Source organism: Tursiops truncatus, chromosome 5, assembly GCF_011762595.2.
Source record: "Tursiops truncatus isolate mTurTru1 chromosome 5, mTurTru1.mat.Y, whole genome shotgun sequence".
NCBI classification, from domain to species: domain Eukaryota; kingdom Metazoa; phylum Chordata; class Mammalia; order Artiodactyla; family Delphinidae; genus Tursiops; species Tursiops truncatus.
Window position 1 is genome coordinate 89,624,651 of NC_047038.1, and position 144,179 is coordinate 89,768,829.

The 144,179-nt window shown below is 38.5% G+C and overlaps 5 protein-coding genes and 1 long non-coding RNA gene across 6 annotated transcripts; 5 read left to right on the forward strand and 1 right to left on the reverse strand.

Moving 5' to 3' along the window:
• Window positions 1–24,856: 24,856 nt before the first annotated feature.
• Window positions 24,857–26,916, forward strand: CXCL8 (C-X-C motif chemokine ligand 8). Its single transcript, NM_001280642.1, has 4 exons — window positions 24,857–24,944; window positions 25,911–26,046; window positions 26,334–26,417; window positions 26,861–26,916. The coding sequence occupies exons 1-4, from the start codon at window positions 24,881–24,883 to the stop codon at window positions 26,880–26,882; spliced, it is 306 nt and encodes a 101-aa protein (NP_001267571.1). The 5' UTR covers window positions 24,857–24,880; the 3' UTR covers window positions 26,883–26,916.
• A 39,250-nt stretch (window positions 26,917–66,166) lies between these two features.
• LOC141278796 (uncharacterized) lies at window positions 66,167–69,627 on the reverse strand. Its single transcript, XR_012332030.1, has 2 exons — window positions 69,398–69,627; window positions 66,167–67,053 (listed from the first exon to the last, which is right to left on the reverse strand). It is a non-coding gene; the product is annotated as an uncharacterized lncRNA (long non-coding RNA).
• Window positions 69,628–69,676: 49 nt separating this feature from the next.
• On the forward strand, window positions 69,677–72,040 carry LOC101331371 (C-X-C motif chemokine 6-like). Its single transcript, XM_019932660.3, has 4 exons — window positions 69,677–69,961; window positions 70,122–70,254; window positions 70,367–70,450; window positions 70,824–72,040. Exons 1-4 carry the CDS (start codon window positions 69,763–69,765, stop codon window positions 70,840–70,842), a joined length of 435 nt encoding a protein of 144 aa, XP_019788219.1. The 5' UTR covers window positions 69,677–69,762; the 3' UTR covers window positions 70,843–72,040.
• Window positions 72,041–82,423: 10,383 nt separating this feature from the next.
• On the forward strand, window positions 82,424–83,347 carry PPBP (pro-platelet basic protein). Its single transcript, XM_004319598.3, has 3 exons — window positions 82,424–82,631; window positions 82,930–83,065; window positions 83,192–83,347. Exons 1-3 carry the CDS (start codon window positions 82,511–82,513, stop codon window positions 83,292–83,294), a joined length of 360 nt encoding a protein of 119 aa, XP_004319646.1. The 5' UTR covers window positions 82,424–82,510; the 3' UTR covers window positions 83,295–83,347.
• A 4,742-nt stretch (window positions 83,348–88,089) lies between these two features.
• LOC101331937 (platelet factor 4) lies at window positions 88,090–89,346 on the forward strand. Its single transcript, XM_004319599.4, has 3 exons — window positions 88,090–88,252; window positions 88,533–88,698; window positions 88,841–89,346. The coding sequence occupies exons 1-3, from the start codon at window positions 88,168–88,170 to the stop codon at window positions 88,926–88,928; spliced, it is 339 nt and encodes a 112-aa protein (XP_004319647.1). The 5' UTR covers window positions 88,090–88,167; the 3' UTR covers window positions 88,929–89,346.
• An 18,704-nt stretch (window positions 89,347–108,050) lies between these two features.
• LOC101332225 (growth-regulated alpha protein-like) lies at window positions 108,051–109,851 on the forward strand. The gene is made up of 4 exons (XM_033857475.2): window positions 108,051–108,296; window positions 108,391–108,514; window positions 108,617–108,700; window positions 109,116–109,851. The coding sequence occupies exons 1-4, from the start codon at window positions 108,206–108,208 to the stop codon at window positions 109,129–109,131; spliced, it is 315 nt and encodes a 104-aa protein (XP_033713366.1). The 5' UTR covers window positions 108,051–108,205; the 3' UTR covers window positions 109,132–109,851.
• The last annotated feature ends 34,328 nt before the right edge of the window (window positions 109,852–144,179 follow it).

Here is a 144,179-nt window from a genome sequence, read left to right on the forward strand (position 1 = left end):
TCCTCTTTGATTTCTTCAGTGATCTCTTGGTTATTTAGTAGTGTATTCTTTAGCCTCCATGTGTTTGTATTTTTTAGTTTTTTTTACTGTAATTGATATTTAGTCTCATAGCATTGTTGCTGGAAAAGATACTTGATACAATTTCAATTTTCTGAAATTTACCAAGGCTTGATTTGTGGCCCAAGATATCATCTATTCTGGAAAATGTTCGATGACCACTTGAAAAGAAAGTGTATTCTGTTGTTTCTGGGTGGAATATCCTATAAATATCAATTAAGTCCACCTTGCTTAATGTATCATTTGAAGTTTGTGTTTCCTTATTTATTTTCATTTTGGATGACCTGTCCATTGGTGATATTGGGGTGTTAAAGTCCCCTAATATTATTGTGTTACTGTAAATTTCCCCTTCTATGGCTGTTAGCATTTGCCTTATGTATTGAGGTGCTCCTATGTTGGGTGCATAAATATTCACAGTTGTTATATTTTCTTCTTGGATTGATCCCTTGATCATTATGTAGTGTCTTTCTTTGTGTCTTGTAATAGTCTTTGTTTTAAAGTCTATTTTGTCTTATATGAAGATTGCTACCCCACCTTTCTTTTCATTTCCATTTGCATAGAATATCTTTATCTATCCCCTCACTTTCAGTCTACATGTGTCCCTAGGTCTGAAGTGGGTGGTCTGAAGTGGGTCTCTTTTAGACAGAATCTATATGGGTCTTTTTTTTGTATCTATTCAGCCAGTCTATGTCCTTTTTTTGGAGCATTTAATCCACTTACATTTAAGATAATTATTGATATGTATATTCCTATTACCATTTTCTTAATTGTTTTTTGTTTGTTATTGTAGGTGTTTTCCTTCTCTTGTGTTTCCTGCCTAGAGAAGTTTCTTTAGCATTTGTTGTAAAGCTGGTTTGGTGGTGCTGAATTCTCTTAGTTTTGCTTGTTTGTGAAGTTTTTAGTTTCTCTGTTGAATCTGCATGAGATCCTTGCTGGGTAGAGTAATCTTGGTTGTAGGTTTTTCCCCTTCATCACTTTAAATATGTCCTGGCACTCCCTTCCGGCTTGCCGAGTTTCTGCTGAGAAATCAGCTGTGTGGGTTCATAAGGTGAGGGGTTATGCTTAATATTCACATATTTCACAGCTTGGGAAAGAAAATCATTCCAACCTAGGGTGCATTGTTGCTCAATTTTTAAATGTCATTGTGAGTACATGATTCAAAGTTTTAAGGAAGATCTGGGTAGCGAGAAATTTCCAGACTCAGTCACTGCAAAAGATAAACACAAGCTACTGATAGTGGGATCGAGTTAACCTGAGTTCAGGAAGCTAGGTAAAAAGGTATTGCTAAACAGAAATATTTCAAGTTTCCCGTGAAATATTTTTGGCATGACCTCCTTTTCCAATAAATGCTCTCTACAACTGGTTACTGTTTGAGAAATGTTGATCATTTTCTCCTTCAAGGATGGCAGTCAAACAGTATGGTGTGTACTAATGTGAATCTATTCTGAAAACATTTCAGAAGCATCAATGTATGATGTGTGAAAATTCTCTCCAGGTTCATTAATCGTATTCTTAACAATTGCTCAAAATTCAAGGTGCTAATGATGATTCCTTATTAAAATACATCTAATCTGGAAATTAATACGGGTAATATTTACTAGATAGTTTCTAATCTTTCTCTCTTTAACAATTCCTTTGAAATGATTTATTTATTTCCCTAAAGATGCTCAAATTATCCCAAGCCAAGGGACGAGATGTCAAAATAACACACCAGCAAACTAAAGACTAGCTGACCTACTAGGGTAGTTCAAATAAATAACAATTTAGACTAGACATAGGTACAGATTACTGTAAACTTTCCTTGTAATGCTTGGTTATCCTTTAGAATAGCATATTCAAGCTTGGTTATATAACAGCTCATATATGTTAAAGACACTATGATTTAAAATGAGCACACACATCAGATATGTGAATTCTTTTCTGAAATATACAAAATGTTACAGTTTTTTAAAGGAGAAAGATGACAAAAGCACACTATATCATGGTGTGGTTATAGCTATACTTTGGGAAACTTCAACTTTTTGTGACTGATTGGATTGAGTAACTTTAAAATATATGACATTTACTTTTCCTGACAGCTCCATCAAATGATAGCAACCCTGTTGAGGTTCTATGTGTAAACTCACCACAAGGACAACTGCAGAAAGGAATGATGAAGATGAGGCTAGCCCCTTAGTTTAGTAGATGAAGAACCATGGCCAAAAGAGATGGAGTGGCTTTCCCAGGGTCACAGAGCAGACAAGCAGCTGAGCAAGAGCTCAGAAACCAACCCCCTGATCTCCTAGCCAGTGTAAACTGCCTGGAAAGTGCAGGGAAGGAGAAATTGTACAAAAGCGTTTAATGTGTTTAATTATCAGCCTTTGCTATGTCAGGATAGACTTCATTATCTGAAGTTCGTCTGGTCTGGTGAGCATGCAACAAGATTTTAATAGCTGAGTCCTATAAATGTATTGTTGTGAAAAAAAATCACCCAAATCTCTGAGTGAAAGGGAAATAAAGGGAAATGTTTTGTTTAGGTCAGTCCATTAGATGAAACCCCAAATCCAAGTCAGATAGAAGTCGTGACATAGAGATTAGTTCTGGTGCCATAAATAATGTAGTCTCTTTCAATGTTTAGAGGTTTTGTCCTACTTTGTAGGTAGAAATCCCTTGCCCGTGAAAAAACATGGCCAAATATTTCTGACTCCCTGAATTGTAGCTGCATTTTAGGCTCTGGGTACACAATAAGTGAAAAATAGAAAATATTATCTGCAATGTAGAATTTGGACTAGATGAACACTTATAGCTCTCAAATCCTAGGTTTGACCCTGGCCCCTTGCTATCTCTTGTGTACAATGGGATTACATGAGATAAACTTATCCATTCTGCTAGGATCAGCAAATGGGAGAAAAAGCATTCCACGTTAATGATTATTTATTAGTGTTCTCAGTATTCCAGAATCCAAATACCATAGAACTTTAAAATAGCCTGAAAACAGAGAGGTTTAGATAAGGCTTTCTCAAATAATTACTGTAATAGTGAGAAACTTGGACACACAAGGCACACATCATCACCTTCATGATTTCTTCATTATGCAGGTGTTGCAGATTGTGCAGTTTCTTTATTATGATGCTTCACTGTTCTGTCAGATGTGCATCAGGGGTGAATGCAAGAGACTTGTAGATTCTTAGTGTTGGAAGAGCGTCGTAGCTCATGGTATGGGGTTAAGAAGGCAGGCTCTGGAATTTGATATCAGTTTGACTCTTGCTCTGCTACTTAGTCCCAGTGGGACCTTGGAGAAGCTGCATAACCTCTTCTGCCTCAGAGTCCCCATCTGCAAATTGAGAACAGTAGTAGTACCGACCTCTTAGGGGTGTTGTAAGATTAAAGGACTTACTGCTTGGAAAGCCCAGAAGAAAGTTCCTGTCACATAGAAAATGCACAGTTTAGTAATCTTTGCTCTAACTGCCTACGATTTTCATTTAGTAGATGAGGAAAGTGAAATCTATCAGGATCAAGTGATTTTCTTTATATTTCAGAGAATAGAGCTTTACCTGTTATAGATTTAAATCCATGCAATTAATCCCAATGGTTTCTACCCTGTGTAATGTCATCTGGTAATGACTGCTCATTTTGGACTTTGAAAATCACTTTTTTCAGAAAAAAAATGAGTTCAATCTGATTCATGTGATCCACCATATGATTACTTCAAGTCTGGCCTTATAAGTCATTGGAATTTGTAATCATCTGTGTGTTAGGAGAAGTAGGAACGTCCCACAACAAAAATAATTCCCCTTCACCCACTGACTGATGCTTGCAATTCTCTTTAGTTTAAGGATCTGCTCTTTGTTCAAACACACATTTTTCTAATACGGAGAACACTTCAAGTTTTATTAATCACTTTTGTTATATTGTAAAAAGCAAATTAAAAGGGAGGCTTTGAAAAGGGGGAAAGAAGAGAAAACAAAGATCCTGGGCCCTTGAAGTAGAGCATAGAATTGGGGTGGCTTGGGAACCTTGAGAGCAGACTTCTCCACGATTTTACTTATAATCAACTCTCCACTTGAATATTCCCGAAATAACATTTGTACTGGAATTAATGAGTCTTACTCTGTTTGCAGTGCACTAAGCCACATGCTGGGCACAGTGGAAGAGGTAGACACAGTCTCTGTTCTCACAGAGTGCCAATCTAGTAGGAGACAGAAAACAAACACACGTAAGTAACTACAACAAATTGTTAAGCACAGTAGAACGTAGGGGTGTAGTAGGAGTCAGAGGGAAACTGCAGTACACCAGCACTTCTCACTACTGTGAGCAGAGTAGCTCTAATGACACAGGAGACTGCAGAGGGAGCCTAGGGATTTGGGACCAGATGTGGGAGCCTGATGACCCATACGAGTGAGAAATTCCTTTGAAAGCATTTGTTTTAACTTAAAGATGCAAACAACACTTCCTACTTAGCAATTTTTCCCTTGATTATTTTAATACATTATAAAAGTAATGTTTTAATTTGCACCCATTGAAACTGATGCTCCAGGGAGATGCCCACTTTGATCTGTGGCTTCTTGTACAATCTTGTACAATGCTGTGTAACCCTGAGGACCAGGATGCTCCAATCTGGTGCTTGGTGGTATGAAAGCATGAGGCCTAACACTGACAACATTTCCTGTGTTCATGTTACCATTTGTCATCTCCAGTTGCCTGTATAGTCCATCAAAAACTCTTGAGTCATGGCCAGGAGGGAAGCAAGTGTTAGAATGGCCTGTGCTTTCTCTTCCATACACGAATTACAACCTGCTGGACATCCCAACACCCATCCCCAGGGGAGGATCAGGGAAAAATTAAATTCATGAAGAAGATTCATGGTGGTCGTAACCCTTCAAAGTTCTTAGCACTGTCAAGTGTGCCTATTGTGTGTCTAGCTCTCCTATTTGTAACCCAATATTTATAGGTTTGTATTTTTCTGTGCTAAGCACCATAAAAAAGAAGATGCTAGTATATGGTCATTTGGGAAATAAATAAAGCTAAATTGAAGCATAGTATGAGCATACTCTACTCCCCCCGCTCCCCTCCCGCCTTTGGACATTAGTCAGAGTTTTTTTATAATGATGATACTACATTTTCTTTTGTTTACACAATAAGGGAAATATATTATAATCTGTTATAATTTCCAGGCTGAACTAATATTGTGTAGTACAAAATATTTAGTTTTGAGGTTGAATTTTCTGAATGTAAATTTTGTGTTTAAAATAATATTGATGGGCTTCCCTGGTGGCGCAGTGGTTGAGAGTCTGCCTGCCAATGCGGGGGACGCGGGTTCGTGCCCCGGTTCAGGAGGATCCCACGTGCCGCGGAGCGGCTGGGCCCGTGAGCCATGGCCGCTGAGCCTGCGCATCTGGAGCCTGTGCTCCGCAACGGGAGAGGCCACAACAGTGAGAGACCCGCGCATCGCAAAAAAAAAAAAAAAGAAAAAAACAATTGATATCACCAATTTTTAGATTCAGTGTTTAGACTTTTTAATTAAAAATTTAGTGGAAAGCATTAATAATTTTTAATAAAAATTCATTTGTACCTAACACCATGCTTAGCATTTAAGGGCTTTCAATAAATATTAATGCAATTGATGAATGAAAGAAACACATTAATGAACAAAATTAATCACAGAATCCCTTTTAAGAACATAGTGAAAGGTGGAGGAAAGCACTGCCATAATTATATGCTAGATAAATTCTCTACATTTTCTATTACTTGTATATTTTGGCAAATTAATATATAAGGTCGAATTATCAAAAACTTCAATTAAATGGCTTTGTCAGTTTATACTGAAAATCATTTTAAAATTTTAAATGAGTCAGATGAATCATCATTCTACCATTCTGTAAGTTTGGTCCGCTGTCATTACAAATATTTTATGTATGCGTGTGTCTCCATGTATAGCTTTTAGAGTCTCTGAATTCCAGCTCAGGGTTGAATAATGTTGGTGATAGTTTTTCTTTGGGCTGAGACCTAGGACTGTCCACTTTCTGCTGGAGTGAGAGACTAGAACTCCTGAGTTTTTATTTACCGGTTATTGAATTACTATATATGCCTAGTAAGAGGATAGAACTCAAGAAAGAGCCACCTGAATTGTTCAAAGCAAATCTTGTTCTCCTATTTTAGGAGGGAGGGGAAAAGGTCCTTTCATGCTCATCCTTTTTTTATTTTTTTGCAGTACGCGGGCCTCACTGTTGTGGCCTATCCCATTGCGGAGCACAGGCTCCGGACACACAGGCTCAGCGGCCATGGCTCACGGGCCCAGCCGCTCCGCGGCATGTGGGATCTTCCCGGACCGGGGCACGAACCCGTGTGCCCTGCATCGGCAGGCGGACTCTCAACCACTGCGCCACCAGGGAAGCCCAATGCCCATCCTTTATATTGTTTATAGGTAGAAATTAGTTGAAATGTGTCTGCATTGTTGGCTACCTTTATTTTTGCTGTTGATTAAGTATCATCTATAAGTCATCTAGTTAATTGTTGCTCATCCGTGAGTTATGTAACTGAATTGTCATTTTCCAGTTCAGCTTCCTATATGTGTTCACATACTAAGTAATTTGTGCCCTGCTTAGTATGGTGTTAATGAAGAAAGAAAGAAAGAAAAAAACAGAATTGGGTGGCCTGATAAAGACTGAACAATAATTGCAAAAAAATTGGGGGAAAATAGGCACCGAGGGAGCTGGATACTCCTAGTGCCTTGCTTCCTCTTTTCAGTACTGGGAAAGAAAGCTAGCTTCTAAGCCTGTCTAAATCAAGCTTGCCTAAAGAAATTGAAATTTCTTTCAGAGGGTCGTCGAAAAGATGGAGCCAGCATGAATCATTTTATCTGTTGCTACTATAGAAACTATTTGCACTGTTTTATAGAAATTACTAATATACAAATTATTAGCTCATTTTAAAAGACTGTCTTAACACCTACAAGTTTAACATGTAAAAATGACACCAGAAAAATTTAGGGAAGCAGCACTTTGGTTCCTAGCTTTATGTGTTTATGAGAAGTTGAATGAAGAGTTGTTTACCTGAATTTGGTAAATTTAGATTTATATTTGACATGTCGTCTGTTTGGTTAGTAGGGGAATGCATAAAACAGAATCTGTCCCAGGAAAGCTTTATTAAGTCACATCCGAAGGGAATTTACTTTCCATGACGTTATATTTTCCTTGACATAGAGTTTTGCCTTTCTTGCTCCCTACCCTCTACCAGAAATACAAATAACCTGCACATGGAAAAGATTTTTACCAAAATTTTAAGATAAACTTCATGTAGCTTCCTCTATATCTTTTCGTGACCCTTAACCACAAAGTTAGAGACATTTACGCAACTGATGATCTATCCACAGGAAAACAATGCCTTATTATTCTTACTTTTGAGGCATCTTGTGAGAGAAAATTCATTGAGGAAAGGGGATTTAAAGGGAGATTTCCAAAATCCTCAGGAAGTTCCACATGCAGTCAAAGGGCTTATACTCATGACTCCTGCAACATGTCTGCAAAAGGCATTGCACAGGAATTTCTTCTGAGTCATGCCTCAGGAATTCATCACAGTGGCGTCTGCTGAGGAACTGTGGATGGTCACGGTTACCACTCTGCGGCTGAGTCAGGACTCCTGGAAGGGTTCCTCTATTCAGGAGGTGTTTTTAATGTGTTCACCACAGGCTAGGATCTTGGGGTTTATTTCAGACCCTGTTACACAGAAGTCACTGATCAGAAGGGAGAAACAAAAGAAATCACTTACGATATGGTATATGAGGCTATAGCTGTGGGGATTAAAGTCTGTTCCCTGGATAGGCAACATCTGGGAACTTGTAGAAATGCGAAATCTCAGCCCCGCAGACCTCCTGAGACAGAAACTCTAGGAGTAGAGTTACAAGATTTGTGTTTTCACGAGACTTCCAGGTGATTCTGCTGTTCCCACTAGGCTAGGGGTAGGCTCACATAATCAAGGGAGAGCAAATCAGGAGCCCCAAACCCAGACGGGGCAGGTTGAGGGCAAGTTGGAGAGGATCTTTGTAAAGGATCAGTACATTTGCTGAGACCTTGCCTAGATCTTGTAAAGGATCAGTGGGTTTGCTGAGCAAAAGGGTGGGCGGGGGGAGTGGAGAAATATGTTCCAGACAACATGCACTGGGCTCCAAGAGCCAAGAATGGAAGGACCGAAGCCAGAGGAGAGGAGACAGACAGATCCAGAAGCGCTCAGTGGAGAAGGACTTTTCTCAAGCAGAGGAGTGTGGATTTTATCTTGAAGATCATTGAAGATTAAAACCAGGAAAGACATGGTTAGATTTGCATTGTAGAAAGTTCACTTGGCAGGAATGAATGGATGGTGAAGGGATGAAGATTGAGGTTAGACCAGTGAGGAGATTTCTGTGCTGATCCAGACCAAAGACAGGAGGGCTCAGCCCAGTGCAGTGGCTGGAGCTGGGGAAGGGGAGAAACCCCAAATAGAAGAGATGTTTGAAAAAACCACATGTTATAATAGATTATAAGTGCTAAAAAGCGTGAGGTGTACTGACTGATAGTAAATGCCAACAAGAGAGTGGAAGGTGAAATAAATGGAACAGACAATTGTCTGCACAGTACAATATAAATTTTGAAATATATGCTCATAAAAACAGACAACATTGGAATGTATATATAAAAGTCTTTATCTCTGGGTGGTGAGATTGCGGATAATTTTGGGCTTCTTCTTTATATTTTCTTTATTTCCCAAATTTTCTAATACTGACTGTGAATCATATTTATAATCAGGAATTATAAATGTTGAGGAAGAAGGAAGGGAGGGAGGGAGAGAGGAAGGGAGGAAGGGTCATATCTGAGGAATGAATGGGATAATGTATGGGAAGTCAGAATGGTTCCATAAACAGGGATAAATTATAATTCCTACAAGAGTCTTTTAAATTTAATCTGTCATAAAATTGCCTATAAAGCAGCCCTGACAGGCTATGGCACTGAACTCAGATATTCTATGGGGCACTGGGGGTTAGGAGGGACAAGGGCAAGACACGAGGTAGGCACCAAGCTAGGGAAGTAAGTAGGCTGTGCCCTCCCTGGCTGTCCACTGGGTTAGCCGGAGCTACAAAAGTCACAAGAAGGGGATATGGGCCCAGAGAAGTCATTGTCTTTGAGTCTGACTTCTTGGATGGAGGCTGCCCTACCAAAGCTGTGCCGAGGACTGGCTGCCCAGACCCTACCCAAGCCCTCCCCCAACCCAGGCCCTGCCTCACGGATTCGGAGCATTTGTTGCTCTAGTTGTTGAGATAAGTAGATAATTTGAACGTGTTGGAACAGAGTTATTCAAAAGGCTATTTTTGATTTCCTTGGCAGGTACTCTTCCCGCCCCCCCCCCCCCCCGCCCAGCCAATTTCCTTGCTGTGGGAAATGATACACAGCTCTAAAAATCATCATCATCATAACAAAAAATCTACGTAGCAACAAGGTGTGTTTGCCAGGGATCTAGCATCACGAGATGATGGTAGAAATTCTTCACGCCATTCATGGAGAAGTAACAAGTGGCTAGAATTCCGTGAGATCATACTAACAGTAATGGATCATTTATCACTATGTTAAGCACTTTACAAGCATTATTATTTAAGCCTCACAAGAGCCCTATAAGTTTGCATTGAAGAAAAAAAAATGTATAGGTGAGATAAACTGAGGCCTCAGGCATATGATTCTAGTAAATGTCAGAACCTTAGTTTGAACTAAGATAATTTTATTCAGAAGTCAGTACTAAGAGTTCAGAAGATGGACGGTGTGGATGGCTGCACAATGAGAATGTACTTACTCTCACTGAACTGTGCACTTACTTAACCATGGTTAGGATGGTACATTTTACGTTATGCCTATTTTACCACAATTTTTTGAAAAAGGCGGTACTACTGTACACTGCATTAGTACATATCCCATCGCGTGATTTTTTTTTTTTTTTTTTTTGCGGTATGCGGGCCTCTCACTGTTGTGGCCTCTCCCATTGCGGAGCACAGGCTCCAGACGCGCAGGCTCAGCGGCCATGGCTCACAGGCCCAGCCGCTCCACGGCATGTGGGATCTTCCTGGACCGGGGCACGAACCCGCGTCCCCCGCATCGGCAGGCAGACTCTCAACCACTGCGCCACCAGGGAAGCCCCCCAGAGCTGTTTTGATGTGACCATTTCAATAGTCTTCGAAGTTAAGGTAATGCGTGCTTTTTGGAGAGAAAAACTGAGGTGTCCTAAAACCTTTGCTCATCTTCTTCTTATTCATCCTTTCCTCTCTTTCCTCTTTTCATCCCTCCCCACCCTGAACAAACAGACAGACAGATGGACTGTCCCCTTTCCCCAGCACACATGCACACAACCTACAGCCACAAACTCTCTGCCCAGCCACTGTTGCTGAGGCTACATGTCAATTCTCAAGGTGATTCCAAACTGAAGCAATTCAGAGCAAACTCACTTGACCCTAACACTGTAAATCGAAGAATAAGCAACTGGGAAGCCAAATTTCCCAGAGGTTTTGGAAATTCTGATGAAGATAAAACTGAGAGGAGGTACATGTAGCAAATGACAAGCTCAGGTTTTTAAATGCAACAGCAAACACACTCCCATACACACACGCTGGAAATGAACAAGTGAACTGGTAACAGTTCCAGAAAATGAGAAAAGCCAAGGAAAAGAGGATGACATGCTTGCCTAAAATGCTGGCTGCATTTCCTGAAACTCTCCGAACCCCACCTTTTGGCAATTCTTTTGTAGACAAGAGGATGGGGTTGCTGCTTTCTGACCACAAGGTGGGGCTTGTATTGGGACAGACTGAACAGCTCTAGGATTCTTTGTGTTTGCTTTTTCCATCTACAAACCTTTCTACAGTGCCACCTAGATATGATTAAGAGCAACCAGTAGTAGCTTACTACACACTAACTGACCAGGCTGCAGGATTCTGAAAGCACCCAGGGTGAAATTCATGCACAGCTCAAGACCTGCATCGGGAACACTTATTTAACACAGGAAAGATAAAATATCTTATTTTTTCAGAATCCTTTTTCCTCAACATGGTATATTTGTGAAGGTAGGTAATGCTTTGCTGTGCTGTAGTGTTCTTTCATGAATCCCCTGAAAGGTCAAGGTGAACCTGAGCCACTCCCTCTTTTTCTCTCTTTTATTAGAATATGAATATACTGGAGAAGAGAAGGGGAGGAGAAGAGGAAGAAGAAAAAGGAAAAGGCATATCAAAACGGATTAAAAGACTTTTAAAAATAAACCAACAGTTTATATTTAATAAATTATACTCTTAAGATTGCACAAATATATTGCAATAGTCATGTTACTAAAAATATAAGCATTTCATAGTGCATTCAGGCTCTGTGTCCAGGATGGGATAAACAGTTCAAAGCTGAACACTAAATATCTAATGTTTTCAATTCTGCCAATATATCTCTGTGACTGAGGGTGTGACCTTATTCAGTGATAACATTAAATACCAGCTTTAAGAGTTTTTGTGAATGCAAGACTCTGGACAAATATACTTCCATCCCTCACCCACACCCTGTTGATAAACTCTATTTATAAACCACAGATGTTATTGAATAGATTTATGGATGTGGTAGTGATGGGGCAGTTTTCAGTCTTCTAAGCAGCTTCAGACCTATCAGTAGCTTTTCCTGATGTTCTCATAACCCTTACTTTCTAGGCTTAAAATGGTCTTTTTCATTATAGTTTTCAGAACTTAGGCCATCAAGATATAAACTCTAGGCTGCTTGATCCACACCCAGCCTGACCTTCTTTCTGTAGAGGGGAAAGGGCCCAGGCTTTGGGATCAGAGAGACTGAGGTTCAGATATGAATTCAGATTTGAGTCCAGCTGCTTGTTTGCTGTGTGTACACAATTTTTACTCTCTTAGCCTCAGTTTTCTCACTTGTCAAATGAAAATAGCACCAAAAACATAAATTTGTGGTAAGAATTAAATACATTAACTTATAAAAAAACCCCTAATATACTCAAAGCTAAATACCGATTCAATTCAATCCCTATCAAAATTCCAATGACATTTTTCACAGAAATGGGAACAAATTCTAAAATTCATATAGAACTGCAAAAGACCCTGAATAGCCAAAGCAATCTTGAAAACAAAGAATTGAGTTGGAGATACCACAATTTCTGATCTCAAATTATATTACAAAGCCCTAGTAATCAAAACAATATGGTACTGGCATAAAAATAGACACATAGATCAATGGAACAGAATAGAGAGCCCAGAAATAAACCCAAGTATATACAGTCACCTAATTTTCAACAAAAGCACCAAGAACACACAATGGGGAAAGAATTGTCTTTTCAGGTAATGGTATAAGGAAAACTGGATATCCACATGCAAAAGAATGAAACTTATCTTACGCCATACACAAAAATCAATTCAAAATGAATTAAAGACACAAATGTAGTACCTAAAACCATAAAACTCCTAGAAGAAAGCATAGGAAAAATAATCCAGGACATTGTCTATGGCAATGATTTTTTGGATATGACACCAAAAGTGCAGACAACAAAAGGGAAAATAAACAAGTGGGACTACATCAAACTAAATTGCCCTTGCACAGCAAAGGAAACCATCAACAAACTGAAACGTCAACCCAGAGTTTGGGAGAAAATATTTTCAAACCATATAAGTGATATGGGGCTAATATCCAAAATATAAAAAACTCATACAACTCAATAGCAAAACAACAGCAACAAAATCCAAAAACCCAACTTGATTAAAAAAATGGGCAAAGGACTTGAATAGACATTTTTTCCAAAGAAGACATACAAGTGGCCAACAGATATATAAAAAGGTGCTCAACATCACTGATCATCTGGGAAAGGCAAACCACAATGAAACACTGCCTACACCTGTTGGTACGGCTATTACAAAAAAAAAAAGAAAAGAAAAGAAAAACCATAAAAGATAATAAGTGTTGGCCAGGATGTGGAGAAAGGGGAACACTTGTATACTGCTGGTGAGAATATAAATTGGTGTAACCACTATGAAAAATAGTATGGAAGTTGCTTGTAAAACTAAAAATAGAATTACCGTATGATCCAAGAATCCTACTTCTGGACATATATCCTAAGAAACTGAAATCAGTACCTTGACGAGATATCTGCACTCCCATATTCATTGTAGCATTACTCACAACAGCCAAAATATGGAAACGATCCAAGCATTCATCAATGGATGAGTGGATCAAATCAATACATTGTACACCTTAAACTCATACAATGTTATATATCTATTATATCTCAATAAACCTGGAAGAAATTTCTATATATATATATATACACACACATATAATTCAGACTTAGGAAAGAAGGAGATCTTGCCATTTGCAACAACATGGATGGATGTGGAGGACATTATGCTATGTGAAATAAGTCAGACACAGAAAGAAAAAAAAAAAACAAAAAATACCCAACCTGCATAATCTCACTTATGTGTGGAATCAAAAAAGTTAAATACATGGAAGCAGAGAATAGAACAGTAGTTACCAGGGTTGGGAGGGTGGGGGAAATGAGGAGATGTTGGTTAAAGGGTACAAAGTTGCAGTTATGTAGTATGGATGAGTCTAGAGATCTAATGTACAGCATGGTGACTATAGTTCATAACACTGTATGGAATACTGGAAATTTGCTAAGAGAGTAGATTTCAAGTGTGCTCATCACACAAAAAAATGGTAGCCATGATATGTTCATTAGCTTGGCTTAGTCATCACTTTACTATGTGTGTGTATATCAAATCATCATGCTGTACACTTTAAACATATATAATTTTTATTTTTTTAAAAAGGAACCTAGTACAGTGACTGGAACACAATACATTTTAATCTATCCCTCACTTCCACTTCCTTCCTGCCTCAGTCTTCTTTGCACTACCAGCTATAGCCACCACTTCAGGCAGATATGGTTGTAATTAAGGAACTCTATTCAGGATGCAGTTGGAAGACTCCTATTAAGCAAGAATTGCACCATACCTAAATAATTTGGCAACAGTAGTTTAGATGCTGCCTCAAGTGTCTAAGCTTGTGGAGACTCCATCCTTCCAACAGCTTACATTTGAAACCTTCATCATCAACGACTTTTCTTTTTCTCACATCTCATACCCAATCTCTCAGGATTTTGTGTTGCCTTTAAAATATCCAGGATCTGACCACTAGTTACCACCCCTGCTATTACCACTCTGGCCTGGTATAAACAATTATCACTGTGGCTTTCCACAGTAACCTCTAACTGGTCATCTGCCTTCCCTACAAACTGTTCCCCTGCAGTGCCCGCACCCTGCCCCATCTCCACCCAGCAGCTAGAGAGTCAGATCATGTCACTGATTTACTGCAGACCCTCCAATGGATCTCCATGCAGAATGAAAGCTGAAATCCTCATAATGACCTACAAAGCCCATCTGATATAGCCCCTTACTCTTTGTCCTCCTTTCCTATTCATTATTTCCTTTCCCTGCACCAGCCACGCTGGCCTCCTTTACTATTCCTCAAGTATACAACCAAGCTCCCAACTCAAACTGTTACCTCTAGCTGGCCCTTTGCCTGGAATATCCTCCCTCATAGCCATTTAGCCAATTACTGTGCCTTTCAGTTCTTAGTTCAAACTCAACCTCTCAGGGAGGCTTCCCTGGACTCCCAGGTGCTGTAATCTGCTCATCCCCTCACCCACCTGACAGCCTGATCACCCTGCCCTACTCTTTTCCTCATAACATTTATACAACTAAAACTAAGGGTAGCCATTTCTATTCACGTTATCCACTAACATTTCCCCAGCAACTAGAAAAGTGTTTGAAATATAGAAGGTATTCTGTAAATATTTGTTAAATGGATGAATAATGGGAAAATGAATTCTCTTTCCATATATTTTCAAGTAATAGTCATTAAATTTGATGTTTTTGCTTTCCAACAAATCAGATGGGCTTTAGTTCTTTCAAAAAAATTTTCCAACTCCAACCGTATTCCTTGTTTCACAGTAAAGGGTAAGCAGCTGCAAATGATCTAAGAGTCATGAAGAAACCAAGTAAGAGGAAATGGTGTCAGAAGAAAGGAGTGCACAGGAAGCACTTCCTCTCATTCTTGGAAGGTGGGGGGAATAAGAGTCTGATGGTAAACATACCATTCCCGTGACCTCCAATTCTAGACTCTTTCTTCATTAAACCCATCAAAATTAAGGCTCTTCTCCTTGATGAGAACCATGCAAGTGACACTTTTTAGTTAACTACATTTAAGGGCAAGTGCACATTCTCTTGAAGTTTTGTAAAATCTCAGGTTTGGGCGAGTGTCCTCTCCTGGCACAAGTGGTCGGGTTTCCCAGGGACAGTTCTCCACCTATTACACATACACTGTGCTTCTCAGAATAAAGCATCAGACAGTAGGGACCATATAGGCAAATTCCCTGATTTTACAAATGAAAGCCCTAGGCTTTGACAGGAGGAGGAAGTAGTTCTTCTATTGGATTAAGGTGTCCCCCTCTCCCTCACTGAATCAAATTCCTCTTCTCCAGGCTTCTAAATCCTCTCAGGCAGGAGAGGGTGCGGGAAAGAAGGGAAATGTGTTCAAAACCAAGTGTGTGAGACTCACAGACACAGGAGAGAAACTTCCTTGAGGTGGCATAGAATCTCTGGACTTCTTGTTTAGATTCAAATCCTAATTCTCTCTCCTACTTGCTGGCTGACCATCTGCAAATTGCTTAATCTCTTTGAGTCTGTTTCCTCATCTGTTAAATGGGAATAAATAATACAAAAATATAGGGTCACTGTGACTATTACAAAAAATAAAACATACGATGTACTAAGTTATAAGGTCCTGTTAGTACAATTATTCTTGAGGGAGGTATCTCTTCACTCATTGCTGATGCCTAAGTAAGTCAAGCTCAGAAGAGAAATGTGCCATTTTAATTCTCCCCATTAACCTTGGCTCTCCAATACCTGTTTCATTTTTCTTTGGGTCTCTTTAGTGTGTGTTTTCAAGGTCCTGCTTTTCTGGCTGGGTGTGTTATTTTTAGCTAGTTCTACTCTCTGCTGCCCATTTTGCTTTTATCTCCAACTTTGTAGAGGACAATGCCAGTGGTGTTTTCCAGATTCACACCCCCCCCCCCACCAGTTGGGGAAAGGGAAGTACATGAAAATTTCATCCAACAGGTCTGGAGTGGACAGATTTTCCTTTGTTTAAAACTCCACTGGATTCTGTGGGTGGTGATTTCCTCCTTCCTGGTTTAGGGATCACGAAGAAGGATTTAATTTTGATGAGTAACAATGATATAATCAAGAAAAAGAACACCCTAGATGTGGCAAATAGTAAATTATGTTAGATGAGAAGATAAACTGCCTCGAGGCAAAAGCATCTCAAATCTGGAAATCAAATAATACAGAGCACCAGATTAAGGAGAGATGGATAAAGAAGTTTTATACCCTTATTTTGCATAAATTTGGGGAATTCTGAGAGACTGGCTCACATCTCTAAACCCATACACAAGCTGAATTATTTTCTGATTTTGTTTTCTTTTTATGTGAAAACATCATATAGATTTTTCTTGAATTATATATCTATTTGGCGAGCTGAAGGGAATTATGAAAGGAATAAACTTTCACCCTCTATCTTAGTCGCCTTATGCCACTGGCACTGCCTTTTAGCAGACTAGCTAAGGAGATGGCATCAGTTGAAAGCAGTACTCACTTTTCATCTTTTTGGATGGATTTGGGCTTTCCTCTTACGGGCAACAAGAAAACTAAAGGTCATTCATATCTTGAACTCATTGAATCTGAAGATTCTCTTCCACTTTCTCACTCTTGTCCTTATCCATCTCCACCTTCTCTTTTGAGAACGTCAAGAATTTTTTCCTGAAGCCTCTGTCCTAGACGTATGCAGGGACCACAGGCAGCAGGCAGAAAATATCATTTCTCTTTCAGTTGACTTAAAGACAGTAAACTCAGAATGCACTCATTCTTCTCAAGTGTTCTACTTCCAATATACCCTTTATTGATTTTACTCCTTAAGAGTTTTTAACAGAGGTCAGTGAATTTCTGAAACTCGATGCACAACTTTGTACCTTTAGGCTTAGGTGGATTTAGGGGTAAGGAGAGGGCACAGAACTTTCATTATATTTTCAAAGGATTAAGTGGTTAAAATGAAAAAGGTTAAGAACCACTGCGGGTTATTAGGGACTGATTATGTGGTAGGAACAATGCACAGGAAAAGTTGGTCACTTTCTCCATTGGATGGCAATAACTGTTGTACGTATGATTAAAGAAAAGTTAGTCTTATTTTTATTCACAAGGGAAGTGAATCTGTTTAGTCTTAGCACGTTTAAGGTTAATTAGACTAACTCTGTGGGTCACCATTCAAGTTCACTCGCTGGCCTCTGGAGAGACTGTCTGTGTGGTCTTCTGGGCTCTCCGTGGTCTGTGAAACACAGCTGATGGGAAGAAGGAGGCAGCAGAGACCTCCTCCATCAGTGGATGCTAGTCACCGATAGTCCCAACACACTGCTCTCCACCCCTCTCCCTGCCTGCTATGTTGTACCTCTTACCCCAGCCTGGGAGCAGCCTAGAAAGCTGCTTGGTTTGGTTTATTCACCAAACGAGGAAATTGCTGCCTGACTGAACTGGTTACTATTTTATCTATCCATCACTAAATGCTAGCTGTAGTTTCCATAGTTTCCATAAAACTGTAGTTTCCATACTGGATCCTTCTGGGTTCATGAAAATAAAACAATTGTCCCTGAGGGAGAACAAAAATAGACAAAGACAAACATTTTTACTTCTTTTTGCTGATAATGCTTTTGGTGGGAAAACTTCTGAGAACTGGGGAAGTTTTACTTTCATTTGAGAAATGTTTATCGAGCACCTGTTTGTCGCAGACACTGGGCTAGAAGCTGGCACACGGTGTAAAGAAGGCAAACATGGTCTCTGACCTTGAGGAATTTCCAGTCAGGTAAGACTTACATCAACAACTGCACATATGGGTTGAGCTCATTTTAACAGAATCTGACATGGACTTTTTTTTTCATTGGAGTATAATTCCTTTACAATGGTGTGTTAGTTTCTGCTGTATAAAAAAGTGAATCAGCTATATGTATACATATATCCCCATAGCCCCTCCCTTTTGCGTCTCCCTCCCACCCTCCCTATCCCACCCCTCTAGGTGGTCACAAAGCACTGAGCTGATCTCCCTGTGCTATGCAGCTGCTTCCCACTAGCTATCTATTTTACATTTGGTAGTGTATATATGTCCATGCCACTCTCTCACTTCGTCCCAGCTTACCTTTCCCCCTCCCCGTGTCCTCAAGTCCATTCTTTCTGTCTACGTCTTTATTCCTGTCCTGCCCCTAGGTTCTTCAGAACACTTTTTTTTTTTTTTTTAGGTTCCATATATATGCATTAGCGTACGGTATTTGTTTTTCTCTTTCTGACTTACTTCACTCTGTAGGACAGACTCTACGTCCATCCACCTCACTACAAATAACTCAATTTTGTTTCTTTTTAGGCTGAGTAATATTCCATTGTATATATGTGCCACATCTTCTTTATCCATTCATCTGTCGATGGACACTTAGGTTGCTTCCATGTCCTGGCTATTGTAAATAGAGCTGCAATGAACATTGTGGTAAATGACTCTTTTTGAATTATGGTTTTCTCAGGGTATATTCCCAGTAGTGGGATTGCTGGGTCGTATGGTAATTCTATTTTTAGTTTTTTAAGGAACCTCTTTACTGTTCTCCATAGTGGCTGTATCAATTTACATTCCCACCAACAGTGCAAGAGAGTTCCCTTTTCTCCACACCCTCTCCAGCATTTGTTCTTTGTAGAGTTTTTGATGATGGCCATTCTGACTGGTGTGAGGTGATACCTCACTGTAGTTTTGATTTGCATTTCTCTAATGATTAATGATGTTGAGCATTCTTTCATGTGTTTGTTGGCAATCTGTATATCTTCTTTGGAGAAATGTCTATTTAGGTCTTCTGCCCATTTTGGGATTGGGTTGTTTGTTTTTTTGATATTGAGCTGCATGAGCTGCTTGTCTATTTTGGAGATTAATCCTTTGTCAATTGCTTCATTTGCAAATATTTTCTCCCATTCTGAGGGTTGTCTTTTCGTCTTGTTTATGGTTTCCTTTGCTGTGCAGAAGCTTTGAAGTTTCATTAGGTCCCATTTGCTTATTTTTGTTTTTATTTCTATTTCTCTAGGAGGTGGGTCAGAAAGGATCTTGCTGTGATTTACTGGCATGAACTTTGGATTCCAATCAGATTGTGTCTTAAATACTTCAATAATCCCTAAGGCCAAACTGGGGAAAAGAACTAATTAAGGTGAAGCTCACATTTTGAAACAAAAACTTCAAAACAATCAAAGTTTTATGAAAGGAGAATGGTGAAACTACAACATAAGATCTGTTTTTCCACTTTCTTCAAATTGCTAAGAGTTTCATCTCAACTCAGCTTTTAAGAATATCACTTGTCTATAAGAAAAGATCAAAGTAATAAACTTTTAAGAAAAGAGGAAGAATAACTTTATAAAATTGTACAACCTTGATTCACCATTTTTAAAACCTTTTTCTTACTTCCTGTCCCTTGACTCAACTGCTTGTGTGGGTCTTGGTTACCTCAAGACAAAATTAAATGCACGCATAAGTCCAGTCATTTCTAATATAGCAACTTCTCTTTTTGCCATGTGATTTCATTTCCTATGATCTTTACTTCACATGAAAGAATCCTAGTGGCAAATAACATATAATTGTTATTTTGAAGATATATATTTTATTATAAACACTGGAGTAAACAATCTCTAAAACTTTTTTTCCAAAAATATAACAAAGAAATGACTACAAGTAAACAGTTACACTTAATTATTATTTTTTTCATATTGAAGACAGGCTGATCTTAGATCTCCCAAGTCCATAATAAATGTCTGTTTCCACAACAAGCCTCTTCCTCCAATCCCATCCTTTAAACTCCATCTCAAAATCTTCATTGATTTGGGAGATAGAATTGGAAACAATACTCAATCCCCTGTGTATATCAACAGTGTTTTTTTAAACACATAAACATGAATTAAATTTTTAGGCATAAAAAGAAAGCTCTATAATTAGAAGAAAAAAAACAGCTTTAAGAGATGTGTTGTGTCAATACATCTTTACTTATTGATTGGTAAATTAAAAAATATATATATATATAATTCTCCCACTCCAGGCAAGGTGAAGTGTAACTTAAGAGACATATTAGAGGGAAAAAACTGACATTTATTGAATACTTCGTATGTGCCAGGCACCACTCTTGACATTTTCCATGTATTTCTTCACTTAACTCTCACTGTGATCCTGTGGAATCAGAGTTATCTTCATTTTACAGATGAGGAAACTGAGACAATGAGGTTAAAATAACTTCCCATGGTTGTTTGGTTAATAAGTGGTGGAGGGGTAGGTTTGAAGGCAGGGTTGACCGAGTCCAACAGCCATGCATACCCTTAAATTTAAGTTACTCTGACTTGACATTGCTCAAAACCAAAGCATTTAGCTGTTTCTGTTCTCTAACTCGTCAAGACTTTGAAAAATGTCTTTTCTTTAAAAGGTAGAACACTTTTAGCAGTATGGACCAACTTTTCTTAGTATTTTTATGAATCGTTAACTGGAGACATTTGAATTTGGAGATGGAACTGAAATGTTCTGTAGCCCTGGAGGAGATTAAATTATCATATTAACGAAGTACAGAGAAATGTTTTTTATCTGTAAAAGGCAAGAACGTGTTTTAAATCTTTCAACTAACTCTTAGTTTTATTGACTAAAATTTCAGGGGGTAGGTATTTTATGTTTATGATCTTAGTATTAACAATATTGTAGGTCAAATTCAGTGATATGTGTTTAGCATTTGTCTATGGTTCTCTTAACCTCAAGGATTGTTGAGCTGAGACTAATTTCCTCAAAGGGAGAAAAAATTCCAGGTGCAAGTTGAGACTTTGCTACTGGTTTTGGGAAAGGTGGCTTAAATTTTAGCAGTAGCAGATGCAATGCCAGCATAGCGTTGACTTGCTCTAGGTCTCTTGGTTAATCAGCAGGGGAAAGATTCAAACCCAAGTTCATCTCACTTCAAAGTCCATGTTTTCCCCACCACATTCTGCTTTATTATGTGAATACAGCTTTGTTTACATTTACAAAAAGTTCCTAATTCTACAATACCTATTTGAAGTGGGAGTGGGGTGGAGAGGTGGGGATGGGACATAAATTGTTTAACGCACTAGAAAGACATTCGGTTTTCTTGTGAGGAGTTTCATGGAAGAAGAAGAGTTACTTGGCAAGGTGGAAAAAGTAAATACCTGTCTTTGTTTTGACTCTTTCTTCAGTTCTTCCCTTTCTTGGATGATGGACTTGGTCCCATGACTATAGTGAAGATCTCTGGATGCTCTTTGTTAAGTGCTGGTTGGAACTTAAATAAACAGATTACTGGTCAATAGTCCCATTCATTCCTACAGGGTGACAAAATATCACTTGTATTTATGTGCAGCTTTGCTCTTCATTTAAACTTTTCACTCCAATCTGCTCTATTTTGAAGCAGCATTTCCTCAAACAGGCTAATTAGCCATTTGTTTGTTTTTTACTTAACCCAATTTAGCCCTTTTACTTACTATGCAATGACTCATAGGGTTACCTTTACAGAAGTGGGACAAAGCCAGAATTACTGCCCCCTCTAGTCTCTTTGTCTTTGTCCAACCTTACCTCTGATGAAGAGAGTCTAAGGACAAATTGCATCAAGGTTACACTGGGAGAGATCAACAACATTTGCAAAGATGTCCTTTTGCTTTATAAATGAATGCTCCATTCTGAAAAAATTGTGAGCATCTAGGTTAAATGGAACTCATTAGCTCAACCTCTAAGGATGATGTCAGGATGCAGAGAAGAGGAAGGGAAGAGATAAGGAGATGGGATAGGGAAAAAAGGTGCTTAGGTAAGTTGCAAAATTACTAAGGCAACCCTGAGTTAAAAGTAGAGGAATGTTTGCAATTCCTCAGAACTCTGAGTGTCTTAGTGGTACCACTAGTATAATTGGGTCCTAGTGATGATGCCCTGAACCAGTCATCTCAGGGTCTTTCCATATGAAAATATGTCTTTGCTGAACAAACCAGCATTACTAGAGCAAAGAGACTGAGAATTTTCTTAAAGACTCAGGTCTTGCTTACATATCTGGTCCCTACTTTTATCTCTTCACTCCACTCATATTTTCCATACAATGCTCAACAATTTCAGGAACCCAGTTGGGCCATATTCTCTTACATCTTACCACCTTGTACTTGCTTTCCCCCACACTAGCAAAGCAGTACCGCCTTCTCTCCTCTCCACTGGTCTTAGTCCTACTCATCACCAAGACTAAGGCACTACGTCACAGTCTTAAACTTGTTTCTTCAGACAACCCCATTCATCAAAACTGCATCAGAGGTCCCATTTGTTTGCTCCCTAAGCTTCCTATAATTATACATATTATAATACTCATCCACTGTATTGTACTTACTTGTGTAACTAATTGTCCATATTCTACATTAGACTGCAAACTCCTCGAAGTCAGAGACTATATCTGATTTAAAGAGTATTCACATCTCCTACTCCAAGACCTGGCATTAGCAGATAATCAACATATATTAAATAAATAAGTGAACAATCAAGTTCCTAAAATAGATTTTAAAAGAGTAAGAACTGCATTGTACATAATAAACATTTACTTTGCTACAGAAGTTGACGTAAGAGTCTACTGTAAGCTCCCTTCCCTTTCCAAGGAAGTCCAGACTCATCTCTGAGGACCCACGAGGGACAGAGAAAGAAACTTCATTGAGTCATACAAAGGTGGTTTTGTGTTCCAGTGTCCTGAAGAAAAGTCTTTTCATCTCCCCTTTGTAAATGTGCTTTTAGACCAGGACTAAAGCTCTCAGCTCCATCATTACTTAGATATATGAACTTGGAGACGTTATTGAGTTTCCTCATCTGTAAAATGAGGGCATTATTACTTATCCCATTGTTGTGAGGATTAAAAAACACACACACAGTCCCTGATATCAAGTAAATTGAAGTTATATATTTAAGAAGTTAGTTGGGGTCACTATACAAATCTTTCAGCAAAGGACGTTCTCTCCCCAAACCACAAGTGTTCACATTCTGAAACATCATTACTCTTGGCCTAATTTTCAATAATGTTTTTGTCAAGAATTTAATTTAAATCCTATATCAGTATTTAAACTAGGTGCTTTCTCAAGCATTCTAGAATTCCATAGATTTTAAGACTCTGTACTCTAGATTTTCTATCCAAAATGGTAACGAACCCTAATGCAACCAGAGTTTGATCTGGAGCTTTAAATTCTAGCAAATCATAATTTACACTGATGTTGTTTCTATTTTATTATATTATTGCATTACATGCTGAAATCTGGCTCAACTTCGTATTTCAGAAACCAATCTTTTATCAAGAATCCTCTAAGGCAAATGAGATTTTTAAGAAATAATTTTTGGTGGAATATCTTTGCAGTTTGGAAGTCAACCATCTGACAAAAATGAGAAATACAAGCCATGGCTCTTGGGGTAGATAGAGATTCACCAGCTTAAAAGTTAAGCCAGGAAGTTTATGTATATGAACTTTATGAGACAGGTGGATGTTATTAAAACCATTTTATAGATATGGAAACTGGAATTCAGAAAGCTTAAAAGCCACACAAAAATTAGTGGTTGAACAAGGGTTTAAACCCAGATGCTCTTTCCACCAAGTATATACTGCTTACTTTTCCATTACACACCACCTCATCCCACTCCAACCAAGTAAGCCCAGGGAACCACATCCTGGAACATAAACAATTCTTCCTTTTACCACTTGAGTGTCTTTGAACAGCATCTCTATCTAGAACATGCTGTTTCCCTTCACCCTCCTTTATTAGAGTCCTCTGCACTTCAATACCCTGCTCAAAATGCTTATGGAAGATTCTGCCCTTGTGTCCTTGTTGGAATAAATATCTTGATACCACTCGTCTGTTCTGTAACATAGCCTGGTCCTTATATTGCTTTCTTATTCTGACAGACCAAACTCTTTAAAAACAAGTATAGTCTTATCCATCTATAGATTCCCACATTACTCAGAAGTTACTTGATAATATTTACGATACTGAACTGAAAGCTATCCCCTTTCACTCTGTCAAGCATGCATTAGAAAACCAAATCTTTTGAAAAGTTGTGACATGCTCCCTGAAAGCGGTAATGGTTCCTGGAAACTTTCCAAAGTGCTTAGAAATGGACTTCTCGTAAAAGTGGTTGACTAGATTACCTTCTCTATCATTACAGCATATATAAGTTACCTAAAGAAATGACTGTGTCATAAAAGAACAATAACAAATGACCTTACTCTGACTACTGCAAGATAGGACTATGATAAAGTTATTTATAAATAAAAAGAACTACCACTGACAATAATGTATCAAACTGAGAAGTTTGAATATTTAAAAAAATATTTTAAAACATTTTAAAAGAAACATGTTTTCAAAAAAATCAATAAAATTATTTGAAAGATCAAATAAAATTTCAATCACGCTGAAAACTTAGTAAGAAACAAATCATTAGGGGAGTCAGATGACTCAGGTCTGCTCTCAAAGGGCGGGCAGATGGTTGCATATTGTGGAATTTCCTCTGACATGATGCAAGCATGAGGGTGCACTTGTTCCCTACTCTTACTATAATATAAAAAGCCACGGGAGCTCCCCATCTGACACAGGTCCTCTGGGACAGCAGAGCTCACAACCGTCTAGGACAAGAGCCAGGAAGAAACCAGAAAGACAGCGCCTTGTGTAAGCATGACTTCCAAGCTGGCTATTGCTCTCTTGGCAGCCTTCCTGCTTTCTGCAGCTCTGTGTAAAGGTAAGCACATCCTTGAAGTTTGCTGTGTCTAAATGTGATCCTCAGATAGAAAGGTTATCCTTAATGCCTCGGTAACAGACATCCTTTTATTCAGCAAGAGAAAACCATCTTTGCAGTCATTTAATGTTAAATTGAAGTCTTTAATTTTTTAGGTTATATAAATATAGTATTTAGAAAATTGTAAAGTTTGATTTATATAGAGTTCTATTCCTATCATTCATACTCTGTAGTATACATATATTTAACATAAATCTGTAATTTAGAGTATGTTTTATTGGAGGCCACATATACCCATTTTATCTTTTAATACTGAGTAAAAACTCTGGTAATTTTACTCGATGTACTATTTAATTGACGAGCTTCAAACAACCATCAATTGCTCTTTGGCTTAAAGACAGATTATAAACCTTACTGGGATCCCTCTTATGAAATAAATACAGTTTAGAATGTTTATGGTATATATAAACATTTTATATGATATATATGTGTATATATATATATATATATATATATATATATATATACTTTTAAACATCAAAGATTTTGCTAAAATATAGGACAATCTCTGTGCAACTCACATATATTTCTATTAGTTCTTCCTGAAGGCAATTTTCCTGTTGTTGGATCTTGCCTACCATGAATAACATTGTGGTATCACAGAAGATTATGCAATGTCGAGTAGGAGAAAAAGTACCATGAGGATGTCAACATTGCCCAAAGACAACTCCAAGTGTTTATGTCATTCCATGTTGTCAGGAACGACTGTTTTTAAAACAAAGAGAAAAACTGAGGTCAGGGGCTAGGAGAATATCCAACCATCAATTTCACGAATAAGTTTGCTAAAGATGTGTTGTTTCCCAAACACACAGTCACCAAATGATCACACTGGAATTAGCAAGAGCGAAGCTAGCTGAGCTATGCCTGTTAATGAAATCAATTCTTAATTGCTTTTTTCTTTTTTCACAGCTGCAGTTCTATCAAGAATGACCTCAGAACTTCGATGCCAATGCATAAATATACACTCCACACCCTTCCACCCCAAATTTATCAGAGAATTGCGAGTGATTGAGAGTGGACCACACTGTGAAAATTCAGAAATCATGTAAGTAATTTCAAAAGTGATTAGATACTTTACTTTAGTAAACCTAGAATTGAGGAAGGTGGAAGAATCCAGCAAAGTTCTAGGTACTAGGAATACATAGTAAGCAAAACAGAAAGGGAAAATTCTTTGTTTCCATGGCATTTAAATATTGTACCCTCCATGACTCATAGCTAAAAATTAGTTTGGACTTACATTTTATGCCTGTACTTAAGGAACCATGACTTGAATGCCAAAGGGATGTTGGAAACCCATTAAATACTATTTTAATCATATCGCTCTTATTTCAGTGTTAAGCTTGTCAATGGAAAAGAGGTCTGCTTAAACCCCAAGGAAAAGTGGGTGCAGAAGGTTGTGCAGATATTTTTGAAGAGGTAAGTTGTTTTTTTTTTTAAATTTAGATTCTTCATTTATCCTGGGACGTACAGTTCAGAAGTCAACCTATAAATTTCCTGCTGCTGCTGAAAATTTTCTTTTAAGTATCTGCCTCTTTGATTTTAAAAAAAATAGCAGCAATAGTGAGTTTGTTGTACTCATGACTGGGAGATCATATATCTCAGCTTGTCCAGGGAAGTGTGGGTATATGCCTGTGTCCTGTGTCATTAGTATGACTCTCTCTCAATCTCAGAAGTGTTCTGGTTTACATAACTTATCTGATCTCTCTATTTATAGCTGAAAGTATAGAGTAGTTCTAACACATAAATATCTAAGACTCTCTTAATTTCTATATTAAATATATTTTCAAGAACCATACATTCCTTCTTATTTAGAACATTGCTAATTTTAAAACTTTTTATTTTATTTTATTTCTTTTCAGAGCTGAGAAGAAAGATCCATGAAAACAACAACAACAACCAAAAATCCATTTGTCCTTGGTTTCCAAGAATTCCTCAGTAAAGATACCAAAGAAACTTCAAACAAATCTACTTCAATGCCTCATGTACTGTGTAGGTCTGGTGTAGGGTTGCCAGATAAAATACAGGATGCCCAGTTATATTTGAATATTAAGTAAAACAATGAAGATTTTTTTCAATGTCCCACATACATTGTTCCATGTAGGACACACTTATATTTTAGAAATTATTCATTGTGTACGGTAAATTCAAATTTAGCTGGAAATCCTGTTAGTCGTTTTTGTTTTTTGTTAAATCTTGCAACCCTAGTCTGCTGGCCAGGATTCACGAGTCCTTGTTCAACTGAGCCTCAGTTTCTTCTTCACTCCCAAACTGGAGGAAAACATCTCAGCCACTAACCTACCTCACAGAGATGTGAGGGCATGTGGAAGCACTTTAAATTTTATTCAGTTATGTAAATTAGTTTGAAGTGTAACTTATTCACCTATTTATTATTTATATATTTATTTAAGCCTCAAATATAATAATGTTTGTGCATGAATTTGGAGAAATGGAAAAGAAACGTTGTTGATAAGTATAATGATGGTAGTGAATTTATATTTATTTTTTATACTAAGTGATGTATTACAGAACTACTTTGATCAAGGCTGTTATATTATGATCATAGTGGCCAGATTTAGCGAATTAATAGAAAATAAACAAAAAACACATCCAGTTGATTTTTCTTTCAGATAAACAATAAATAATTTTTTAGTATAAATACATCATTATTTATCTGAAATTTTAATTGTGTTGGCAACCCTACTTTTAATATGCCTGGTCTGGTCTTGTCACTGCAAGCCTTATTATGCAGTGCTGTGTTAAATCACCTGAATCCTGAGTTATGACTATCTTTCTCAAAACAGCAAAAATTCACCAGGGAATATGAATAAAGTAATTTTTTGTTATTTCTTATTTATTTATTCTGAACAATTAGATTCTTATAATTTTATTTAAATTATTGTGTATTTTAACATCAACTTTATTTTTTACTTTAAGATGGTTTTATGTGTTCCCAAAGAGACTCTTTCTACTGTTTTTGATAGTATGAAAATATGAATGTATCTATAAGACATTTAAAATAAAATTAATTGTCAAAGTCATCAGGGGTTTGTCTGTTTTCCTTTGGTAAAGGTTTATCGTATTATTCATTTATATTAAAAATCATACTTTGATTTAGAAAACATAAGTGCTTTCCCTTAGTATTTTATATATCATGTGGAAAATTACCAACCTTTATTTGTAGAAAAGCATAACTCCTTTCCAGAGATGGATTACAATCAGTAGTTTCTTCCATAGAATCATGAAAATATTCTCAACTCCCTACTGTATACCATTTTGCTAATAAGGGTGACTTCAGATTTTCAACAGATAGTCTAGGTGTCTGTACAGCTTAACACATCTGGGCACTCAGTGAAAGCGGGAAGAAGGTACACATTATAAGGCACTTCTCAGCTAATTGAGGAAAACTGTACATCTGAGACAAAGAAATTTTAAATATGATTAAAGACAGAGCATATTTGAAAACAAATCAAACAAAACTCTTAAAAGTAAAAACACAGTCTAACAAAAAACTCGGTGGCTGAGTTTTCTAACAGATTTGACACAGCTGAAAAGAAAACTGGAGATTAGAAAATAAACCCAAAGAACTTTATCTGAAATTTAAATCAGAGAGATAAAGAGTCAGTAAATTGGAAAGAAAAATAGAAAGAAAGACATAGAGGATGTCCAACTGGATTTTTACAAGCAGATCCCAGCTCATTTACTATTGCTGTTGGGTATTTTAAGTCCTTGGTTTTCTTTTAGAGCTCCACAATTTGGGGTGAGGAAGAGAGTGCGCTCTTATTTTCTCATTTGTTCGTTCACATTGCAACCTACTTTTCCTATGCCATTTATCTCCTTACAATCGCTCTGGGTACCTGCAACTGCCGTTTTCTCTCTGAGTCAACTTTATCAGTGGTGTGGAGCAAAGCCCGTTCTCTTCTAATTCCCAGTGCACGTTAACACAAAGGTGTGCAGCATAATAGAATTAATAAAAGATTTGAGAGTTATGTACAAACAGGAACCAACTGAAAATTCAACGCCTGTAGTTTCTGTTCCTAGAAACATTGCTTCCCTCTAGAGTTAATTTCTCCCTGCTTATAGATCTTCTCTGGTCCTGCTGTGGGGCCTCTTCTTCGTCAGAGTTCTGCCTAAATTTCATTTCCATATTCTTTTCCATATTCTTTTTTCATATTCAGGTTCTCTTGTCCTACCCGCTTTTGTAATCATCTTGTGGATCTCATACACAGTGAATAAAAAAGATAACAAACAAACAATTTTTTAAAAAATGATGATGGGAGAGATACAGGCCTCTTCAGAAGCAGATAGCAAGGAGTTATCTAATCTAGGTAGCCTAGGCTTCCCTGAGAAAATATAAACTAGAGTCTGAAGGATGAGTACGAGTTAGCCACACAAAGGGAAGAAGGACGTGTGGGGAAGAGTGGTCTAGAAGGCAAGGGAGAAGTAATTTGTGTGATTTGAGAAGTGAAAGAATATTAGTGTGACAGGAGTTTGGCTTGAAACAGAACAAGTACTAACAGATGAAGCTATGCTAAATGGACTGTGGAAAGCTCTAAAGGGCTTAGATTTGGAATTGAAAAGTTCTACTGGATTCCGATTACCTTCATTTTAAATGGTGAGCATTATAAGCGATTCTTCTTCCTGGGTTTTCTTCCATAAAGCAATGGGGAGCCATACAAAGCAACCCAAAAGTCTGATCTTGGGGGAATTTTAATGTCATTTGGGGGTTGAATCATCAGGAAACTCCCAACCTTATACAAAACCTCTTAATGTGTTAAGTGCACATCTTTAATATGACCAATGTCCAACCCTGAAGGCAAAGTAAAGACATCTGCACCAATTTGGTGAATCTTAATAATGATACTTTAAAAAATCTACCTCTTAATTCCATTTTTGTCACTTTTAAAATATGCCAGACGCTTTTCCTCATTCTCATCTATATTAGCACTGTCTATAAGATAACAAAGCATTCCACTGAAAAGACAATTAAGTGGATCAAATTGAAGATTAGGCATCATGTAAACAAGCCAAAAAGGAAAAATGAAAAAGAGTAAAAGAGAGACGATGTGAGAACAAGAGTGAGAGAGAAGGAAAAGCCAGTAAATTTGCGGAATTGACAATTTTGTTTTATTTTGCTTCAATGATATTAGTAAAATATGTATATAGACACAAGTTTTATTTGTATAGACACAGACTTAAACACAAAATTGAGCGTGCAATTTATTACCCTATACATTTAATCCATTTGTGTGGATTACAAAATACAAACCAAATTTTTCCAAGTAGAAACATGAATATAAATATAGAGGTACACACAATAAAAAAGTATGGAGAGACAATAAAATGTTCACGTTAAAATTGAATTAAGTGTAAAATACTATAACACATACATTGTACATACAACATACAAATCAAGTAATTTTTATAATTGCCCTTTTTTTGCTAGATAAGCATCAGAAAATAGATTCATAGGTTGAAGTTACCTAAGCAAAATCTTTTATTCTCAAGATTTTAGTAAATAAGTATCAATAGATAATTATTTTTACTGTAATAGATCTATTTTGCCATTTTCTTCTTCAGAAGAAAAACTATTTTGATTTTTGCTTGTGGTAGTAATATAGCTAAAAAAAAATTGCTTAAGATTGTATTAACTCTGCAATAACAAAAGAAAGCTTAGATAACGATTTCTCCATTACCCACTTAAAAAGATAGTCAGAGAACAATTGCCTCAAGTGTGGTAACATCTGCTGAGTTTGCAAGGATCACAGACAACAAACAGGGAATTTTTCCATGTAACAGAGTAAATAGCAGGCTTATTACTTCCCACAAGATTTACAGATGGGACAATCAGAAATTCTCCAAAAGATTACTTAAGGGTCAAGGAACCTAACGCTTAATGAATAGAGAAAGAGGGCTTTCTATGCTCTTTGCATTCTCATAGATAAAAATCAATTTGGATAAATATCATTGTTACAAGACTTTTAAACATTATTTGGTTAAATGACAGATGGACTTACAATCATAGCATGCTGAAAAAGTAAGATGGGGAAACATTCATAGATATTTCCACTCAAAGTTTGCTTCAGACTTTATCTAGAGGAATATTCTAATAGCTTTGTAAAAGATCATGGTGCTGGGGCTGAAGATAAGCTTTTAATGTGTCTAGTGATTCTATTTCATAGGGCATGGTTTAGCTCATGTTTTAATCATGTTTTGATGTGATCGTTTCCACTGTCTGCATCCTAAATTAATCTTCTGCCATTCTTCCCATGCTTTTCAAAATGCCTTCACATTTATATTTTCAGTGTTCCTCTGAATAAAACGTTTATGGGAAAGCATTCTAAATGTAGATACCTCTGCCTAGATTTACTTCTTTATGCTTCCACAGGTATTCACCATGACCCTTTACAGGAAGCCCACGTAGAGACATGTTTTATTAAAGTGACTTGTTTCTTCTCAGGTCTCAGAGGTCTCCTCAGGTCTAAGAGGTCTCTTATAAACTTATAAGACAAAGTTTATAAGAGCAAAAACCTCAGACAGTTTTCCAAATAGAGAGTCTTGTATTTTCTTCTGCCTAAAGTAAGTTGATTGGCTAAAAGCTATCAAAGAGAGGATGCTCCCCTAGGTAGGCTAAGTAGAGAGGACAGTTCTACTTCTTTTGCGTTTTCTGGGAAACCTTGTTATTTGCAGCATGTGCATGAGATTTGTATCTCTATGGCCTTATGTTGGCATGTCCACCCTAGTGAAACAAGATCTGCATCGTTTCCCTCATGATTTCTTTCTCTCCCTCTTCTGACACAGTTTGCTCACCTGGATGTTGGCTCAGGATCATGGCTGTGTAATAACTTTTAAATACTCAGATATCAGAGAGCAGAGGAGGGCAAGAACAATGAAGGCAATCACAAATAGCAAATATTGTTAAAAGTTTAATTTAAAAAATGTCTTATGGATCAATTAAGCTAAGCTTAGCTAATTAGGTATCTTTTCTTTTAATTGATAGATTGTTCTATTCTCCCTGAAGGGTTGATCCAGATACAATATATATGTATTCATTATTGCACAGACTCCACTTGGATAGCCAGTATATAGTTGACCGTAATTTAATCAACAAACTATGCAGGTCAATTGGGCCTTTAAAACTTGAGCTATTTAATTTTTTATTTGAGCCATAGTGAGGGATAAACTACAGCTCACAAACTGTAACATGTAAATTCACAGCCGAGGTAAAAGTCCTCTTTCTCACTGTTGTGGCCTCTCCCGTTGTGGAGCACAGACTCCGGACGTGCAGACTCAGCGGCCATGGCTCACGGGCCCAGCCGCTCCGCGGCATGTGAGATCTTCCCGGACCGGGGCACGAACCTGTGTCCCCTGCATCGGCAGGCGGACTCTCAACCACTGCGCCACCAGGGAAGCCCCCCAGTCTCCTTTGGGTCCTCTGTCAGAGCAGATTTTTTTTCTTAAATATTTATTTATTTATTTGGCTGCATTGGGTCTTAGTTGCGATACACGGGATCTTCGTTGCCGCGTTAGTTGTGACATGTGGGATCTAGTTCCCTGTCCAGGGATCAAACTTGGGCCCCCTGCATTGGGAGTGTGGAGTCTTAGCCACTGGACCGCCAGGGAAGTCCCAGAGCAGATGTTAACTGATTTTGTTCTTAGATGTAAGATGAAGACTTCTGAGAAAGCTGAGCTTTGAGAAATGTGATCTGTGTGACTGCACTACTTGAGTTGAAGAAATTAGTGTTCAGAGAACTGGATCATAAAATGATTTTCTATTAGAAAAGATTTACTCTGAGGTGGAAGTTAAATATTCTATACAGTTATTACATTTTTGTTTTCTAAAACACATGACATTTAGTGAAGAAAAATAAATGCACCTAAATACAATTATGGAAAACAAACCAGAAATGTTATTATGAATGTGAGCTCTATTTTAAACTCTACGTGATCCTGTTTTTCAGCGTAACGTCTTTTCTTGTCTATAGCAGTGTTCTGATGAGGAAAAGTAGGAAAGAATCTGACTTAGAAACAGTAGCCGGTTTAGTGTAAGCTTAGTTAGAGATAGGAAACAAATTTGTTAAAACTAACATCATGACAAAAAAAGTAGTCATCAGTAGGCTTAAAGTTTTATATATCAAAACTAAAAAGATTTTTCCTTTTGCTTGAAGACATTTCTAGCTACAGGTAAGAGAGACTGAAAGAAGCCTGCTCAAGTTGCCGCAATTTTAAGAAAAATTAACCACAAGCTTAAGATTACAAATTGAAAGTCCTTTCCATTTGGGAATCTTTTATCACTGGAACTTTTAGACTAAAGAAAAATAAAGTGTGGCTGATTTTTTTCTCTCCTGCTTTTAACTAAGACCACATTTGAATATATATGTTTTTATTCCTTTGGTGATAGTGAATTACAACTATTCAAAATCAGGTTACAAGTATGAAATTTTAATTAGTGAAAAATTTTGGATTTTGTACAAATATTTAAAGTGGTAACATTTTCTAAATTTCTTATATTTCCTTATGTAACATCATTATCCAAACTGATACTTGAAAGTATATAAATCTAAGCACAGGTTTGTAACTAAATTATTTGTTTGTAAATAACTAAAAATCTTTTGAATTTGGTTTCTCTGAATCTCAGACAATATTGCTAATTACGTGATCCTATAAAATTATTCCATTTGAATTTTATAGGTAGATTTAATTTTTTTTTTCTCTGACACATTCTAGTACTGATGTTGACTGTATTGTACTTTGTTGTTAACTTAGATTTTCTGTTCTCCTAATTGAATTTTTTGTCAGTTTGGACTAATACAATCCCAAAGTAACAGTAATACATGTATTCTTATAAACATTTTTGGAGACATAAAAGTTTCAGCCCCTTAAAAGCCAGGAATAAAAGAGAATTAAAGTAATTAAGTAATTTTAATGTGCGTGAGTCATTTTGGGTCACAGGTAATACTTAAGCAGAATATAGAAAAAATTTTTTAAAATCAATTTTCATTTGTCTATATTTGCTCTCTTATCACTTAGAATAAACCTAACGAAATGTTAAATATCCTCCAAGGGGTACATCTTTCTAGATAATTCATGTTGTGTTAAAGATCACAGCAACATATACCCAGTAAATTTAAGTCCAAATACATGGGCCCCCAAACTTAAAGAAAATAAACATATATAACCTCCTCACTTGTGTGCTATCTGTATATTTTTGTCTAATTATAAGCGGTCTTGGTTCATCATAGTGATAGTAAAATAATTTATTATGGGTATTCACTTTTTAGACTATTATTTTAAAATAACTTTAGATTTATGGAAGAGTTGCAAAGATTGTACAGTGTTCCCATTTACCCTTCAGTCAGCTTCCTCTAATGGTAACATTTTTTGTAACCATGGTACATTTATCAAAACTAAGAAATTAACATTAGCACAATACTATGAACTAAACTATACTATATTTTTCCACTGTTGCCCTTCTTCTGTTCCACGGTCCAACCCAATACCATACTTTATTTAGTTGTCATGTCTCTGTAGGCTCTTCAATCTGTGATTGTTTCTCAGTTTTTGATGACCTAGACACTTCTGATGGGTATCGGTCAGGTATTTTGTAGGGGGTCTCTCAGTTTGGGTTTGTTTGATGTTTTCTCATAAATAGACTGAGGTTACAAACTTTAGGGAAAACTGTCACAGAAGTGCCCTGCTTATTGCACAGTATTGGGGCACATGATATCAACATTATTTATTTCTGAGGATGTTAACCTTGATCATCTGGTTAAGGTGGTATCAGCCAGGTTGCTCCACTGAAAAGTGATTATTTTCCTTTGCATACCCTATTTGTTAGAACAGAGTCCTGGGTTCATCTCATATTTAAGGGGATGGAAATTAAAACCTACCGCCTGGGGGCAAGAGTATAAAATATTTTGTGGTCATATGTTCAAGCCGGCACAGTAATTAAATATTTGAGGGAAATACTTTGAGGTTATGGGAATTTACTTTTTTTTTTGCGGTACGCGGGCCTCTCACTGTTGTGGCCTCTCCCGTTGCAGAGCACAGGCTCCGGACGCGCAGGCTCAGCGGCCATGGGTCACGGGGCCCAGAGGCTCCGCGGCATGTGGGATCTTCCCGGACCGGGGGAAGAACCCATGTCCCCTGCATTGGCAGGTGGACTCTCAACCACTGCGCCACCAGGGAAGTCCATGGGCATTTACTTTTGATATCCTTATTAAATATAATTTATATTAAAACTACTGTTTTAAAAGTTCTAAATAATATTGTATTTTATAGAATACTGATCATAGCTAACATAGAGTGCTTACTCTGTGCCAGGAGCTGCGCTAAGTGTTCCTCTTTATTATAACTCTGTGAGGTACGTACTATTATTTTCTACATTTAACAGATGAAAATACTGAGGCAAAGAGAAGTTATATGATGTGCCCATTGTCATATGGCTAGGAAGCTACGGAGCTGGGATTCAAAGCTAGGAAATGTCAGTCTGGCCCAGAACCTGCCTTGTTCTCTGAATCATGATGCTCTATGAGATAAATAGATAGGTAGAGATATATAGAGATCAAGATATATTACAATAGGTAAGCAAATGTGTATAATATTGAGGATTAAGTCTTGAGAATCAAGACAGAAGCGGAATAAGTTGTAAAACTTTTCTAAGACTCAGTGAAGTAAATTGGCACATCTAAATGGTCCCAATAAAAGTCTCAATCTTCTGCAATTGCTATCTGGAATATATTACAAATGCTATACATCAATAAGATAAAGGCAAACAATCCAATAGAAAAATGAACAAGAATAGGAATAGGCAATGCACAAGAAACTAAACAGATAATCATTTTCATTACTTATCAAGGAAAAACAAATTTAAACTACAATGAGATAGCATTTCATATCTATCAGGTGGTCCACAATTTGTAAATCTGGAAACACTGACTTCTGGTGAGGACGTAGGGACATGGGAACTCGGACATGGCTGGAGAAAGTATAAATGCATGGAACCACCCTGAAAAGCACTTTGGCAATACTTGGGTGAAGTTGAAGATATCCATTATCATTTCTGTCTTCCCTAGGGAAATTCTCAACCATGTACATAAGAAATGATGTATGAGAATGCTTATGAAACACTGTTCGTAATAGCAAAATGTGGAAACAACTACTGTCCCTCAATAGTTAAATTGATAAACAATGCCATGACACAGAGTTAAAATGTAACAACTCCATCTGCTTGCATTAACTCAGGGAAGTCTTTAAAAACACACTTTTGAATTAAAAAAATTGTAGTTCAGTACAATGCCATTCATGTAAATGTTAAGGTCCCAAATAATGGTATTGTATCTATCATTTGGAAACATGCATTTCAGTAAAGTTTCTGTAGATGAAAACTTAATGTGTAGTCAATCTAAGAAAGAAACGGAAGATTTTATTCAAGCCAACCTGAGGATTTTCATCCAGGAGACAGTCTTTCAGAAAACTCTGAGGACTGTTCTGAAGAGGTAAGAGGGGTGGCCAGTATGTATTGATTTTGATGAAGGTATACGTGCAAACAAGCACACGACTTGGTAGAAGGTTGCTGCTGTTTCAGTGCTGTTTGTGAGGAACAGATATCTTAGTTAATGGTTTTAGTGTTTCTCTAAGTATGGGAAGATGCAAGAAATTGGTTTCATAAAATTTTCTCCTGAAAATATCTAACTATTTGAGGGCCAGTTCTGCCAGTTTTCCTAGAACACAAAGTGCCCCATACTGATCTTCACCATGAATCCCTTTCAGGGTTACTGTAGGTCAGCCACCACGGTGGCCAGTGACTTGATTCTTGTAGAACTCGATGGTGGGCAACATTCTTTATTTTACAATCCCCTCCCTTTTGATCTTAATTTCAACCAAGGTTTGGGAGGCATTTTGTGACCAATTTGCCCCACGGTGCTAGGAATGCTCATTCCCGGGTCGGGCGAGGATTTCATTGATAGGCCACTCGACGTGTTATTACTGGACGAAGACTTTTTTTTTTTTTTTTGCGGTACACGGGCCTCTCACTGCTGTGGCCTCTCCCGTTGCGGAGCACAGGCTCCGGACGCGCAGGCTCAGCGGCCATGGCTCACGCGCCCAGCCGCTCCGCGGCATGTGGGATCTTCCCGGACCGGGGCACGAGCCCGTGTCCCCCGCATCGGCACGCGGACTCTCAACCACTGTGCCACCAGGGAAGCCCTGGACGAAGACTTTTTAACCGTAACCAAAAGCTTCTGGACTGCCTGTCTTACCGGTCTGATGTGGTCCAGGAAATGGTTCCCTCTTGTTTCTTCTTCCCATATCTAGAGTTTCACTATTATAATCATTGATGTTTTAGCATATATATTTGATCAATCATTTCAAGTCACCTAATCATCATTAATTTTATCTGAGGCTTAGTCACACATTTGGTAATGCAAGAAACAATAATCTTAAAAAACAGGCACGATACTAATAATATAGCTAGTAACATTAATAAGGTCATAAGTAAGTATTTAAGCTACGAACTTCCATTATGTGCGACCCAGTATCTCCCCAAGCCGTCTGACCAGCCTGTTCACCAATCGCTATCTTTAAAGGAAACGATAAATTGACTGTTCACCAAAGTTCACCAAAGATATCTGCATATAAAGGGCAAGTGGTGGGTCATTGTGACCCCTGGCAGTATTGAGAAAGAAATCTTATCTTCTAAGGAGTTACACAGCTGGCACCAGAAGAAGAAAAATTGATCTTTATGACTGAGCAGGTGTTTCTGTCATTGGGGCGGTCTTGTTAATGCACACTGCAGATACACAAATCACACTAGAGGAGAGGGAGGAAGCCAAAACGGGCAGAGAAAAAGTTTATGTTAAGTTTTTCTTGTCCTGCCTTAAAATATGAATTTTATTTCATCAGTTCAGAACAATAATGAGAATGCCACTATCATAGGAATTTGGCAGTGAAGGGGGAAAAGGATTGGCCAGTGGGGCTTTAGTATATATATATCATTTTTTACATTAAAAAAGACCTGAAGCAAATATAATGAAATGCTAATACTGCTTAATTTCAGAAGTGGGTAAATAGGTAATTGTTATATGTACATATATTTTACTTTCATGCTTAAAGGGTTTTATAATTGAATGTGAAAAGGCTGAATCGTTGTGGAATTTTTTTTCTTAATGGGGAAATAGAAGGGAATTTAAACATTTCCTTCATTAAAAATCCCTTTGAGCTTTTAATCGCCAGACTTCCTTCTTCCTTGTTATGAGGTTTAGTAACCTCAAACCATATTTACTTCTGTGGTTTCACTCTGAAAAAGATTTGATTCATTTAGAAAAAGTCTTTTGTGAACCTAGATTCTAAGCTAGAGGTTCTCAGGGGAAATTGTTTTCTATGGCAGAGCTAAAGAGAAAAGCCAAAACATTTTGATGTTGACACAACTTCTGGTGAAATGCCATAAAGGTCACCAAGTCTGTGATCCTTCATGGGATCCACAATGTGGGCCTAGAAACTAGCCCTGCCCCAGCCATCACTTGGAGCAGAATGGAAACATTCTGAGGACATGCATGATGCTTTCCTGGGATTCATTCTTCTTTAATACACTGCTTTTACTTGTTTCCAGATTTTTCAAAATTGTTTTCAAACTTTTACTTTGAGTGGCTGTCTCACCGTTTACATGACAAAGGAAGTCAGCCAGCTGAGATTGCTGATGGTACAGTGCATGCTAGCTTATTTTTTTCGGCTTATGTGATAAAGTTGTATTTTATAAAATGGGTATTTTCTTAAAGGTATAAGGGTGTCCAAGTGTGCACTTTGAGGTGGGAAACAAAGTCTTTTTCTCCATCTATGAAATCCTATATTCCATACAATGTCTCATGACTTTAATGAGATTGAATAAAGGCACATCTGTACTTATCATGAGAGTTTTATTAAACAAACATAAGAAGTCTGATTTTGCAGATATAAAAAATGACATCTAATCTGTATTATTTGAAGTACTTGTAATCCAAAGAAAAACTTCTTGAAAAGTATTTTTCAGTTTGATATATTTTTGCATAAAGTCTCGAGAAATTGGATGTAGTTGATTTTGTTAACTACTATAGTAAATCATTGAAAAATAAAAGATTAGAAATAGAGCAGTGCTTGACAATTTGTTTTAAATCACTAGAGAAACATTAAAAGCATACTACTTTTGCTTTTTGGATATACTTAATTTTAAGTAATACATGTTGAGCCAAAACAAATAAAACTTTTGCTTCTGAATAGTATTTTAAATTTAAGGGGGAAAAATCATAAATGATGACATGTTTTCATTTTTCTATGTTTTGTATTTATAAAATTTTATTTTAATAATGATACACAGTCAAGAAGTACTTTAGAAAAATTAGTCTTTCTTTTCTTTTTTTTGCTTCCTGCCTGTATATCATGTCATTTATCTTTAAAACATGACAAGTTCAAGAACCCTTAAAAATTATTTTATTCAGATTATGGTTTTCAGAAGAGAGGGCTCTGTATTAGTCATCTTTGAAATTTTCATAGCATTTGTTAAGCCTCCCTTGTTGAAATGAAAATTTCAAATAGACTTGATATCATCCGGGCCTCAGAAACAGCAAATGATGAAGCAAAGTGGTGGAAATTGCCCCACAGTTTACGGATGACTGAATGAATGAATCAACTAAAGATACTCCGTGCAAGAGTCTGTCTGTAAATCTGCTGAGATTCCAATCAGAGCAACAGATGGTCTGAACAACATTTATGGCTCCAAAAGGGTGTTGGCTTCTTCCCCATACTTAAGACCTGTAATTTTGAGGTGAAGATGACACAATTTCCCATTTGGGACAAATCCTGGGAGTTGCCATACTGATGTTCCATTTGAATAAGGATATGAAAAAGCAGAAAATCCAGATTATCTTACACACTGTAAAAAGCATCCTTTTAAACTATAGTTTTTGATGAGTTTTACCAAAGATATTGACCTATCTAGGCACTAATGATCTTGAGCACCTTTTCACGTACTTATTGGCCAATTACATATTTTCTTCTATGAAGTACGTGTTCAAAAATTGTCCCTATTTATTACTAAATGGTTTGTCTTATTATAGAGCTGTGTGAGTTGTTATACATTTCAATTATAAATTTTATCAGATACATGCATCACAAATGTTTTTTCCCTTTTTGTGACTTGACTTTTCATTTTCTTGGAAGTGTTTGAAAAGCAGAAGATTCAAATTTTGATGGGGTCAAAGTGAGCAATTTTTTCAAAAGTACTTATTAGTACTTTTACAATCTTGTCTAAAAACCCTTTGCCTACCCCAAGGTCTGAAAATTTTTTCTTCTGTGTTTTCTTCTAGAAATTTGATCATTTTAGTTTTTATGTTTACGTATATGATACATTTTATGTTAATTTTTGTGTCTGGTGTAAAGCAAAGACCAAGATTTGTTTTATTCCATGTGTATATTCAATTGTTCCAGCACCATTTATTGAAAAGACTGTATTTTCCCCATGGAATTACCTTGACACCTTTGTAGAAGATCAGATTTGGTCTGGCAAAGTATGTAAGAGGCCACAGCATAAAATTTGTTTCATTTGAAGTATCTGCATCTGTTTAAAATATATGAGTCCAAAAATTTAAACATCAGGCCAGAGCACTTTGAAAGCTTTCCTCTTTCAAAGATAAAGTATTATGTAAGGAAAAAATGCCTCACTTAGAATAAAACACAGGACCTCTCTGGCCAGAGGTTAGGAATGAAAATGTGAAGAGGTGGTTATCTGATTCTAAGTCCATGACTTTATCTTCCTGAGTTTCCCTTATTGGGTCCTTCTCATGGTGATTCCCACCATTATTGTCATACTGGCTCTATCAGTTCATGGAGCTCCCTATTTATACATGGACAAACCCCTTGCTTTAGGTTTTCCTTAATATAATTGAGACCTAATGACACATTTTTAAAAGTTATCAAATAAAAAGAAGAGAAAAAAATACACCTAGGAAATAATGTTCTAGAAACACTTTAGTTCACAAAGTCTTACATACATCTGTAGACACCTTGCTTGAATCTCTTACTTTCCAAGTTAGATCTATCTCTAGGTGAAGGCTAGGTATCGCCTGTGACCTAACCTCGACAAGTTCCTTCTGAGGCATTTTGAACTTTCACTGTTAAACCAAAGAGATAGATTTCTGGTGAGGAGTTCCCAAAATTATTTCCCACTCATTTACAGTTGTCTGAGAAATGGGTGGACACAACAGGTACCAATAGAGATTGGAGCTTTACACAGACTCACTTCATACAGCAACTGAACTCCATATGATCATTATTACAGCAAAAACATAAGTCAAAAACTCCACATGATAGATAGCCATAATCATGCAGCTTAATCATTTATTCAGTTCCACCTTATGCCAGGCAGTACGCTAGGTGCTTTACCTGCTGAATTCTATTTAAGGAAAGAACTACATAATTTTTAAAGCGTTAATTCTTTCTCTCTTTTTTTTTTTTTTCGCTGTACACGGGTCTCTTACTGTTGTGGCCTCTCCCGTTGCAGAGCACAGGCTCCGGACGCGCAGGCTCAGCAGCCATGGCTCACGGGCCTAGCCGCTCCGCAGCATGTGGGATCTTCCCGGACCGGGGCACGAACCCGTGTCCCCTGCATCGGCAGGCGGACTCTCAACCACTGAGCCACGAGGGAAGTCCATCATCTGTGTTTTTAAAGAAAACACCAAACAGCATATTTTCTTTGAAGTCAAGACAGTTTTGTTGCATGATCAAGATAACAAAATGACTATGAAAAACTGAGGAAAATGATGAGGTGTGAGCCAGACAGTAGGAAAAGATCTTTGTGCCCCGGGATGCCAGAATTGCTCTAGAAACTCTCATTTTTGCGTGTTCCTTTATTTATTTCCCACTTTAGAGTTTTCTATTGTTTTAAAAAAATAGGATTTTTTTTAAGCAAACAGATATATGTATATCTGCACAATTTCAGGACCATTCCTCTGCAAACTCCTGTAGTAGGATTATCAATTCGTTACAGAGAAGAGTCAGTTCTGCATTTACCATATCACAAAGAGGCAGTAAAGATCTTTATTAGAACTCCCAGCCCCAAATATATTTAATCTCACATTAGATATGGCTATGCCCCTAATATATCTTTTGTGTTTTTGAGAATAGATTGAGAATGGAGGTTGTGGTGGTGGTTTTTGTTTATGCTGATGGTTACCATAATGGCCACAATAACACATAGGGTCACATCTCTGCTGTTGAATTCTTAGAAGCCCTTGAGGAAATTCCCAACTTCATAAGAAAGTTAGGCATGGTTTCAGGAAGAATAGAAAGTACACTATAGTATACACCAACAGAGTGAGAAAACTCATTTTTCAACTAGAAAGAACCAGGCTCCAAAGCTTCTAAGCCATTGAATAACACACATAAAGGGCATGGACTGATGTTATCTATGAATGTGACAGATAGTTATCCTGATTATGCAATTTACAGATGACTGGGGCTTCCACCCATTCACCTGGTATTGATTCATTGCACTTACATTTTGGAAGAGTCTGGAAAGAAGATGACAAATTAAGGGGCATAACTCATTAGCATAAATTGGTTTTTCAGGTAGCCCCCAAAGTGCACCTGAGCCGTCTTCTTAAATTATGTGTTATGGGTTTAAAGCCTTTAGCAACACCCCAGTAACAGGTCACTGCAGCGGGCTAGGTTTACAGCTTGTCAACCTCCTAAGAGGGTTCAGCTCCTAGTCTTTCCCATATCAGCTGGTCCACTGCTAAGCTGTGTTTTCAATTTGGTTAGGCCAAGTATATGGAAACTGACAATGTACTACTCCCTCTCTAACTTCTCCTGTCCTGTGGCTCACAGATTCCTCCCTTCCTAGCAGAAAAGAGATGCCTCCTGAGAGGCTGAGAAAGCATCATGGAGGAAGTGACATTTAAACTGAATCTTAAGGGGTAAGTAGGAGTTTGTGATGTGAGTACATTGATGATAGAAGAGATCAACAGAGCCATGAGAGAATATAGTACATTTTATGAACTGTAAAAAGAATCTGGTGTGGCTAGAATATAATGGACTTAACAGGGACAGTAGAGAAAACTAGGAGAAGAAGTTCAGATTATGAGGGACTTTGTGTGCTAAGCTGTGGTTTTCAGCCATTTTTTTAGTGATAGATGATGTTCATATGTATGACACACACTCATGGATATAAGGAAAGTTACCTATAAGCCCTAGTATTTTGCCTATACATTCTTCTACTTCTCTTACAGTTAAGGTAGTATGTTAGGATGCAAATGAGTGAGGTTTTTTTTTAAATAAAGTTATCATCTTGAGATCAATTTTTTAAGTCAAAAATAAAAATGCAAAAAAAAAAAAAGAGAAAACTGTAGATATTTTATTGGTAACAAATTACTTTGCCACATCTTACCACTGATCATGATTCACAGCCTGCTCTAATGGTAGGGTAGAAACTGTTTAATCTTGTGGGTTTCAATACAGGTTTTAAACAGAGAGTAAGGTGATCACATTTAATTCTTTAAATTTAACTGGTGACAGTGGTCAGCTGTACTCAAGGGAGGAGAGGCTGATTGCAAGAAAATCGCATAGAAAACTGTTGAAATATTTGGGGAGGGATGATGGAATCCTGAATGGCGGTGGTAGTGGAATTATATAGGAGAGGAAATTTGAAAAACATATGTTGGCCCCTGTTTCTTTTGAGAGGTCAATAGAAAATAAATGAGAGGGACTAAAAGGAGGTATTTTGGGGCCCTTTTAAGGCTATTGGTAATGTTAGCCATAGAAATTTTAATAAAGATCGAAGCCATATTGTCATAAAATTAGGAGCAAATGAAAGAGAAATTAATAGAGAAAAAAACTGTTGAGAAACCTGGTTATAAGGGAAGGAGCAAGATTAGCTGGTAACCTAAAGGAGTTGTAGAGTCAAGAGGCAAACGTTTTAGTAAAGCTGGAAAACTTTGAACAGGTTTATGTGTGAAAAAGGAAAGAGTAAATAAACTGGAGAAATAAGATAACTGATGAAGTAAAGTCCCAGAGAAGTTAAGAAAGAACAGGATCCAAGCTAATAATCACCCACACGGATGGTGTCTCTGACACCAAAGCCCTGCTCTGACAGGAACTAAAGTAAGGGTAGGGGCTGGCATAGCTAGATATAGAGATGAGGGAACAACAGTTAACTTTATGGTCTCTTGAGGTAGAAATGAAGATCATTTGCTGAAAATGAGAGGGAGGGTTCACAGCAGGTGGGGTGCTTAATGGTTGCTATTAGTTCACTTTCTTTCTGGTTCCCAGACCTTGATTTCCCTCTGAGAAACCATCACCTCCCCATTCTCAGTCCATGTACTTTACAAAAATTGAATCCGCTCTAGGCATGTGACTCAGGTCTGGTCAATCAGATTATCACATTCCCCTGCACAAAATGATAGGCTCAGGGACAGATTTGAACCTTAATGGAACAAAAAGGGAAATTCTGCTAAGAAATACACTGGATGAACTTAGCAGGGTAGAGGGACTGAGATCACCTGCCACCAACTTGCAACTACATGGAACCCAAGAATGGAGCCAGCACCAGGAGGATGGGGCCAAGAAAACAGGCTAGGTGACTGACGGTGGTTGAGTCCTGGGTTCAGCCAGACTTGAAACTAATTCTCAACTGAAATATTCAGTTAAATAGCCAATTAATTCCCTTTTCTCGGGAGCCTAGTTTGGTTGAATTTTTTAGCACTTGAAACAGGAAAATTACAACTGACAGAGTTGGAAAGGTTGGAAACAATGATTATAGGAGTGAGTAAAAGAGCTGCCAAGGGGAAGAAAAAAGTAGTCCCAGGCAGAAATAAGGCACCCATTCATTAGGTCTGATATCATCTCTAAATTTTCCATAAATTTCCAGAATTAAAAAAGTGAAGATTTTCACTGCAGTTCTCAGAAAGACTTGAGTTTCTAAATCTTCTCTCAAGAAACAATGCAACTACAGCAATTTCAGATTTCCTGAGCTTACCATTAATCTTGTAAATGAAGGTGTTCATCTTGTAAGTGAAGGTGTTTCACTGTTTATTTAAACATCATCAAAAATAAACAAACATTATGGAAAGATTTGTGGTTTTCACTTATGAGATCGATCCCACAGAATCTGCATTGGCGGAGTTAGTTATGGCCGTGCTATAAAGTGTGATGGTACAGGCTTACCCTGCTCCCAGTATAAATTCCCACATCTGTCTTCTTTCCTTCCTCCTTCCCACAAATATGCTTTAATTGCTTACATAAGGGCTATCCATTTGATCAAGGACTACGGATACAATGAAATGCAAGCAGACACCGTCCGTTGCCCTTATGGTACTTACAGTTTAGTAAGAGAGTCAGTCAGTAAGCTAGTAATAAAACATGCAAAATATTGCAACTGTAAAAGTATTATAAGCAGAATACATCTTCTTCTGAGTGCACACAGAAACAGAAGTTTATTAGATAATACTTATCCTTACTATGGGCAACCCACTCTGACATTTTTAATAGTATTCTACTTCCTTTTTTAAAAAAAATGCTGGTCATAACTACCTAAATTTATTTCGTAACCTACTACCATGGGGGGATTTGGCTTAGTCAGAAAAGTCAGAGAAGTCTTCCCTAAGGAAATGATGATTAAGCTGAGGTCAAATGATGAGTAACAGTTAATTAGGTTAAAGAAGGGAGAAAAGAGTCATCAGAGGATACAGCAAGTGCAAAACCTGGGGACAAGAGGAGGAAGATGTATCCTTGGGACTGAGGAAAGCCAGAGTTTGGTTGCAGTGCAGTGAGCAAGGGGGTGGGAGGTAGGGGACTGGTGCCTGATGACATGGAGAGACAGGTGGCCAACACCAGGTAGGATCTTTCAGGCCATGCTAAGGATTGTTGCCTTTGAGAACAATAAGATGGCACTGAAGACTTTTATTCTTTGAAAAGACTGTGTGAGCTAATTGTGCAAAAATAGGGGTAAGGATGGATATAGGTAGAACACTTAGGGTAAGGGAAAAACCACAGCTTGGATTTGAGTAGATGGCAATTTACATGGAGAGAAGTATCTTAGCATTAAAAATTAATTCCTAGTATAACATAAACAGACACTTATAGTACTAATTCTCACACTCATCTCAGTTTCTACATAATCAATCACCTAGGGAAGCTGATTGACAATGTAGATTCCTGGGTTGTACTCACAAAGATTTTGATTTGATGAGTTTGTGGTAGAGCTCTGATATGTGTATATATTTTAAAATCCCATGGAAATTCTGATGTACAACTAAGATATAGAACTATTAAGGGGATGCTTCTCTTCTTTATTCTACACTCACTTCCATGAGTGACCTAATCTAATTCTTTAACTATAAATGCTATCCTTGTGATAATCACTCCCGAATTTATATAAGTTAAGCAAAACCTCTTTGCTGAACTATGTACTACTATATGCAACTCTTTAATACTTTATATCTTTACTTGGGTGATCTAATAGGAATTTCTAACATTAACAAGACCAATATAAAATTTTAAATCCCAAGCCATTCCCCATTCAATCTTCTCCTTGAGTTTCCCTATCTCTGTGATGTTAACTTCATGCTTCCACTTGCTCAAGCTAATCTCAGAGCCATCCTTAATACCTCATGTGTTTCATGCCACACATCCCATTCACTAGCAAGTCCTGTCAGCTCTACCTTTCAAAGACACCCCCAACCCAACGACTTCTCACCAGCTTCAAGGCTCCCACTGCAAATGAAAGCATCATTATCTCGTACCTGAACTGTTGTAAAATCCTTTGCACTGGTCTCTTTTCATCTTTGTTTGCCTCCCTATGTTCTATTTCACACAGTGCATGGTAAGCCTTGAAAAAGAGAGATCGTTTCACTCTTCTGTTCAAAAATCTTCCAAATGGCTTTATAATTCACTTAGAGGAAATTCAAAGTTCTCTTCATATCCTACAAGGCACAAACCCTTCAAACTTACCACCTCTAACTGCTTTTTACTAATAACGCTCAGGCACATTCATCCTTAAATATACCACGCAAACTCCTATCTTGGGATCTTTGCACCTGAGATTCTCTCTGCCTGAAATACTACTTTTCCTAGAACCTGTAAAGTTTGTCCATCACTTCTTTCAGTGCCTTGCTCAAATACTATTATGTTAGAGTCCTTCTTATATCACTCTATATAATATATATATACACATTATGTATGTATATATATGCACATATATGTGTATATATATTTTCTATATATATAATTTGTCAACTATGTGTATATATGTCTATATATGTACATCTATATATGTATGTCTATATATATAGTTTATATATATACTATATATATATATGTATATAAAATTTGTCAACTGTTACTCCCAATAGAATGTCTGTCCCTTGAGAGGGAAACTTTGGTTTCTTGCTGTATCTTCAGTGATGGGAGAATTTCTTGGTAGAATCTCAATAAATATTTGAGGAATGAATGAATGGCATAGAAAAGGAAAATATGGTGAGACAGACATGGAGAAATGGATGGGGATGGGTGGCAAGAGCATGAAATGTTCACAGTGGCATCTCTGACACACCTGCCTGCCATTGGCAATGGTCAAATCCCATCCTCCTTGGCAGGTACAGTTATGCATACGCAAACAGAACCTTAGAAGAGGTAAGGAAGACTATCAGGCAGTGTTACCTGCATTGACTCTGCTGTCAGAAAGCCTGATTTTGAACTCCAGTTCCACCACATTCCTGTGGGACTTTAGTCAAGTCAGTCAACCTCTCCAAACCCTTAAAATACTTACCCAAAATATGGACTAAATGAGATTGTTTGGAAGAGGATTAAATGAAGATAATTCATAAAATGCACTTGGCACAAAGTAGGTATCAAATATTAACTGCTGTCTATTATCATATGGTAGCATGGGGCTAGTTAGTGGCAGGATAATGAAAGAAAGAGAAAATAAGAGGATCAAAAGAGTCAAGACATTGGGCATACTCTGCAGCAAATATTTAGATAAGTAAAGGTCTTTCTCCCCCTTTAAAATGCTTATTGAGAGTAAGAGGTAAATAGAACACCAATAGTCACAATCTTTCTAGTGTTGACCTAGTCAGACCTTTAGATTTCATGAATAGAGGTAAGGCATAATCAGGTCAAATGCCAGATGAAAAGAGGAAGGTAGTTGAGAAAAACATAAAACTGATTCAGCAGAAGATTTAGTGAGTTGCGTTACACCACATCCTGTTATTTTTGTAGGCCCTTAACCAGTATCATGTGTCCCAGCAGGATAAGGTTAAGACTAATTTTAATCAACATCAGCAACCATTGCCAGAGGCAACCAGCTCCTGCTTTAGTCAATATGGCCATCAAATGGTCTAGAAAAATACAAGTGAGAAATATCTTTATAATCCCAGCATCTGGAGAAATGATAGATGAATTACAGCATTATGTAGATATCGAATTTTATTTCTACATTCAATCACAATAATAAAAAGACCAACAATTTTGTAAGAACGTGTTTTTTATATTTACTCTACTATTTCTATTTTTTTCCCCATTTCCCCAATATACATACTTTTAATAGGTTGGTAAATCTCCTAAATATTAGCTCACATTCAGTTGTACCATTTAAGGTTTCTATGATTCATAAGCATGCTTGAATAGATTTGGAGTCAATTCACAATTTTAATATGTACAAACACATTAAATGCTAAGATTCGTATCACAGGTCAACGTGATTAAGGCAACCAGATTGGTGAAAACTCTCTCAGAAATGACTGATCACAGACACGGAAGTATGCAGTTGAGCATTAATATTGTTTTTAATTAGGGCTCTCGATTTGTCACTGCAATATCTCATGCTGCTAAATCAACAGACAGCTCATTCTTACCTCTGTTGTTAAGTATCAGGGGTTTTCCACAAACCCCAGAATTGGAGGTGTTGACCAGTAACAAATGAATCCTTAAGTCAGATATTGAAGCAGAAAAGACTCATTGCTGAACATGAAACAAATGTTTCGATGTAAAATTCAACATTTAAATCACATCCGCTGTGGGACTCTGGGGAAAGGCATCTGCTCTGAAAATGGGTGGAATGAAGTTCATAGAAAGTCTTCCTCTAAGCATGTCCACCACAGAGAAAGAGAGCTAATACAACCCCATCTTGAGATTCCTAGTATAACATAAACAGACACTTATAGTACTAATTCTCACACTCATCTGGGCAACTGTAGTTTAAATGAAAGAATCATCAACCAACAGGAGCTGCAGCAGGATGAGGTCTGGCCCCAGCCTTGAACTAAGAGGATCAACACCTAAGGAAGGTCTTTCTGAGATAAGAAGAGGACAAAGAAAGAAGTGAATGAGGTCGCCTTGATGATAAGTAAGGAGAAGTCTCTGGTGCTCTTTAACTCCTCACACAAGGCCAAGTGTTGGCCTAGATATTGAGGAAGGACAAGACAAAAGGCAAGCGTGAAACATACTGCCACAGCAGATTATCTTTAGGCAGTGCTGTTCCAGATCCTGATAAATCAAATATAACTAAGGCAACTTCTCAACTGCCTGGAAATGAACACACCTGAAAATGATAACAGGATGTCAATTCATTCATCATTTCTAGGGAATAACAGACTTTTTAACTTAATAACATCCAACATGCCAAATGTCCACCTAGCCTGTTATGGCCTTGATGCTTACATTTAAGGTTTTAAACATTGTGTATTACAGGCTCACATGATGTCTCAGGCATAGAGGAGGAGAGAGGAGTAACATTTCCCCATCTCAGACATTACTATCCCTAGATAGAATTAGTGGGGCATCCTTCCCATGGTTGCCATACTGTGACCCAAGAGGTTCTATGAGCTGAGAGAGCTAAAAGGTTCATATTGATCCCTCCTACCTCTGCTGGTCTTGACAGTACCACCTAGAGATGATGGGGCAGCTATTAAACCACCTTTTTTCCTATATCAGAGCCCTTAGATGAATACATAATATTTGAAAGAGAGGGAGGCTAGATTTTGTGGGAACTGTCCAAGGTGTCAGGGGAGGAAGATTCCCTGGGACTAACCTATAAGTCTGTACCAACAATCACCAAATTTTAAAAGCAAACCAAAAAGAGGAAATTTTTCTCTAGATAGAAGCCTCAAATTTTTCTTAGCTTTTTAGGCAGGCTTCTATGAAGTTTGTGCTATAGTTCAGGAGCAGTGATTGGATAGGTCTTAATGTTCATGGCAGAATCTCTTATGGGTCAAAATCTGTAGTTGTAGTTAACGGAGCTATATCTTTCTGGTAGGGGCTCAATCATCCTAGAGAAATATAGACAAAATAATCAAAAAAGAAGGACACTGATGCAAATCTGTTGAAGAAGTCCTCCTATAGAAGTTGTTCAATGACCACAGATTACCAATACCTCTGAGACTCTGGCCTGAGTATTAAAGAATATTGAATGGATATTTAGAATTTGGGGAAGAGAAGGAAGGAAAATAGAAGAGAAAGGAAATGAACAAAAGAAGGGATATGTATATTAAATTCTTAAATATCCACCAAATGGCAGGGAGAAATAGAAACCTCTTACGTGTTGATGCTGAAAAAGCTATTTCTGAGGATAGTGGAGAGAGGAGCAACAGAGCAGATGCTGGCAGATAAAGTTCACTAAGAAAATATGAGAACAGATGCTAGCAGCTGCTAAGTGCTTCTGTGGGGACATACGTGAATTGAGAATGTGAATGACCACCGCTTTACCCTATTTTTTTGGTGGTAGTAATTAGAATTTGGGAGAAGCAAGAGAGGGAAGTACTATTAGAATCTTAAAATAGGGACAAAAGGAGAAAACCACAAAGGCAGCTCTGGGATCTCAGCTCATAACTTGGTTATAGGTTCTGATATCATGACAGCATGTTGAAGGTATGCCTTCCACATTAAAAGCTTTGAGGGTTGTGGGTAGCCAGGGTTCCTTCCCTAAGTAGAATCTACGTATACTCAGTCCTTGAAAGACCAAAGTCCAGTGGCATACTTGTGTCTCTGCTATCACCACGAGGTAACCCAGTTACCTACCAGAGGAACCACTAAAAACATGGCCTCTCAGAACCAGTCAGAGAAATGCCATAGGTACAGAAATGGTACAGACCTTTAGTCTCCTAATGACAAACTAGACTCTGAGCTACTGAAGTCTATTCTCTAACTGATAAGCCTCTATCAGTTAGAAAACAAACCGAGGCTAGAAGGAAGGATCATTTTAAAGACCTTTTCTCATTATTATCTGCCCCTCCTATCACTTAGTATTATGAGGGAGCAGTCTTTCTTCTCACACAAAGTCAGTAATCAAAAATGTTTGTAGAATAAATGCATTAATAAATTAACAACAACAGGCCTTTGTGGTTTGAGTCCTGGTGCTTTTTCCACCTAGGGTACACTATGGAGAGGTTGAAATTCTTTGAAGAAATTGTGAAATTGTAACATTAAAGGAACAGATGGCCCTGGGTGTTGTATATCATGGGAATTCAATATAAACTATAGTAGTAGTGACATTGACAAGACTATTTTTATCTTCTCTAAGGTTCTGATACATTATCACAAGAGTAGTCTAGCTAAAATCAATCACCTTGACTGCTAGAAACTAGAGATGGGGAGAAAAGAAAAAAAATAATAATTCCTTTTTCTCTTGAGTATCTTTATAGAAAACCCTACAAATTGAGTCCAAACAGCTTTTAACTGAAGAAAGTTTCATTACCTGTGGTTAGTAGGATATATTGAAGGGAAATTCATGGCTAGAGTTACTGTACTTTTGGTACATGGAATGAATGTTGGCTATTCACAAGGCAAACAAGACATCAAAATGTTAAATGATTCATGGAAGTGTTGAAATAAATCTTGGATAATTGTTTTATTAGAGATTAGTGATCTTAAGACATCTGTTATGAAGCTGTTGGCTAACAGCTGGCCAGAGAGTTATTATAGGATCCCATAATCAAAATGCTTCACCAACAGAAAAAGAAGTCTGGGAAAAAAGTATGTGAATGTCTGTTGAGTATGGCTCGCGGGCTCTAGAGCTCAGGCTCAGTAGTAGTGACGTGCAGGCTTGTAGTAGTGCTCCGCGGCATGTAGGATCTTCCGGGACCAGGGCTGGAACCCGTGTCCCCTACACTGGCAGGTGGATTCTCAACTACTGTGCTTTTATATACAGCGTGGGACAGATTACACCCCAGGAGGGAGTGAACAGCAACCAGAAGTGATACCTGACATCACCCACTAGCTGCATCCCACCAAATATCAGCCTAAAGACTTTCTTTGGGAAGCAATGTGACAGAGAGGAATCAGAAACTATCATTTATAAGAGCTGTAACAAGTCGGTTAACCTCTCTGGGACGTTTTCTTTTCTTTTTTTCCTTTTTTTTTTTTTTTGCCTTATATGTATACAAAGAATAATAGCATTTGTTTTGCAGGGCTATTATAAAAATTATAGAAAATTGATATGAAGCAATGCACCAGATCCTAGAGAAGATGAGAAAGGTTGGGTAATGCAGAGAGAAGGAAATGACTTAAACATGAGGATAAATACTCTGAGACCAGAGACCACTGTATATTGGAGTCCTTAAGGCACTGTTCTAGACCACGATTTCTTTCTAAATCTCTCACTAGGTAGAATCCATAAGTAATTCTCTATGTTGATGTCTCTCACAATAGCTATGGCACAGACCACTTCCTTGAGTTCCACACTCATATACAGTTTCCCCCTTGACAATTCCACTTGGATATTTCACAGACATTTCAAATCGTTTACGTTTAAGAGACAATCCTTCATTTCACTACCATCTAATCATGTTCCTTCTCCAGTCTTTTACATCTCGATAAATGGCACCACCATACACTTAAGTTGTTTTCATTAAACAACTAGGAATAATTCTTAATTTTCTATTGCCTATATCCAACTCATCAACATGTTCTGAAGATTATATCTACAAACTATATTCATCATCTTCTGACATCTTTAAATTTCCACTGATATCAGTGTAGTCCACCCATCATAATTTCTCACATAGACCAGGGGTTGACAAAGTTTTTTCTATAAAGGACCAGATAGTAAATATTTTTGCTTTGCAGGTCAAATGGTCCCTGTCACAATTATTCAAATACTGCCATTGTAGCTTGAAAACAGCCATAGGCAATATGCATACAAATCACTGTTGACTGTGTTTCAATAAACCTTTATTTACAAAGACAGGTGACAGGCCCATGGATGACAGTTTGCCTGCCTTTCACCTAAACTGTTAGAATTGCCTTCTAAATTGTACTTCTGTGTTCAAATTTTACACTACTACAGTTCCATGCGGAAGTCAGAGGTTTTTAAAAACATAAAACAGATCGTATCTTCTTGCAACATAAAATCCTTGAAAGGCTTTTCATTGCCAGTAAAATAAGATAGAAGCTCTGTACCTTGGCCAGCTGTATGATCTGGCTCTTGTTTCTCTATCTGACCACACTCATGGCACTCTCCCTCTTTATAACTAAGTTCTAGCCATCACCAACTTTTTTTTTTTTTTTTTTTTTTTTTTTTTTTTGCTGTATGCGGGCCTCTCACTGCTGTGGCCTCTCCCGCTGCGGAGCACAGGCTCTGGACGCGCAGGCTCAGCGGCCATGGCTCATGGGCCCAGCCGCTCCGCGGCATGTGGGATCTTCCCGGACCGGGGCACGAACCCGCGTCCCCTGCATCGGCAGGCGGACTCTCAACCACTGCTCCACCAGGGAAGCCCCCAACTTCTTTTTAAAACACAGCAAGCTCTTTCCTAACTCTGCCCTTATTGCTCTTTGTGCTTAGAGTCCTCTTCTCTAGGCTCTTTGCAGGACTATGTCATTTTTATGCTTCTGGTGTTAGCTTAAATGATATTGCCTCAATGCCCAGTACTCTATAATGTAAGCATTCCCAGCCTGTGTTCTTTTTATCAAGTTATGAAAATACTCTGCCTTCTTCACAGCATCTATCACTACGTCTATCTTGTTCTTTTGCCTGTTTTATTTTGACCTCTCCCACTAGATTATAAGCTGACAGCCCTGTTCATCACTGTATATTGAGCTCCTGGCACAGTGAATATTTTCAACAAATGGAAATTGAGTATATGAATGAATGGATTGGAAGTAGATAAAGCCACGTACAAATATAAATGTCTGAAGGCAGGAAGACATGAATTGAGAAAATTTCTACCAGAGAGAGAGAGAGATTGAGCAGTTGAAGAGACCAAACCAGGGGAAGTTCAAACTATTGCTGAAGGGAACAGGAGAAAGAGCTGACCAAGAAAAAATAAAAGCCTTTACAGGGCGCTGAGTCAGTAGAAAGAACTTGGAGAATGTGAGGTGCTGTACTCTGAATGACAATACGATTTTTTAAAATCTGCATGGCATATATGGTAGCCATTATTGTTATTATTGTTATAGACTGATGTTTTATTATTTATGAAGCTCTATAAAGGTATTCTCTGAATCCTTGATGAAAGAAGCCAGGAAGTCCATTCTAAGCACTAGTTGGCTAGAGTCTTTTTTTATTATTTAATGTTTTAAAAGAGTACTTCTCAAACAGTATGCACAGGAACCTCCTGGAGAGCTTGTTAAATACAGATGCCTAGCAAACAACCCCCCTCCCCTTTCCGATTTAATAGTTCTATGGAAGAACCCAATAATTTTTTTACTTATTGTTTTTATTGGCATATATTTCACATGCCATTAAATTCACTCTTTTAAAGTGTACAATTTGGTGGTTTTTAATATGTTCACAAAATTGTGCAACCATCACCACTAATTCCAAAACATTTTCATCATCCCAAAAAGAAACTCCATGTCCATTAGCAATAGCTCTTCATTCTGCCCTTTGCCTAGCCTCTGGAAACCATTACTATCTCTGTCTTTCAGATTTGCCTATTCTGGGCATTTTATATAAATGGAATCATACGATATACAGCTTTTTGTGTCTGGCTCCTTTTACTTGGCATGTTCTCCAAGTTCATTTACATTGTAGCATAAATCAGCATTTTTAATGGCTGAATAATATTCCACTGTTTAGATTATATCACATTTTGTTTGTGCATTTGTCAATTGGTGGACATTTGGTTTGTTTCTACTTTCCTGCTATAACAAATAATACTGACATGAACATACATGGACAAGTTTTTGAGTGGCTATTTATATTTTGTGTGAAAATATTTTTTTTCAATTCTCTTGGTTACATACTTAAGAGTGGGACTGCTGGGTCATATAGTAACTCTATATTGAACATTTTAGGGAACTGCTAAACTGTTTTCCAAAGCTGCTGCACTATTTACATTCCCACTAGCAGTGTATAAAGATTCCCATTTCTTCACATCCTCATAACACCTGACATATCTGACTTTATTATAACCATCCTAGTGGGTATAAAGTGGTATCTCATCATGATTTTCTATTTGCATTTTCCTAAGGCAATAATGATGTTGAACATTTACTGGCCATTTGTATATCTTCTTTGAAGAAATGTGTATTTTAATAGTTTGCCCATTTTAATTGGATTATTTGTCTCTTTACTGTTGAGTTGTAAGAGTTCTTTATACATTTTGGATACTAGGTGCTTATCATATATACAATTTGCAAATATTTTCTTCCATTATGTGGATTGTCTTTTTACTTTCTTTATAATGTCCCTTGAAACACAAAAGTCTTTAATTTTAATGAAGTCCAATTAACCTAATTTCTTTGGCTGTTTGTCTTTTTGGTGTCATATCTAAGGGACCATTGCCTAATCTGAAGTCATAAAGACTAACACCTTGGGCATCTACATTTTCTTCTAAGAGTTATATAGTGTTACCACTTATATTTAGGTCCTCAATTTATTCAGTCCTCTGTTATTGTTTTTCTGCTTGAATCCAATTTTTCCATTAGTTTTGGAAATTTTTACCCAATTCAGTTTTACGATTTTAAGTTATCAGAAAATCTGTACTTGTCAAAGTTAACATTATATTAGGACATATCATATTTTCCAGGAATTTTACATAATTTCTGGAACACTTATATACCCATACAGACATAAGAAGTCTTAGTATGACTTCTTATTTGACAATGCTTCTCATGTAATTTATCAAATAATCTTAATTAGTTTAATATCTCCTTTTTTATAAGGAAAAATTGATTTTAGGGAGTTTGTCAAAAATATCAAAAGGTTTGGTCAAATAGGATCATAAGTCACTATACAAATAATAATTATTCATTTAACCAAAATGATAATTGAAGACTTTGTAGGCAAATATGGACAGTTACATAGTTGTAAGACCCAGCCTTCTCAAGTAATCAAAGACCTGAAACACAGAAAAATAATTTTGGACAAGGCACAAAATCTTTGCTCTAGGCAGATTACTTAAAAGGTAAAGAAAAACCTTTGTTTACAATTTTTTATTGAGAACAGACCAATAATCTAAGGATTTGTTTGAGTCAACAGAGAATTCTGTAGTACATTTGATTAGACTCAAATATTTTGTATCAACGTTTTATATCTCAGACAGGTTCTCTGAAGTTAGCATAACAACAAATGGTATACCCTACTCAGACATGCAACACAAAAGAAAAAGATAAAACTTGACCCTGGATTTTTTTCCCTAGAGTAATTTCTTCCATAAATAAGACTTTACTTTTTACATATAAACTTGTCCTATAACTGGCCTTGGCTCACAGAGAGTGTTAAGGACATAGCTTAAGAAATCTAGACTACTTTTTAATCTATTATCACCACAGACCACAAAAACATTCTCCAAGTGGATACTCAGGTCAGATAAAGATGCTCTTTAAAAAATTTACTGAGGAAACAAACTTTTAAATATCTAAATTCTTTCTATTCTCAAACAGATTTTTATTAATGCGTTTTCACTAGACTTAGAGATCACCTCTTTGTAACTTCCTTTCAGAAATGTGCTTTTTCCTTTCTTTGCAACTGTCTGCTTTTTCTACATCCCCACATTTATGAGGCTTAGTATCCACTGTGGTTTTGTTTCTTAAAAACTGTAGGTGGTTCCAACAGAGTACAATACTTGTTACAAAATGACACAGCAATTTTTTTTCTTTCCTTAGAAAAACCCGACATTTTGTACCCTGGAACAGTTATAGAATTTGAGACTACTAAAAAGACATAAAATAGCTGACTATGGAAAAACTTCACCCTTAGTCTTGACATGGTGTGACATATTATCTATGTACAATGTGCAAGAAGAAAAAAATGAAATGAGTCTTGTTATACATATAATGAAAATCTCTTGCCAGTGACAGGACTTAAGTTTAAGGCAAGGAAATGAGACATTCCTCCTAGAATTTGGGGCACAGAGTTGAGAAATGAAAAGACTGAAGGGGGCAAAGAAAAAAAAGTTAATGCTTAGGTACACCCCCAGAAGAATGAAAATATTAACTTTCTGAATCCATAAAGTTACCCTGTAAGACTCTTCCTTAAATATCACCTTAGTTTTTAAATAAATTTTTATTGGAGTACAGTTGATTTACAATGTTGTGTTCGTTTCTGCTGTACAGTAAGTTACAGTTATACATATACCTATATCCACTCTTTTAGCTTCTTTTCCCATATAGGTCATTACAGAGTATTGAGTAGAGTTCCCTGTGCTATACATACAGTAGGTTCTTATTAGTTAACTGTTACATATATAGTAGGGAATATTACCTTATTTAACTTTACTAACACACAGTAATATTAGCAATAATATTTTACATTACCTAGCTCTTTACACTTTATAAAAAGCTTTCCAGGTCTTCCTTTCCTGGCTATGATGGAACAACTGTTCTTCTGCCAAAAACAATTAAAAACTAAACATTTATTAGATAATGGTTTTCAGTCATTGCACAATAGTCATTGCACTATAATCATTGAGGGAAGGGAAACATATGATGTGAGCTCATCAACCATCCTGACATTCTACCTTGGGGGATCTTCAACATGGAAGGAGGAGGAACCCAACTAGAGCTCAAAAAGAGTAGACTCCTGAAAGAGCTGAAGTTGGTGGGACAGAGTACTCGAGAAAATGGAGTACTGCATAGGAATTACTGTAGTTCTTTGCCAAAGGCTGGGCTATCCAGGTACAGGGTGAGACTCTGTGAGGCTTAGAAAATATGGCCTGCTATGTGACTGAGAGCTGGATAGTGATAGCAGAGGGCATACCATGCTAAGAATGCTGCAGCTCTGGTCTAGAACGGGTAAAAAGACCTTGCTGAATATCTTCAATGTTTAGATGAGATGCAAAACAAACAAACAAACAAACAAAAACCCCTGTAATATATGCCCTAAAGGACAGGACATACACTAGGATTAAATTCAAAACCAAATAAAAAAACAAGTCATCCTGCAAGGACCAAAATAATCTAACACTAATCTAATACTTTCCAGAATAAAAGCTAATTCCCTTTGAAAGAAAGCGTTATTCCAACCCCTGACAAGATTTCATATACAATGTTTTGCACATAATCACTAGACATATAAAGAAGCCGGAAAATGTAACCTAAACCAAGAGAAAAAAAGAGGTCATTCAAACTAGACCCAAGGTGAACCAGATATTGTAATCAGCAGTCTAGGAATTTAGAGCACCTATTATTAATATTTTCAAGGTTTTCAAGGTTAATATAAACATAATGAGTAAATAGATGAGCCACATTAGTAAGAAAATGGCAGTTATAAAAAATGGAAATTTTAGAACTGGAAAGTACAACACTGGAAATGAAAAAATTCACTGAATAAGCACGAGCGGTAGAACACAGATACTGTACAAAAAACTGAAAATATAATTAGAAAACAAAAAGCAACATGGTACACTTAAAATTAGCCACATCAATAATTACAATTAAATCAACTAAAAATCTCAGTAGAAAGGCAGATATTGTCAGGCTGGGTAAACAGATCAGGACAAAATTATAAGCTGTCCACAAGCTGTGCACTTTAAATACAAAGGTACATATAGATTGAAAGTCACTGGGTGATCAGAGAAGAAAAGGAAATAAAAGGAATCCAAATCGGAAAAGAAGAAGTAAAGCTGTCACTGTTTGCAGATGACATGATACTATACATAGAGAATCCTAAATATGCTACCAGAAAACTACTAGAGCTAATCAATGAATTTGGTAAAGTAGCAGGATACAAAATTAATGCACAGAAATCTCTTGCATTCCTATACACTTATGATGAAAAATCTGAAAGTGAAATCAAGAAAACACTCCCATTTACCATTGCAACAAAAAGAATAAAATATCTAGGAATAAACCTACCTAGGGAGACAAAAGACCTGTATGCAGAAAATTATAAGACACTGATGAAAGAAATTAAAGATGATACAAATAGGTGGAGAGATATACCATGTTCTTGGCTTGGAAGAATCAACATTGTGAAAATGTCTCTACTACCCAAAGCAATCTACAGATTGAATGCAATCCCTATCAAACTACCACCGGCATTTTTCACAGAACTAGAACAAAAAATTTCACAGTTTGTATGGAAATACAAAAGACACCAAATAGGGACTTCCCTGGTGGCACAGTGGTTAAGACTCCATGCTCCCAAGGCAGGGGGCCTGGGTTCAATCCCTGGTCAGGGAACTAGATCCCACATGCATGCCACAACTAAGAGTTGTCCTGCCACAGCTAAAGAGCCAACTAAGGAGCACATGTGCCACAACTAGGGAGGCTGCCTGCCGCAACTCAGGCCTGGTGCAACCAAATAAATAAATAAATAAAATATTTAAAAAAATTATTAAAAAAAAAAAAAGACACCGAATAGCCAAAGCAATCTTGAGAACGAAAAACAGAGCTGGAGGGATCAGGCTCCCTGACTTCAGACTATACTACAAAGCTACAGTAATCAAGACAGTATGGTACTGGCACAAAAACAGAAATATAGATCAATGGAACAGGATAAAAGTCCAGAGATAAACCCACGCACATATGGTCACCTTATCTTTGATAAAGGAGGCAGGAATGTACAGTGGAGAAAGGACAGCCTCTTCAATAAGTGGTGCTAGGAAAACTGGACAGGTACATGTAAAAGTATGAGATTAGATCACTCTCTAATACCATACACAAAAATAAGCTCAAAATGGATTAAAGACCTAAATGTAAGGCCAGAAACTATCAAACTCTTAGAGGAAAACATAGGCAGAATACTCTATGACATAAATCACAGCAAGAAACCTAGGAAATGGTACAGATGAACGGGTGTGCAGGGCAGAAGTTGAGACACAGATGTAGAGAACAAACGTATGGACACCATGGGGGGAAAACCGTGGTGGGGTGGGGATGGTGGTGTGCTGAATTGGGCGATTGGGATTGACATGTATACACAGATGTGTATAAAACTGATGACTAATAAGAACCTGCAGTATATAAAAAAAAACAAACAAAAAACAACTAATACTAAACTTTCTTTGGGTTATTTGTATAGAAATATGTTAATATAAATGTTTCAGACATTACATGAAATTTCTAAAAATTTTCTATTTCTGGTATAATGTTATAAGTCATAATTCTAGTTATTACTTTAAAATGTGTATCTCAGAAATAACTAAATTTCCTTGTCAATTGTACTATTATGAACTTTCATAATCTTTCAAATCTTTAACCGTGGTCATTTTTAAGTCTTTTGTCATTTACAGACAGTTCTGGGTGTACTCTGATGCTTTCACAAAAATGTTCCTATGAAAGTGTTTCATCTTCAAGGAATTCATGGAAAAGACTCTGACAAGTACAGCTTTCTGGTAACTGACTATACTGCTGAACTGAATGAATAAGCATTTTCAGAACTCTAATGGAAAACTGATGAATTCATAAAAGTGCTAACAAAAGATCAAGATAAAAAAAATTTATTACATGGGACTGAGTGAACTGATGAGGATGATTATAATTTTTGTGACTTTCTGAATAAAAAAAAAAATCCCACAGGGACTCAGAGGCAAAAAATATACAAATCAATTTTCACTGCAAAGTAAAGGAGCTGTTACAGTGGAGGATTCCTGGACTGAATGTCAATATTATGGCATGGTATGAGTGTGTTTCGTGTTTGGTAATTGCAATCATTGTTGCTTTTGTTGTGGTCATCCATTTACAATGCTTGGTGTCAGGTTATTTCTCTCTTGTAAAAGTAAAATACAGTGTGTGTGTGTGTGTGTGTGTGTGTGTGTGTGTGTGTGTAAAAAAAAAAAAAGACCTTAAAGAGGAGATGCGGACCCAAATACCTGTGCTTTTTTTAAAAAATAAATAAATTTATTTATTTGTTTTTGGCTGTTTTGGGTCTTCGTTGCTGCGCGCAGGCTTTTTCTAGTTGCGGCGAGCGGGGGATACTCTTCGTTGTGGTGCGCAGGCTTCTCAAAAAAAAAAAAGCAATCACAGAGGGAATTGCCTGGCCATCCAGTGTTAAGACTTCACGCTTCCACTGCAGGGGGCACAGGTTCAATCCCTGGTCAGGGAACTAAAATCCTACATGCTGTACAGCTAAGTTACAAAAGTAAAAACCAGTCACAGAAACAGGTCAGATACAAGGGTATGAAAAATAGATGCAACATTTCAATGTGAAGAATGGCAATAATTTATGGCCATCTTTATTCTGAGAACACACAAAAATATTTATATAATGTTTATGGCCACTTTACTCATAATAGTCAAATTGTGAGCCCCAAACTGATCCAAGTGCCTGCAGATGAATAGATGAACAAATTTTGGTATATTTGTACAACTGAATCTCATTTGAATTATTTAAGACATATTCAATTGAATAAAAAGGAATATGCTACTGGATGGATCTCATAGACATTAAGTTGAGCCAAAGAAACCAGGCACAAAAGAGTACATATTGAATGATTCCATTTATGTGAAATTCAAGTATAGGAAAACTAAAAATAGGAATAGTGGTTTCCTCAGGAGGAAAGAGATTAAATGGAAAAGAGCACAGATTTTCTGAGAAGTTGAAATGTTCTATATCTTGATTAATTGTTTACATATTTCAAAACTATTTGAACTGTACACTTAAGATGTATGCATTTCACTATGTAAATTTTTATCTTAATTTGAAACATAAAAAGTTTTCACAGCTATCCTGTTTGTTCCTCTCACTCATCATATAGAGAAGAAAATGGTATTTTCTTTTAAAGAAGTGATAAGTTAAGATTTCACAGAAGGTTAGTGGCATTGGAACAAATGGAATCTAGGTAAGCCAGAAATTCATGGCTGAAAAAACATCTTCTTTTCTTTTCAAAATTTTTTAAATTTTAAAAATAGGCTTTATTTTTTAGAGCAGTTTTAGGTTCACAGCAAAACTGAAAGTATAGAGATTTCCTGTATATGCCCTGCTTCCGCACATGCATAGCCTCCTGCATTATCACATTCTCGCACCAGAGTGGTACATATGTTACAACTGATGAACCTACACTGACCCATCATTGTAATTCAGAGTCCTTGGTTTACATTAGGGTTCACTCTGGTGTTGTACATTCTATGGTATGGACTAGTGTATAATGACAGGTATCTATCATTATAATACCATAGAGTATTCTCAGTGCCCTGCAAATCCTCTGTGCTATACCTATTTATCTCTCCGTAGCTCCTCAGCCCCTGGCAACCAGTGATTTTTTTACTGTCTTCATGGCTTTGCCTTTTCCAGAATGTTATATAGTTGGAATCATACAGTATGTATGGTTTTATCAGATTGCCTTCTTTCACTTAATAATATGCATTTAAGTTTCCTCTATATATTTTCATAGATTGATAGCTCATTTCCTTTAAGCACTGAATAATTTTCCATTGTCTGGATATATAATTATTTATCCATTCGCCTACTGAAAGGCCTCTTGGTTGCTTCCAAGTTTTGGCAATTATGAATAAAGCTGCTATAAACATCTGTGTGCAGGTTTTTTGTGTGGACGTAGTTTTCAACTCCTTTGGGTAAATCTCAAGGAGCACAATTGACAGAAGGTAGGCTGAGAATGTTTAGTTTTGTAAGAAACTGACAAACTGCATTCCAAAGTGCCTATACCATTTTGTATTCCTAAGAGCAATGAATAAGAGTTCCCGTTCTTTAACATCCTCATCAGCACTTGGTGGTGTCAGTGTTCTGGATTTTGGTCATTCTAATAAGTGTGTAGTGGTATCTCACTGTGTTTTGTTTGTTTGTTTTTTAATTTGAATTGCCCTGATGACATATAATGTAGAGCATCTTTTCATAATATTCAATATTGCATATTATTTGTCATCTGTATATCTTCTTTGGTAAGGGGTTTGCTAAAATCTTCTTCTTCTTATTTAATCATGTTATTTGTGCTCTTATTGTTGAGTTTTAAGAGTTCTTTGGGTATTTTGGACAATAATCGTTTATCAGATATATCTTTTGCAAATATTTTCTCCTAGTCTGTGGCTTGACTTTTCATCCTCTTGGTAGTGTCTTTTGCAGAACAGGAAGTTTTAATTTTAATGAAGTCCAGCTTGTCAATTCTTTCCTTCATGGATTTTACTCCCTCAGTCTAAGTTATGATTTTATTTTCAAGCCATCATGGAAAGCTAATTGGATATACTTCATATAAAACCTTCACAACTTTCATTTATTATTTTAAAAAAACTACTTGTGCATAATCACACTGTGAGCAAAACCAACTTTGGTCTATTTCTAATACATTCGCCACTATTATTTTTCTCTTTCTATGACATAGTCTTTGGTCATAGCATTCACCAGTCTAGTTCTCAAATTTAAATTAGGGAAAAATAAAAGTTGTTCCCAAGGAACATTCTGTTCCAAAGAAGATTATTTCCAGTCTGATTTATTAAAATTGAATTTTTTTTAAACCAAAATGATTCAAAGCAAGACATTTTCTTAACAGCCTGGTCAATTTACTCTCCAGGGGAAGCCATGCTTTAAAATCCCAAAGGGTTAGTAAGCTACCATAGTCCATCATTAGCCAGAATTTCTAGGATTTTGTGACTTTTGTTTGGCATTGCAACACCTCTTATGTCACTGGGATCAATTTCCTAATTCTTAGTTTTTATGAAAATAATATTTCAAAAATACATAAAAGTGGTTATTCATTAGGGATTCATAATTAGATTTATGGAAAAAATTTGTGGCAAAACGTCACTATAAGATGTGTTCTATTCTTATTTTTCTCTTTTGAACTTTGTTTTGCTGATGTTGTTATTGTTTGTTTTAGTCTATTTGGCCTAAATTTATAAAAGAAATTTATTGCTTACAGTTCTGGACACTGGGAAGTTCAGAATCAAGATGCTGGCAGATTCAGTGTCTGGTGAGACCTTGTTTCCTGGTTCATAGATGGTGCCTTCTTGCTGTATCCTCACATGATTGAAAGAAGTAAGGGGGCTCTGTGGGGCGTCTTTTATAAGGACCTTAATCCCATTCATGAGAGATCTTCCCTCATGTCCTAATCACCTCCCAAAGGCCTGGCCTCCTAATACCATCATATTGGGGGTTAGGATTTCAATGTATGAATTCTGGGGGAGACACAAACATTCAGACCGTAGCATTGTTGTTTGTGGTGGTATGTGTTTGTGTGTTTGATTTTTAAGTTCATGAACATTGTCTTCGATACTTGTCAAATGCTGAGTCTTTGCTATTTGTTCAAGTAGTGACAAGGGGGGCCAAAGAGAGTTTTGATTCTCTAGGAAATGCATAAATCACACACATATAAATACATCACAATTATCCTTATTAAAACAGCAATCAATTATGTTCTGATATATATTAAATGAGAATGAAAGACACCGTAAGTTCATGTAGAAGTGGATATTCTCCTAAAAAAAGTTATGAAGATCACGGTATTCAAAAACAGTACAGTAAATGACCATTATTAAGCACAGTATTAGAGGTCTAACTTCCACAAAGGACCTCTGCAGTATCAGACAAATGACTTCTCAGAAAAAGTTATTTAAGATAGCTAATCCCTTGAAAGATTTTCTTTTCTTGCTGAGCCCAGACTAAATTTCTGAAGAGAGAAATGAATACTTCCCATTTCTGAGAAGCCCAAGGCTTTTGGCAACATTTAAAACATTAATGCTCATTCCTTTTTTTTTTTTCCATCTATCATCTCTTGTCAACGAAAACTTTTTGCAGGCCAGGCTTGCACAGCTGAACAAAAATAACTAGCTACCCCTTACACCCAGGAGGTGGCAAGGAAAAACCTACCTATGGTTAGTAGGAGCCTAGCTCAGTTTAGACTCAAAGTTCATTCATTTACTTCTTCTCAAGCAGATTTAATCTGAAATGGGTAGCAGGAAAATTAGATAATGAATAAAAGGGAGAAAACATTCCTGACATATCACAGTAAATCTGGGACAACTTTGAAGCAAAGTTCTTCCCTAAATGATGCCCCTTCTTCGTAAGGCTGCCAAACCCAATACGGAAGGAGACAGACTGCATTGATATTGCAAAGTTAAGCCAAAAGTAACTGGCCTTTTCCTTTTCTTTTGCATGCAAGCAAGTAACTCTATTTTCCACTTAAACTCTTATTGATTGATAAACTCTTATACTGATATCTTTGATGTGCTTAACCTGATAATGATATGTCCACATCTTTTCTTACTGCAATATACAGCATTTCTTAAAGGTAATATAAAGAGTAGTGGATATAAGAGAAAATAGAAACTTAGAAAAATATTTGAAAAGGCCTAAGTCATATACTAAATCACATCACTAAAGGCCTCTCTGATTTGTTGGAAGAGATCAATTTAGAATAACATTCCCACACTGTTACCATTCAACACAGTATAACCTAATCAGAATTTTCCCTTATCACTTATCTCCAACAATCTCTAAGTCACATAAAACATGTATTTTGGTTGATACCTTAGTCGTATATAGTTTTTCTTTCAATATCAAATATCTTGCTGGTTTCTGAACATTCTTTTGAATGGTTCAGATTCCAAAGACTGAAAATATCATCTGAACAGTCCCTAAGAATAGTCAAGAAAAAATTTTCAACATTGGGAAAGCCAATTCAAAATAGATAAGTTCAAATGATTAATGACAGTAAACCACCCTATTCTTTCCTCCTTAACTTTAAGATCCACTTGCACTTTAAAGTACACTACAAAATTTAAAAGTTAACATTATTTGTCATCAAATGTTCATGAACTGCTTGCTACTGAACTTGAAACTTATGGGAGGTCAAGTGAGAAATATAAGACATCAGTGCTGATTTTGTTTATTTTTTTATTTATCTATAAATTTATTTATTTAATTTATTTATTTTTGGCTGAGTTGGGTCTTCATTGCTGTGCATGGGCTTCCTCTACTTGTGGCGAGTAGGGGCTACTCTTCATAGCGGTGTGCGCGCTTCTCATTGCAGTGGCTTCTCTTGTTGTGGAGCATGGGCTCTATGGGAGTGGGCTTCAGTAGTTGTGGCTCACGGGCTGCAGAGTGCAGGCTCAGTAGTTGTGGTGCATGGGCTTAGTTGCTCCGCAGCATGTGGGATCTTCCCTGACCAGGGCTCCAGCCCGTGCCCCTGCATTGGCAGGTGGATTCTTAACCACAGCACAACCAGGGAAATCCCCAGTGCTGATTTTAAAGTTTATGGTTAACTTGGGATAGACAAAACAAAAGTTATGGAGTAATTAATAATCAACTCTGTCTTAGGAGAGAGTTTTTACAAGTACATTGATTGTTCAAGGACTAAAAGCGGAAGGAATTCATTTCAGTTGGCTTTGTCAGAATAAACCTTCTCAGAGAAGACAAGACTTTGGTTTTGAAGAAAGAGAAGGACTTAGAAAGCAGGTGACAGTACTAGGCTCGTTAACCTGAAAGCCTCTTGGATGTTTGACATCATTGTGACCTCAAAGTCCAGGAGTAGATAGACTGTGGATTTCAACACTTTATCATATGATTATTGGGCAATAAAGTAAAGTGGTAAAGTAAAGTTAACCAGATGTGGAGAGCCATGGGGTATTTGCCAGTACTGTGAAGAAAGCGGTTTGTAATCTGGAAACCATTAAAATTTTCTTGGGGTGGATTCTCCAGTGCTTGACTTCCAATCCTGGATTTTCTGCTTCTTAACTCTTTCTCTGGCCTTTCTTTCCCAAGCTGAAAAGTGAGAAGAGGAAAATGTTTCTTACCTGCCTCAAAGAATCAATATGAGGCTCAAAACATCATGAACATGAAAGTGTTTTCAGAGCTGCAAACCATCAAGAATGTTTTAATTCTTCTTACATTACTCTGTGGTATTATGACTAAAATTGAGTTGCTTTTGACAGTCAACTTTTCAGGCTATCAGGATGTCATTTTGTGGATTGTTTTGTTATACTCTGGGACAAAAATAACACAGTGCCTTTCTATACTACCTGTACACAGTGCAGGCAGGGCAAATGGCTTCCCTTTAGACTTGCAATAAAGAAGCAATTACTTTTGAAGAGCTCTGCCTCCTAGTTGGTGTCATTGTCAACTGGAGGGAGTCTTCGGACCATCCACATTCCTATCTGTCTTTGCACAAGGTCTACATCAGGGATGCCTAGACAGGAACCAGACATGGGCAATGCACCCAAATGATTTCAATCAGAACTCAGATTAAGTTACCTGCTGCCTCCTGATTAGGTTGGGCAGCCCAACAGCTAATTTCTAGGGGGGACTTCCTATTACTTGCTTGCCAGATGTAGAAATATTTATTTTTGCCTTATATTCTGTAAACAACCTATGGTAAGTTGATTCTGGGTACAAACCAGGTGAAGCATGCACATCTGTAAGGAGAGTGTCCAGAAGAACTGGAAGTCACGTCTCATGACCCTTCTATGATCTTACCATTGGGTGCCAAAACTAATTCATAAGTTCCTTTATATTTAAAACAGCTTATTTGGAACCTAAACACACATACACACAATCACACACATAATACACATACACACTTATAAAAAGTCAATAACCTACTTGAGTCATGACACACTTTTCCCCCCACAAAATCTTATACTATGGCTTATTCCCTGTGGTTAAATTGAATATAATTGCCCAAGACTTTTAGTTACATTTTTGAAATTTTATCTTATCCACATCAGTGAGGCTTTTGTCTTTCGATACAGTCGAATATCTAAAAAGGCAATATAGAATAATAATCTGAAGGCTATTTTCCCAGATCACCACTTCTCAGAAGGATGAAGGATTATTACGCTGATGGGATCAGGAAGCTGTGCAGGATAGAGAACTTCCCATTTAACTTCCCACAAAGTGAGGCCAAACCTCTCAGCCCTCTTCAACTAGGGGATCTCTAAAGTTTTCTTCTGGACTAAAAGTTCTAAAGGTCTATGACACCTCCTTCTTGCTCACCAGTGGAGGCGATGTCCTGCCAAGGAAGATGTGTGAAGGAGTTAAGAAAAGGTTCCACGGTCACGAGAGACAAGGAAAAGAATTGTGTTCCATGACTGGTTTCTAATTGCCATCATGTTTACCGATTGCCTTGGCTGGCCAAATGTGAGGAAAACAGTCTTGAGAACAATCCAGAATAGGATCTAGTTAGATTTCCATGAAAAAAAAGCCTACATGCCATTCCAACATCATTGCCACACCTGCCATGGAGTTAGACATGTGAAAGACCCAGCCGTTAAAACTTCACAGTGCTAACTGCTTCCACAGAGGAGAGAGAGAGAGGAAGCTGGAAGCTACCTCACACCTCGGGTTCAGGGCGCAGCTGTGGGCTCACTCTGACTAGAAGAGTACTGTGGAAGCAGGCTTGGCCACACCACTGAGCAAGAAGTTGGATGGTTCCAGAAGCCTATGTGTGTGGGTGAGTCACCCTTCCCTCCCATGAAGTTGTTTGAACGAAGCCAGAGTGGGTGCTGTCTTGCTGCCAAATTGATTCAGATCCCTAGAACCAAACTTCCAGATGAGTCACTTAAACTCATCAGACCCCACAGCTTCTCCAACTTGGGTCAATTACACGTGGAGTTAGGAAGGTCTGGAGCCATAGCTAAGAGGCTGGGCTCTGTGGCATTGCTTTAGTCTGCACTCACCCCTCCCCATTCCACCCCCAAACAAGACCATACATCTTCCACTTCCATAGTGTATTGATCTGTGCAAAACAAGGCATCATTTCCCAGGGCAATTTGCTGGGTGATTTTTGAAGATTTTTGTTAAACCACCTTGACACTCATGTTTGCAAAACTAAGTATAGGATTTCCAGTAAGTAGACTTGATTTTGGAGCCTGGTCCTCCCACTGACTTCAAGTGGGAGTAGAGGTACTTTCATCGTATTATCTTGGCTTCTAACGCTGGCTGAAGACCAGAGAATTATAAACTAATTTGAAGAACCTAGAATGGTCTGCCTGCAAGCAGGAGTGTAACGTCTTGCAGTTTGGCACAGTTTTAATCATGGCTTACATTTCCTGAATAATAATAGTAATAAGAATTAGAAAGGAATTTCAGAAATCTTTTTAAGTCAAACCTCCGGGCTACTTTGTTCCCAGTCTTCCTGTTTAGATGGAGACGACGGGCATCTCTGAGAAGATTCTGTGCCCCAGGAGAAGCTGGCTTTCGCTAGCCCAGGCTGGCCCCGAGGATGAAGTCTCCGCAGGACTGCTTCTCACTTCCAGCGGGAGCAGCGCAGAACTCCATCCACCGCGGGGCGAGCTGACTCGTCCATCGCGGAATGGGTGCAGTCGGCGGCTCCCAGCCGCCCTCCCCAAACCCCACTGACTAACCCCGCTCCACTCGGCCCCCTTTACCCCGCCCCGCCTCAGTCCGGGGGATTTCCCAGGCATCCCAAAGATTGAATTTCCTGCCGGGAGGGAGAGAGTGCAGATAAAAGGGATGCGGAGGACCCGAAGAAGTCACGGTGCTCTAGAGCTTCAAATCCCACCCCTTCTCCCTCCTGAACCCCTCTCGCTGAGTCTCTTCGCCACTATGAGACTCCTGTCCAGCCACGCCGCCCGCATCCCCGGCCCTTCGGGCTCACTGTGCTTGCTGCTCGCGCTGCTGCTGCTGACGCCGCCAGGGCCCCTCGCCAGCGGTGAGAGCTCACAGCCAGCCGGACGCACCGGGCAGGCGGAGTGGCCCCGCCTGCCAGGCGGCCGCGACGCCCTGGGCGTGGGGAAATGTCCAGGTCGGACTGGCTGGGGAAGAGATCTCCCAGCAACCTGCCCATAACCGTGTCTCTCTTTCTACCCCAGCGGGTCCTGTCGCGGTCATAGTGAGAGAGCTGCGTTGCATGTGCTTAACCACCACACCGGGGATTCATCCCAAAATGGTCAGTAATCTGAAGGTGATCGCCCCAGGACCGCAGTGCTCCAAGGTGGAAGTGGTGTAAGTCCTCCTGCGCGGCGCTGTCCACTGTGACCTTGGCAAGAGGGATGTCTCCCCAGCCCTGACTTCAGCCCCCGCAGCTCATGGGCGCATCCTCCTTTTCTCTCTGCAGAGCCACCTTGAAGAACAAAAAGGAAGTCTGTCTGGACCCAGAAGCTCCTCTGATCAAGAAGATCATCCAGAAAATGTTGGACAGGTACCTGTCACCTTGATCTTTTTGATTTCTGAATGTCTCTTGGAGTGCGGACTTCTCAAAGTCCTTATTCTCCGCGTGGGATTTGGCAACCACATTCCAGACCACGCTTAGAAAAAAAAAAAGGATGTTCGGGAGAAGGGGCGAAAGTTGTTCTAGAATGTCCTGGGAAAACCCTTATCACAAATGTCATGTGTAATTGCCTAGGAGGTTACACAGAACTCACCGCTGAGATGTATTTGTTGTTGTTGTTGTTACTAGAGATCTTGAGCCCACCCTTTGCTTTTTATTGATCCTCAACTGTGTTTTGAAAACAAGTTGGGGTAGACAGGTGTGTGGAAATTTGGTTATACTGATGTCATTCTTTTCCCAACAGTGGAAACAAGAAAAATTAAGAGAAAGGACTGTGCATTGGAAAAATTGCCCAGTTCTTCAGCAGAAGAGTTTTCTGGGGATCTCTGGACCCAGTGAAGACAAGAAGCAAGGGCTAATTTTCTCCAGTGAGTTAGGTTTCTGTATGAATTCCCCACTATAAGAGAGAGATGAGAGGAGGGAAACTATGTTTGTCCCTGCAGCTTTCTGCTCAGTTTATGGCGTGTTTAGCGTGGTATCTCCTGCTCCTTATTTGCTGTTATTTTATCTGCTATGCTACTGAAATCTTTGGCAATTAACTAAATTGTGAATCAGGAATCATTGGTTGTTAATCTTTCAAGGTGGCTATTGTATTTCTACAATATAGTTCTTATAGTGCTATGGAAAAAGCTGTGTCTTTAATGTGTGAATGATATTTCATTAGAATGCTGTATACGGAGATAAACTGTTATTCTCACCCTTTCATGAAATAGGAACTACTTTAGTATTGTTTCTTGAGGAATATGTTAGAGAATTTTCTTACTCTTGACCCTGGTTAGCTAGTTAAGTTACATTGCATTAGAAATCTGGATATATTATATAGTTATCTGTGTGGAATATATTTCCTTATTTAGAATTCCTAAATGTATGAGTTCTAAGGACTAATATATTCTTTTCCTATACATTTAGATATTTGATGTCTTCCTAGTATGGCATAATGTCATGACTTACTCATTAAACTTTTGATTTTTATGGTATTTATTATCCAGTTTATTAGGAGTATTATATCTATAGTATTATATTTCTAAGTATATGTTTTGGATTGATGAAGAAGCTAGGAACTAGGGAAATTCCTTATTTCTAGTTTTTATAAAAATACATCCTTTTAGTTTCTTAAAAGTAAAGACACATTGTAAAGCAATTATACTCCAATAAAGATGTTAAAAAAAGAAAGAGTAAAGGCAAACTTAACAATGATTTATACTTTGAAAGTTCTGAAAACATATTTGAGCTCTTTGAATATAAACTCATCATGAAGTTAAAAAAAAAAAAATGCACTGCCCTGCTAAGATTTGCAGATGCTTATACTGTATCTTTTAAAGGTTTTGACCATTTTGTTACAAAGAATTACATATGGATCACATTTACTATGTTAAAATTGCACTTGTTAAATGTGGTCTTAATGGTTTATGGTACTTCCTTTGTTCTCTGGGAAAAACAATAAAAGATTTTAAAAATTTACTGAAGTTCTTTCTTGTACGCGGGCCTCTCACTGTTGTGGCCTCTCCGTTGCGGAGCACAGGCTCCGGATGCGCAGGCTCAGCGGCCATGGCTCACGGGCCCAGCCGCTCCGCGGCATGTGGGATCTTCCCGGACCGGGGCACGAACCGGTGTCCCCTGCACCGGCAGGCGGACTCTCAACCACTGCACCACCAGGGAAGCCCAAGTTCTTTCTTCTTTATTGTACTGTTACAAAAATGTCATTCCTCTTTAATTCTACATTATTGTAAAAATTAACCACTCTCCTCTTTGGCTAGCAGAGAGGACCCTCATTTCCCAATGTCCTTGCGTTAGTTCAACCTATTTCCAAGCTCACTCTCCTTCCAGTTCCTCATTCACAGCACCAACAATGTCTGGGTTCTTTAGAAAACACAAATAGATAAGCCTTCCTTACCTTAAATCCTTTACTGCTGCCTGTTTCCTAGACATGAAATACAAGTTACAAAGTATGACAAATTAAGTTCTGTTTCATGACTCCTGATTATTACTTCAACTGCATTTTCCCCTAGCATCTTTGCAGTCAAGAATTCAGTTCCCTTACAGGGCAAGTTCTTTCCAGGTCCAGGCCTTTGCATTTGGTAGGGCCTCTACCGGGAAGGCCCTTCCCATTTTCCGTCTATAGGAGGAAGCTTATTCATCCTTCAGAGCTCAGTTCAATCAACACCTCCCTCATGAAGTTTTCCTTGGCATTCCCAGCAGAACTCGTGGTTTCCATTTTGATGTTCCCATAGTATCTTCTAAATATCTGAATTTATGTGAATAGCCAACATTGCATTACTTTTACTTGCTTATAAGGGTTTTTACCCTGCTCTACTTAGAGTTCTCCCAGAGCATCTGCCATATTTCGTTCATCTCCGCATCCCCAATACCTGATACAGATTAACTTTAATGAATTAATAAGTTTTCCTGAAACTCAGGTTGTCAGATAGTGCCCTAAAATCAGTCACCTGGCTCATGGTAGGTGCTGAATAAAGTTTAATTCCTTTACCCTCTTTTCTCTTTCTTGCCTACAAGCAATCCAACAAGAGCTCTGGTATGTGCAGTCCCTTCAGCCTATAACACTGACCCCTCACTTTCACCTGACTAACTCCCGTCCTTCCTTCAAGGCCAGTTTACATGTCACTCATGGCCTCTCTGACCCTTCCCCCCACTAGATTAAAGTCCCTTTTATATCCTGTCATAGAATTTTATTCTTTCCCTTCACAACATTTTGTCACCAACATGACTGTAGAGCCTATAGAGACTATGTACATGTGGTCATTTATTTAGTGTCTGTTCCACCTTCACTGTAAGCTCCATGAGGGCAGGGCTATGTTTATGATGTTCACCTCAGTTCCTAGGACAGTCCTAGCACATAGTATGTGCTTTAAAAGATAAGTGATCTAAACAATTCCCACTGTCTCTCTGGTATTAAAATACCAATTTCATGGGAATAGCTCATTCTGAGGAAGAGCAAGAAAACAAAAGGAAAGAGACTAATCCAATTAGTATACATACATGCATCCCCCAATTGGATTAATTGTTATATATGCTTATATTAACATGTATTTGTATTTATTAATATATGCTAATATATTATTAACATATCTATATCTAACCTAAGCTATTCTATATCTTTTCATCTCTTTCCATATATATCAAATATCAATTAGATTAATAAATGTTCTATTATTACACATTAATATATCTACGTAATAGAGAGAGAATGTATGTGTGAGAGAAACAGAGATACAAAGATATGAAAAAACCTAGAGTAGATTCAAAGAGATGAGTTTGCTGACAATTTTTTCAACAATATAAAAAATCATAAAATACCTCAAATTAAAAAAAAAATTTTAAACTTCTATGGTACTTTATTGCTCTCTCAAATAGCATTTTTTCCCTTTGAACCCATAAGTTATACACTAATCCTAAAAAAACAAACCAGTTACTATAAATGTTTGAATTATAAATTTCAGTGTTTTAAACAATCCCTGATTTATTGTATGAGCCCCAAAATACTCATTGAGTAAGTGCCTGATAATAACAAATGAAAGCGTATTAAATGCCTTTGGGATGGACAAAACATGTGAAGAAATAAACATTACTGATTACTTCTTTATCATAATTCAAAATGTCTGTTTTTCCCAGAAGCAAGATTAGTAAGTTTAGTTTGTTTATAGATCATAGAATAAGACCTTATTGTAATATTCTTGAAATCGTATTTGTCATGCTCGTGTCATAATTGGCTGTTCTACAAATAAAATAGATCACAGTATATTACCAAAGTATAACCTATACAAGAACCTCAGTGACAGCTACTACTCACCAATCCTGCTGTTACTATTGATCCTGCGAGTAGCAAACTCAAAGACTAACATATCCGAGGGAAACTAATCTAATGAACATCTTCTAAGGATATACCTTCTATTTTCCTCCTCTAAATTCCTAAATACTATATTCACTCTGTTATCCCTCTGAAATTCATTCTCATATATGAAATCACTGGGAATTGAACAAACGCTCAGCTAAAATTTACTCTATGCTTCTCCCCCAATTCAAACAATTTTCAATGTGCAATCGATGCCCTTCATTCTACCAGACTTTCTTGTTTGCCTCCGGGTGTGACACATTTACATAATCCTTCAGTTCCTGAAGATATGACAGGATCTATGATAAAATATGACTAGTGGCTTTGTTTTTCTATCATAGTTTTAATCCTTGCATGAGGAAAAGAGTTGCTGTGGGTAATTCTCAGGTTGTTCATAACTTCAAAAGTCCTTCCTGGATGTTACAAATTGAGAAATTTACCAGACAGAGGAAGAGCCTGGGGATTTCGATTTGCCTCCCTGACTACTAAGAACCATCAGTGCACATGATTCTGATTTTGGCTGATGGTCCTCAGTGGCTTTTAGTCAGCAAAATTAATATTATATTCCCGACAAAGATTGTTCATACTTCAAATACGTAAAGTGAAATAATGACATAGCAAGACATAGAGTTTAGGTGTAAAACTTTGTTTCCACCAAGTCTAGAGTCCAATTTCTTAAATATTGAGAAATTGCAAGAACATCCCCTGCCCTCTGAAAAATCCGTGTTCTTAATGGATGTGTTTCCACTACCACATAAAAGTGTGATGATTATTTCGGACTCACCTCTTGGGTTGAACAAAGAGAAAAATAGTTGATTTGATTCACTTCCAGCAAGAGAGGCCAGTGATAGTTCTTTGTAGTTTGTGGTGAAGTGCGAGTCAAAGCAGTTGCATTTCAAGTCTAGTTTTGAGTATTTTTAGCTACGTGACTTTGGCAATTTATTTAGCCTCTCCATCCCTCAGTTTTCTCATCTGTAAGAGCAGTACAATAATATCTATCTCTCAGGCAATAAAGACTAACCTGGAACAAAGTAGTTTCTTGATAAATGTTAGTTCCTTTCTCAAGCCTCCTAATTCAAGCTCCTCTTTAAATGAGAAAACTGAGGGTTCAATCATTTGAGCACCCTTAATTTTTCTCATATGTATTACCATTCTTTATACCTATGTGTGAATGATTAATTTTTAGTGCTTCTAAGAAATCTTTTTTTTTCCACCAGTCTTTTTCAGGAAGCTTCTGGAAACAATGCATTCATATTCTCTATATATTTTCTGTCAGTTATGTGGCAACAATATAAAGATGTATGATGTATTTCCCTTCTTATAAACATTAATCCATCAAATATCGGTATGTCAGACATTTATTGGTAATCTTGTTTCATACTGGACCTCGTGCAGGATCCTTATGTTACGGCGATTACAAAGATGAGAAGCTTTCAACCTAAGGTAAGGTCTTTTGGCAGCAAATACACTCAAAGTTTTCTCTGACAAAGCTTTTCTTGAAAGCTGAATGAAAAGGAACTAGATATTTTGAGAGAGAGAGGGAGACAGCAATAGTGTCTTAGGTGGCATTGCCTAGAATCAAACTCTGAGAGGAGATTTGCATGCAGGAAATTTGAGGAATGCTCTAAAAATTAACATCTGTCAGGAAGTAAGCAAGCAGCAGTGGGCAAAGGAAGAGCTGCTGTGTGACAGAAGATTCGGGTGGCCCTGTGAGAAGCTCTGGAGCTGGCCTGGCTTTGCAGAGTTATTCTGAATTTTGGCAAGGATGCAGACCTCTGAATCTGCCCATTGACCAGCCATTAGATGTGGGCTACCCCTGGGGAGTGGGCATAGCTTTGGGTGAGACAGCGCCCTCAGGCGGTGAGCTGTGCCCAGGGGGGACGTTTGTTCTGCGTGATCTGCTGCCATCTTTCCCAGCAAAGGAAGAAAGCTGTGGTGCACCCTCCAGAGGATCCTGAAAGGGCATCCTGGAGGTGCATCATGGTTTCTGGGGCTGGGGAGGGGCGAGGAGGGGAGGAGAGGGACAGAGCAGGAGGAGGAGAAGAAAGGAAACGGGATGGGAAGGGAGGAGGGAGGAAGGCTCTTGTCTTTCATTGTCTTTTTCTCTCTTTCCTACTCTCCTCTTCCTTCTCTCTCTCTCTTTCTCTCTCTCCTGCTCCCTTCCTTCCTCCTTCTTCATTTATTCATGACAAATGTAACGATACTACTTAAAAGAGGAGGACGAACAGGAGGACCAAGGTGTCCCAGCAAAAATCTCAGCCAGTAGCCAGCACGAAACACCTCCCACGTGAAAGAGGCCAGTTTGGACTTTTCAGCCATTCCAGTTGCCCTCTGACCACACCAACTCAAGTGAGCTCAGGCAAGATGAAAACAGAAGAACCCCTCATTAGCACACAGAGTTATCAGAAATTACAAACCTTTGCCGTAAGCCACTAAGTTTGGAGATGGCTTGTTATGCAGTAAAAGAGGATCAGAAAAGGATGGTCAGGCATCTGATGTTCAACAAATAGTAACAATCAATATAATTAAAATAAAAATCCTCAGGCTTGCACAACTTTGCATTGTTCCTGTATAACAGCACCCAGGAAGATATTTCCCCATCAGCTCTTTCACCTTCCCCCCTCTCCCTCCACTCCCCACACCATGCCTCACCCCTGGATAAGATACAGCCTCAATTATATTAGTGCCAGAGTATTTGAGGTCTGGATCATTCTTGGGCACTCAGAGTTATACAGAAGACATATTAGATTTCAGCACTTATAGGAAAGCTTTTGTTGGCTAGTATTTCAATTTATTGATTAAAGCGCTTTAACAAACTGACCCTCCATTTTATCATCTCTAGGATCTTCTGTACCCATTGGGTTTTTTGGTTGTTGTTTTAACATCTTTATTGGAGTATAATGGCTTTACAATGGTGTGTTAGTTTCTGCTTTATACCAAAGTGAATCAGTTATACATATACATATATCCCCAAATCCTCTCCCTCTTGCATCTCCCTCCCACCCTCCCTCTCCTAACCCTCTAGGTGGTCACAAAGCACCGAGCTCATCTCCCTGTGCTACGCGGCTGCTTCCCACTAGCTATCTGTTTTACATTTGGTAGTGTGTATATGTCCATGCCACTCTCTCGTTGCATCCCAGCTTACCCTTCTCCCTTCCCGTGTCCTCAAGCCCATTCTCTACATCTGTATCTTTATTCCTGTCCTGCCCCTAGTGTACCGGTTGTTTTATTACTAATTTGTAGGCAGTGGCTTATCCCCTTCATATTTAGGAGATGTCAGTTCAAAACATTCTAATTAATGCAGAATTAATATATGTTTTAATTTTAAAGGCTAATGTTCCTCCAGTGTCTCTAGATATTTTCTTTTGAAATAGCTAACAGATAAGTTCTGTTCTGAGTCTTAGAAAACTTGCTAGTTTCCTGAATGACACTGCTATTTATAAGACAATGACTTAAAGGAAAAAGAGATAAAGTAACTTACCACAAAAAAAAAAAACCCAGGGTGACAAAGTAAGAGTCATAAAAAGCTGTCAAGTTATTTTTAAACCCAAGAGCCTCTGACACTAATTTTCTAGCATTCTCTGAAGTAATAACTTTGCATAAAGTAACTTCTTTTGCTTGAATAACTGATTTTAAAATATTTTTTACCCATTTCTGTATAGTCAGGTTATTCAAGTCAGTATTATGTTTCTCTTCATGGAAAGCCAAGAAAATCATGCATGTGACAGTAATAGCAGTTAGCAATAGTAGTAGTAGTAATAGCAAATTAGTATTTATATCCCATTGCTTTGCACAAATATTTGAGATCTCACTTTTAAAAAAGAAGTAGTTAAATGACTAAGTCACACAGCAAAGAGACTTTGTAATGCCTGGCACATAGTAGATACTTAATACATATTGAAGAAATGAAAACTGGCAAAACGTTATTTACCTCACACGCTAATAGGCTTGTGAAATTTTAGTGACTCAAGAAATGTGTTAATACTTCCTCACAAACCTTGCTGTCGATGTGTCTTTTGTGACAAAATACACTTGTTGATTAAGACAATGAGTTGATGATCCTGTGCTACATGCCTACCTCTTTCCTGGTATCAACTAAGTCAAGTAGCATCTTTAGCTCAGAAGACTTCCATATAGTTTCCCCAAAAGGATTAGGAACTTTTGACTAATCTTAGTAAGTGAACCAGGAAGGAAATGTGGATAGTGTTTGTATGGGGGTCGGGGAGGGGGAAGCGTACATTGAAACTCACAGATATAGTAAACAGTACGTGTTGCAGAGAGGAGAGGTGGGATGGACAGGAAAAGAATGATACGATGAATAATGCCAAAAAACTTTATATCTTGCTGTGGAAATGGTTTTGAGCTTATGGTTGAATACAAACATATCTGATTTGTGAATCAGCAATAGTTTAATCACAATAATGGGGAAAGGCTATACCATCATCACTCAGGAAGAACCAGAAGGAAGTTTGCTCTCCTGATTCTATTTCCTGTTGAAATTCTTTCTATAATTCACTTCACATGGTCACTCTTAGAAGGATACTAAGTTTTTTCAGCTTAAGATTTTCCTTAAGCTTACCTACTAGACTATGAATTTTGGGGTTGGGAGAGGTGGAAAATCAGGTTAATTTAATATGTTCTACTGCTAGACTGTAAGTTATAAGAAGAAAACAAATGGGCTGGAGAAAAATATGGAATACATTGTAAAACAGGAAATAAGAACTTCAGTAGGCATAGTCAGTAACTGCTAAACAACAGGAGAAATTGGCTTAAAATTTTTTACAAGTTGGAAATCATTTACTGCAGTCATTCTTTTGATAAAAAGTAATCTTATACATTTAATATTTTAAGAGTTTCTTCTAAAATTTTGAAGGTATAAATAAATAAGAAAATGGGAAGTTTGAATATTGTGTAAGATTTGGACATAGTTGTAAGAGGAAGACAACCTGTGTCTGGGGCCTCATCCTTTTTGCCCAGCCTTCCAAAGCACCTTTTTATACCACAGGTACTTTGGGCCATGTGAAGTCTAATTTGAGAATTGTGACTGATTAGAAATGAAAACGAAACTTTCCTTTAGTGATACATATTCACTGATTTATTCACTAACACTGTTTAGCTAAGACCTGCTGTATATTGTGTTACCTTACACATTATAGGATACATGAGGCCTTCAAAGAAACCTTGGACATGCCTCTGTATTCAAAAGTGTAGAGGGGGGTTCTGTGCCCATGAGTCTAGACGTTCAGATTGTCTAACCATTGTACTACTTGTGCATTTCAGTTAATATTGCTGTGCATTAAAGAATAAACAAGTCCTAATGCCCCAAATATATTAAAAGTAGAGGTAGTAAAATAATCCCTTTATAAATGCTCTTTTGTTGTTTTTTAGGAAGGGTTGTGTCTTCTGGGAGTGTCTATGTTAATCCACTTCTTAGAGCTAGATGTAGTCCTGTACTTAGTCGTTGAAATGCTGGTGGAAGGGTAAGAGGAAGGGTGAAAGGAAGGGCTCTTGGCTAATATCTCCATGTCTAGAAGACAGTTTTAGGTTATAACCATAGGCTATATGTGCAGTTTTGTAAAGTACCTATGTTTATTGTGGACAAGGTTCATTCTTTACTTTGCAACATCTAAGATTTTTAGATGATCAGAGGTGACGATGTAGGATAAAAAGTAGAGCTAGTGGGCTTCCCCGGTGGCGCAGTGGTTGAGAGTCCGCCTGCCGATGCAGGGTACATGGGTTCGTGCCCCGGTCCGGGAAGATCCCACACGCCACGGAGCGGCTAGGCCCGTGAGCCATGGCCGCTGAACCTGCGCGTCCGGAGCCTGTGCTCCGCAACAGAAGAGGCCACAACAGTGAGAGGCCCGCATACCGCAAAAAAAAAAAAAAAAAAATAGAGCTAGTGAATTAACCAATTTGTAAATATCTTTGTTATAATTGATTTTTTAAAAAAGCAGCACCTTGGATATGGAATGGTTAAACTGTCTCAGAAATATACGTCAGGACTCTTTCATTAGGTTGGCAGAAGAGGGGCAGAAGGAAGTATAAAGGGAGGGATGTATGTGGATGTGTTCATATTTATATTTTGATGATAACCATTGATGCGTGTGCATCTCTTGGCTGTGCTATAGGAATATATTGTTAAGTGAGTCAATGGAAACATACCTTCTTGCTAATACTTTAATTGTTTAGATCAGATAATGAATCCTCTTAGAAGCATTATGCTTTGTGTACTCTGTTGTGTTATGTCTCATTTTGAATTTAACATTAAGGGAATGTAGTATTTTAATCATAAGTCTGCCAATATCTGTCTAAAGGCCTGTTGCCATTTTTGTCTTTTATGAAATTTTTATTGCCAAGAAAGGCAGGATTATATTTTTTTCCTTCCAGATTGACTTGCTGTAGTGTATTCTTGGTTATAAAAATACTCATATAGCTGTGGGACTTTGAAATGGTAAATGTTCGTGATGTGGGAAAAAGCATGATACATAACTGTAAAATCTGAATTACATAAATTCAGATACATGGATGCTTAGTTGTGTAGATACACAAATGAGATTTAGAAGGATGCATCAAACAGTAAACTGCTTGTGATTATGGACGACTGATTTTTGCTTCTTGTGTTTTTCGGTTTCCTATTATGCACATGTTAACTTTTAAGAAATAAACGTTATTTTAAAAACCTTAAAAAAAAAGTGTACAGTCCTGTTGAGGAAGCAGGTCTCATAGATGGGGCAGAGATCCAGACAATAGCATATGCAAGCCAGTATGTGATGTGCAGGTCTATCTCTGCATAGCTGCGGGGCTTTGTCGTGTGGGGTTTGAGATCAAGACCCTTAATTGGTGTCTGAGACTTGAGGAATAAAGATGTTACTGCAGTTCATATAAAAGTTCAAAAATGGAAACACCTTCAAGGTCACCAATGGGACAGAAGTTGAACAACAAGAGCCCATGCTATAGAATGTTATGCAGACGTTGAAAAGAATGGGGAAAAGTGACACTGAGGTAGCATGCAAGGATGCTGAAGACATATTTTTGAAGGACAAAAGCTATATAATAATCCCATTTATATTTAAAAAATCTATGTCTACCTCTCTATATGTTTATCTCTATGTATTGGGTTGGCCAAAAAGTTACCCAATATTATGTGTGTGGCTCTATGTATATGTATATGTGTATATAGAAATGTAGAGAGAATAGAAAACTAGTGCCAAATTGTTACCGGTGGTTACCATAGGAGACCGGGAATGTGGAGTAATGATGAAGAGGAACTTGCATGCTTTATCCCACATGCATCTGCAGGTTATGAATCTTTTACAGTGAATTGTATTATACATTTCTCAGCTAGATTAATAATAAAAAATAAAGCTGCTGGGTCTTGTTTTCTAGTGTATACTCAGATGATAGAAAAAAGTAGTTTATTTTATAACAGAAAGGAGGATGAGTTTGCTTCTAGTTTCTGGATAAAATTACAAAAGATGATATATTTGGAAGACAGAAAGAAGCCCATAAACTAATATGCAAAGTGAGACTTTGATGGTAATTGGCTCCTATTTTATCCACATACTCCAAACGAATCCCAATACTTATCAACGACCAAGATAGGAACATCTGCTTTCCTTGGCAACCGGAAAGGGAAGTTAACTCTCTGTTTCGAGGGCCGCGTACTTATGCTTTCAGATACACCTAAAGTGTCTATAAGGCCTCTAAATTGCATTATAGGAAAGGCAGGGCATATTACATAATTATACAAAGAAAATATGTGTAATATTTCAGTCTAGTTCTTCCTAAGTACAGTATTAAATATGTGTAAGGGAGATGGATATTGAGAAGGGGGGAGTGAGAGTGTGCAGGGATGCTTAAAATGAAATTTAGCAGGAATTTGACTCGCCTGGCATTTATCTGGGTTGGGCACAACTTGACCACTCTTACACATATATTACCACACACCCTCACTTCCCCCATCCCTATCCTTTTTCTCCTTACTGGCCTTGAGGGAGTGTGTATAAAAGACAGCAGGAGACTGTGAAAGCGACTTAGCTGCAGACTCCCAGGCTAACAGCTCTAACTCAGTCTTTTCTGCCATGAGCCTCAGGGGCAGCACCACCTCCTCCTGTACCAGGGCCATCCCACTTCCTGTCCTGCAGGTGTTGCTGCCGATGTCACTGCTCCTGACCACGCTGGTTCCCTCCACCACTGGAGAACGTAAGAGAAACTTAGGGAAAGCTGAAGGTGGAGTCTCTGTTTCCCTGCACCTGAGGCTGCTTCTGCTGCAGCTGTATCTGGGGGATGGACTGTCCTGGTGCTCCTGGGACTAGAGAAAGGCATTATATGAATAACTGTAAATGGAGGCGATGCACTCATGTGCCAGGAATTCTGCTAGGGTACTTTACTAAAGGTTTACCGATCAGACTCGCAATGGCCTTGTGAGAGAGGTACCCATCAATAGGGAAGATCCTTGAGATAATCATGACCTCTCATAGAATCGCACCTTCTACCCTAGCTAAAAGTATGGATAGAAGGCTGTACATTGAACTTCGCTGCTCATGTGTGAAGACCACCTCTGGCATTCATCCCAGTAACATCCAAGGTTTGGAAGTGATCAGGGCAGGACCCCACTGCACCAAAGTCGAAGTAATGTAAGTCTCTGCTTCTGCAGTATCGCCTCACTAGGGAAGCCCTTCACCTCCGTCCCTACCGACACTGTTGGATCCCTTCTGATAGTGTGCCAGGATGCTCTCGGATAATTCTATTCTCTCTTGCAGAGCAATGTTGAAGAATGGGAAGAAAATCTGTCTGGACGCAGAAGCTCCCAGAATCAAGAAAATAGTCCAGAAAATATTGGAAGATGGTGGGTCAGCTGCTTAATGTTTTTGCTTTCTGTCAAACGATTTTATCTCCCAAGAAGGATAAAAGTTTGAGGTCTTGGCTTTCTAGAGTTCTTATTTATCCAGGATACCGAGTCATACCGTATGAAGCTTTGGATGTGTTTTCCGTTCTGTCGCAAAAAGTCACATTTTGTTCTGAGATGGCTGATTAATAGATGACAGAGAGAAAATGAAAGTAAGCATGGCTAGGGTGTAAGATAGGCTCAAGGATGCATTGTACAACAGGGGGAATAGAGCCAATATTTTGTAATAACTGTAAATGGAAAGTAACTTTAAAAATTTTAAAGTTAATAAAAAAAGAAAGTAAGCAAGGCTAGTTTCAAAATACATGGTTTACTCCCCAACTCTTGGCTAAATGTGGTACTGTGTTTTGCATTTCCTCTTTAAAAATTTCTTTCCAAATACAGCCATGTTAACTTATCTTGCTCCTCTGTACTCTTAGACTAGATGTGCCCATGATGATTCCATAATGGTCAGTGATATTAGGAACCACACAGGGCCCAGCATGGAACACTTGCTCAATAAATGTTTATTAATATATTTAGGCACTTTATATATTAATAGTGTTTTTCATTGTCTTAGTCCTAGGATGTCTTGTTTCAAAACATTCTCTGAAAGATTTTTCTAATGTTTATTTTAGCCTTCAAATCCTAAAAATAAAGCTGTAGCATGTGAATCTTGTAAGCAGTGGTTATTGACTTTAAAGTGGATATATTTAATACCAGTAGAGCAAAAAATATGTGATGGTATATGATATCATATATATTTTTAATAATCTATGATAGTATTTTCAATAATAATAATAACAACACAGATTCTACTTGGTGTTGAATGTTTTACCTTGACATGTTTGTACGTATTTGCATTTACTAAATATCTAGATGGTAACCATTTCAGTATGAGAATCAGCCTTGCGAATAAACACGATAGAGAATTTAAGCTTTACCAGGCTACTAACTGTTAGTTTACAATCAACAGAACTTTCTTTAATGTCTAATCTCTTTCATTTACACCCATGCTATTCTTAAAGAAATATTAATATAAAAGCAAATTTATTATTGCTTTGTTGTCATATATTATTACTTTTAACAGAATTATTAGGGAAAAAAGACTTATGTTTTTATTTTTTTAAACTTTGGTATTTAACAATGTGGCCAACAAAAGTCACTAGCTGATGATACGTGCTATTTTTAATGTACTATAGTAATAGCTAAACTTTATTAATAACTATTAATATTATGAGTTATATTAATAATAAGATTAATATTCCAGACAAAATAATTGTTCTGCATGCATTACAATTAAATAATTGTAAAGAATTTAATAATTCTTACAAGATAGCTAGGATCTGGTTAAGAGCACGTCCTCTAAAGAGAGGGTAACTTAGTCCACCACTTGCCAGCTGTGTAAATTTGGGCAGGTTGCATAACCTCTCTGTGCCTAAGTTTCTTCATCTCTAAAATGGCATAATAATATTGCTTATCTCATAGAGTTGATGTGAAATTAACAGTTAATAAATTCAAAGTGCTGAAGATAATGAATGTCACACAATAACCCATATGTCAATGTTAGTTAGTATTTATTATTATTACCATTAGTGTTATAGGGAAGAAAAACGAAGTTCAAAGAGATTAGGAAATTTGCCTCAGAATCAGATAACTAAGTAGGTGACAGAGTGGCAATTTGAAACTATGCTCTTAACCACATACCATATCACTTTGCTTGATTTTTCTTTCTCTAATTAAGAGATTACATTATATATCACATAATGTTATTGACACGGAAAATAGGACTTGATACATAAATAGCATACTGCACATACTATGATGGTTATAGGAGAAGATATCAGTTCATCTATCCCAAACTGCACATGGACCTTGGGGAGCACTCATGTATTAAGCACATAGTTCACAATCTCTGCATTATTAGGTTTCCTTTTATTTTCTCCTCACTATTATAGGTTTAATGCCTTAGACGCTTTCTCTACAAAATAAATACTTTTATTAAGTAATAGTTAACAAATAACATACACGAATAAACATGTAATAAATAAAGCAGTAAATGGTGACTGCAGTCGTGGTGATCAGTTTTTCTCCAATAATTTAAAATAGCTCAGCATCTCGTTCATTTCTCTAGTGGTTTCCTACTGAAATCCAACAGGGCCACCTCTTGAGACATGACACAGTTTTTACACTAGGCTAATACCTCCTGCATAATGCATATGTCTCTTACTTTTGTGTGCGCATATTGAATTATTCTATTTAGATGCAGAGAAAGAATGAATGAATTGTCACTACTCCCTGGGTTCCTTTATACTGCAAATATTGAAATCTGTGGGGTAAGGTTGTACAAATCCAGTATGTTGCCCATCCATACGCCAAACCACCCCTCCTGTCCATTCCCTCTGGGCTAACCCAATTTGGGATCTCAAGTTTCAGTTCCATACACATGTATGACTTATACATGCTGTACCAGCCATTGCACGGATGCTGGATATTCAAAGACTGTAAGTCACAGAGACTTGCCATTGAAGAGAGTACTGTCTGGTGGGAGAGGCAGACAGGCTGACAAATAATCACGACCACAAGTTCATATAGAGGTACGCTCCAACTACACAAAGAAACAGACACATGAACACGTCAAAGCCTCATCGTTCTCATTTTCAACATTTATCATCTTCACTAGTGTAGTACTTTATACTGAGTTCCTGTCAGGGAGCTAGAATAGCGATAGACAGTACTATATCTCACCACACGGGGCTTTCCATTTAGGAAGAGAAACCATTTTAAACACATTTAGATATATATGCATGTGTGTGTGTATGTCATATATTTGTGTTTGTATGAGCTGTGAGACATAGGAGAAGCAGTGGGTGTTACAAGACAACAACAGGGAAAACAAGTAGCTTTAGCTGTCGGGGAAGGCCCCTGTGGGGAGGTGATATTTAAGCAGACACCAGAAATATGAGTAGAACTAGCCAGCTGAAAAGACAGGTGGTGGGAGAGTAAGAGAAAGCACATTCCAGGCCCAGGAACTAAATTCCATATCCCTGCAGAAATCTGGTCCTGCTGAGCATTAAAAGGTCTGCTAGGGCTTCCCTGGTGGCGCAGTGGTTGGGGGTCCGCCTGCCAATGCAGGGGACACGGGTTCGTGGCCCGGTCCGGGAAGATCCCACATGCCGCGGAGTGGCTGGGCCCGTGAGCCATGGCCGCTGAGCCTGCCGGTCCGGAGCCTGTGCTCCGCAGTGGGAGAGGCCGCAGCGGTGAGAGGCCCGCATACCGAAAAAAAAAAAAAAAAAAAAAAAAGAGGTCTGCTAGTTCCATGCAGTGGGCTCCTGAGGCCCCTCACCACTGTTAATCAGTGTGACAGGGAGCCTCTGGCTTTGAGATGAGGGCGTGCTTTGCCCTGATCAAGAGCCAAAGTCATTCTTTTTCAGGGAAGGGAAGATGGTCTATATTGATCTCTGGACCTTTTCTGTGCAGGATTCTGTTGCATCTTTTACACACTCAACTCCCAGGTGCTCTGTGTCCTCCCGAGAGCTTCACTACTCCCGCCAACGGTGCAGCCCATCTCACCCTGTCACTTGTACCGGCCAGGTGGCAGCAGGCACCGGGAGATATGGCCTGAAAACTCTCCTTGACCTCTCTTCTTCCTGAGCAGAATGGAGAAACATCCAGGTAGCAATCTCTATAGAAAGCGTGCATCCAAACATTACTGTTACAATTTTTCTCAGAATAAGAGGATAGATGAGGCTAACTGAGCTTGCTTCCTGGAGTATATTGGACGATGGTTGGTAGAGCCAGGTGGATCCCATTCAAGAGACTGAGGAAACTTTCCACATTCACGTGAAATTTGGAACCAAGTCATCACCTGGAGACCAAATTCAACTCTTTAGTAGCAGAAAACAATGACAAACGGCACATCTGGAAGAAAAGCACCTGCCAAGCTCACTCAGTGGTAATCAACAAGAAAGGCAGAAGTGAAGGAGCAGTTCTTTTTTTTTTTTTTTAACGTCTTTGTTGGAGTATAATTGCTTTACAGTGGTGTGTTAGTTTCTGCTTTGTAACAAAGTGAGTCAGCTATACATATACATATATCCCCATATCCCCTCCCTCTTGCGTCTCCCTCCCTCCCACCCTCCCTATCCCACCCCTCTAGGTGGTCACAAAGCACCGAGCTGATCTCCCTGTGCTATGTGGCTGCTTCCCACTAGCTATTTTACATTTGGTAGTGTATATATGTCCATGCCTCTCTCTCACTTTGTCACAGCTTACCCTTCCCGCTCCCCATATCCTCCAGTCCATTCTCTAGTGGATCTGGGTCTTTATTCCCGTCTTACCCCTAGGTTCTTCATGACCTTTTTTTTTTCTTTCTTACATTCCTTATATATGTGTTAGCATACGGTATTTGTTCTTGATGAGGCAATTGAGGGTTGAGAAGGAAACAAACTTTCCTGCTGTACCAACTGCAACACGGTGACTACAGAGAACTCTACTGTTGCACATAACCAAGAAAACATACATTTTTACAAGGTTAAAGTACCGTTTCTAACTGCACAAATGTGCATGTATTATATGAATTCAGGGTGGCGGTTGGATCCTGCTACCAGCTCCCAGCAAGACTGCTGATCCCTGGCTTCTTTTCCTTTTGCCCTAATCTTGGCTGCACAGTGCCCAACTCTGCAGAAGTGTCTCAGCTTCCGCACCGCAGTTCTCCATCCTCAACCCCAGGCTTCCGACGAAGTCGACCCACCGCGGGTATAAAACGGCCTGAGAGTCTCGGGAACCACCGGTCTGCGGAGCGCCAGCCCGGGCTGCCCCTGCGCTCTCGGCTCCTGCTGGCATCTCTGCGACATGAGCCTGGCAGCTGGCACCCGCGCCCCCGGCCCGCGGCCCAGCCCCGGGCTGCTGCTCCTACTAGCCGTCGCTCTCGCCCAAGGTAAGAGCTGAATGAAGCAGGGCCTGGGGGAGGTCGGGGGCGGTGGGGAGAGAGTGCTGGAACCCCCGGGGCTGGGGCGGAGTCTGTACCCGTCTCGGTTCCCAGCTGTGATTGACCGAGCGCGGCTAAGAGCGCAGGCGCTGTGCCACGTGCTGCCCGCTGCGCTCTACCACCTGGACAGTCAGACACTTTCTGAGGGAGGTCTGGTTTGTGGATGGGGAAGTGAAGGTCAGACGCCACGCCACGAGAAGATCCCTAAGGTACCTCTGGCTATTCACAGAGTCGTCACTCCCCACTGTCCCCGGCCCACCCGCAGCAGACTCTGAAGGTGGAGCTGGAGACCTGCGCTGCGTGTGTGTGAAGACCACCTCTGCGGTCCATCCCCGGAGCATCTCCAGCCTGGAGGTGATCGGGGCTGGACTCCACTGCCCCAGCCCCCAACTGATGTGAGTCCTTGCACTCGCTTCTTTCGTGCCCACCCTCTTCTCCTCTCCCCTTCCCTACCGCCCCTCTCCACCCGCCTCCCGCCAGCCTAATCCCAAATTCAAACCCAAGGACTGAAAGGCGCGCCTTTTCTTTCCCTGGCAGAGCTACGCTTAAGGATGGGAGGAAAATTTGTCTGGACCCGCAGAATCCTCTGTATAAGAAAATAATCAAGAAACTTTTGAAGAGTTAGCTCTTAAATCTGTACTTTTGAAGAGTCGGCTGCCTAAATCTGTACTTTTGCTATATAAAGTGTTTCTTCTTTTTTTTTTTTCGTTTTCAATCTAACTGCGGAAAAATCATCTGATGATTTTATTATCCTTGAAATTCTACATAAACAAAATAAATGAAGTTGTGGTATAGTCAATATTTATTAATAGAGGAAAGAAATAATGTTGACATATCACAATTTCATATAAAGAAAAATCTCCAGAATTTTAAGCAAACATATATTGTGAAAGAAGGTTTGGTTTAATAAAGACTGGTTTTACTTGGTGTTGTATGTTGGCTGATATATATTTGCATATTTCCAGGATTGTATTACTTAATAACTACTTATTTACATAATAATGTCATGATTAGCTTTGCCAATAAATATTAATTGCACTTAAGTTTTCTGGGCTGCTTTTTTAAAAAAAAATAAGTAAATAAAGTAGACACTGCTTTTACCTCCTTAAGATTTATACTTTACCCCAGTATAGAAAATTAATAAAAATGAAACTAGAATTCTCTACTACTTAGTGGAAATATACGGATACTTTCCAGAGCATTACATTAAAATATTGTACTTTTTATTGATCCTTTGATAATGCTGACATTTAACAAAAATGAAATGATGAAAACGGTTCCTGTACTTATGTTACCGCCTGTAATAAATCCCACATTTGGCAAACTTACAGAATTGGTTCTTATTACATTCCATTTCTATACCGTGAGTTTTGCTCTAAGCATGAAAATGTCTTTAATAGACTTTTTCCTCAGTATTCTCGGGTTCAGTAAAACCTTATTTGCAGTTTACCACTGTTCCATGAATCTCTTAACACTGGAGATATTGAGATTGTGTGTTAAACAGCTGCGGAAATTAGGAGAGATACAGATTGTATTTTTGTTTATGCTTTAAGAAGACACTACTATACTTTAGGAAGAAAGGATGGCATTGAAAGTTGGGTGTGTTAGTTACTTTGCTTCTGTAACAAAGTACCACAAACTCAGTGACTTTAACAGCACAAATTTATTATCTCACAGTTCTAGACATCACAAGTCCAAAATGGGGCTTACAGGCTAATGTCAAGGTGTCCTCAGAGCTGCATTCCTTCTGGAGGTTCTAGGGGAGAATCTATGTCCTGTCTTTCTCAGCTTCTAGAGGCCACCTGCATTCTTCAGCTCCTGGTCCCTTCCTCTATCTTCAAACTACATCACTCCAACCTTTACTTTTGTTGTCACCTCTGACTCTTCTTCTTATACCCTGCCTGCCTCTTAAAAGGGGCCTGTGATTATGCTGTGCCCACTTGGATAATCCCACTATACCCACTTGGATAATCTAAAATAATCTTCCCATCTCAAGATCCTTTCACATTTGTGAAATCTTTTTTGCCATATAAGGTAACATTTTCACAAGGTTCTAGAGGTTAGGATATGGAAATCTTTATTCAGCCTAGAGGGCAAGAAGGCAGAATCTAGTTGAGGCAGGAGAAAGCTACAGACCTTTACCCATGAACCAAAGTCATTTCAACCTAAGGTGGCAATGTTTGTGTACAGGGAGGATTAGACTGCTAAGAGAAAATGGAGAATGTCCATTTCAGTCTCCTTGGGGTGGGAGAAAGGGAGGAAGCTTTGAGATAACAAACTACGTAAATAGACGCTATTTATAGAGGCTTATGAAGTGCAAGAGTATCATCTAAATTTTCACAACCACTTTGCACATCAGGTAACATTATTCCCATTGTAGAGTTGCAGTAACAGTCTCAGAAAGGTTAAGGCGTCTCCCAAGACCAGTTTGCTAGAGGGTGAGCAGATCAGTCTGACTTTCAACTCCCTGCTCTTGCCTTCATGTTGTTCTGCCTTTCACACAAGTTAGTGGCATGTTAGCTAGTTCTTCAGAGAGGAACTGACCCAAAAACCAGCTCTTGGAGGTGGTGTATGAATTTGCCAGGGGCAAAGGGAAGAATGAAACTGCCACAAGATGACAAAGTAGAAAGACACAAGATCATTAAGTCCTCAGGATGTTTACCATCCTGCAGTATGTCTATGGGGATGGGTCTCCCAACTAGTTTTCACCCATTTGGTGTTTTTCACTTTCGATCCACCTTGTGCACCTTCACCCAAATTATCTTCAAGGTCCAAAGTTCTTATCATGGCACACAAGGTTGTGCTATACTCACTTCCCCTTTGTGCCTTAGTTTCTTCATCCATGAAATGTGGATAAGTGTCTACTTCATAGATTATTGTGTAGACTACGAGGATGATGTATGTGAAACACTTGGCATAGTTCCTCATACATAGTCTGTGCTTAAAAATTAGCAATGATTAATTGTTACTATTGCCTTCTTTTCTTTTTTTTTTTTTGCTTTCAATATTGTTCTTAACACACAATTCCAGTCAGTTTGGAGTGTTGAGTAAGGCATTTAACAGAGTGATTCTTGGTGATAAGTAGCAAACAAACAAACAAAAAGTTGCAATAGCAATAAAAGTTTCTCAAACCAAATGAACTTTGGAAAAGAATACATTGAAATTGGCTGTGAATGGTACAATACTTTTTTGCCTAATTTCCTTTTACTGCCTGCATCAAACAACGTACTTAGTTGGATTCAATAACTCCTAGGTATGACTCAAAGGGCCAAAGGACCAAAACAAATTGTGCAAAGTCAACTAATGTTGGTGCCTTGTAAATTCTCCCTTCGGAATTACCTTGGCTAACCAGCCGGAGAATGCTTTCAAGTGGTCGCTTTTATCAGCAATGGCACTGGGAGAGGACTTTCCTACCAGGAAAAGTCTAAATTAGAGAACAATTTACTGTAGCTGCCTGCTGTTCAAACATTCATGGAGTGATATAGATTGAATGTACGTAAACTTGAACTATTTTTTCTTTCTTTTTCTTCTTCTTTTTATTTTTTGGCAGGAAGTAAGTCAGCAGAAAATGTCCCCAACCAAGTGCTTACTGCACAGTCACAGGCCTTATCAACAAACAAAACCACCAAAGTGTATTTTGCTCTGGGACATTCTTCAGTATTTTTCTAATTTTTGCTTCCCCCCCCCTTTTAAGGTCTTTGTGGTAAAAACAGTTTCCTCTTCAATGCATAGAGTATTGAGGTCTTAGTTGGTTATAAAGATATATTCATATTTTTTTCTCATTACAAAAACAATGAATACATGCTCACTACAGATAACTTAGAAATACAGAGGAAAGAAGGAGGAAACTTAAAAAAAAAACTTTAATTTCACTACTCAAAATGTTCTTTTCATTTTTTAAAATATTAGTCATTTGATGTAGTTATGAGGTGAACTGCTGATTTTCAATAAAATATCACTGTACACAATCATAAAAGGAACACAGTAATTACTTCATTGCAATGAAACTAGTTAGTGAGTATTCTTGTTCCAATTTTGGTTAATAAAATAAGTTTTTACTTGGCCAGAGAAATAATATCAAACCCATGTGACCTGGTATCTATTTATAGATTTATAGGTACTGTGTATGTATGTATTCACTGTGTGTGTATGTATGCATGTATAGACACACAGGCCTAAAACAAGTTTAAAATACAATACTTATACTTGCTTTATCAACTATTGGGTTTTGATATTTTATTTTCTATACTTGTTACAGAACTTAGGTTGGGCTTCTTGCTGCTCAAAAGCCAATATTTGGGAGGCAAGTGTTGGTTGGAAAAGGAAAGGTTGCTTTATTCAGGAGGGTTGCAACCTGGTGAGAAGGTGGACCTCATGTCCTAAAACCAACTCTGAAGATTCTGCTTGACCATGAAAGGTTTTAAAGGGAGAAAGAATCATTTGGTGAAGGGGGTCAAAGTCTTCATTATCTTTCACTGTGTGCAGACTTTCTTTCAATTCGTTGGTGGTGAGGTAGCAGGGCGGTGTTTCAGGAATCTTGTCCTCAGTCTGAAGTTACCATCCTCCACCTAGGTGAGGGCCTTAGTTCCTGCAGAAGAACTCAAAGGTATTTTATTACATATATTCCTTGAGGAGGAACCAGAATACTGCCCCATGACTGGACTATTGTTTCTTGACTGCTCCTCCTTTGTTTCTGCATCCCTTCCCTTTCCTGATAAACAACTCTTTGAATCTGTCCTTTGGAGCTTAGGAGAGGTCTAGGAGGCTGAATGAAGCCTATTTCCTACCAGCAAGAATCGGGGGCATGGATGGGACTTCCCTGGTGGTCTAGTGGTAGAGAATTCACCTTCCAATGCAGGGGATGTGGGTTTGATTCCTGGTCAGGGAACTAAGATCCCACATGCTGCAGGGCAATTAAGCCCACGTGCCACCACTACCGAACTGCACCGCTCAACGAGAGAGCCCACGTGCCGCAAACTACAGAGCTCATGCACTCTGGAGCCCGCGTGCCACAACTGGAGAGAGAAAACCCACACGCCACAACTAGAGAGAAGCCCGCGCACTGCAACAAAAGATCCCGCATGCCATAACTAAGACCCGATTCAGCCAAAAAATAAAAAATAAATAAATGTTAAAAAAAAAAAAAGAATCGAGGGCATGGAAAGGATTTGTACCTGGGACCCCACCACAGGGTGCTGCTCTGTTTCATACTAGCCTCTCCTAATTATCCACTTAAAAATAAATGTTGGCCACAAGCCTATAATAAAGTGATTTCATAACCCAGTGATGGATCATAACTCGTAGTTTAAAAACATTGTCTAGTCCTTTGATTGAAGAGTCAAGTTTTAAGATTTCATGTTGGAGTCCGCACTCTAATTAGTGCTTCTCAAGATGCTTGGCTGGTTAGTAGGGGCAGAAAGCTCAGGAACGGCAGGACAGTTAAATCTCCTTACCTCAGTCTCCAGGCCTGACTCAGGGATGGAGTCTTTGGGAACGCCATAAGAAGCAGCTTTTGAGGGGAAAATGTAACACCAAGTAGAACATTATCTGTATTGTTGAGATTCTATGTCCTTTACAGCTGGGTGCCCCTACTTAAATTCACTGCCCATCCTGCTTCAGCTATGTGCATCTTAGTTCGGGGTCTAATGCAAACTGAACTGAGGGCCAAAAGTACATTGATTTCTAGGACACCTTGGGAAAGAAGCAAAGACATTCGATAAATTTAATAGTGGTTTTATAATTATTTCTTCTTCCTGTATGGCTCTTCCTTATCCCCGTAGTTGCTGGCTTTAGCCCAACAAGCTTCTGAATAAGACAGTCTGGGTTACATCTTTTGACTCTCTGTGACCCCGAGTTTCCTCAGTTTTCTCATCTGCAAAATAAGGGCAGTAATGCTCACCCCACAGGACTCTGGAAAGGAGTAAATCTCACTTATAATTGGAGCCAGCATGGGCCTGACTCAAACTTCGAACCTAGTAAGTAAAAGTTACTTTTCTCTGGAGTTTTACCCCTAGAACACATGTCATTTCCAAATGGCCACAATCCTTGAGCTAAGAAGCAACCCATTAAGAACGTGGCCAACAAGCTATAACCTCCCCTGAACAGAAACACAACTCAACATGTGGGCACAGATAACTAGTTAAGAAAAAAAGTTTAATGCGATAGACTCAAGCTGTATTTTCCCTTCATGGTTAACAACTAAAAGAAAATCAAATAACAAAACCACAATGTTTATCAACCAGAATATCTATAAGATTATAAAATCCACAGGACATAATGGTGATCGAAAGCCTGGCTTAACTGTGTATCTAAAACAAGGAAAAGAAATAAACTTTGGGTATAACCTTGTCAATATTTATTTCTTTGCTTAGGCAGACACAACATGGGGATTATGCTATTAGTAGCCTGTATTGTGGTGAGGGTTAGTAAAACTTGAAAGCAGGGCAGTCAGTGAGCAGTGTTGGAACAATCAGCTCTTATTTATTAGCTGTGCTGGAGAAAGAGTCTTCTTTTTGTGGTAATTCTAGGGATGATGATAGGATCTCCTGGAAAAACAGGAGTAAAGCAATTTATACACACCTCCATTAGAATAACAATTAGACTGCACTGTGATTATTCGTTTATCTGTTTTCCTTCTTTAGATCAGGGAATAAGGGTCATGCTTATTAACCTCTCTTCATTCCCGCTTCCATAAAAATGCCTGACGGAGTAGGTGCTAAATAAATGTTTGTCAGATATTAACTACATGAAACAATAACGCAGTTAGTATTAAGATGTAATACCGCAGCTGGGTGCTGGATAAGGCACCTTGCCAGCAGAAAATTGGTTGAACATTAAAGAGTCTCTTCCCAACTTTGTTAAGCTCAGAGATTTCACCAAACTATCCACAGACATTGTAACACACTCATGCATTTGCCCAATAAGTGATTTATATGATTTTTTGTTGCTGTTGTTAGAGTCACATTTGTAACTGTTAAGGAATCTGCTTAGAGTTCCCCTTATCTGTCCATCTACACCCTTCAATCACACACAGATGCTATAATATGTGCTCATTAAACATTTGATTGTAGATATTCACATTCAGTGCATAATATACACATATGTAAAATACACACAACAAAGCCATACTTTCTCTACCTCCACCATAATTTCCACCATACCTAATTGGTGGAAATTTCTTTAATGTTGTCATATTTCTTTAATGTTGTCAACCACTTCGAAAATGTCAGTCAATGAACTAGCTCAGTCATACACTAGCAGAGTCCCTCCTTTGAAATAAGTATCTTTCAGAATCCTCTGCTTCCAAGATTATCTGAGTGTATGGACAGAGCCCAGAAGGTAAAAATAAAAACAAAAGTATTTCTGGCTAAGAAACTGGGAAATAATGAACACTGGAGAATACTGTGGACATGATGCTCAATATCAAGTTATTATGATGATTCATAATTTTCCTAGTTGAAATCTGTATCTTTTTGCTATGCATGCTATTTTCTTTTGCAGTTTATACATTCATCTCTCGACTTCCTAAATTTTGTTTCCATAATACCATAATGTCATAATGATGTTTTTATCTCCAAAACAAATTCCTTAAAAACCAATAGTGGCCTGAAATCATTTATTCATGTATTATTTCAACAAACATTTGTCAAATCTTTAGTATGATTATGACCTGACTCACACTGAAGATGGGGATGGAAAGAGAAACAAGATATGATAGTTTCTTTGCAGAGTACATAGTCCAGCATGGGAGCATGTAAACCACAATGTGATCTGTATCCAAGGGCTAAGGTAAACACTTAGATGTGTTATGAGATTTCTAATGGAGGTGACACTTGAAATGGCTCCTGAGTGACAAGGGAACCTCTGGTGTCTGAGCCATGCCTATCCTCCTGCTCTCTATACATCCGTGCCTTGTCGTTAAACGCCAGGTAAAAACAAAAAAAACGAACTGCTTATTTTTGTTCTCAGGTCATACTGCATTGCTTTCAGCTTCCATGCCTCTGCTCACTTGGTCCTCTTTGTCGGGAATAGGTACTCTACCCACTCTCCTTAGGTAGTACCCTCCTCTAGCAACTTTTCTCTGACAGCTCCCACCCTTCCAAGAAGGGGAGTCAGATGCCCACCCTCCTCTGAGTGCCTATAAAGCTCGGTACATTGCTGAGTATCATGGAGCTCCAGACAACTTCATATCTTTCCGTTATGCTTCCATAGGCTGTGTTTGGTAGTGGCCAAGTCTGGTTTATTTTTTTCCTCTTTGTAAACTAATTTAGAACCTAATTTAGTTCCTAGCTTATGAGTGATAGATAAATGTTGAAGAGACAAATGAATACACAGATTAAATAGAGTTACTTGTGTTGGAAAGTTATCTGTAGCAGAAATGTGAAAGATGGATGGTATTAAGCCAGACTATTTCACTGGCAAGAGGCATAAATCTAATTTAAATTTAAAGAAAAAGAACATCTGTTGGTCTACGTAATGTCCATGGATAAATCAGAGCCACCTGGTAGACATAGGTGCCCAAACAAGGTCCTCAGTAATTTGCCCCATTTCAAGTGCTTTCCTCTGGGCCAACTTCATTATACGGAAATCTCTCCCGAAGCATTAGCTCATGTCTAAGACCCATTTTACCTGTTTAGAACTCCAGGAAGAATTAAGAACTTCTTTTTCAATTGTTTCAACAAAAATTCTAGAGACTGTTTCTTATTTGCCCAGGCTTAGGTCACTTGCCCTTCTCTGAGCGTACAGGGGTGGGCCCTGATAAGAAGGGGCTGAGAAATAGGTCATCCCATATGAACCCCATGCACTGAAAACAGAGTAAATCTAGGCTGTGTTACCAGAAGAAAGAAAAAGGGGAGCCAGACACGCAGTCTGTGGGGAGACTGAACAGAGGCTGACCCTTGATGTGTTTCAGGGCAGGATTTCCCAAATATGCCACTTAGGCATATATATTATTTTGAATTAAAATAACTTGAAAAGGGGCTTCCCTGGTGGCGCAGTGGTTGAGAGTCTGCCTGCTAATGCAGGGGACACGGGTTCGAGCCCTGGTCCGAGAAGATCCCACATGCCGTGGAGCAACTAAGCCTGTGAGCCACAACTACTGAGCCTGTGCGTCTGGAGCTTGTGCTCTGCAACAAGAGAGGCTGCGATAGTGAGAGGCCTGCGCACCGTGATGAAGAGTGGCCCCCGCTCGCTGCAACTAGAGAAAGCCCTCGCACAGAAACGAAGACCCAACACAGCCAAAAATAAATAAATAAATAAATGTGGGGTTAAAAAAAAAAAGGGAGTAGATTGTTCTATTTAAAAAAAATAAAATAAAATAACTTAAAAAAAACAGCCAGTAAGAGGACTTTAGGACACTCTTTTGTCTCCCTGAAAGCAGGAAATAAATATCCCATGTAAAAGGTACCCTTCCTGCACCAGGTGAAAAAGAGACGTCCTTATCTTGAGAGTTAGAGAATCTAGGGCCCAGAAGCCTGTATAAACAAAACTCATTCCTTCTTCACTAATTTACTACCCCAAGCCCAAAGCCCTGTGTCTTGTTCGTGCTGCAAAAACGGATTGTCATGTTGTCTAAAAGGTATAAAAGCTGCCTATTTTGGTCACTTCTTTGAGGCTTATATTTTTATGGCCTGTATGTACGAAATTATATTTGTTTTCCTATAGTATACCTATTTAAAAATTGTTACTCAACTCTCTGATTTCTTCCACTATTAAGAGTTTTGCTCTGTTAAATTAAATGATGAAATTTTATTGAGTATCTAGATCATTTCCAAATAAGATAAAATATAGAAACGGTGATTATTGAAACTAAATGTGTCCACTTTTGGCTTCTTATTACAGAATAACTAAAGATATTTGGTCTTTTAGTAACCATGTCTTGTGCTACATTTAAAAAATTGTTCTATTGTGAGGAAGCGTATGCTATGAAAAAATGTAAAATGCATTTACAGATTTGCCAGTCTAAAGAATGCTGGTATAAGAAAGCCTTCATAACTGCTTACTTCTTAGTCTTTACTAGAAATCAAGGTTTCTAAAGGATAATAATCGTAATTAATATATGCAATTAGGGCTTCCCTGGTGGCGCAGTGGTTGAGAGTCCGCCTGCCAATGCAGGGGACATAGGTTCGTGCCCCGGTCCGGGAAGATCCCACATGCCGCAGAGCGGCTGGGCCCGTGAGCCATGGCTGCTGAGCGTGCACATCCGGAGCCTGTGCTCCGCAACGGGAGAGGCCACAACAGTGAGAGGCCCGCGTACCACACAAAAAAAATAATGGTAAAGGAAACACTTCTGTATGCCAGGAAAATAAGATGCGTTTTTTGGTTAGAAAAGGTATGAAGACTGAAGATGCAATTTGTGGAGGAAAATAAAGTAATTTTGCCCTAAAGTAAAGCTGATTATTTCAGAATGGGAAAGAGAAGAGACAAACTAAAATGAACACACAAAGTTATAGAAGGTTTGTAAAAGATGAATCTTAGGAAAGGAATTTTATGTGTGATCAAGCTGGATAAGATTAAATGAATTTATTATAATTGTTTTAAATATAAACTTTAAGATCAATAGTGTACTATGTAAAACTGGAAATTAATTTTCTTTCATCTGCTAAGAGGACAAAGTTTTCTTCGACTATTGCTCTGCTCTTGATAAGACATTATGAAAGGCTTTTCTTTACCTTTTAAATGATCTGCCTAGAAAACAAAGAATGTGTGTTTTTTCAAAATAATCTTCTAGGTTTCATGTCGTCTTTACCATTGGTCTTTGATTATTTAATAAACCAAGTCTTCCAAATATTGAAACAGCTAAATTTTGTTCAGAATTATGTAACCTTCTAGATTTGCCTTTGAAATCTGTTACTGTTACTTTGGTTAAATGAATAATGAGGTACTGTTTCATGATGACCTGTGATCCTTTTTGGTCAAGTGTCAAAACTTTTTGATGTTTTTGACAAACTTCCTCAAATCAAATTCTTAGTAAAACTTTTTGACCACAACCTAACTTTGGGATTTTCCAGAGGTCCCCTGGAACATCTTAAAAGATTCTTTTTCTCTCCATATAAAAATAGAGAGGGAGAGTGAGAATGAGAGTAGAGAGAGATTACATTAATTATGCTTATTTGGTACATTAAATTACATGGAAAGCATTGCTAAATACGTGATGATAAACCTTCTTAGGTTAGATTGTATGGGAGAATGTTATTAATATAAGTGTTCTAGAAATTACCTGAAATTCCAAAGAAAATCTGATATATCCTGGTATAGTGTTATTGTAATTCTAATTATCCTAAAATATTGGTGTCACAGAAATTACTAAAGTTTCGTGTCAATTGCATCGCACTAAACTCTCATCTGCTCTTTAACCGTTGCAATTTTTAAGTCTTTTCTCATTTACAGTTACTGTTCTACTCTGATTCTTTGGCAAAAGTTTTCTTGCAAACGTTTTTCATCTTCAAAGAAATTCATGGAAAGGACTCTAACAAGTACTCTAGAATACATGTTTCTGATGTGTTTATGAATATACCATCTGAACTGGGTAAGAAATTACAGAATTCTAAAACTAATGTAAGGAAATCCATCAATCTTCACACAACATTGTGGTGAAGGTACAGCTTTCTTTGGAATATTGTTTGGTTTAAGGATAACTATCTCTTTTGGGGTGCCTTAGTAGTACTGGGCCACACATTCTGCCGAGAGGGCTCGTTTAATGCCAAGTAACTACGTGAAGTTAGGCTCAAGCTCAAAATTTAGAATAATGAAGGATAAAAGGGGAAAACCTACCAGACTGATTAGCCAAAGAACTTATGGTTTCACCAACTTATTTTCTGTTGTTTCTTTTATTTTTTGTTTTTAATTGTGGTAACATTGGTTAAAATACAATTTGCCTCTTAACCACTTTTAAGTACACAATTCAGTACCTTCCTATTGCTATGCAGTCTCCAGAACTCTTTGAGTTGCAAAATTGAAATTCTATAACTATTACAGAACTCCCCCTTCCTCCCTCCACTCAGCCCCTGGCAACCTCCATTCTACTTTCTGTGTCAGACTTTGACGAGTCTAGGTACCTCATGTCAGTTGAATCACACAGTATTTGTCTTTTGTGATTAACTCATTTCACTAAGCACATTATCCTCAAGGTTCATCTGTGTTGTAGCATGTGACAAGATTTCTTTCTTTTTTAAGGCTGAATAATACAGTAAGTCCCCTGAAGATGTGAACTTTCAAAGGTGCGAACGTCTGTTCGCATGTCCAATCACATAAGTCAGTTCACGTGTCTGGCATACGTTGCCATGTGCGTGCATCCTCTACAAGTGGTTGTGCTTTTGTGTACTTTACTGTACAGTACTGTATAGAGTACAGTCGTACAGTATCTTTCTTTCAAGCTAGATCTGCAAGAGGACGACTTCATTGAATTCCTTGCTGTGTAATATGAGGAGCTTACAAATGAAGACCTGATGGAATCGGAGCCCCTGAGAAAGGACGAAGAGAGACAAGAGGAAGAAGTAACTGAAGAACCGCAGAGATTCACATCGCAGGAAATGGCAAGGGGATTTTCTTTATTTGAGGAGGCACTGTTAGTTTTTGAGGCACAGGATGGGAACTTAGAATGGTACAGGAAGGTTGCAGCAGCCATTCAGAATGCAGTCCAGTGCTACCACATCATCTATGATGAGAAAAAAAGAGCTGCTCCCCAGGCATCACTGGATCATTTCTTCAGGACGGTAGAGAGAATTGAACCCAGCAAGGAACAAGAGTCTGTGCCATCAATGTCAGGTGTGAGTGAAACTGAAGCTTGCCCTCGTCTCCTATTGCCAATGGTCCTTCAGCTCTACCATCTCCCACCCCCTCTCCCTCCTCCAGTCAGTAACGCTTCTTGCCTGTTCACTCGATGCCAGCCCTTGTATGCCAGCTGTTGTACTGGACTACTGTACTGTTCAATGTACTGTAAGAATAAAAATGTTTTCTTTAAAAAAAAATTACAGAATCCTAATGAAGAAAAAAAGAAAAACTGATGGCTTCATCAAACTGCTAACAAAATATCAAGATCAACAAAATTGATTACCTGGGGCTGAATGAACTGAGAAGAATGATTATAATTTTTATGATTTAAAAAAAGTATTGCTGGTTCTTTAGTCTTTTGTTTTCCAGATATAAGGAAACCTTTCCTCTTAAGCTATCTCTGACTTACAGAAATTTAGTGAAATATCCTTTTGTGAACAAAGATGCAACATTTCTTTATTTCTCCCTACCTGAGTCCTCCAGAATTAAGTGACCTTCAGTGAGTATTTTTATTTTCATGGCAATATAGTTATTAGCCTGAGTTCACTGATATTCCATTCTCCTCGTAACACAACACAATTGGATCCATAGGTTATTTTACCAAGGCTTCGACTGGAATGTCATATTTGGGAGAGATGTCCATTGACTCAGATATGACCAGACAGCTTTAAGGTTGACTTTTGGAGCCAATACATTTCCTTGAAAAAATCTGCCTGGTACTTGTTTACAGGGTCCACAGCAGCTTTACCAGGTAAGAAGGACACTCCCTGGCAGGTACAGGAACCTCAAGATATAGTGGGTGCTAGAGAAGAGATGAACTAACCTAAATCTGTAGGTATGGAACCTGATGGCACGTCTTTGCCTTGGCTTCCTAGCCTCAAGAGGCTTTTGAAAAGTCCTATCTGAGATTCCTTATGAAAACTTCCAGCGAAGCAAGCATAAAAGAGCCTATATGGCAAATCTCCATTCTTGCTGATCTTATGTAAAAACCAGGCCAAGTTTATTGAAATTAGCCTCCATTTGTAAACAAATGAGTCTTATTAGTGTTTATCTTTGATAAACATTAGAATGTCTACAGAGAGAAAACTTATGCTTCAGTAATACACCTTTAGGGATATTAGATTCTAGTTCCGTTAATTACATTTGAGATTTCCTTTTCTACCTTTAACCCTGTAAGATCCTGAATTCTTCTAGTTTCCTTCAATATCCGGCTACAACTATCCAGACTATCGTTTCCAATATTTCTCCCACCTTTCTGACTTGAAATCATTGAGAAGTAAAACTGCCTTATTCCAAAGCCACACAAGGGAGTTCCCTCGTGGTCCAGTGGTTAGGACTCAGCGCTTTCACCACCGTGGCCCGGGTTCAATCCTTGGTCCGGAAACTAAGATCCTGCAAGCCTCATGGTGCAGCCCAAACACACACACACACCCTGCCCCCCGAGACACTCACACACACGAAAACCTCAAAGCCACGCAAACTAACGTTGGACAACCAGATATAAACTTCAGAGGAATCACCACAACAGCTCACATATAAACAGTCTTCATGCCAGTGGCTGTGTGTGCCACTTAGAAAGATCACCAGAAACATTCAAACCGTAAACAAGGGAAATCTGTCATGGTGTCATTGCCTCTCCTCAATCTATCTGAAGATGCTCTGAGCCTGGCATCTAGAAATATTCTCAACTAGCTACCCTCAAAACTCAGAAATTGGTTTACAATTTGATGCAATAATTAACTGTTGTTTTTTCTTTTGTGTCCTTATTAATGTCTTATTAATTACCTTATTTCCCACATAATAGAGACCTAACTTTGGGAGCCCAGCTGCATTACCACCTCCTAAAATGAGACACAGATGTTTAACTGAACTGATCTATTTTCAATACTACGAGATTCACTGGCATATTGATTATTTTGAATTAAAGTTTGTTAAGAAACAGCTGGTGCAAGAAGGATACTCTGACCCTCCTTTGTCCCCTGGAATGCAGGAAATAAATTTCCCATGTGAAAGGTACTCTTCCTGCACCAGGTGAAAAAGAGACATCCTTATCGAGAGAGTTAGAGAATCTAGGGCCCAAACGGCTGTATAAACAAAACTCATTCCTTCTTCACTAATTTACTACCCCAAGCCCAAACCCCTTTGTCTTTTTCATGCTTCACAAATGGATTGTTACATTGTCTAAAAGGTATAAAAGCTGCCTACTTTGGTCACTTTTTTGAGTCTTATATTTTTATGGGGCTCCTGTCTGTACGAAATTAAATTTGTTTTTCTCCTGTTATTCTGTCTTATGTCTATTTAATCATTAGGCCAGCCAAAGAACCAAGAAGGGAAGAAGGGAAAAGTTTTCCTCCCCTACACCTTGATGCCTGTACACACTAATGCCATTTGCCTGTAGAGGTGGAATGGATCCAGGAATTTAATATCATGTTTTGACATCTTTGTTTTTCTCCCCTTAGAGCCAGAGTCATTACATCAGACGAGATCATTCTAGGGTAAATATAGATGGAAGTTGAGAGGGAATAAGTTCTAACAGCAAGCTTGGAGTAGAGTAAAGCGACACTGCCCATATCTTCCTGCCAATCAGCATGGTTAGTTGGGTTAGTTTTCAGGATGGAGCAGTGTCCCCTGGAGCTAAGGTTTCCCCTCAGAAAGCAGAGCCTGAGTCATCAGCCTACCATGCAGGCAGATTTATTTGGGGGAAATTATCCCTATGTATGGGACTGGGTAATTGGGAAGAGTGAAATAGGAAAAGAGGGTGTGGCAGGGGTTCAATCCTGTTAGGTATCCTTTGAGAAGTCATGTAGAATATCTGCCTAAAACATGAAAGAGGGGGGAATACTTAGTGCCTGCTGTTCCCTATTTGGCAAGCGACTTTTCAGTGCAGTGACAAAGAACCTTTGGTGCAGAAAGCAGAGCTGAGGCGAGGAGCTGTAAGTTCACATCTGCTTGTGGCTGGTTGCTGCAGCAATGACAGCGGGCCTACAAGACGTGAGCATCCTGGATTTCACGCATTGTCGATTCCAAAAGATTCACACCGATTGCAGGGAAAATGGAGTGTCACCACCAAAGCTTCCATTTTAAAGCTTATTCCATTTCATTAACAGTCATCGCTTGTGTGGGTTTAAAGATTGTGCACAAAAAACTGGTCTTCAACTTTTGCAAAAGTAATTGGCTTAAAGAAGCACTTGCTCAAACAGGAACATGAATTTGTTTATTGTACTAGACTAAGCATTCCTTTGTGTATAAATATTTCTGCACTTTTGTTGATGAGGATCTCATGAATTCAAATGGCATAAGAAGGAGAAAATAGCAATGAAAAAAGAAATCTTTCCTTTTTTACTTCATTTCCAAAAGCAAGTGATTTTGATTGTCATCTTCAGGAGTCAAATTCTACATGATCTACAGATGTTGGCTACCCCTTGACATGCTTCATTTTTTTTTTTTTTTCGTAGTTCCAGTAGATAAACTGGTGAATACTTTCATTTACGTCAGTTTGGGCTTGCGTCTGGAGACCATTACAGCAAACACTTTCTGTTTTTCACCAGTTACAAGAAATAGATTTGCATAGCATGATTAATGCTGAAGACAAACTATTTAAGCCTATGAAACATGATGATGTGTCCAAAATGGGGCAGCAGATACTTTGGATTTTCATATTTAAACAAATATGAACTCAACAAAAACTTAATTCCCTTTCTAGGAAGCTACCAGGTAAAGCATGCATGTCCACTGATTTCATTGTAGTGGTATTCTACTTGATTTAGAAAAATAAGATTTTTAAAAACTTCTGTGTACCCTTCACGCAGTTTCCCCTATTGTACTATTTTACATTACATGGTACATTGGCCAAAGCTAAGAAACCAATATTGGCACATTACTACTAATGAAACTCCATACTTTATTTGAATTTCACCAGTTTTCCCACCTACTATCCTCTTTCTGTTCCAGGATTCAACCCAGGTACCACACTGCACTTAGTTGTCTTGTCTCTGTACTTTCCTCTGGACTGTGACAGTTTCTTAGTCTTTCCCAAGTTTCATGATTTTGACATTTTCGGAGAATTCTGGTCAGCTATTTAATAGTCCCCAATTTAGGTGTGAAAAATGTTTTTCTTATAGTTGAACTGGGGTTATGAACTTTTGGAAAGAATACCAAAGAGGTGAGGTGACCTTCTCATCACGTTATATCAAGGGTACATGATATCAACCTGACATCACATTGATGATATTAACCTTCATCATCATCATTTGGATAAGGGAATGTTTGCCAGATTTCTCTATGGTAAAGTTACTATTTTTTCAGAATTGGACACTTTAAGAAAATATAACAGGGTATATCAATGCCACAGGAGAGAGTTATGCTGTTAGTGAAACCAAACTATGGAGGTATATGACCTTTGTCTGTGTTTGCATTTTAAAATAAAAAAAATGGAAACATTCAGCTAGTGGAATGATAAACAGATTTTTAAAAATCACTCCTCTCTGGAAATTTGTAACCATATATCATAGAGCATTTTTAGCATAGCACAATGGTTAAAAGCCATTCTGTCTGGGTAAGAGACCCAAGGTTCAATACCTTAGGGAAGTTCCTTAACCTCTCTGCACCTCAGTTTCCTTATTTGTAACCTTAAAGTACCACAAAGATAATAATAAATACTCTCACAGAGATGTTTGGAAGATTGAACAAGTCAATATTTATATAACTCTTAGAAGAGAGCCTGGAATTTAGCACAAAATGATTGTGCTGCATCTCGGAGTGGGTACAGAGGTTTAATAACTTGCCAATGGTATATGGCAACTAAATAAAGGAAGCAGCCTCTTTCATATTTACTCAGAACCCTGTGTGCTCTTCTAATTGGTCAGCTACCATGTTTGCTGAAGAAAAAAGCAAATTTTCAGTGACTTGTTAAAGTTTGTTCCATAGACAAAAGCTAAGAGAGATGAGAGGAAAAAATCATCTCTTCCTGCCTTTCTAACTTTTATAAACTTTAGAAACTCAGTCTGCATTATTTATGATTAGAAAACAAAACAACATATCTTAGAACTTTTAAAGACTAACTTTTGTATATCTGGGCCAGTTTCCCATGAAATCCAAAAAACAATTGATAACAAGGGGAGAGATCACACAAACTGTCAATTATTCCTGAGCTTGTCACCATATTTTATAGCCTTTAGATTATTTTTCATTTCCTACTGCTTAATACAAATGTTAATATCCCTTTAATTTCCCCGGTGTTTCTCACAGGATCATCCTGAAAAACACTAGAGTATTTTTAAAGACAGTCTTTCATTTTAAAAACCTTTTCCAATAAATAAGGTGGGGAGTCTTTAATTCAAACTCTTTTCTAACAGATGAAGTGATTGAAAGTAAGACTACAAAATAAATCAATGATAGCTCTCAAAAGTAAAAACAACGACAACAAAAAACCCAACGTAAGTGCATCTCCTAGTAGAGTGTAGCTGTGCCTTCCTTTCAGAAAGCCTGATTCAGAAATTTTTTAAATATAAAGAGAAAAATTGGGGAGTGAACTTTTCCATTAACCTTTTTTTTTTTTTTTTTTTTTTGGTTTCTTGGATATAGAAGGATTCACAACAGGTAGAGTTTCTGCTTAGGTGCTGTTGGGAAAAGCTATTTCTATTTATTTAATAAACTTTTATAAGGCATTTAATCTCTGCCGGCTCTCACACACGTTGACTCATTTCTCATAACCACCGTGGGGTAGGCAAAGAAACATTTAACAATGTCCAGGTAATAGGTGGCAACTAAATGCAAGCGGCTTCGCTGCAGGCGGGGTGGCTTACTGCGGGATCCAAGCTCTCCCTCACTGAGCTGAGCTGCCCAGAGCCCGGGCCCTAGACACCCATCCCTGGGCCAGAGGCCATTTCTTTCTCCTCTTCCCACTCCCATGATACTCCGTGTCTCCAAGATGTCCGAATCCAATCCTCTAGATTTAATGTTGAGTCAATGCTAGAGCTCTAAAACTTCTGATGAAAAACTAGTAAAGACATCAGGTGAAGAGACTGAAATTCCTGGTCAGAAAAGAGAGGCATGTCACTGTGTCAAGAAAAAGGAAGACCAACACTGAAGGTCCCCCTTCAGTGAATGGAACGGTGTTTCACGTGTGATTCGACGTTTCATGTTTCAGCCGCGCACATCCGGAGTAAGCGTGCTATGCAGCAGGTACCCACTCCCTGGTGTCCATGTGCTATTTTGTCCAAGGACAGAACCAGAAGAGGTGACCCCGACTAGCCCACCCGCAGCTTCAGCGTGGCCACCAGTTCCATATTCTTAGATCAACTCAACCCTCCATACGCGGAAAAGGAGGTCTGCAGGGAATTTTGGAATTCCAACATTGCTGAGAGAAGGAATTTGAGCAGGACCCAAAAACCTAGGTCGTGTTATGGCCCTCAACTTTCACTGAAATTAACCCCGGATTCAACCTTTGACAACTGATCCCAGTTCCCACCAAATGGAAAACATAACCAAGATATTCTAAGTGTGATTTGAGAATATATAACATGAGGAATAAGCTGAACGTTCTTCTCTGGATTCCGAGATGTCGGCTGTATTTTTGACAGCATTCATTCCACAGATATGAAATAAGCAAAATCGAAATTTAGAGAGACAGGATATATAGAGTTAGAGGACAGACAGCTAAGCAAAATCTACCCGCTTACTCCTCTTTAATTCTCCCAGATCTGATAACTAAAGAAACAGAAGTCTCCCTAAAACTGTCTCTCCACCCCTGTGAGGGTCTCGCGAATCCGCCCCCAGCGCTTTCCCCGCTCTCGGCCCGGAGACCAGGGGTGGCCAGGCGCCCACGGCCGCCCTCGCAGGCGGTACCCCAGGGGTGCTGGCGACTCACTCCCCCTGCGGGGATTTCGGCGCAGAGACGACACCTCACCCCCTCCCCGAGAGCGCGGATTACGCGGGAGGCCCGCGGGGCCGCGCCCTCCTTCCGGACCCGGGAACGCCAGTGCGTCGGGGAATTTCCCTGGCCCTGGGCTGCCAGCCCCTGTCCGATCGGCATAAAAGGGCTTCGCCCGGCTCGGGGAGCCACAGAATCCGCTCCGCCAGCCCTCCAGCCCGCCTTCCCGCCGCAGGCAGCGACCCTCCGAGCTGAACCCCATGGCCCGCGCCGCGACCCCCGCCGCCGCCCGGCTCCTCCGCGCCGCGCTACTGCTCCTGGTCCTGGTGGCCGCCGGCCGGCGCGCAGCAGGTGAGACCCGGCTCCCGGCACCCCCAGGGCGGGATGGGGGCGGGTGGGGGCCCATCACGGGACAGCCCTCTGACCGAGTCTGTCCTCCCCGCAGGGGCGCCTGTGGTCACCGAACTGCGCTGCCAGTGCCTGCAGACCGTGCAGGGGATTCACCTCAAGAACATCCAGAGCGTGAAGATGACGCCCCCGGGACCCCACTGCGGCCAAACGGAAGTCGTGTAAGTGCCGCCGCTGTTGCTGTGCTTGTCACCCCCTCCTTCCCGACGACCCCAGCCCGACCCCCAGCCCGACCTCACGTGGATTCTCCCTTCTCTCTGCAGAGCCACTCTCAAGGCTGGTCAGGAAGTTTGCCTCAACCCTGAAGCTCCCATGGTTAAAAAAATCATCAACAAGATGCTAAACAAGTGAGTTATGGTTTTTATTCACACGTGTGACTAGAGTCAGGCATCTGCCTCCTGAAAATTATATCAGAGAAACCCAGGATTTAGCCGAAGGACTGATAGTAGTAGTAGCTACCAAATCGGTTTGCTCTGTGGCTTAAGTTAGGCCCAGTGGGACAGGTAGAGAGAGTAATCCTGGCCATTTGTCGCCATAATACAGTGGAGAGCACAGACCCCACCCTCATTCCTAAATAAGAGTCTCTAAGAGCCTAGAGGCCTCTGCCATACACAATAGTGGGTTACAGGCAGTAGTCACTTGGTGCCAGGCTGGAAAGACTGGACTCAGAAATCTCTGGAAACCAAGGAGCAGGACAGGAGAAGAGTGCTGTGCAGTCGGCTTTCTGGAGCAGCTAGTAAGGAAGACCTTTTCTCCTTACAGGGACAGATCCAACTGACCTGGAGGGAAGGAGGAAGCTCCTCGATGGCTGTTCCTGAAGTAGGCCCTGCCCTTACAGGGATCAAAGAGAAAAAAGAGGAATCGCCAGCTCCTGAGGCCACCTGGATCGGGCTTAATATGTTTGAACATCTCTTAGGAGGGTTCTCCCACTTATTTATTTATTTATGTGTTGTTTGGTTTTCGAAGACTCTGTTAATATTTACATGTAACATAATTAAGGATGTGATTGATTCTACTTGCACATCGTATCATTAATTTTATTATTTATTTTATGAGAAAAACCCCAGTTAATTTAGTCCTGATTCTTATCTAGTTTGAAGTAGAAGGGTTGCAAATATTGTCCAGTCATTAAACTAAGATTTCTGAGGAGCCCACAGCATGCCAGCCCCTGTGACAGAGACTGGGGCCTCCAAACAAATAGTGAGGTCATTGTCAGCATGGGGGGATGTATGTGTACATCTACTTTTGTAAATGTTTAAAAGAATGTTAGTTATTATTTATTGAAATGATTTCACAATATGTGGTCAGCATTCCTCATGTTGACGCTTTAAGAACTACAATGTTCTAAATATCTTTTGGACATTTTATGTCTCTCTTGTAAGGCATAATGCCTTGTTAGTGTTAATTATGCAGTGCTTTTCTGTATCTTACAAAAGAGAAGTTTAAATATTTATTGATTTAAAAAGAACATGAAAATAAAGTATTTCAAACTAAACAAGTTTTGTTTCATTTTTTTGAGGAAAAAAAGTCTATCTTTACTAGATAATCTGATGATTTACATCAGTGTTTCCCAACTCCTTTTCTCCTCCTGGGCATTCATTTGCTACACAGATAAATCAAACTATAAGTTACACTTAATTTCATCTGGTGGTAGCTGTCACTCCCCTTGGCTCTCACCTACTCAAGAATGTACTTTTCCAAACTGTGCACCGGCCCCTCCCCCTCCTGTGAGAGTCACTATGGTAATATATTGCTGTTTTTTATACAGAGCTCCTTGCTACCTTGTTACTCAAGTCTACCTCTTTAAAAAATTCTTTCATTCTTTGTTTTTTGCTTTTTAATTTTTTTTAACATCTTTATTGGAGTATAATTGCTTTACATTGTTGTGTTAGTTTCTGCTGTATAACAAAGTGAATCAGCTATACGTATACATATATCCCCATATCCCTGCCCTCTTGCGTCTCCCTCCCACCCTCCCTATCCCACCCCTCTAGGTGGTCACAAAGCACCCAGCTGATCTCCCTGTGAGATGTGGCTGCTTCCCACTAGCTATCTATTTTACATTTGGTAGTGTATATATGTCCATGCCATGCTCTCACTTCATCCCAGCTTACCCTTCCCCCTCCCCGTGTCCTCAAGCCCATTTTCTACGTCTGCGTCTTTATTCCTGTCCTGCCCCTAGGTTCTTCAGAACCATTTTTTTTTTTAGATGCCATATATATGTGTCAGCATACAGTATTTGTTTTTCTCTTTCTGACTCACTTCACTCTGTATGACAGTCTCTAGGTCCATCCACCTCACTACAAATAACTCAATTTCATTTCTTTTTATAGCTGAGTAATATTCCGTTGTATATATGTGCCACATCTTCTTTATCCATTTATCTGTCAATGGACACTTAGGTTGCTTCCATGTCCTGGCTATTGTAAATAGAGCTGCAATGAACATTGTGGTACATGACTCTTTTTGAATTATGGTTTTCTCAGGGTATATGCCCAGTAGTGGGATTGCTGGGTCGTATGGTAGTGCTATTTTTAGTTTTTTAAGGAACTTCCATACTGTTCTCCATAGTGGCTGTATCAATTTACATTCCCACCAACAGTGCAAGAGGGTTCCCTTTTCTCCACACCCTCTCCAGCATTTATTGTCTGTAGATTTTTTGATCATGGCCATTCTGGCTGGTGTGAGGTGATACCTCGTTGTAGTTTTGATTTGCATTTCTCTAGTGATGCTGAGCATTCTTTCATGTGTTTGTTGGCTGTCTGTATATCTTCTTTGGAGAAATGTCTATTTAGGTCTTCCGCCCATTTTTGGATTGGGTTGTTTGTTTTTTTGATGTTGAGCTGCATGAGCTGCTTGTATATTTTGGAGATTAATCCTGTCAGTTGCTTCATTTGCAAATATTTTCTCCCATTCTGAGGGTTGTCTTCTCATCTTGCTTATGGTTTCCTTTGCTGTGCAAAAGCTTTTAAGTTTCATTAGGTCCCATTTGTTTATTTTTATTTCCATTTCTCTAGGAGGTGGCTCAAAAAGGATCTTGCTGGGATTTATGTCAAAGAGTGTTCTGCCTATGTTTTCCTCTAAGAGTTTTATAGTGTCTGGCCTTCCATTTAGGTCTGTGATCCATTTTGAGTTTATTTTTGTGTATGGTGTTAAGGAGTGTTCTAATTTCCTTCTTTTACATGTAACTGTCCAGTTTTCCCAGCATCACTTATTGAAGAGGCTGTCTTTTCTCCATTGTATATTCTTGCATCCTTTGTCAAAGATAAGGTGACCATATGTGCGTGGGTTTATCTCTGGGCTTTCTATCCTGTTCTATTGATATCTTTCTGTTTTTGTGCCAGTACCATATTGTCTTGATTACTGTAGCTTTGTAGTATAGTCTGAAGTCAGAGAGCCTGATTAACATTCTCATTCTTGTAGCTATCTTAACAAGAACTCTCATTTCATTGCTTTTGCTAAAGGATTTTTCAAAGAATTGTTAACATTTTAATGAAACTGATGGTGAAATGCTGATAAAGAGGACTTTTTCTTCAAAACCCAAATAATTTGTGTCATCAGTAGAAGTGAGTGGCTGATTAGTTAATCTATAAAAAGATCTAATTGATATTTTGGTTCAATTTTGTAACCTTCATTTATAAGTAACTACAAGTGAGTTTAAATTTATCCCAACCCTTTATGCCAGTTTATCAAATAGAGTAGAATGGTTTTAAGATTTGAATGTGTTAGTTCCCACGCTTCCTGGTGCAATTTTAGGGAACTTGATGGATTGTTCAGCCTGAGAAATCACCCTAGAACTTGGTCTTCAACATTGTCCCAGGATAATTGCAGTACACCATGTTCCAAGACAGAAACAAAGTTGTTACGTCACGTGAAGAAAGATCACTTTATGTGTTGCTTGGTTTTCAAAGACTCTATGTTAATATTTACATGTAACATAATTAAGGATGTGATTGAATCTACTTGCACATCATATCATTAATTTTATTATTTATTTTATGGAAAAAACCCAAGGTAATTTAGTCCTGATTCTTATTTAAAAGAAACCACACTCCAAACCTGAAAAGGAACAATGTTTGTAGATGTGTGGGGTGTGTGTTTTCTCTGATTCAGGACTCATTCAGGAAATCCTAAGCCCTAGGTAAAGGCCTTCAGCAGAGGCAACAAGGTGAGGCTGGCATCCTGAATACTTGAGATCAAGTTCAGGCTTGCTCCAAGTAGCTGGGTAAATAAGGGCTCTACGTAGCAAAAAATAACCTCTGTGTGCTTTATTTCACACTTAGAAAAGTTAAAAATGATAATCTCTTCATAATTCCAATGTATTGATTATGATCGAGATGAGAAGGAAGAAACTTTGTGAATTACAGAGTAAATAAATGTAAGCTATCTAGACGCTCCATAAATGCTAGCATTCACTCACTAACCCCAAATCAGAGGACATGGGAAAATGTTGACAAGTGGGACTCAGAGGGTTCAGTTAAGACCTCACACCTAAGACCAGTCCTCACCCTCAAACACGGAGTTTGCTATACTGGCCACCTAGCTCTTGTCAATACAGAAAGAACATGCAGCTTAAAAAGGAGATTGATGTTTCTGTTCACATGGTGATTAAAGGCAAACATTTCAAAGAATCAGATTTACTTTGGAGTAACTTCCAGCTCTATCAGTTGTGGACTGAGTGATCTTGGGCAAGTTCCTTGACCTAACTTTATTTTCCCTTCTATACAATAAAGGTAAAACAGAATACCCTTTCTGAAGTTGTGCAGGGATTTAAATGTTATCAATGGCTCCAGGAATCTGCCCTTGGTCCTCAGGCCAACTCCATGGGTGTTGTCTCAGTCTCAGTCCTGGACCAGGTGGATATGTAGTATAGTTTTCACACCAAATTTCCCCGAGACTTTCCTAGTACAAGGCAGTTCCCGCTGGACATGTTATGGCAGGAAGTGAAAAGGCATGTGAGGTAGTGGTCATAGGATGAAGTAAGTAGGAAAAGAATATTATGTGTCACATCACAACTTTGAGAGATCATCAGTGGGAAACAGCAATGGCAACAGTGACTGAGATTTCCTGAGCAATGTTACTAAGTGAGCTAGAGCTGGAGAGGAGAAAATATGGCTTACCCCATTTTGTCATTGTGAGTACTTCTTTGTGAGTCATATTGAGATGTCCTCTTGGGACTTCCAGAAGTAACTGGAGAAACACTGGGAGGTGGCCGAGGTGGCAGACCTGCAATAGCACAATGGGGGCAATCCAGAATCACAGATGCTATTTCTCCTTTCTCTGACTACTCATACAAATAACAAGGGGAAGGGCTCATCCTGTCTTCACTGTTGGTGCCCCACTCATATCCCCTGTGCTTATTGATGAGTTCCGAAGTTGCAGTGGGCAACATCTATATATGCTAGTGGCTTCTCAACTCAAGCTCCTCTCTCCTGCTTCTTTTCCTGGGAGCTTTCTCCATTTGTGGGTATAGAGGCGGGAATGGCAGAGGAGTTTGCTCAGCTCACAGGTGGGATGGCCTGTCATGAGACAACTCTCACTGAAGGTCAGGAGTTAGCAGATGTGTATTCTATTTTCTAGTTGGACATTTCTAGAAGTTGCACTACATATATATATATATATACTTTCCACTTCTCTCTTCATTATGTTCATATTTTCTTTTAAATGCTTTAGCATATCTACAATAGCTATTTTAAAATCCTTGTCTATTAATTCTATAATTCTGTCATTTCTGAGTCTATTTCTATTGCCTGAATTTTCCTCCTGGCTATGGGTTATGATTTTCTACTTCTCAGCATGTGTAGTAATTTTTGATTGGGTGACGGAAAACTGAATATTCTATTGTGGAGCATCAAGATTTTGTTTTTTCTTTCGGAGTCTTAGCCTCTGTTCTGGCAAGCAGTTAAGTTATTGGAGTATCAGCTTGATCTTTTTGAGGCTTGTTTTTAAGCTTTATCAGTGTGGTCTAGAGAGAGTTCTTTGCTTAGGGTTCACTTCACTGTACTGCTAAGTCATGCCTCTTCTTTGTCTCTACTGAATGCCCTGAGTGCTCACAAGATCTCTCCACTCTAACAAGTCAGACCTCAAGTATCTCCCCACCCCAATTCTAGGTCTGAGAATTGCTCAGCCTAAACATCTCTGGGTATCCTTTCCCTAACCGTATGTGACTTACTGTTGATCAAAGAGACCCAACAGAAGTTCAATGTCGATTTCCAGAGCTCTATTTTCTTTAGCAAACTCGTTAATAACTATCATATGTCCTGAGCCTATTTTTTAAGTTTTGGAAAACTGAATTATTTTGAGTCTTTCAATATTTGGTTATTTTATCTTTGTATCCTTCCTTATTATCATCATAATATCTAAACATGTTGATAACATAGTATTTCGTGATCTCTACTTGGTACAGAAGAAAAATGAGACTCAAAGAATTAAGGTTGTGTCTGAATAGTGTTTCTAACTTATTTTCAGCATTTTTGTTTGTATAAAGGCCAAGATCTGATGGGTCAATTGAATGCTGTCAAGTTATTGTTACTTATCTCATTTTAAGATTTAAATAATTTTTTCCCACTTTCTTAATATGCCAATACTGTTGTCTTAGTCCATCTGGGCTGCTCCAACAAAATATCACAGACTGGGTGGCTTATGAGCAAAAGATAGTTATTTCACACAGTTCTTGAGCCTGGAAGCCCAAGGTCAGGTAGCCAGCATGGTTGGGTGAAGTCCCTCTTCTGGGTTGTATCCTCACATGACAGAAGGGATGAGACAACCCTATGGGGTCTCTTTTATGAGGGCACTAATCCCATTCATGAGGGCCCCACACTTATAACCTAATCACCTCCCAAAGACTCCCACCTCCTAACACCATCACATTAGGGGTTAGGATTCCAACATGTGAATTTTGGGGAAGATACAAACATTCAGACCATAGCAGCCCTTCACAAAGCTATGTCTCTTTGTGCATTTCTCTGTCTTACATGTTTGTCAGCCTTTTGTTAATATGAGCTTCTTTCATCTTTAACAACTCCAGCGTTGCCTCCCCTGTAAAGTCTTTCCTGGCTCTGCAGGGGAGGTCCTCCCTCCTCTGTCTCCAGGGTGCTTATATTATAACACAGATCACCATCTAGTTTAACCTGCTTACATGTCTGCCTCTCCACACAGACTATGAACTTCTCAAGAGCAGAAACTCAATTTTTATTCTTTAAATACTTAGAGTCCAGCAAAGGCCCTGTCATGTAATGGATGTTCAGTGAGAATTGGCAAAAGAGAGGACATTATTTAGAATAAGTTTACCTCAGAATATATCTGCCCTGAGTAATCACTGATTCTTCAGTTAAATGTTGTTATGGGTTGAACTGTGTCCCCCCGACTCCCACCCCCCAAATTCATAGGTTAAAATTCTAACCCCCAGTACCTCATTTAGGGATAGTGTCTTTACAGAGGTAATCAAAATAAAGTCAGGTCATTGGAGTGGTTTATCCAATATGACTGGTGTCCTCACAAAAAGGGGAAATTTGGAGTTGGACGTGTGCACAGGGACAACAGCATGTGAAGATGAAGATGACCATCTACAAGCCAAGGAAAGACACACCTGGAACAGCTCCTGCCCTCATAGATCTAAGATAGAACCACCTTGCCAACACCTTGATTTTGGACTTCTAGACTCCAGAACTGTGAGACAAAAAATTTCTGTTGTTTAAGCCACCCAGTCTGTTATTTTGTTATGGCAGCCCCAGGAAATTGAAACAAATGCTTTGGTGTTTGGTTTGTTAATGTCAAAAAAAAATGTGGTCAGTATAGGATAATTAAGGTCATTTATAAAACTGCTTAAGGGAAAAAAGCTCATAATCCACTTTTAGTTAATTCAGCTTCAAGCAAATTGAAGCTGCTACCTTCAAACCAGTAGTAAACTGTAGTTTACTGTTCTTGACAGGACAACAGTTGTTGTAATCTGAACTTCATTCAGTATCTTTATAGGTTACCTATATTGTAAGGGTAGTTAGAGCTTGGAAGATTCTATTATAACCTTGAGTGGTATTGTGCAAATAGGCACAAAAGCCAAAAGCAAATACTTGCTGAGGAAAAGCATCTTCATTTCCTACATTGTACAAACATGACCTTTGAAAAGATGTATAGACATTTTTTTTTTATTCCATTCTGTAAGTTACTAACTGCAACTGGCACTGAACCCTTCACAATTATACAGTTTCACCCTCAGGGAATAATGGGTTAACGTCTCTGTTCAAGGAGTTCATCTCATCATGCCCCAAACCCCCCAATTAAAACAAAGCTTGAAAAACAAACCCAGCTTCCTTATTAGCTTGTAAGTGACAAACATGCCACTTGATAAGCTGCTCCTTTTATTTTTCAGTGGAAAAAGAGTGTGCAAGAACAACAAAAATTACCCAGGGTTACAGAGAGCACATAAAAGAGGGTTGCAGTATTGATTCCACCGTTCAGACAAGGATCAAGATCAAGCACAGACATGGCTACTGAGAGCTCACAAATACTCCTCCTGCTGGCTCTTCTTGTCCTGGCCATCTCTGGTAAGGCAGCTATGGCTTTTATCTTTCCCTCCTAGGCACTGGAAAAATTCATAAAAGTTTCCAGATCTAATGAGATTGAATCTGGTATTAATGCAAAATGTAGAAACGATAAACTTAAAACCCAAGCAGAACATAGATTTAGATTATGGAATATCAAAGAATTTCTTGTTGAATTAAATTGTAAAATTCTGTTGAACTTCCTAGAAATATCTGACCATAAGGTCCTTATCTCTTATTAGAGATGACAGCAACAACATTAGTGAAAATACATTTAGGGAGTTTAGAAATTTAGGCAGATAGAAATTGCTACCTTCAACTGATAGAATTCACATAAAAACTTGGTGTTTAAAACGTTTTATAGAAGGCAATCAAATTGATTTTACCATTAAACAAGTTACCTTATTGACCATACATACTTTTAAGCAATAAATTGTTGGTCAAACATAGTAGATGCTCAGTAAGGTTCATTGATCATAATAATAGCAGACGATTAGACTTGTGTGATTGTCTCCCTAAATATTTCTGACAGTATTTGGTGAATTGAGCGTCCTGCTGCATTGATTTCATATTTCAAGTAAAGAATAAAGCCTCATGGCTGTCTTTGTTCCTAGTGTTTCGCTCTTCTTTTCTCACACAGCTGATCCCTGTGAGAGCCAAGAGCTGTGGTGCCAGTGTATTCAGACACAATCTGACTTTATTTCTCCCAAATTCATTGCAAAAGTCCAGGTGATACCTGAAGGTGCTTAGTGCAATAGGAAAGAAATCATGTAAGTAGTGAAGATGTGGGGGGAGAATGGAAGCCTCTAGTACTGTCTTTTTATTTTTAACTTTCCCCCCAGTTTTATTGAAATATAATTGGCATACATCACTGTATAAGTTTAAGGTGTACTGCATAATGGTTTGAATTACATATTTTGTGAAATAATTACTGAATAAGTTTAGTTAGCATCCTCCATGTCTTGGCTATTGTAAATAATGCTTCCGTGAACATGAAACTTCCTTCTGAGTTAGTGTTTTCATTTCCTTTCCATATAATCCCGGAAGAGAAATTGCTCGATCATATAGTGGCTGTATTTTTAATTTTCTGAGCGTCCTTCATATACTGTTTTCCATAGTGGCCACACCAATTTACAATCCCACAAGAAGTGCACAAGAGTTCCCTTTTCTCCACATGCTCACTAACATTTGTTAGCTCTTATCTTTTTCATTATGGCCATTCTAATAGGTGTGAGGTGATATCTCATTGCAGTTGTTGTTTTTTTTTTTTTGCGGTACGCGGACCTCTCACCACTGTGGCCTCTCCAGTTGCAGAGTACAGGCTCCAGACGCGCAGGTTCAGCGGCCATGGCTCACCGGCCCAGCGGCTCCGCGGCATGTAGGTTCCTCCCAGACCGGGGCACGAACCCGTGTCCCCTGCATCGGCAGGCGGACTCTCAACCACTGCGCCACCAGGGGAGCCCTCATTGCAGTTTTGATTTGCATTTCCCTAATGACTAGTAATGTTGAGCATATTTTCACATACCTATTGATCATTTATATTTTTTCTTTGGAAAAATGTCTATTCAGGTCTTTTGCAGTACTGAGCTTTTCAAAGCTGCCATTTTCTTACAAAATGTGCTAGACTGAGAATACAGGAACTGCTGAGCATTATCCCTGCAGAGTATGGGAAGACAATTGCCCAGTGTTTATGCTCTCATTTCTGAAAACATACTTCACTCTTTCCAAAAACGAAAATGTTCTCAAATGGGAACACGGTTAGGAAATGAATTGTTCTGATTAAACCTTGAATTCAATGAACACATACAGTAAACAAAGATATATGGTCCTCAGTAAGGAATCATGGATAATTCTTGATTGTCTGGAAATCTCTCTGTTACATACTTGGATACAAAATAAGTTCAATATGGCCCAGTGGCACTAGAGGCTGACTTGACAACTTTCTGAAGCAACAGCCTACAAATACAGAGCTTAGAGGCTGTGGAGAACCCTTCTGCATTTTATTGAAACAGCTTGTTGTGAACTATATTATATGTACTGTTTTAGCTGTTCATTGCTAAGTAACACATTTCTGTAATTTAGTGGCTTCAAATAAACCTATTTATTATCTCACAGTTCTGTAGGTCAGCAGTCCAGGTGGCTTGACTAGATTATCTGCTTTTCTTTTTTAAATTGAGATATACATATAACATTGTATAAGTTTCAGGTGTACAACGTGTTTGTTTGATACATTTATATTTTGCAATATGATTACCACCATGGTATTAGTTAACACCTGTATCACATCACAATTATTATCATTATTATTATTATTATAGTGAGAACTGCTTAGGGTTTCAAAGACAAAAGTCCAGGTGTCAGCTGGGCTGAAGTTTCATCGGAGGCTCTGGAGGTTAATCCATTCTCAAGAGTATTTATGTTGTTGGCTAAATTCAGTTCTTTGCCATTGTAAGATTGAGGTATCCTATTCTTACTCGTTGTTGGCTCAGGGTTACTCTCGGTTCCTAGAGGTTGCTTTTATATATTCCTTGCATCGAACGGATCTCATGCTTTAAATCACTCTGATTTCCCCTTCTGCTGCCAGCAGAGAACTTTTAGGAACCACACAGTTACTCTAGGCCCACCTGGATAATTACTCTTTGGTTTAATTTAGTTAACTGAGTAGTAACCTTAATTACATCTGCAAAATCAATCCCTTTTGCCATGTAATGTGACATAACCAAGAGTGTAATATCTCATCACGTTCACACTCCTGGGGATTAGGGAGGGAAACTTGGTGAGCCTTCTTAGGATTCCACCTAGCACACATACAAAAGAGTGTATGAATACATATACAAACAGTTCAAAGATCAGTAATAGAATAAAAACCCACTTCCTTCTGCCCAGGCAAAAATCTAGAATATAATCAGTATATCAGGGCCTCCCACGTGTAAAATTTCTATTATGGGCTGAATTGTTCTCCCTAAATTCATATGTTGAAGTCCTAACTTTTTTTTTTTTTTTTTTTTGCAGTATGTGGGCCTCTCACTGTTGTGGCCTCTCCCGTTGCGGGGCACAGGCTCCGGACGCGCAGGCTCAGCGGCCATGCCTCATGGGCCCAGCCGCTCCGCGGCATGTGCGATCTTCCCGGACCGGGGCACGAACGCGTGTCCCCTGCATCAGCAGGCGGACCCCCAACCACTGCGCCACCAGGGAAGCCCGAAGTCCTAACTTTTAATACCTTAGAAATGTGACTGTTTGGAGGTAAGACCTTTAAAAAAATAGTTACGGTTGAATGAGGTCATAATGTTGGCCCTAATCCAGTATGACTGGTGTCCTTCTAAGAAGAGGAAGAGACACCAAGAATGTGCAAGCACAGAGAAAATGTCCTGTGAGGACAAAGTGAGAAGGAGGCCATCTGTGAGCCAAGGCAAGAGGCCTCAGAAGAAACCAGGTCTGCCAACATTTGATCTTAAACTTCCAGCCTCCATAATCATAAGACAATACATTTCTGTTGTTTAAGCCACCCAGTCTATGGTATATTGTTATGACTACCCTGACAAACTAATACACCTCCCAAATCATATATTCACCCCCCTCCAAGAAGTAAGTACTATTTTGAACTGTGTTGTTTCTTGATTTTTAAAAGAAGTTTTATCACCTATGAAGTTTAAAATAATTATTACTTATTTTGCCTGTGTTACCGACTAAATGTGTTCCTCCCTGCTAAATTTATATGTTGAAATCCTAATCCCCATTGTGTTGGGGCCTTTGGGAGCTGATTAAGTAGAGCCCTCATCAATGGAATTTGTGCCCTTATAAAAGAGACCCCAGAGAGCTCTCTCACACTTCTACCATGTGAGGACACAGCAAGAAAATGGCCGTATAAACCAGAAAGCGAGTCCTCACCAGACACCAAATGTGCCAACACTTTGATCCTGGATTTCCCAGTCTCCAGAACTGTGCAAAGTATGTCTTTGCTGTTTAAGCCACCCAGCCTATGGTATTTATGCCATAGTAACTGGAATGGACTAAGACAGCCTGCTTTTGAACTCCAGGTCAATGGAATCTTGCTAAATGTATTCTTCTGTGACTTGCTTCTATTATTCAACATTTTATTCTGCAGTACATGAATTTTGATGTGTTTAGCTGTAGTTCATTCAATTTAAGTGATACTTAGTATTTTATTATAGGAATACTAAATCAATAAATACAATTTATTTACCTAATCCACCATTGGTGCACAGATTTTTTACATTATCAACATTTTTTGTATGTCTCCTGCGTCAGGTATATGAGAGTTTCCCTAGGAATTACCTGCTGGGTTTAGGGTTTGCACATCTTCAACCTTACTAGGTAAATGCCACACTGCATTACAAAGTAATTGTGCCAGCTGACATTCCTTCCTACATGAAATCATCTGTTGCTTCATATACTGGCCAACACCTGGTATTGTTAACCTGCAGGGTATGTAATGGTACTTTTAATTGTTCTTTTAATTTCCATTTTTCTATTATTAATGAGGATGAATTTTTTTCATATATTTATGAGAATTTTGGTTCCCTCTTTTGTGAATTCCTATTAATTCTCTTTGCTTTTCCTATGTGAAAACTAAATTTTCCCTATTGCCTTACAGGTGTTCTTTACACATTCTGGATATTAAACCCTCATCATATTTATGGATAGCAAAGCTCATTTTCCAATCTGGGGTTCATATTTTCATTCTTTCTGTGGTGTCTTTTCAATTAATATAAATTTGTATTTTTAATGTACTTGAGATTAACAGTATTCTCTCTTCTGGATAGCACTTTTAGTGTCTTATTTCAAAAAAACTTCACAGAGTTCCTAAAATATTCTTCTGTATTGTCTTCTAAAATTTTTTACAGTTTTTTCCTTTGTCTTTAAGACTTTAATCCACCTGGAATTGATTTTTGCATATGATGTGAGGGAATTATCCAATTTTATTTTATTTTTCTATATGGTTCATCAAGTGTGTCAGCACTACCTATTGAAATATCATCATTTTCTCACTGATCCACAATGCTACTTCTTTTTGATCCTATTGTAAAGGATAGCCTTATAAAATTTCACATTTTAGTTGTTATTAGCATTTAGACATAAAATTTTGTATTGATTTTGTAACCATCAACCCTTTACTCATGTAGTTACATCATTTGGGAATAACGGCAGTTTAGTTTTCGCCTTTGGAGACCTTATGACTCTTTCTAGTTTTGCTGAGATGGCTGTGGTGATAGCAGGCACCCTTGTCTTGGGAATACTTTCAAGTTTTCACTGTTACATGTGATGTTTTCTGTCTATCCTTGTATTGGTAATTTACTAAGGAATTATTATTATGTTATTATCATTATAATTTTTATTATGATCTGGTCCTCATGCAATGAACCTCAAAGGGGTAAAGCTTTGCTGTCCTGTGAAATGCAGTTGAAAACTACAGAATTAATTTAAATAACTAATTGATGCTTTCCGTCTCTCTCCTGATAATAAATGAGGCTTTAATGAGGTCCTAAAAGCTAACCAAATTAGCAGAGGTATAATGATAAAGAGTACATAGTAAGTGGTTGATAACTGGCAGCCTGGAATATACCCTCCATATGCAGATTTTCCAGAGTCTGGCACTATACCTTGTACATCTAAGTCCAATACATTTTCACTGATTATCAGCTGATATCTCAAAATACTCTAAGCAATTTATCTTCTAGTTGATTTTTTAAAAAGTTTGTTATGTACACTGATATGACTAAAAGTCATATTCTAAATAATAATAGATTAATTTAGTTTGAGAAATCTGTGTGTTCGTTTTAAGCATATGAATTTCATGTTACAGAAATTGTAATGAATACATTTAAAGTGTTATAAAATTAAATAGTTATTATTTAACCAAAACACTTTTCTTTTCAGAGTCACATTGAAAGATGGAAAATTAATTTGTTTAGGTCCTGAGGCTGAGTTGGTGATGACTATTATCAAAAAGATTATGGACAGGTATAATTATCTTTTAATTAAGGTTATATTTAGAAATATATGCAGACTCTGCCACAGATCAGAATAAAATTACAGTAAGACTAGAATAAGTCTATACCAGAAAATCCAACAGTGTAGTCCCAAGACCAGCAGAATTATCATCACCCGGCAACTTGTTAGAAATCCTAATTCACAGGCCTCATTTCAGAAACTCTGGGGATGGGCCCAAGAGTCTATGTTTTAACAAGCCTTCCAGGTAATTCTGATGCACTCCCGAGTTTGAGAACAATTGGTTCAAACCTATTTAACATGATATCCAAGTTGACCTATTTATAAATATCTCCATTGAATATAAAAGAGATTTAAAATTACTAGAAACTCTGTTACAGAAACCAACCAGGCAAGCAATAGACCCATTTGATGAAAGAAATTTTAAGAAAAAAAAAATTCTCCCACTTTGAAAAAACTATTTTTGGCACATTTCTAGAAACTAAACTCCAAATAGAATTTTCAAATTGGTGGATGGAGAAGATACAGGCAGATGATATGGGATAAAGACATGTAGGTGGGCTTCACTGGTGGGGCATTGGTTGGGAGTCCGCCTGCTGATGCAGGGGACGCGGGTTCGTGCCCCGGTCCGGGAGGATCCCGCATGCCGCGGTGCGGCTGGGCCCGTGAGCCATGGCTGATGAGCCTGCGCGGCCGGAGCCTGTGCTCCGCAGCGGGAGAGGCCGCAGCGGTGAGAGGCCCGCGTACTGCAAAAAAAAAAAAAAAAAAAAAAGACATGCAGGTGATAATGAGAGTGTATTTGGATTAACTTCTGAATAAAACACCCAAACTAGGTTTTAAAAATAATTTTTAAGTCATAGCAGTGGGTAAGACCACTTATAATGGAAAAACTTATAATGGTGACCACTTTCAATAGAAAAGCTAAATTCTGTGGGGTTTTTGGGGGGTTTTTTTGTTTTTTTTTTGTTTGTTTTTTTGTGGTACGTGGGCCTCTCACTGTTGTGGCCTCTCCCGTTGCGGAGCACAGGCTCCAGACGCGCAGGCTCAGCGGCCATGGTTCACGGGCCCAACTGCTCCGCGGCATGTGGGATCTTCCCGGACCGGGGCACGAACCCGTGTCCCCCGCATCGGCAGGCGGACTCTAAATCACTGCACCACCAGGGAAGCCCGTGTGGGTTTTTAATTTAAAAATAAAAAGGAAAATAAGTTAATGGTATGTGGAAGTTGTGATTTACATGAAAGTCACCTTGGCAGTTGAGTGGTGTAAGGTGGTGAGACGAAGTTGGGTTTTTTAAGCCTATAGCTATGGTTTAGTGTTCCACATCCTCAGCTCTAAGTTATGTCATTTTCGATAATTCACTTAACATTGAGATTTACATGCTTTCATTTGTTCTTACTTTGTTCTATCATTGGAGAAGTAGACATAAAACATGTAAAGTGTTTAATTATGGCCATTATTAATTTTTAACTTACTAAATACATAGGAGTTTTCTTTACTATTTAGGTACTTTTTTTCTTACAAGGGACCACCAGTGGGTAATACTGCATATGTGTATAGTTACATTTCACTCTCCTTGTATTGTAGGGCCCCTAACTGATGACCACACAAGGAACATTACATTCTATGGGTCTCAAGAGCTCTTGGTATCATCATGAACTTGGACATCCTCCTGAGTTTTCTATGAAAATAGCACCGATTTCTGCTAATTTAGGAGTGGATTGAACTGCTTTCTCCCTCTACTCATTCTGGCGACTTAAACATTGTTTTCAGGCAGGTGATTGGCTACTTGTGAGAGGAGTAATGGGAGGAGAGGTAATAAAATTTCCATTACGTAGGAAGGATAATCTCCTGAACTCACACAGTAGGTGAAAGAGTTCCCTGTTAAGCTCAATATGTCTTAACTGATTCTACCTTCTCCATGATGTCCCTACCACCCTTAGTCCACTTAACTTCCTAGTTGACTCTGGCATTTTATCACTGTTTTTCTCTCTACCTCTTCCTTTAATATCATCTTTAATGACATCAGTATGTTTCTTTATTAACTTATCAACACTGTGGTCTCCCGATGCTCAACATTTTGCATCCCAAAGGCTGTAAACCTCCTCCCTATTTTAGTCACCTACGACTTTGGATCTCAGCATAAAGTAAGGTTGTTTACCTACAGTCTTCAAAACTGAAATTCTTCTTTTAGGGGAATTTTCCTTTATTATAAGATCTGAAGTTAGTATGCATTTAAGAAGAAGGAAAGGGGGTGCCATACAGTTGTATAACAGAATTGTCTTAAGTTTTAATAATTTATTTTTAAATAAAGCAAACCTAATAGATCATCAGCCTAATTACATCAACCAAGAGTAGAACTGATCCATCCTAGGAAACGGTAAAGTTGTCATCTGGGATGAGAAGAGGGAGGGAATTTAAGACCATCAAGATCCAGGGAAGATCGCAAGGATGCTGCCTCAGAAAGAAAAAAAATGTGTCAACCGATGAGTGATGTTCTCATGGAGCCAATGAACAGGAATGCTGCTTCAGAAAGTGTCTTAGTCAGCTGGGGCTGCTATAACAAATTACCATGGACTGGGTGGCTTAAACAACATTCATTTCCCACAGTTCAAGGTCAGGGTGCTAATATGGTCAGGTTCTTGGTGAAGACCCTCTTCCTGGCTTACAGATGACCATCTTCTTCCTGTGTCTTCACATGGTGGAAAAAGAGACAACTAGCTCTCTGGTCTTTTCTTATAAGGGCACTAATTTCATTCATAAAGTCTCCACTCTTATGACCTAATTACATCTCAAAACCCCCTCCTCCAAGTAGCATCATATTGGAATTAGGATTTCAACATATGAATTTTTGAGGGACACAAACATTTAGTCCATAGCAGAAAGGGACTCTTTATCTGAACTGGAACCCTCAGAACTTTCTTTTGTCATCTGTTGTGTCTTCTTTTTTTTTGACTGCACCATGAGGCATGTGGCATCTTAGCTCCCCAACCATGGATCGAACCTGCACCCTCTGCATTGGAAGGGCAGAGTTTTAACCACTGGACCACCAGGGAAGTCTCTCATCTGCTGTGTCTCTGCCTCTGTCTTCCTGCCTGAAGTTTCTCTCTTTCTCATTCTTTCTCTCTGCTATTCTGTCCTCAATTGCAAGTCATCCACAAAAAGCAACTTGCTTTCCCTAAGATTCAATTTCCAGTTCCTGAGAGGGAAGACCATATTGGCCATATTGGTTCAGGTCCAACAAACTATGGCCAAGGGACCGTGGTTACATGGTGCATATAAGGCCACCTGGGACCCACCACTGTGGAATGAAGAAACAGTTCCCAGAGAAGCGAGAGTTTTTATGAATTGGGCAGTTACCTCCAAAGGATTATATCACTGGATGTGTGTGTCTGCATGTGTGAGAGGGGAAAACAAAGACAGACAGACAGAAAGAAAAAAACACACTTCCTCAGGAGAAACTATTGCTCTTTAGAGAGGTAATATGCACATATTGAAAGAGCCCTAGGCAAAAAGTCCCACGGTGATTCTGGGCTCTATGATTCTGAGCAAGTGTCTGAACTTCTCTACTCTCTTGTAAGTGTGAAAACACAGCAAAAACAAAACAAAGTATCTCTATCACTGGCAAAATAGTTGAGAGGAAATTCTAAAATTAAAGTTGCTTTGAAAGTAAGCATGAGCAATCATAAAGCATTATCCTTATTATTAAAATTGTAAAATCACTTCCCAGTTAGTATTTAATAAAGCCAGTTTCATGGTACCTATTCACATTGTCTTATCCACAATTATACAGATCAAGTCTCTAAACTGTCCAAAGAATAGGCGAGTTTTACTGCTGCAGATCATGGCAAAAATACTTATCATATGATTAAGCTATGTACTAATGACTAGCTCTGAGATTGAGCTTGGTGAAAGAACTATTTCAGGACCACGAGTACAAGACTAAGAGTGGTTTGGAATATAAAATTCCAAAGTTCAAGAGAAAAGGATCTAGTCGGCACAGTTTGAGACTCGCACCCACTCATTAGTCTAGCCTCCTGTGGACAGGAGTGTAAGAACACACCACAGAGACATGGCTGCCAGGAGGCAACCAGGATGACACAGGTAAGTTCCAGAGTAGCTGGCAGACAACTCAGTGGGGCTTCTCTACAACTCAGAGAGCACTCTTCTCAAAACTGAGTGTGGTACTTCAGCTTCCAGAACTTTTCTGTTTGTTTGACAGAATCGCCTAAAAACCCTTATTCTACAGATCACTTGGAAATACTGAATAAGAGTTGAAACATCCTTTCAAATGAATAGCTTAATTGATTAGAGAGTAAACCCCAAGGATCTTCCCCCAGCCCTCTCAAAAAGGAAGCAGAAACTAGGAAAAGAAATTTCCTAGGTAAATACTGTGGATTGTGCAGAGAGAGGCTTAAAGGGGGTTGCTGTATCAATAACCTAGTTGCTGACATCTTAATCTCACATGAAGACTGATGACATGATTGTGGATCCTTGTAAGAAAGAGAGTTGTGACAAAGATCCTTGTATAAAATCAGAACCTTCAATGGAACTAAACCTACTTAAAAAACACAGGTTTGTGATAAGGAAGCATGTCTGCCTCAACATGGACAATGGGTGGGAAAATTGTTTTTTTTTTCGTCCCTGAAAATTATCTACCAACAGTGTGCCCTCAGGTAGGTTTGGGATTCCATTATAGCACTTGTATGGGCTGGGAACTCCCAGGTAGCATAGAAGGAGGCCCTGATCAATATCTGGCAGAAATGAAAGTCAAACGGCCCTAGTAAGATATACCTTCAACATGGACCCCAAAGGAGTCTCAAAGGTAAAGCCATGCTGCAGGTGAGTCTAAAGTCCAAATTTATAAAACTCTGGAGGAACCATCCACACTAAACACGAGTTAAGACCCACTATATAGAACATCCCTAAAATTGAAAGTGTTAAAATCAACAAGTGAGACCATAATGAATAAGTATGTTTCAAATCATTAGACATGAAAGAAGGCATTGGAACATAAGAAAATAATAAAATATTAGGAAACCAAGCAGATTCAGGGGTGGGGAGGGCAGACAGGGACAAATAGATAATAGGGAAAGGAATAGCAGATTTAAAGGAAGGAACTTCTAGAAATAAAAATATGATTACATACAGTAAAATCTCATTGGATAGCTTAAAGAGTAGATTAGCTTCAGCTAGAGAGACAATTATTTTATATGCATCTAGGACACAACAGAGAGATAAAAATATAGAATATACAAAAAGGAGGTTAAGAGACTTCAAGCACAGTATGAGAATATCTAACTTATTTCTGAAAGGGATTCCAGACTGTGAGATGAGGGAGAATGGGTAAAAAGTAATATTTGAAAGGATAATGACTGAGATTTTCTAGGACAGATGAAACCACCATATTCAGGGAGCCCAACAGATTCTAAGCAAGATAGAAGAGTAACATTCACACCCAACTACCTCGTAGTGAACCTGCAAGATCTGGAACACAAAGAAAAGACCTTAGAATAAGTAAGCATGACCTACTATGTCGCAAGTGCTCTGGAAGGAAGACTCAAGGAAAGTCGAATCTGTGGTGGGTCTCTGGAACTACATGATTTTCTAAAATGGAATTGCTCTGGATAAATTAGTTGTAGAAGAGTATCAAATTGCTGGGGTTTTTTTTCTGCACATTTGCAGTGAAGAATCAAGGTCACCAAATTTGGCTTGTGTTCATTATACCTAAAGGTGAGATGGTTTCTACAGGGTTTGGTGAACTACTAAGGAGAATCCAGGGTTAGTGATTCATGTATTCATTTGACAAATATTAAAAGAATTTTTCTGTTACCTAATGTTTGTGGTTCAAACCCTATCTACCTCGTGATTCACACATTTTTTTCACTATGATTTTTTTTTCTTTAGGTTCAAAGCGTCTTTCAAAATGTAATGCTGGATTATTGAGAAAAGTATGCCTTCATTACTGCTCCCCTTAACTCCATCCATCTTAATCTGTTAATGTGGAGAAGTGGTAAAAATTAACAGTTAAAACAGGATTTGGAGCAGACAGACCCTACTAGTTCTACCATTTACAAATTATGTGATTTTAGGCAAGAAACTGTTCTAAATTTCAGTTTCTTCTTCCATAAAATGTCAACATTTGTATCTACTTTAGAGGGTGATGAAAAGGACCAAAGAAGTAAATGCCTTTCACTTTTTTATGCTCCAGAAGGTCATATCAAATTACTCATAGTCTTTCTGAAGGTAATATTCCATTTCTTGGCTTAAAACTTTTAGTCATACTCTTCCCTCTACTTGGGCCAGTTTCCCTTGTCCTGCCTCCTTACCCTTCATCTGACCTAACAGTTAAAGGAACTAAAATCTGAAGAATGATCTTAGTTTGTATATAACTTCCTCCAGGATTCGTCCTCATACTCCTCAAGGCGGGTGCTCCTTGTCTCTATAAGCAGTCAAAATTACAATTGCTTTACATTTTACCTCATTTTACAGAGGAAGCTTTTAAATCAGCGCAAACTTAAATGACGTGCCAAGGATGAAAAAAACCAGTTAGTGGCAGAGCTAAGGCATGAAGCCAGGAATCCTGATGTTTATCCCCAGTTATCACCATTACTTCCGTTTAACCTAGCAGGGCTGGCTCCACCCTGGTTACACCCAGATTCTATGGAATGCTGAGACAAAAATATCCTTCAGAAAGAGACCCTCTGTGTATTTCTGGGTGAACTGCATTTCTTTCCCATGACATGTAATTCATCAGGCCGTCTAAGACATCCTGACTGCTACTCCTTGCCAGCTCTACCAGCCTCCCTTCACTGGATCAACAGATACTATAATCTTGGTCTGGACCGATGCCTGTCTTCGGCATTTTCTTCTTGGTGCCAACAAAAATATGTTATCACTTTAATTTAGCCAAGTCTCCTTCCAGAACTCATTGTTCACATAGAGATTTTTCTCTCTCCTTGAGACTCAATCATTGTTACTATTGAAATGAATTGTCCCCCCACCACCCTGCACCCTGAAACACATTTACCCGTGACTGTGCCCAACCCCATAGGTGAGGAAGCTCAAGGAGAAGACGTATTCATTATCGTCCCCAAATCTGCTGTTTTCCTGTTTTGCCATTTTATTACACTATAGTTCATCCAGCTGCCTAAGCCAGGGGCTGGGGTTCATCAGACCTTCTCTCTCTGCCTCACATCTAGCCAGGCACTAGGTGCTGCCGTTTCTGCACCCTTTCTCACCCTTTCTAACACTCACTTAGCCCTCCTCTCTCTTTCCTCTGGAACTGCCTTAGTTCTGGCTATCTCAAATTTTCACCTGTATCACTAAAACAGCTCCTAACTGGTCTCCATGACTCCAGGCTGTCCCTATCAGTCTTATTCAGTGCAAAGAGACTGTTCTAAAATACAAATCTCACCAGGTGGGAAGGACCCCTAATCTATAAGGCAGATCAATAATTAAGGAAGATCATTAATCAGGTTCTTTATAAAAATTATCTATTATTCTTAATATTTGCCTCAAAACACATTAAATGGACACAGCTCTGACCCAGTTCTCTTGGAGTCATTCAAATCATGATACTACTGGAACTATCTGGTCAAAAAACAAATATCCACACTCCTTCCGTAACATCATTTTATTCCATTTGGTATCCCTTATCCATGGGCCGAAACTTACACATCAGCAAATAGGTACATGTGTTACATTTACTGAAAGAAAACATGTACATGGTAAAAATTCAAGCAGTGTAAGGGTTAAATAGGTTTTTTCTTTTAAGGGAAAAAATTAATTTTTTTGAGTTGTCTGGTTTCCATCCCTAGAGGTATTGTTTTTAGCAATTTTGGTGGGTATAATATTCCCAGAAATGTTCTCTGCATGCACTAGCATATTTGATGACAAAATTAGAAGCATTGTTTCATTTCAGTGTATCTATTTACTTATTTAGTCAGTGGAGACAGAATGATTTATTGCAGGTACCTACCATTGTTAGTTTACCAGTCCATTCTGATGGACATGTAGGTATTTTTTTAATATGGTAAATCATGTTGCAGTGAACGTTTATGTATTATGTGTGTGTACATGTTATAAAAGTTAATCTATAGGATAAATTCAGAGAACAGGAATTTCTGAGTCAAAAAGGGTATGTGCAGCAGGAGCATCAAGATGGCGGAAGAGTGAGACTCGGAGATCACCCTCCTCCCCACAGATACATCAGAAATACATCTACATGTGGAACAACTCCTACAGAACACCTACTGAACGCTGGCAGAAGACCTCAGACCTCCCAAAAGGCAAGAAGCCCCCCACACGTACCTGGGTAGGGCAAAAGAAAAAAGGAAAAACAGAGACAAAAGAATAGGGACGGTACCTGCACCAGTGGGAGGGAGCTGTGAAGGAGGAAAGATTTCCACACACTAGGAAGCCCCTTCACGGGCAGAGACTGTGGGTGGCGGAGGGGGAAAGCTTCAGAGCCATGGAGGAGAGCACAGCAACAGGGGTGCGGAGGGCAAAGCGGAGAGATTCCCGCACAGAGGATCGGTGCCGACCGGCACTCACCAGCCCGAGAGGCTTGTCTGCTCACCCGCCGGGGTGGGCAGGGCTGGGAGCTGAGGCTCGAGCTTTGGTCGGAGCGCCTGGAGAGGACTGGGGTTGGCGGCGTGAACACAGCCTGCAGGGGGCTACTGCACCACGGCTAGCCGGGAGGGAGTCCGGGGAAAAGTCTGGACCTGCCGAAGAGGCAAGAGACTTTTTCTTACCTCTTTGATTCCTCGTGTGCGAGGAGAAGAGATTAACAGCGCCGCTTAAAGGAGCTCCAGAGACGGGCACGAGCCACAGCTATCAGCGCGGACCCCAGAGAAGGCATGAGATGCTAAGGCTGCTGCTGCTGCCACCAAGAAGCCTGTGTGCGAGCACAGGTCACTATCCACACCCGCCTCCCGCGAGCCTGTGCAGCCCGTCACTGCCAGAATCCCATGATCCACAGACAACTTACCCGGGAGAACAGACGGCGGGCCTCAGGCTGTTGCAACGTCACGCTGGCCTCTGCCGCCACAGGCTTGCCCCACATCCGTACCCTTCCCTCCCTGCGGCCGGAGTGAGCCGGAGCCCCCGAATCAGCTGCTCCTTCACCCCGTCCTGTCTGCGCGAAAAACAGACGTCCTCAGGCGACCTACACGCAGAGGCGGGGCCAAATCCAAAGCTGAACCCCGGGAGCTGTGTGAACAAAGAAGAGAAAGGGAAATTTCTCCCAGCAGCCTCAGAAGCAGCGGATTAAATCTCCACAATCAACTTGACGTACTCTGCATCTGTGGAATACATGAATAGACAACAAATCATCCCAAATTGAGGAGGTAGACTTTGAGAGCAAAGATATATATACTTTTTTTCCCTTTTTCTCTTTTTGTGAGTGTGTATGCTTCTGTGTGTGATTTTGTCTGTACAGCTTTGCTTTTACCATTTGTCCTAGGGTTCTGTCTGTCCATTTTTGGTGGATTTTTTTTACTTGTAAAAAATTTTTCCTTAATAATTTTTTTTTTTTGCGCTACACGGGCCTCTCACTGTTGTGGCCTCTCCCGTTGCAGAGCACAGGCTCCGGACGCACAGGCTCAGTGACCATGGCTCACGGGTCCAGATGCTCAACGGCATGTGGGATCTTCCCGGACCAGGGCATGAACCCGCATCCCCTGCATCCGCAGACAGACCCTCAACCACTGTGCCACTAGGGAAGTCCTTTAATAATTATTTTTTTATTTTAATAACTTTATTTTATTTTACTTTTTTATTTTATTTTATTTTATCTTCTTTCTTTCTTTCTTCCTTTCTTTCTTCTTTCTTTCTTTCATCGCTCCTTCCTTCCTTCCTTCCTTCCTTTCTCTCTCTCTCTCTCTCTCTCTCTCTCTCTTTCTTTCTTTCTATTTTACTTCCCTTTTATTCTGAGCCGTGTGGATGAAAAACTCTTGGTGCTCCAGCCAGGCGTCAGGACTGTGCCTCTGAGGTGGGAGAGCCAAGTTCAGGACACAGGGTCACAAGACACCTCCCAGCTGCAAGTAATATCAAACGGCGAAAATTTCCCAGAGATCTCCATATCAACACCAAGACCCAGCTTCACTCAACGACCAGCAAGCTACAGTGCAGGACACCCTATGCCAAACATCTAGCAAGACAGGAACATAACTCCATCCATTAGGAGAGAGGCTGCCTAAAATCATAAGGCCACAGGCACCCCAAAACACACCACCAGACGTGGACTTGCCCACCAGAAAGACAAGATCCACGCTCATCCACCAGAACACAGGCACCACTCCCCTCCACCAGGAAGCCTACACGACCCACTGAACCAACCTTAGCCACTGGGGACAGACACCAAAACAACAGAAGTACGAACCTGCAGCCTGTGAAAAGGAGACCCCAAACACAATAAGTTAAGTAAAATAAGAAGACAGAAAAACACACAGCAGATGAAGAAGCAAGGCAGAAACCCACCAGACCAAACAAATGAAGAGGAAATAGGCAGTCTACCGGAAAAAGAATTCATATAATGATAGTAAAGATGATCCAAAATCTTGGAAATAGAGAAAATACAACAAACGTTTCACAAGGACCTAGAAGAACTAAAGGACAAACAAACAGTGATGAACGACACAATAAATGAAATTTAAAATTCTCTAGAAGGGATCAATAGCAGAATAACTGAGGCAGAAGAACAGATAAGTGACCTGGAAGATAAAATAGTGGAAATAACTACTGCAGAGCATAATAAAGAAAAGAGAATGAAAAGAACTGAGGACAGCCTCAGAGACCTCTGGGACAACATTAAACGCACCAACATTCGAATTATAGGGGCCTGAGAAGAAGAGAAAAAGAAAAGGACTGAGAAAATATTTGAAGAGATTGTAGTAGAAAACTTCCCTAATATGAAAAAGAAAATAGTTAATCAAGTCCAGGAAGCACAGAGAGTCCCATACAGGATAAATCCAAGGAGAAACATGCCAAGACACATATTAATATCAAAAATTAAATACAAAGAAAAAATATTAAAAGCATCAAGGGAAAAACAAAAAATAACACACAAGCGAATCCCCATAAAGTTAACAGCTGATCTTTCAGCAGAAACTCTGCAAGCCAGAAAAGAGTGGCAGGACATATTTAAAATGATGAAGGAGAAAAACCTACAACCAATATTACTCTACCCAGCAAGGATCTCATTCAGATTTGATGGAGAAACTAAAACATTTACAGACAAGCCAAAGCTAAGAGAATTCAGCACCACCAAACCAGCTTTGCAACAAATGCTAAAGGAACTTCTCTAGGCAGGAAACACAAGAGTAGGAAAAGACCTACAATAACAAACCCAAAACAATTAAGAAAATGGTAATAGGAAAACACATATCGATAATTACCTTAAATGTAAATGGATTAAATGCTCCAACCAAAAGACATAGACTGGCTGAATGGATACAAAAACAAGACTGGTATATTTCCTGTCTACAAGAGACCCACTTCAGACCTAGGGACACATACAGAAAGAAAGTGAGGGGATGTTAAAAGATATTCCATGCAAACGGAAATCAAAAGAAAGCTGGAGTAGCAATTCTCATATCAGACAAAATAGACCTTAAAATAAAGACTATTACAAGAGACAAAGAAGGACACTACATAATGATCAAGGGATCAATCCAAGAAGAAGATATAACAATTGTAAATATTTATGCACCCAACCTAGGACCACCTCAATATATAAGGCAAATACTAACAGCCATAAAAGGGGAAATCAACAGTAACACAATCATTGTAGGGGACGTTAACACCCCACTTTCACCAATGGATACATCATACAAAATGAAAATAAATTAAAAAAAACAAGCTTTAAATGATGCATTAAACAAAACAGACTTAATTGATATTTATAGGACATTCCATCCAAAAACAACAGAATACACATTCTTCTCAAGTGCTCATGGAACATTCTCCAGGATAGATCATATCTTGGGTCACAAATCAAGCCTTGGTAAATTTAAGAAAATTGAAATCGTATCAAGTATCTTTTCCGACCACAACGCTATGAGACTCGATATCAATTACAGGAGAAGATCTGTAAAAAAGACAAACACATAGAGGCTAAACAATACACTACTTAATAACGAAGTGATCACTGAAGAAATCAAAGAGGAAATAAAAAAATACCTAGAAACAAATGACAATGAAAACACAATGACCAAAACCTATGGGATGCAGCAAAAGCACTTCTAAGAGGGAAGTTTATTGCAATAAAATCCTATCTTAAGAAACAAGAAACATCTCAAATAAACAACCTAACCTTACACCTAAAGCAATTAGAAAAAGAAGAACAAAAATCTCCAAAGTTAGCAGAAGGAAAGAAATCATAAAGATGAGATCAGAAATAAATGAAAAAGAAATGAAGGAAATGATAGCAAAGATCAATAAAACTAAAAGCTGATTCTTTGAGAAGATAAACAAAATTGATAAACCATTAGCCAGACTCATCAAGAAAAAAAGGGAGAAGACTCAAATCAACAGAATTGGAAATGAAAAAGAAGTAACAACTGACACTTCAGAAATACAAAGGATCATGAGAGATTACTACAAGCAGCTCTATGCCAATAAAATGGACAACTGGGAAAAAATGGACAAATTCTTAGAAATGCACAACCTTCTGAGACTGAGCCAGGAAGAAATAGAAAATATGAACAGACTGATCACAAGCACTGAAATTGAAACTGTGATTAAAAATCTTCCAACAAACAAAAAGCCAGGACCAGATGGCTTCACAGGTGAATTCTATCAAACATTTAGAAAAGAGCTAACACCTATCCTTCTCAAACTCTTCCAAAATATAGCAGAGGGAGGAACACTCCAAAACTCATTCTACGAAGCCACCACCACCCTGATACCAAAACCAGACAAAGATGTCACAAAAATAGAAAATTACAGGCCAATATGAACGTAGATGCAAAAATCCTCAACAAAATACTAGCAAACAGAATCCAACAGCACACTAAAAGGATCATACACTGTGATCAAGTAGGGTTTATCCCAGGAATGCAAAGATTCTTCAATATATGCAAATCAGTCAATGTGATACACCATATTAACAAATTGAAGGAGACAAACCATATGATCATCTCAATAAATGTAGAGAAAGCTTTCAACAAAATTCAACACCCATTTATGATAAAAACCCTCCAGAAAGTAGGCATAGAAGGAAGTTGCCTCAACATAATAAAGCCCATATATGACAAACCCACAGCCAACATCATCCTCAATGGTGAAAAACTGAAACCATTTCCACTAAGATCAGGAACAAGACAAGGTTGCCCACTCTCACCACTATTATTGTACATAGTTTTGGAATTTTTAGCCACAGCAATCAGAGAAGAAAAAGAAACAAAAGAAATCCAAATTTGAACAGAAGAAGTAAAGCTGTCACTGCAGATGACATGATACTATACATAGAGAATCCTAAATATGCTACCAGAAAACTACTAGAGCTAATCAATGAATTTGGTAAAGTAGCAGGATACAAAATTAATGCACAGAAATCTCTAGCATTCCTATACACTAATGATGAAAAATCTGAAAGTGAAATTAAGAAAACACTCCCATTTACCATTGCAACAAAAAGAATAAAATATCTAGGAATAAACCTACCTAAGGAGACAAAAGACCTGTATGTAGAAAATTATAAGACACTGATGAAAGAAATCAAAGATGATACAGATAGGTGGAGAGATATACCATGTTCTTGGATTGGAAGAATCAACATTGTGAAAATGACTCTACTACCCAAAGCAATCTATAGATTCAATGCAATCCCTATCAAACTACCACTGGCATTTTTCACAGAACTAGAACAAAATATTTCACAATTTTTATGGAAACCCAAAGACCCCTAATTGCCAAAGCGATCTTGAGAAAGAAAAACGGAGCTGGAGGAATCAGGCTCCCTGACTTAGACTATACTACAAAGCTACAGTAATCAAGACAGTATGGTACTGGCAAAAAACAGAAATATAGATCCATGGAACAGGCTAGAAAGCCCAGAGATAAACCCACGCACATATGGTCACCTTATCTTTGATAAAGGAGGCAAGAATATAGAGTGGAGAAAAGACATCCTCTTGAATAAGTTGTTCTGGGAAAACTGGACAGGTACGTGTAAAAGTATGAAATTAGAATACTCCCTAACACAATACACGAAAATAAACTCAAACTGGATTAAAGACCTACATGTAAGGCCGGACACTATAAAACTTAGAGGAAAACATAGGCAGAACACTCTATGACATAAATCACAGCAAGATCCTTTTTGACCCACCTCCTAGACAAATGGAAATAGAAACAAAAATAAACAAATGGGACCTAATGAAACTTAAAAGCTTTTGCACAGCAAAAAAACCATAAACAAGACGAAATACAACCCTCAGAATGGGAGAAAATATTTGCAAATGAAGCAACTGACAAAGGATTAATCTCCAAAATTTACCAGCAGCTCATGCAGCTCAATATCAGAAAAACAAGCAACCCAATCCAAAAATGGGTGGAAGACCTAAATAGACATTTCTCCAAAGAAGATATACAGATTGCCAACAAACGTATGAAGGAATGCTCAACATCATTAATCATTAGATAAATGCAAATCAAAAGTACAATGAGATATCACCTCACACCAGTCAGAATGGCCATCATCAAAAAATCGACAAACAATAAATGCTAGAGAGGGTGTGGAGAAAGGGAACCCTCTTGCACTGTTGGTGGGAATGTGAATTGATACAGCCACTATGGAGTACAGTATGGAGGCTCCTTAAAAAACTAAAAATAGCACTACCAAACAACCCAGCAATCCCACTACTGGGCATATACCCTGAGAAAACTATAATTCAAAAAGAGTCATGTACCACAATGTTCATTGCAGCTCTATATACTATAGCCAGGACAAGGAAGCAGCCTATGTGTCCATCAACAGGTGAATGGATAAAGAAGATGTGGCACATATATACAATGGAATATTACTCAGCCATAAAAAGAAATGAAATTGAGTTATTTGTAGTGAGATGGATGGACCTAGAGTCTGTCATACAGAGTGAAGTAAGTCAGAAAGAGAAAGACAAATACCGTATGCTAACACATATATATGGAATCTAAGAAAAAAATTGCTCATGAAGAACCTAGAGGCAAGACGGGAATAAAGACACAGACCTACTAGAGAATGGACTTGAGGATATGGGGAGGGGGAAGGATAATCTGTGACAAAGTGAGAGAGTGGCATGGACATATACACACTACCAAATGTAAAATGGATAGCTAGTGGAAAGCAGCCACATAGCACAGGGAGATCAGCTTGGTGCTTTGTGACCACCTGGAGGGGTGGGATATGGAGGGTGGGAGGGAGGGAAGAGATATGGGGACATATGTATATGTATAACTGATTCACTTTGTTATAAAGCAGAAACTAACACGGCGTTTTAAAGCAATTATACTCCAATAAAAGTGTTAAAATATAATCCCCCCCAGAAAAACAAAAAAAACAAAAACAAAGGGTATGTGCATTTTACATTTTGATAAGCATCACCAAAACAGTTTCAAAGAATTTACAGTAGTGAACTTCCTCTTAAACTATGAAAATATCTATTTCTCAACATCCTAGTAATCATGCTCGTATGAAACATTTTGACCTTTGCCAGACTGATAGGTGAAAAATTCCATTTCATTGTTTGTTTCTGTATTTCTCTAATTCTGAGTGATATAGGACTTCTTTGCATTTCTTTTTTTTTTTTCCCCAGCCATTTATATTTTACTTTCTGGGAAATTTTTGTATTGTTCATGGGCCTTATCATTTTTTAAAAATGGTATTTATACATTGAGAAAATAAACATTTTTCTTCAGAATAAATAGTAAAATATTTTATTTTTACTTTCCACTTGTATTTTTTTTAATTTCAGTTTTTTAAAAGTATTATTTTTAGTCTAGTTAATTCATTAAATGTTTCCTTAGTAGTGTGTGTGTGTGTGTGTGTCTTTGTGTATATATATATATACTCAGTAAAAACTATATATGTAGTATTTTTACATATTTATATATATTTATATACGTACATATTTAAGACAAAAATATGATATATATACTTGTATACAAAATATACTATACATACTTATATACAAAAATGCTATATACATAACTTTTCACTGAAAAAGATATTTATTTAACCACATTATAATATATTTTGGATAATTGATGAGAAAGTAATTACTCAAGTCCCACTATATTAATATAATTACTGCCATCATTTTAGTGTATCTCATTTCAGTCTGTTTTCCCATGTATATATATTTTAGTTATAAATATAATGGCATAAGTTATCTTTAAGGGACACTATAAAGGGGTCTCCTGTTAGATCAAGGAAACAACAGCAGAAAGAAGTTGGAGGTATAGTGCTTTGGGAACAGAAGTTGGAAGGAGGGGTTTATAAGAAGTTTGATGGGGCCTGCATCCCGTCCCACACTACCCCACCCCTAATCAGGAAATGGAAAGTTGCAGAGTATTTTGTGTAAGTGTATTTAGAGAACTAACCAACACACCCATAAAAAGCTAACATGTGTAGCCTGCTATAAAATAATGCAATAACAAGCCACTGTCAACCAAGAAAAAACTGCAAACAGTACCAGTTAAGCAAAAAATAATAAAGTTTTGCCCTTTTCCACTATATTCCTCTACCCCTGTTCTGACGCTAAAAAATGCAGAAACAACACAATGAGTAGAGGAGGAAGAGAGGAAATTGAAAGTAGAGAAAGAGAGAAAGAACAGACCTTAGTGATTTCATCCAGTCTCATGACTTTAAATGTCATCTATGTGCCAATGACTCTCAAACTTATAGACCACCCTTGAACCCTCTGCTGAACTCCAGACTTGTATATCTACTCTCCTACTGAACATCTCCACTTTATAGACATCTCAAAGTTAACACATCCAAAATTGAACATTTGATCATCCCCAACGAACTGATCTACCTGCAAACTCTCTCCATTATAGTTGATGGCAACTTCACCCTTCCAATTGTTCAGATCAAAAATCTTGGAGTTTTTCTTGACTTCTCTTGACCCACACATTGCATATTATAGTTTTGTCAGAAAATCCTGTGGAATCTACCTTTAAAATATATATGGAATCTGACCACTTCTCGCCACCTCAATTATTACCTGTCTGATTGGATCTAGCATCTTCTCGCCCCTGGAGATGCCCCGATCTCCAAACAGACCTCCTGTTTCTATACTTGTCTCCCTCACTCCCATAGTCTATTTCAAAATAGCAGCCATAACTGTGTCTTAAAAACATAAATCAGATTGTCATTCTTTGACTCAAAACTTTTCAATCATTTTTCGTCTCTTAGAGAAAAGCCGAAGTTCTAATAACGGCCAACAAGCTTTATGTTATCTGCCCCTCCCCATTACCTCCACCTCATTCTGTTTTAGTCTATCATAACAAAATAACATAGACTCGGTGGCTCAAACAACAGAAGTTCATTTTCTCACAGTTCTGGAGGCTGGATCAGAGTGCCAGCATGGTCAGTTTCTGGTGAGAGTTCTCTTCCTGGCTTGCTGATGGCCACCTTCTTGCTGCATTCTCACGTGGCAGAGAGAGAGAGAGAAATGAGTCCTCTGGTGTCTCTTCTTATAGAGATACTAACCCTATTGGATGAGAGTCCTACCCTTATGACCTCAATTAACACTAATTACTTCTGCAAAGGTACTATCTCCAAATATAGTCACATCAGAGGTTAGGGATTCAACATGAATTTTTTGGGGGGGTAGGGTGGCAATACATTCAGTCCGTAATACCCTCACTAACAATAAGACCTTATCTCCTACTAAGTCCCCCTTGCTCACTCTCTCCAGCCACATGGACCTGGTTGATGATCCTTGAACAATTTATACACATACCTTCTTTAGGAACTCTGTACTGGTTGTTTACTCTGCCTGGAGTATACTACCTTCAGATAACCCTATGGATAACTCCATCACTCTTTCAAGTCTTTGTTCAAACGTTAACTTCTCAATTAAGTCAACCCATCAGCCTATTTACAATTGCTACCTACCCTGTCTAGCACCCTTGGTCCCCTTATCTTGTTCTCTCTTTTGTTGTTCCACACAACCTTCTAAGATACTTTACAAGGAGCTGGACATATAGTGGAGACTCAGACAGAGGAGGAGGGGTAATGGGCCTGGTGAGAGTGGCTGCAACTGACCCGAGCCAGGGCCAGGTGGGTGGGGAAGAGTTGTTTAGAGAGGAGGTCACACAGGAGCTGAGGCTCGAAAGGTAAGTGGGAATTTGAGGAAGTAGGCCTTCACTAGTGAGTGGCCTTTGGAAATCAAGTAAACCTAGGCCCCCACTCCCACTGAAGACAGCAATAGAATTACAGACATTATGATAAGACAACAGGGAAGAAATTTGCAAGAAGGTGGAGAATGAGGGGGAAGGTTGACCCTATTCTATTGGGCAGATAGGGGTCTGGCTTGGGTCTGTATTTCATGGAGCTGTGGTCCCAAATTGTTTGCTTAAATAATAGGATGTCACCCCATCTGACTTTGCTATTTCCAACTTATGTCCTTTATATGAGTTAAAGTTTGTAGATGTTTCTAATGGAAACTGAGTATAACAACCTGGAGTTACATTAAGACATGCAACCTCAATGAGGGTGATAGTGCCCTTAAAGAGACAAAAAATTGATGCTTGGAGAGTAGAATAGTCTTAGATAATACATCGGTTCATGACTTTCCAAAGGGCCACAGTACATGGACAGACATATCTGTGGTTTTAAAATGTCATAGAGGAGTGGGGGTTGATTAGGAAAATCATGTTTAAAAAGTCTCTTTGCAGGAGAGAGGTTAATAATAATAATAATAACAAAAACAACATGAGAAACACTGCTTTAAAATATGGAGAATCAGTACTCAGTCAATACCCAATAGCCATTTTATATATAGTAGTTGGTATCTGCTAATCCCAAAGTCCTAGTTTATCCCTTCCCTACCCCCTTTTCCCTTTGGTAACCATAAGTTTGCTTTCTATGTCTCTGAGTCTGTTTTTGTTTTGTAAATAAGTTCATTTTTATCTTTTTTTAGATTCCACATGTAAGTGATATTATATGATATTTGTCTTTCTCTGACTGACTTACTTCACTTAGTATGATAATCTCTACAACAAAGTCCTACTGTATAGCACAGGGAACTATATTCAATATCTTATAATAAGCTATAATGGAAAAGAATATTTTATATATATATATATATATATGCATATATACATGTATAACTGAATCACTTTGCTGTACACCGGAAACTAATGCAACATTGTAAATTAACTATACTTCAATTGAAAACAATTTTAAAAATACCCAATACCCAACTCTTTAACAGCTAATTTACATTTTTACAAAATCCCAGTGTTAGACATCCTGGTGAACATTCCCAAGGGGTTCATGGGGGTCTAGATAGGTTCATAAAGAAATTACACAAGTCCCTTGCCTCTTTAAAACTCCAGTGAGTGAGAATTTTTTATCTTTATGTAATACATTAAATGTAAGAAAAGAAAGCACCATAAATAGCTCTTTCCCAGTTATGCTGACACAACTTCTAGACAACGAAGAATGAAATGGATATAGCAGAGGAAGGTCATTTTACTTATAATTCTGGCAAACAATGCAGCAACTCGTATTAGCCTAATATACTGGCAGCCCTTGATTTGCATGACTCCAGTTCCAATGTGCACAAATTTCAGCTAGTATAGTTTAGTTAAATAACTCCAATCCCCCAATACATGTCAAATTTCAGTTATATTAACCATGAGTAATTGTATAAGGTGCAAACTTTGCTGCTAGTTCCTCAGCTCACAAATCACTATGTAAATAACAGATGAGCATCATATCGGTGACCAATCATGGTACTTCTTACAAAGTCTGTCGGTGATTGGTCACAGCACATTTGCTGTTAGTTCACATACAGCCAGGACTGTAGTCATGGTACTTCCCTGTCCTCTCAGTGTTAAACCCACAGGATATTTTACAAAAGGATCATTGAAAGAGGGAACGTGGCCAGCAAAGAAGAAAGTGCAGCAAATAAATGAAAAGTGGTAAGTCTGGATGTGAAATTCGAGTCAAACGTAAATGTAGTTATAGAAAAAATAACTGATGTCATGACTGTGCTGATGCTACTACCTTTGAAGACACTCTAGCTATGTTGCCAGAGGAATTCGGCCAAGGTGAACTTATCCACCTTGATAGGAGAGTGGTTTTGATGAAAAGGATAAGAATATGCCAGAGGAATTGACTTTGGCAGAAAACAAACAAACAAACAAAAACAAACAAAAAACCCTGCACATTTACATAAATTCAGACATATGTAACTTTCATGACAATGATAGTACAAAGGATAAAATGTAAAATGCTGATCCAAAGTTAGAAAGAAATCTAACAGCCAACACATAGAAAAGATGCTCAGGCCATAGCCTAAGTCATACAGTGAGAAGAAGGCAAACGCTATTTAATGAGTTAAGTTTTTTTTTTTTTTAACAAATAAATAAAACACTTTCATACTCAATGTTTATAACCTTGAAAATTAATGTACTAAATAAATTTTATTTTTCTATTTTTTTCATTTCCCTATACATTTATAACTGATATTAAGATGAATTTTAATGTGTTGACAAAAATTTTTAAAGTGGTGGAAAAATTGTAATTTTCCCCGTAATTAAGAATGCTTTGTATAATTACATCTTGCACGTTCATTTTTGTAGCCTCACACATTTGTGCAAATTGAGGACAGAACAGTCTATATCAGATAGAGTAAATATAGGAACATTTAATGAATGCTTCCATATGCCAGATACAGAGAATGAAAGCAACCCATTATTGGTTAAAATAAATATAGAAGGAAACTCTAATTTTTTTTTAAGATTTTTAAAATTTGTAGCAGGAAACTCTAAATTTAAAGTAACAACAATATTAAGCAACCTAAATGGATCATTGACAGATGAATGGATAAAGAAGATGTGAGATTATATATATATATATATATATATATGTAATATATGATACACACACAATGGAATACTACTCAGCCATAAAAAAAGAATGAAATAATGCCATCTGCAGCAACATGGATGGACTTAGAGATTATCACACTAAGTGAAGTAAGTCAGAGAAAGACAAATACCATATGATGTCACTTATATGTGAAATCTAAAATATGATAAAAATGAACTTATTTACAGAGCAGAAACAGACTCATAGTTACCAAAGGTGAAAGG

Coding starts and splice junctions, on each gene's coding strand:
- LOC101331937 (XM_004319599.4), top strand. CDS start 88,168: ATGAGCCTGGCAGCTGGCACCCGCGCCCCCGGCCCGCGGCCCAGCCCC. Junction 88,253..88,532: donor AGCCGTCGCTCTCGCCCAAG/GTAAGAGCTGAA, acceptor GGCTATTCACAG/AGTCGTCACTCCCCACTGTC. Junction 88,699..88,840: donor TGCCCCAGCCCCCAACTGAT/GTGAGTCCTTGC, acceptor TTTCCCTGGCAG/AGCTACGCTTAAGGATGGGA.
- LOC101332225 (XM_033857475.2), top strand. CDS start 108,206: ATGGCCCGCGCCGCGACCCCCGCCGCCGCCCGGCTCCTCCGCGCCGCG. Junction 108,297..108,390: donor CGCCGGCCGGCGCGCAGCAG/GTGAGACCCGGC, acceptor TCCTCCCCGCAG/GGGCGCCTGTGGTCACCGAA. Junction 108,515..108,616: donor TGCGGCCAAACGGAAGTCGT/GTAAGTGCCGCC, acceptor TTCTCTCTGCAG/AGCCACTCTCAAGGCTGGTC.
- LOC101331371 (XM_019932660.3), top strand. CDS start 69,763: ATGCGGAGGACCCGAAGAAGTCACGGTGCTCTAGAGCTTCAAATCCCA. Junction 69,962..70,121: donor GCCAGGGCCCCTCGCCAGCG/GTGAGAGCTCAC, acceptor TTTCTACCCCAG/CGGGTCCTGTCGCGGTCATA. Junction 70,255..70,366: donor TGCTCCAAGGTGGAAGTGGT/GTAAGTCCTCCT, acceptor TTCTCTCTGCAG/AGCCACCTTGAAGAACAAAA.
- PPBP (XM_004319598.3), top strand. CDS start 82,511: ATGAGCCTCAGGGGCAGCACCACCTCCTCCTGTACCAGGGCCATCCCA. Junction 82,632..82,929: donor TCCCTCCACCACTGGAGAAC/GTAAGAGAAACT, acceptor CTTCTACCCTAG/CTAAAAGTATGGATAGAAGG. Junction 83,066..83,191: donor TGCACCAAAGTCGAAGTAAT/GTAAGTCTCTGC, acceptor TCTCTCTTGCAG/AGCAATGTTGAAGAATGGGA.
- CXCL8 (NM_001280642.1), top strand. CDS start 24,881: ATGACTTCCAAGCTGGCTATTGCTCTCTTGGCAGCCTTCCTGCTTTCT. Junction 24,945..25,910: donor TTCTGCAGCTCTGTGTAAAG/GTAAGCACATCC, acceptor CTTTTTTCACAG/CTGCAGTTCTATCAAGAATG. Junction 26,047..26,333: donor TGTGAAAATTCAGAAATCAT/GTAAGTAATTTC, acceptor CTCTTATTTCAG/TGTTAAGCTTGTCAATGGAA.